The 138,060-nt window shown below is 55.6% G+C and overlaps 2 protein-coding genes and 1 long non-coding RNA gene across 5 annotated transcripts; 1 reads left to right on the top strand and 2 right to left on the bottom strand.

Annotated features, from left to right (window-relative positions):
* Window positions 1-33,692: 33,692 nt before the first annotated feature.
* On the top strand, window positions 33,693-91,719 carry HPCAL1 (hippocalcin like 1). 2 transcript variants are annotated; one of them, XM_064146331.1, is made up of 5 exons: window positions 33,693-33,937; window positions 48,234-48,279; window positions 86,004-86,406; window positions 88,729-88,834; window positions 90,454-91,719. In XM_064146331.1, exons 3-5 carry the CDS (start codon window positions 86,029-86,031, stop codon window positions 90,549-90,551), a joined length of 582 nt encoding a protein of 193 aa, XP_064002401.1. In that variant the 5' UTR covers window positions 33,693-33,937; window positions 48,234-48,279; window positions 86,004-86,028; the 3' UTR covers window positions 90,552-91,719. The 2 variants fall into 2 exon arrangements, with proteins under 2 accessions (XP_064002401.1, XP_064002402.1); XM_064146332.1 differs by lacking the exon at window positions 48,234-48,279.
* A 12,721-nt stretch (window positions 91,720-104,440) lies between these two features.
* Window positions 104,441-114,148, bottom strand: ODC1 (ornithine decarboxylase 1). Its single transcript, XM_064146330.1, has 11 exons — window positions 113,932-114,148; window positions 111,268-111,411; window positions 110,945-111,118; window positions 110,612-110,784; window positions 109,951-110,085; window positions 109,321-109,402; window positions 108,912-108,995; window positions 107,470-107,632; window positions 107,269-107,381; window positions 106,778-106,992; window positions 104,441-104,923 (listed from the first exon to the last, which is right to left on the bottom strand). Exons 2-11 carry the CDS (start codon window positions 111,367-111,369, stop codon window positions 104,782-104,784), a joined length of 1,383 nt encoding a protein of 460 aa, XP_064002400.1. The 5' UTR covers window positions 111,370-111,411; window positions 113,932-114,148; the 3' UTR covers window positions 104,441-104,781.
* A 9,405-nt stretch (window positions 114,149-123,553) lies between these two features.
* On the bottom strand, window positions 123,554-136,651 carry LOC135176893 (uncharacterized). 2 transcript variants are annotated; one of them, XR_010302863.1, is made up of 3 exons: window positions 136,502-136,651; window positions 128,000-128,145; window positions 123,554-123,738 (listed from the first exon to the last, which is right to left on the bottom strand). It is a non-coding gene; the product is annotated as an uncharacterized LOC135176893 (long non-coding RNA). The 2 variants fall into 2 exon arrangements; XR_010302864.1 differs by lacking the exon at window positions 136,502-136,651 and adding an exon at window positions 131,206-131,374.
* Between the last annotated feature and the right edge of the window lie 1,409 nt (window positions 136,652-138,060).

Here is a 138,060-nt window from a genome sequence, read left to right as displayed (position 1 = left end):
GGGCTCACCTTATCCATGCTCACCGGTTCCCTGCTCATCCTTTCCGGGCTCACCTTATCCATGCTCACCTGCTCCCTGCTCATCCATTCCGGGCTCACCTTATCCATGCTCACCTGCTCCCTGCTCATCCATTCTGGGCTCACCTTATCCATGCTCACCTGCTCCCTGCTCATCCTTTCCGGGCTCACCTGCTCCCTGCTCACCCGCTCCGGGCTCACCTGCTCCCTGCTCATCCATTCCGGGCTCACCTTATCCATGCTCACCTGCTCCCTGCTCATCCATTCCGGGCTCACCTGCTCCCTGCTCACCTGCTCTATGCTCACCTGCTCCCTGCTCATCCATTCCGGGCTCACCTTATCCATGCTCACCTGCTCCCTGCTCATCCATTCCGGGCTCACCTGCTCCCTGCTCACCTGCTCCCTGCTCACCTGCTCTATGCTCACCTGCTCCCTGCTCATCCATTCCGGGCTCACCTTATCCATGCTCACCTGCTCCCTGCTCATCCTTTCCGGGCTCACCTTATCCATGCTCACCGGTTCCCTGCTCATCCTTTCCGGGCTCACCTTATCCATGCTCACCTGCTCCCTGCTCATCCATTCCGGGCTCACCTTATCCATGCTCACCTGCTCCCTGCTCATCCATTCTGGGCTCACCTTATCCATGCTCACCTGCTCCCTGCTCATCCTTTCCGGGCTCACCTGCTCCCTGCTCACCCGCTCCGGGCTCACCTGCTCCCTGCTCATCCATTCCAGGCTCACCTTATCCATGCTCACCTGCTCCCTGCTCATCCATTCTGGGCTCACCTTATCCATGCTCACCTGCTCCTTGCTCACCCGCTCTGGGCTCACCTGCTCCATGATCACCTGCTCCCTGCTCATCCATTCCAGGCTCACCTGCTCCCTGCTCACCCGCTCTAGGCTCACCTGCTCCCTGCTCATCCATTCTGGGCTCACCTTATCCATGCTCACCTGCTCCCTGCTCACCCGCTCTGGGCTCACCTGCTCCCTGCTCATCCATTCCAGGCTCACCTGCTCCCTGCTCACCCGCTCTAGGCTCACCTGCTCCCTGCTCATCCATTCCGGGCTCACCTGCTCCCTGCTCACCCGCTCCGGGCTCACCTGCTCCCTGCTCACCCGCTCCGGGCTTATCCACTCCGGGCTCACCTGCTTCATGGTCACTCTCCCTAGGTTCACCCAGTCTGGGCTCACTCCCTCTGGCCTCCCTGTCGGGGCTATCAGCCACTTCCCCCTTGCTTTTCAGCAGGGCAGTAGAGATCAGCTAAGAGAGGAAGGGAACCAAATGATGGAGAGGCACTGGCAACGGTTAGGGGTGGAGAAGAAAGTGTGGGTGCGAGGGGCAGGGCGAGGAAAGAGGAAGGGTGCCCATGACAAACAGGAAAGAGCTGTGGGCACAGCGTGGGGACAGGATGGGGGTTCAGGGAGGGACAGCACAGCTCGAATGTAGGAGGTAATGGATACAAGCAGATTAATAAGAAGGGTGAGGAAAGAAAACCTGAGCCTGGATGAGTTCAGCTTATTGATAGTTCCTTGGGTGAAAGCTTTCTTCACACTTATAAAATCTACTTCACACTTTTAAACCACAAATAAATGATAAGGGGAACCCCCCAACACCACCCCCCCAAGGTGCTGTCAGGCAGACAGGAGTGGCAGCTCCTGCTGCTGCCTGCAGGCCTCAGGACAAGCACTACAGTGTGGGTAAGCAACCTTCTAGGGTGCCAGGTATGGAGCCCACTTCCTCCTCTGCCTCTTGCCTGCTTTCCCAGGGAGACAGAAAAAAGAGTGGGAGGAAGATAAGGGAGGCTGAGGGGAGACCTCACTGCTCTCTGGTTTAGAGGCCATGCTGGTGCTGGGTTGATGGCTGGACTGGGTGATCTCAGAGGGCTTTTCCAACCCAAACCATTCCATGATTCCCTTACATTAGCTGGATTGAGATGCCGATGGTATTCCCTTTTCTCTTTCCCTTTCTCTTTCCCGGAGGCACGATGCAAACTCCCCCAGGCTATGCCCCTGCCCGCTGGGTTCCAGCTCACATCCTCGTGGGAATTTGCACCCCTTCTTGCTGCACTCTGCGGTGGCTCAGGGACTTCACTCCCAAGCAGAGGCCACCAGAGCCTGGAAGCAGATGTGAAGACATCTTCGTGCTTGAGTGAGCTTAATTGCTGCTCAAACACCAAACACCAAACGCCCTGCCCCCCTGGGTTCCCGACACTGCTTTTAGCCTGGCCCCATTAGCTGCTCATTTGCTGCCTGTGCTCTCAGCTGCCTCAGCAATCACAGAATCACTCAGGGTTGGAAGGGACCACAAAGATCAGCCAGTTCCAAACCCCCTGCCATGCCCAGGGACACCCTACCCTAGAGCAGGCTGCCCACAGCCTCAGCCAGCCTGGCCTTAAACACCTCCAGCCATGGGGCCTCAACCACCTCCCTGAGCAACCCATTCCAGCCTCTCACCACTCTCATGCTCAACAACTTCCTCCTCACCTCCACTCTCAATCTCCCCACCTACAGCTCTGCTCCATTCCCCCCAGTCCTGTCACTCCCTGACAGCCTCAAAAGTCCCTCCCCAGCTTTTTTTTAGCCTCCTTCAGATCCTGGAAGGCCACAAGAAGGTCACCTGGGAGTCTTCTCTTCTGCAGACTGCACAGCCCCAACTCTTTCAGTCTGTGCTCACAGCAGAGCTCTCAGCATCCTCGTGGCCCTGCTCTGGACACACTCCAGCATCTCCACATCCCTCCTGTAAGGGGGCTCCAGAACTGGATGCAGTACTCCAGGTGGGGTCTCAGCAGAGTGGAGTAGAGTGGGAGAATCACCTCCCTGGCCCTGCTGGCCACACTTCTCCTGATGCTGCCCAGGCTCTGGTTGCTCTCTGTGCTGCAAGTGCACACTGCTGGCTCATGCTGAGCTTCTGGTCCAGCAGCACCCCCAAGTCCCACTCCTCAGGGCTGCTCTCCAGCCACTCACTGCCCAGCCTGGATTTGTGCTTGGCATTGCACAATATTGCAAGCAGAAGGCAAGGGCCATGAACTCTGGGAAGGTGCATGGAACAGGGAAGGAAAACTGAGAATGGTACTCCAGGTGAGGTCAGGAATTAAGAGGGGTTTCCCTCAATCAGTTATTCTCTGATAATGTGCTTTGGGGAACCTGGCAGGAGTTAAAGGCAGCTTTTGTAACTAGACAGAACTTAACCTCTCCCCTGCCAGAGAGAGGGAACAGAGGGATGGGGAAAGGCAGCAAAGAGGCTTGATGGAGAAACCTGAAAGGATGAGAAGATGGAGGGGTGGTACCTGAGGCTTCCCTTGGGCACCCAGTGGCATTCCTGGTGGCAAAGGGCAGGGAGGAGCTGCTGCCCTGGTGTCTTTGCTTTACTGCAGACAGCCCAGGGAGAGCTGTGTACCTGTCTGGGAAGTGCAGCTTCCCATGGAGCTTTCTGTGGATCTGCCCTGTGCAGCTGCTGGGTACTGGAAGGTCTGAAAAGCTGCTCCCTTCTGCCCCATCAGATGCTCTCCAGCCACCCTGCAGCACAAGGGGCTAGAGCTTTGGTTTGTCTTTTGCTGTTTTCTTCTCCTCCAGCAAATACTGCAGAGTCAGAGTCCCAGTTCTGGCTCCAGCAGGGCTGAGCTGTGCTGTGGGCACTGCTGAAGCCTTCCTTAGCCTGGCTGCTGTAAGCACCTGGACTCCTCCAGGTCCTTCAGCTGAGTTGTCTCTACCATCTTGCAGCTTTGCTGTGCTCTTGCATGCCTGGGGAGATGTTCTCACACCAGGGATGCCTGGGAAGAGGGTGCCAGGAATAAATTAGCTCTGGGTTCCTGATGATGCACAGGGAAAGGGACTTGTGGAGGACCTGCCTTGCTCCAACCAAGCATAGCCTGGAGCACAGTGCTGGGAGGAGACAGCAGATATTGGCAGTTCATTCCGAGCCAGCCCAGCCTGTTATGGACTTTGTGGGGTAGAGAAGGGAGGTCACAGGGATTGTGCAGCCTGGCAAGAAGCGTGGCCACAGCACAGGCCTGTGCCAGAGCTGTGCATGCTCCCTGTGAAGGGTGTTGCTTGCCTCTGAAGCTTTGCTGAACATGGCAGACTTAGAGCTGAGTCTGGACTGCAGAATCTGTGCTCCTTGCTTTGCAGACACACATTCCAGTCACGGATGCCCCCTCCCTGGAGATGTCCAGGTTGGATGAGGCCTTGAGCAGCCTGGGCTGGTGGGAGGTGTCCCTGCCCATAGCAGAGGGGTTGGAACTGGATGGCCTTTGAGGTCCCTTCCAGCTCAGACTGTCCTATGAACCGTCCCAAAATGCAGGGAGGTAAGCTGCAAGCTGGAGGTGCACAATCTGCATGCCCCAGAGCCCACCCCCAGTCCGGCTGAGGCAGTGCTGTCCCTCTGGGTCACCAAGCCTCCTGTGACCTCAGCAGAGCTCTCTTGTCTCTGCCTGGCTCTGCATTGCTGTGGGGACTGCTGCACTGCATCACCTCACACAGGGCTTTCTGACTCTCATGCTTGAGGACTTCTGTCCTGGGCTCTGCTCCACAAATATTAGTGTGGGATTAGCTGGAAAAGAGCCCAGCAGACAGAGATCATCTCCAGAGCTCACCTCAGTGGTTCCAGGCACCTCCCTGCTCTGCAGCATGGAAGGGATTTTCCCAGCCCACTCCTGAGCACGCCCAGCCCTTGGCCTTGCCTCTCTGCAGCAGTGGCTGTAAATTGTACCAGGCAGATCAATAGGAGGGGATTTGAGGAAGGCTGAGGATAAACTCTTGCTTCAGCATCTCTCTCAAGCCCTCACCAGCTCCCACACCTCGCTGATGGAGAGCAGAGGGGGGAAGCCAGACTCAGCCTCCAGAAATGTCCTTTCCAGGTACTCCCAAAGGGACAGCTGAGGCTGAGGTCTTGCTGCAGACTCAAATTAACCTCCAGAATTGTCCTTTCCAGGTACTCTCAAAAGGAAGAGCTGAGGCTGAGGTCCTGCTGCATCCCCCTGCCGGGTTGCAGGCTTTCAGGATCCAGAGGAGGGGAATCTCTGGGCTTCCAGCCCCAGCAGTCCATGATGTTGCCACTCCTTTGAAAGCCTTCCTGAGCCTTTCATGCACTCAGGTCCCTCAGAGGAGGAAGCAGTGGCCTGACCCTTCATCTAGGAGGTAAAGTTGTGGCTCTCCCTGGGTGCAGGGCAAGGGGCTACAGCCACCCCCCCTGCCAGGGCTGTGCTCACCACCCCTGGTTGCTGAGCTGGCAATGGCACTGATCCCTCACACCCCAACCCAGAGGCCACGTTTGCGTTTTCACACCTGCAGGCTCGGCTCAGGTGGTTGGGAGCTTGACACAGAGGACTTCAAGCCCAGCCTCCAGGTAACACAAAGCAGCTGGGTGAGGCTCCTGCCGGAGAAGCTTTGCTGCATAAGGAGCACGGAGGCAGCAAAGGCAGGCTGGTGGCTCTGAAGCAAACCTGTGCCACACACTGCCAAGAGGTTTGCTGGGAGGAGAGGCTGGAGTTCAGCCTGCACCTCACAAACACCAAGGCAGGCAGAGGAAGACATCCGGGCAGAGCTCCAGCAGGGCTGCTGCCAGAAGAGGAGGAACACCATGAGAGCCAGGTAAAGCCCAGGGAGTGGCTGCTGTGTTCCTGGGAGGGGAAAGGCTCACTCCTGCTGTCGTGCTTGTGCTGCCTGTGGCTGCTTGGCTTCTTCCAGCAGCAGCAGCAGGTGTTTGTGCAGGGCATTTAAAATCAGCTTCTGCAGAAACTCTTTTAACAGCTGCCAACAGGCAGAAAGGGCACCTGAAATGTTGGTGCAGGCTGAGCCATCTGCCTGTAAGGCACCGTGACCGTGCCAACATCACCGCTGGGTACCTGAAGGTATTGCTGATTCACAGCCTTGTGTCACATCCTAGGTGTGGGCTGTACAGGGCACAGCCTCCAGGACCTCCTGGCTTGGCAGGAAGGAGGAGCAGAACAGAGAGCAGTCATGGTCGAGTCTGGTGTCTCAAGGTTCAGCCTGAAGAGGAGCAGGCTCCAGGGAGACCTCAGAGCTGCATTTTAGTATCTGCAGGGGGCTACAGGCAGGCTGGGGAGGGGCTGTGGGGACAGGATGAGGGCAATGGTCTGGAACTGGAGCAGGGCAGAGTTGGGTTGGACATCAGGAGAAGTTCTGCACAGTGAGAGTGGTGAGACCCTGGCACAGGCTGCCCAGGGAGGTGGTTGAGACCCCATTCGAGGTCAAATTCAATGTGTCCCTGTGCAGCCTGCTCCAGCTTGGAAGTGTCCCTGCTGCCTGCAGGGGAGGGTGCATGAGATGCCCTTGGAGGGTCCCTTCCAGCCTGATGCAGTCTGTGAATTCTGAGCCATATAAGTTACATGACCATGGCAGCTGCTGAGGATCCAGCTCCTGAGAGGAGAGGATTCACCCTCACTCTCAGTGAGCTGAGGACCCTTGCACAGACTGGGATGAAGTCTGCTGAGCCTGGAGAGCAGCTGTGTGTGAGCAGGGCCACAGGCAGTGCCTGCTTGCTCAGGAGGGAGGGCAGGGGCAGCACCTGACTGACTGCCCACCCAGGCTAGCTGGTCAGAGCCATGCTTCTTGAGTGATGCTGAGAAGCACCTGGCAGCTTGACCCCCTCAGTGGGAGAAAAGCAGCTCCAGCCTCCAGGGCTGCTGCCTCACCACTTTTTGCAGCATTTAAATCATTTTAAAAGGTCCTTCAGAATTTACAGTAGGTCCTTGAGTTCTTCCACGGGCCACAAATTAATTAGCTTGCTCCTTGAATTCCAACAAGCTAAGTGGAAGTGCTTCAGAGGTTCCCTCCCTGGCAGATGTAAAACATGCTTTGATTAACTCCCCACTGTGGGGTAGGGCTGGGCTGGGCTGCTCTCAGGAGCTGGATGTGATTTCTGCACTTGGTTCAGTGTCAGAGTTTCCAGTCAGGGGTAGGGGTCAAAGTGGCACTTAGAGCAGGAGGGAAAGAATTTTGTTTGCCAGCAGCAAGGAGAAGAGAGTGCCCAGCCCTGCCAGCTGCTGAGGTAGGCTGCAGAAACCCCAGAGGCAAGCAAGGAGCTTCAGGCTGCAGGTGGGTCTGAGCCACAGGCTGAGGTGCTGGCTCTGGGGATGTCCAGTGTCAGCTTCGTGTGCCAGCCACCGGCTCCCACGCTCCTCTGTCCTCGTCCTGAGTGCCAAGAGGGAACCACACCTCCTGGGAGCTGTGAGGGTGGTTGGCAGACCTGTGACCTCTCCCTGGGCCAGGCCACATGCAGGTCCCACCAGTGTGGCTTGCACAGTCCTGCTGCCTGGCAGCTGTCTCTGGGGACCTAGGGACCCTGCTGCTGCTCCTCCCTCCTGTGCATGAGCACTTGTCCCTCTTCCCATCTGCTCTCCAGGGCAGCCCTGCCTCTGCTCTTTGGTGCCCGTTTCTAGGCTGTGTCCTGGATGCTCTGGCTGGTAGGTGTGGAATGAGATCTCCCTGCAGCTGACAGCAAAGGAGCAGTGAAAGCCTCTTGCTTGGGCAGCTGCTCCAGGCACAGGTCAGATGTGGCTGCAGGGGCCCTGAGGGGAGAGGGTAGCTCCTTGGAGCTGCTGCAGAGCATGAGCTGGCCAGGGCCAGAACACACGGGGCATGCTGCCATGCACCTGCAGATGAAATGGGCAAGGGCAGGTGGGATGTCTTGCAGAAGGTCTAGTTCCAACCCACCAGCTGAAGGGAATTCAATGCCAGCTTGCAGGAGTGCCATTGGGACCACAGAGCCACAGAATATCTGGATATTGCCCCTGCCTCATGCTGAAGGCTCCTCAGACAGGGTCCTGGAAGAGCTCTGGGGGCACATCCCAGCAGGTGCAGGTGTGACAGATCTGTGCCACAGCTTCTGTGAGCCAGGCAGCTGGGAGCCAGCTCTGCTCCTGGAGCCAGGGATGGGCTTTAGGTGAGGTCTGGAGGCATTGGCATGGCTGGCACAGTGTAAACAATCAGCTTTTCACCATCACAGCCCAGTAGTGGGGTGGTGGGTCATGCCAGCCTGGGCAGGCCAGCAGGACACTTGAAGGGCACTGGTTTCTCTGTTACAGCTATTCAATTGCTTCCCACAGAGCCACAGAATGGAGGTGCTGGAAGGGACCCCCGAGATCATCCAGGCCAACTGCCTGCCAGAGCAGAGGCACCCAGCGCAGGGCATGCAGGAACACATCCAGGTGGGTCCTGAATGTCTCCAGACGAGGAGATTCCACAATCTCTCTGGGCAGCTTGCTCCAGGGCTCCAGCACCCTCACACCAGAGAAGTTTCTCCTTGTGTTGAGGTGGAACCTCCTGGGTGCCAATTAGTGCCTCCTGCCCCTTGTCCCATCACCACTGAACAGAGCCTGGCACCTTCTTCTTGCCTCCCACCCCTCAGATATTTATAGACATTGATCAGACATCTCAGCCTTCTCCTCTCCAGGCTAACCAGCCCCAGGGCTCTCAGCCTGTCCTCCTCACACAGATCTTCCAGGCCCTTCAGCATCCTTAGAGCCTCCACTGGGCTCTTCCTGGTGTCCCCCTGCCCTTCCAGGACGGCTGCTTTGCTCTCCTGCAGTGGAGCCGTCGCAGAGGGTGCAGCCACGTCGCATTGCCATGTTGCCGCAGGAGAGCAGAGCTCCCCCTCCTCTGGGGGTGCAGGGCGCAGGCTGTGTGCTGCAGCAGAGCAGCAGCGTGTCAGGAGGTGCCAGCAGCCACCGCAGCTGACAGCCAACTGCTCAGCCTGGCTCCGCAGGGCAGGCGGCTCAGGGCCAGGCAGTTGTCTGGCCTCAGGAAGTAGGTTAGGGTACCCCAGAGGCCAATGAAACCGGCTAGCAGAGTAAAAGAGCTCTGGGAGTGCTGTGGGACTTCCCTCTCCGATAATTCTGGCGAGCTGAGTACATCCAGGGGACAGAAAAGGCATTCTGGATCCACTGCTGCATGCTGGGCTGAGCCCCCCACACCTGGCTGAATCAGCGGGCTCGGTTCTGCAGCAGCAGAGGTGCCAGGCTGGGGCTTGGGATCCAGGGGCATCCTCTCCTGGCAGCGCTTCTGAGGGAACGCTGCCTTGTCCCCAGGGGCGCAGCTGGGGGCTCTGCTTGTGCCGTGCGGGGTGTGTGACCCAGCGAAGCTCTTACGGCTGCTGCCGACCGGCAAGGACAAGGGTCCCTCCCAGCCCGGTGCGCTCTGTCGCTCCGGAAGCCAGCACTGGGCTCCTGCTAGCCAAGGGCAGGTCTCTGGAGGGGCTGCTGCCAGCCTCTGCTGCAGTTTCTGTAGCTCTGGGAGCCGCAGGGGTCTGCTGCTCTGCATGCTCCCAATTGGCCATCCCACGAGGAGTGCACGACAGCGTCAGGCATCAATTTCTTGTTGCTTAGGGGGGCTGGCAAAGTGCCTTTGCTACTGCAGAACGGATTCACTTTCAGCACACCGAGCTGCTGGAAGCAGAACAATCTCTGCTCTGGCAGCTGCCTTGATGCCTTCGTTCAGTTACGCTCCAGTTGCTGCATCAGCTGAGAGCTTGCCATGGGGGAAAACACCACTTACCTACAGCCCTTACGCCCTGGCCTGTACTCCACAGCATCCCCAGGTGAACAATGCAGCTGTAAGGCCCTCAGCATTGCCTTCTGTCCCTATGGCTTGGGTCACTCACTGCAAAAGAGGATCTGCTCTGTTGGCAAAACTAGAGACCCATGGGTGAAGCTGAGCTGCCTTCTCTGGCAGTTACCCTGACTCAATTTGGGATTGACTTCTGCAGTTCCCAACACAGGAGCCACGAATGCTGCTGGTCCTCGTGCAGCAGAACTGCAGTCCTGACCCCGTTACAGAACTCCCAGCTCAGCTGGAGCCAGGACTGCAGCACAGGAGCAGCAACAACAGACAGATTCTCATCCAGATGTTCCCAGCTGTAGCTGGTCCTGGTCACACCCCTTGGGTAGAAGGCAGGGGGTATGCATGTGAGCTTGCTGCTGAAAGTTTATGTTGATGTTGAAAACAGAATTCCAGAGCTCCCATAGAAATCCTGACATCTGAGCTCGGGCTCCTTTTGAGGCCAGTGGTGGCTGCTGAAGAACAGAGCAGCTCAGGCAGATACAGACAAGGGCTGCAGAGGAATAATTCCCACGGTAGCAGGACATCAGAGCAGCCCAGCTCGTGGCTGGGGGTGACTCCTGTCCTGGCTCTAACACTCTGATTCTGTTGCAGTCCTTTGCTCCTCACTGGGACAGTGCTGCAGCCTGGCAGGCCAGCTGTTCCCTCTCTCCTTAACTGCAGCAACTCCCAATGTGTGTGGAGGAGTGAGGAGCATTCTGGTAAAGGCCTGGTGGTGCTGAGTTAAAGGACATTTAGGTTCTGATGATGAATCATAGAATCAAGCAGGTTGGAAGAGACCTCCAAGCTCATGCAGCCCAACCTAGCACCCAGCCCTGTCCAATCAACCAGACCATGGCACTAAGTGCCTCATCCAGCCTTTTATTCATAGAATCAAGAAGGTTGGAAGAGAGCTCCAAGCTCACCCAGCCCTATCCAATCAACCAGACCATGGCACTAAGTGCCTCATCCAGGCTTTTATTCATAGAATCAAGAAGGTTGGAAGAGAGCTCCAAGCTCACCCAGCCCTATCCAATCAACCAGACCATGGCACTAAGTGCCCCATCCAGGCTTTTCTTGAACACCTCCAGGGACGGCAACTCCACCACCTCCCTGGGCAGCCCATTCCAATGATTCAGCAGCTTCAGGCTGAGAGCAGCTTTCTGTTCATTTCCTCCCCACATGAAGCTGATGAAGAATCATTTTGGATTTCAGCACTGACCCCCCTACCCCCCTTCCCCTGGTGTCCCTCACCCTGATGGCTGCGTGTTCACCCAGGTGAGACGAGCTCGCTTCTCCTCACACAGCATCTTGTAGCCTCTGGGTCTAGAGATTCTTGGTAGTCCTGAAGGAAGTTCCCAGACTTGAGGAGCTGATGAAGAGAACCAATTTAAATCTGCTTAGAGCAGAACTGAGCTGAGAATTTTGGCCTGAAAAGTGCTGCTGCTTTTTTAAGCTCGTTTTGCCTTTGTTAAATCCTCTTAGCCACTGGGATGGGAGCCTTCAGGCTCTCAGAGTGGCATTTTCCAAGCAGAAGGCTTTTTTTAATGCCAACAGTTGTTTGTGGGTGTAGCTCCCAGGCTGGGGGGGGGGAGGGGGAAGGGAGCCAGCTCCCCTCTCCCATCAGCAGCATTGCATATGGTGCCTTCAGCACATGCCACCTCCTGCCGCCACGTAGGCTTGTGTGAGAGCCTCCCCAGACGAGGCCCAGCTGCTTCTCCACACCAGCTTTGTTTGTTTCTCATTTGTCAAATGTCCCTTTCTGCCATGCTCCTGTCTAGACCAGTAGTCATCTTACAGAGCTCACACTTGGCTTCTTTCTCTCTCCTTCCTTCAGAGCGGCATTGCACCTCCACCCTAGAGCTCTTCACCTAACCTGTGCTCTTAGCTGCCTGCACAAGATGAGCACTCCCTTGGGGAGATGAACATCCCTTTGGGCAGCTGAACACACCCTTTGGGCAATTGAACATACCCTTTGGGCAACTGAACCCCCCTCGGGCAGGTACCATCCCTTTGGACAGCTGAACAGTTTTTGGTCAGCTGAAAAAGCCCTTTGGGCAGCTGAAGACCCCCTTTGGGTAGCTGATCACCCCCTTTGGGCAGCTGAAAACCCCTTTTGAACAGCTGAACACCCTCTTTGGGTAGCTGATCACCCCTTGGTCAGCTTAAAACCCCTTTGAGCCACTGAACATACCCCTTTGGGCAGCTGAAGACCCTCTTTGGGCATCTGAAGAGCCCTTTGGGCAGCTAAGCACCCCTTGGTTAGCTGAATACCCCCTTGGGCCACACTTCACAGCCTGTGGCTGTAGTTCACAGGGCACTCTCCATCCTCTTGCATCTCTAGCAGTGGGCAGCTTTGAGGTCCCCGTCCAGAAGCTCTCTGAACCCCAGACCTTTGCTTCAGAGGGAGGGAGAACAGGAGGTAAGAGCCATCGCTCTGGGGTGCTGTGCTGGGTGTGGGGGGTACTTTTCCTGGCCCTGGCCTTTGCTGCTTTCTCTTCTCCTTTCACAAGTGCTGGAGCAGTGCTGGAGGAGCAGAGCTGGCTGAGGAGCCGAGGCTGGTTCAGCTCCCCCTGGCTTTGCCGGAGCGTGGGTGCCTGAGCAGCGCGTTTTGGGGTGCACTGCACTGCAGTCACTTGGTTCCTCATTGCTTGTGTCAGGTGGAAAGAGGAGGAAAGCATTTCCTGCCACGGCAGCAGAGTGAATGAGCTCTGAGGGGCAGAGCAAGAAAAAGCTTCAAACAAGTAGCTGGCAGGAACCTGCCAGCTGTGCCAAGGCAGGCAGTGCTGTGTGCTAGGACTGCTGCAGCACTGCCCTTGCGGGAGCCCAGCACTGCTCCTCCCTGGCTCCTAGAAGTGAGGCTCTGGAAGTGCCATCAGTCATCCGGTGGGAATGAGGGAAGGAAAGCATCTCAGAGGTGGTTAGGGAGAAAATAAGAGAGCTGTGGCCTGAGGGAGAAGACAGGCTCCAATCTGCCATCAATTCTTGGCTCTGGCACTGGGGTTGGGAAGCCTGGGCAGATGAATTGGTTTCTGCCCCTCAATTTCCAGCCCCCAAAATGCCCCTGAAACTTCTGTCAGGAATTCAAGTAGCACTGTTAGAGCTTTCTGTAAAAGCTGAGACAGTAGGGACTAGGTTGAGTTTGACAAGGCAGTGGTCCTCACTCAGGGGCTCTGGCACTGCTTGGTGCTTGTGGCGAAGCCAGAGAACAACCTCTTCTCCTCTGTCCACTGCCAGAATCCAGCTGGGTGCCTCCTTGCCAGCAAGAGCAGGTGAAGCTTGGCTTCAGAGTTGTAATTTTAGTCCCTCCCTGTTCTAAAGCCAGGGAGTTCTGTGTTGTCTTCCTTGCTGCTCTCTTTGGTTTCTTCTTTGTTTTGTTTTCGCTGGAAGTTCTTCCCAGAGCCTGTCGGTGATGAAGGGAGTCAGAGGTGAAGAGCAGCAGGAAGAGTGTGAGAGCAGCAAGGCTCAGGAGCTGGTTCCTGCAGAGGGATTCAGAGAGCACCTTTTGCTGGGGTGCTGCAGAGAGGGACAGAGGGTGGCTGCACGCCTACGGCAAACGCATTTGACAAGGACGAGCAGCCAAGCACCCAAGCGAAGGCAGCAGCTTGCTTGTCTTCCTCCAAGCACAGTCCCACAGGACTTCGTGCTGGGGTGTCTGACTTCCCTCTCTCATTAACTAGGATTGAAAGACACTTTGCTAAACTTCTCATTTTCACAGCCTGCAGCAAGCTGGGGTGCAAAGAGAGGAGGGGGAAAGGGCAGGGACTGCAGCTGCTGCCTGCTGCAGCGTGTGCTGGGGTAGCTCTGCCCGAGGAGTGGAAGGTGTCTGTGTCAGGAGATCCATTTTGTATCTGCAAGGTGATCTCTTGCCACTGAGCTTTCTCTAAGCAAGAAAGCTCCCAGCATCCCAGATCACCAAGGACCTCATCTCTCCCATCCTTAGCATGAGTCATCTGTTAGGAGCAAGTATCTGAGTCCCAGATAATTAATCTCCTGTGATTATGGAGGTGTCATTGCATCCTCACCTGCCTTCTCTTCCTCCTCTCAAACGAATCTTTGGCCAGGCTGTAGGCAAGAGGAGAGGCTGGGGAATGGTAACGAGCAGCAGAGGTGCGAAGTGAAGGGGTTTTATCTCCATGAGCACACACTGCTAGTCATCGGCAAGGGCTGTGCCCTGGGGCGCAGCAAAGGCCTGGGCTACGCGTTGGGTGATGGCAATGATCAGCAGTAGTGGATGCAGGAGCTGGGAGTGGTTCAGATTTCGGGCATCAACAAGGATTTCCAGTTGCTAGAACCAGGAGGAAAGCTGCTAGGCAAAGTGTCACCTGCCAGCTCGGTGCTCTCCTGCCCAGCCTGCGGGCACACGGGGCAGCCAGGCACACCACCGGGCTTGCATCCTTCCCCCCACACTGTCTCTGTGTTCTCTGTGCCTCTCTGCCTTTTCTCTACCTGTGGTTCCCTCTTTTAATGACAGGTAAACCTTCCTTGGCCTGTGGTGGTGAGTGATGGGAGAAGGGGGAGCAGAAGTCCCAGCAGCAGGTCAAGGCCAGGCACAGACTGGATTGCTGGAGCTGAGGCTGACAAGGGCAGTGACCCCTTCTGCCTCCTGCCAGTGACCTGCAGAGCAGAGGAAGTTTTGCCCTTCTCCTCCTCCCTGTAACACCACCAGCTGCAGAGTAGGCTGAGCGCAGAGGTTCTGTGGAGAAACAGGAGGGGCAAAAATCCCCAGAGATTCATAGGATGGGTTGGGTTGGGCTGTAAAAGGGCCTCACAGCTCATCCAGTGCCCACTCCCTGCCATGGGCAGGGACAGCTCTGCCAGCACAGGTTGCTGAAGGTCACACCCAACCTGGTCTTGAACACCTCCAGGCAGGGGGCATCCACAGCCTCCCTAGGCAAGTTGTTCCAGTGCCTCTCCACCCTCACTCTAAATCACTTGCTTTGTTCCTGCTCTCAAAGGGTGGGCAGCTGGCCTGAGCTCAGCAGCAGTGTGCTTGGTGCTGTTTGGAGGGTTTGTCACCCAGTGTCACCTGGGAAGCACTGCTGGTGGGGCTCAGCTGTCACCACGGCCAAGCACTTTGCTCCTGCTACTCAGAAGATAATCTGCTGGCTTCAGTTTCCTCCTGTAAGGAAATGCAAGGCAAATGCTGGAGAGGAAACTCTTGCACAAGGAGGTGAAGTGAGTCACTTGTGGTTGTGCTATCGGGCAGCTGCAGAGCTGGGGCCAGCACTTGGTCCCACCAAGGCAGCTCAGCTTGAACTGTCTGAGGGCAAATGGAACTTGGAGCTGCAGAAAAGGGGTTGGCTGTGTCCTCTTGTGCTTCTTGGGATGGTGGCAACTTGGCAGGGCAGAGGGCAATGCCCTTCTAGTGTCAAATCTGAGGGTGTCATCCTCTCAGGGGTGTGCAGTGTGAGCCCTAAGTCCTGCCTGGACACAGACAGGGCCCCTCTTGCAGCATTTCTGCCCTCAAACACCTTCAGTCTTGCCATGGTCTGAGTTCATCTTCCCAGCATTTCTCCCCTCAACCCTCTTCAATCTGTCCTGGGGAGCAGGAGCTGTTTTCCAAGCAGGCTGTGGCTGCAGCCAGGGATGCTGTGACTACTGCACCAGGCAGGATGGCTCATCTGAGGAAAGGGGAAAGCAGCTACAAAGGAAGCAGCTCATAAAAGAGCATTAATAAGTGGAGAGGCAAGATCTGATGGCAGCCTTTTGAGTGCAGCCCCAGTGCTGCACCAGCTATCCCCAGACTGGCAGGAAGGCTGAGCTGGTTGTGGCTTCTACGTCAGCTTAGCTTGGACCCAGCACTTGTGAAGCAAAGCATGCAGCAAGCTGCGGGGAGCTGCCAGGAGTTCTGTTTTGCATTTGGATGGAGCAAGTCGGCTCACAGTGGATGGTTTGATGCTATGAGCACTTGTGCAGGGGCTGGACAAGAGCTGTGGGTCACTGACAGATGCTGAGAGCCTCCCTCAGCTCTTCCCAATGCCATTCAGTGCTGGGCACATTGCTCACGTGCAGAGCTCCCACCAAAGCCCTGCTCATGGCAGCAGCTTCAGTGGCTTCTCCCACATCCTTCAGTGGTGGTCTCCTGATACTCCCTGTTAAACCTTCTGTGGCCTTCCCAAAGCTGCCCTACCTGAGTGCCTCCCATGAGCTGCCTCTGCTCTCTGCTCAGCCTGTCCACGCTTGCCCACCTGCCCTGCTTGTTTGCTCCCTGCTTTCCAGCCCTGCAAGGTGGCAGGGGCTCCTCTGCAGTCTGGATCTGGGGTGTGAGAATCATTTCAGTGGGAGCAAGGCCTCGTCCAGCCTGGCCTTGGACACCTCTGGGCAGAGGGGGACATCCACAACCTCCCCAGGCAACCTGTGCCAGTGTCTCTGCAGCCTCACTGTACAGACTCCCTTTCTGGGTTTCTGTTTTCTTATGTGGCTCCTAAATTGCTGTCAAATTGGAAACGAAAATGTGTGGACAGAGGTCCCATTTGCACATCCAGGGTCAGGTTCCTGGTCCTTAGAGTCATGGAAATGTGTTTTGAGGGGTGGAGGCAGGCAGTGGTGAAGGATCCTTGAATCTTTTATGACTTACTTGCTAAATGAATCTTGTCTTGCCCTTGCAGCAATCGTGCTAACAGGCTGAGCTCTTTGGTGGCTCTCCCATGCCCTCCAGCATTCCCAGTGTGGTTGAGTCACTATCCCTGGAGATGTGTAGAGGCTGTTCAGATGTGGCACTCAGCTTAGTGGAGAGCTTGGTGAGGAGGGCTAATGGCTGCCCGTGGGGGTCTCCAGGGTCTCCAGCCTGTGTGGCTCTGATTCGAGCGCTTGAGCGCCCTGGCAGGTTTTGGTACCTGCCACACCAGAGCCAGCCCTGTTCAAGAGGAAGGACAGGCAGCCCTGCTGGCTCCCCCAGGAGCTCTTCCCCTTCAGCTCCCGAGGTGCTGCCAGCCTCTGCGTGCTGCGGGGGTCACGCTTGGGAAGGGTTTGACCTGGTATCACATGGCCACTGGCAGCACCTTTTGGGTTACAGCTTTAGGCACAGGGATCGCTCGAGTGCTGGCCCTGCCTGGGCGATGCTCCAGCCCCTCCCAGACACAGAGATTTTCAGAACTCGAGTGAAGGAACAGTGAGCATGTGGCAACGTGTTCACACCTTCTCCTTCCATCTGCAGCTCCCACCTGCTGGGCCCACAGGTGCCATTTCTGCAGGTTGCCTCTCTGCAGCGGGCTGCAGCCTCCCCCAGGCTTGTGTAACTCCTTTTTGCCTCGCACCCACAAGCTCTCCCTAACCTGTGGCAAGTGGCTCCAGAGATGTTTCGTAAGCAGCTCTTTCCTGCCTGCTCCCCACCGTGTTCCCTTGGAGAGCCTTACCCACGTCTGGTAGGAGCCTGTTTCAGACCTGACCATCATCCTCCTTCCCCTCCCTGGCCCACTTGGGTTTTGTGTCTCCCTGTGGTAACTCAAATCCTTGTTTCTGCTGTCTCCTTGTCTCTTTGCTCACATGTGGTGATTCTGTGCTCCACAACCTCCCTGGAGGTGTTCAAGGCCAGGCTGGATAAGGCCTTGAGCAGCCTGGGCTGGTGGAGGAGGTGCCCCTGCCTGTGGCAGGGGGTTGGCACTGGAGGATCTTGGAGGTCCCTTCCAACCCAACCCATTCTCTGACTCTCTCAGTCTGTGAGTGTGACATTGCAGCACTGTTCTTACCTCCCCTTTGCCAGCTCCACAAATAAGGGCAGTTTATGCTGGCATCTGTGTTATTTGTAAGACCTTCTCCCTATTCATCACAACAATTGGGTTTCTCCTCTCCTTCCATATGCACATGCAACATCTCAGCCAGCTTTCACCCTTTTCTTTCCTTTTATTGCTCAAATTGAATTTCTCAGAATTGCATTTTGCCTTCCAAGCAGGCCTGGCCGTGCAGGCTGCTATTGCTGCTTTTGGCAGGCATTAGATTTCCCCACGGATGAAATATGGACACCCTTAGCTGGCTCTGAGTACTCCAAGGCTGTCAGCAGAGGCTGCAAGGATCAGTAGCACATTTGGAGTGGCTTTTCCTCTGCAGAGCTCTGACATGGAAATCAGTTCTATAAAGTGGGGGAAGATAGATCCATGGAGCCTCAAATGAGCACATCTGCTGCTGCCTTCTGGACACCCACAGCTCTGCTTTGCCCCTGTGACCTTCTCTGAGGCAGGGGACTGAGGCTGCTCTCTGACTCTGTCAGAACTCCCTGCACTGGAGGCTCTGGTCGATGTGTGTGGCTGGAGCTGATGCTGCTTGCCTCTTTGAAAGGGTATTTCATAGGTGCACAGAACAGGTTGGGTTGGAAGGGAGCTTCAAGATGCAGGGGCACCTCCACCAGCCCAGGTTGCTCAAGGCCTCATCCAATCTGGCCTTGAACACCTTTCCATTGGAATGGGCTGCCCAAGGAGGTGGTGGAGTCACTGTCCCTGGAGGGGTTCAAGACAAGACTGGATGAGGCACTTAGTGCCATGGCCTAGTTGGCTGGATAGGGCTGGGGGATAGGTTGGACTGGATGATCTTGGAGGTCTCTTCCAACCTGGTTGATTCTATGATTCTATGACCTTCAGGGAGGGGGCATCCACAGCCTCCCTGGGCAGCCTGTGTCAGTGTCTCCCCACCCTCACTCTCAAGGAAGATCCTCATCTCTAGTCTCAGTCTCCCCTCTGCCAGCTCAAAACTGTTGCCTCTTGCCCTGTTGCCACAGGCTTCCAGGGCTTGCTCTGAGGGGCAGCAGCACCCAGGCTGACAACAGTGGCATCTGTGAAGTTGTGAAGGTGGAGCCCTCTGCTAAGGCTCCAACACAGGTGCAGCTAAAGATGAGGTTGGTGAGATGAAGCCAACTCGCCCAGAGGCTGTGTTGTGCAGGTAGGCTCAGAACCAGGGCGGGTGCATGTGTTTGAGCACGGCCAGCAGCTTGTGGAGGAAGGTTTGTCTGAAGAGCTGAGGCAAAGCCCAGCAGATGCCCAAGCTGAAGGCACTGGGTCCTCTCCTTCAGCATAGGTGGGTGGGTAGGACAGACCCTCAGAGCCAGAAGAGGCAGTGTGCCAGGCTGCTCCACAGGGAGCTGCACTCTCTGCGTGGGGAGCAGAGCTCCCAGCCCTGGCTCTGCAGGTGTGAGAGAGGCTGGCATGGGAGGGAGGGGCAGCCTGCAGCCCTGGCGTGGGGACGGCACAGGAGCCAGGGGCTGCTGCTGGAGCGAGAGCAATGGCACTTGCCTCTGTGGAGGGGCAGGGGTGGGGCTGGTGACAGACATTGCTGCCAGGGCTGTGCCTCCAAAAGGGCAAACCCTGGGGCTCTGCTGTGCACACTGCCAGGGAACCTCCTCACTGCCATCAGCAGATGAGAGCAAAGGTCAGGCTCGCTCGCTGCCAGGTGAGGAGCCCTTTCGGCCCAGGGGCAAAGCCCATGGCAGGCCCTGGTGACCTGGCAGTGTCTGTAGTGGGGCACAGGGTAACAGAGCTGGCTGCTCAGGGTCCTGAGCCACCAGACACGGCTACGGGATGCCTCCCACAGCCTGCAGCTCCAGCTTGCTGTTTCTGCCCTTCGAAAGCCTCTGCTGGCTCTGGAGCAGGGGCTCGAGGTGGCTGCTGGCCACAAAGCTTGCCACTTTCCTGGCACTTGATGAGATCAAGCCTTTTAGCCTCTGGGTTTTGTGTTCCTCAACACAAAGGGTGTCACAGTGACTCGTGTGCTATCAGGGCTCACCTCTCCTCTGTGCCTCCAGACTCCTGCAGCAGCAGAACGTTTCAAGTGGCACAGCTGTGCAGACTCAATTATTGAAGCCTTTCCATTCTCCAGCCTTGTTTTCAGCTGCCTCTGCCTTGTCAAATCAGATTGAATCCAAGAGGATTACACGTTGCACTGCTTATCCCAGAGCCTGGTGGCTTTGCAGGCTTCAGCAGCTCTAATCCAGCAAATTTGGGCAAAACCTGACACAAACCACTGTAATTCCTTAAGTCAGAATTCTTGGAGCTCTTTAGCTCAAGCAGTTCCTGCTGAGCAGGGATCGAAGCTTGATAGGGAGGTCTGGTGTGTGACTGGGTCAGTTTTCAGATTGCCCTCTCACCCAAACCCAGCCAAGACACAGGCCTCTGAGAGACCCCAGGATGATGTCCTGGGCACCTTGGGGTGATGCAGGATGTGCCCAGATGATTTCCCCTCCAGCCCCAAGGCTCCAGCCTGGGTGGGTCTGTAACTAGTGGCACATAGGAACTTCTACAGAGCTCATAGAGCTTCTAAGACCAAGCTCAGGATGTGTGGAATTCTTGACCACCTTATCCAACACACAACCAGAAATGATGCCAGGTTGAGGTCTGAGTCTTCCTACACAGGAGGCGAGGGTTTGATCTGCTGCTCCACGGGGTTCACAGATCAAAGCAGCCCAGTGTGGGTAGGGATTGCTCTGAGGTAGAGCCTAGAGCTACTTGCAGTGCCCTCTACACACAGTATGCATCAGGCCAGTGCAGAAGAGGGAAGCAGAAGAGCAGAAACCTTTCAGGAGGAAGCCTCCCAGACCCTGCTGTGGGCCAGGGCCACCCCTGAGGAGCACAGCCACAGCACTAAGCATCCTGGTCTGTGGTGGCAGCGTTTGTGTGATGCCCTCAGAGTGCTGGCAGACATCTCAAAAGGCTTTAATATCTCATACAACATCAGCCAAGGGCTGGCTGCTTTGCCAGGTTTTATCAAGACAGCTGAGACAGACTGGCAGTGCTGAGCACAGTGCAGGGTGCTGCAGGGCAGACAAGTGCAGCAGAGAGATCTTGTGCTTAATATCTTTTGTATTAACACCAGCTGTAGGCAGGGCAGAGCTCTGTCTCTGTGTGTCAAGCCTGAAGCCAACCACCCACCTCTGTGTGCTGAACCTCAGCTGTTCTTTGCCACCTGGTTTAGGGGTCTGCTTGTCTTGGACAGGAGATGCAGCGTAGGTGGCAACTGTGAAGGGTTGGCAGTATTTGAGCAGGGAGGATGTGGAGGTGCAGTGAATGGACCAGGCAGGTGACAGTCCTGCAGCTTCTGAGCAGAGGCTGAGTGTGGCACCTCGGCAGGGAGCAGGAGGAGTTAAAAGCTGGGGAAGAAGTGAGGGAGCAGCTGAGTCACGGAGGCAGGAGGCTGGGGGGTGTGTGGGGTGCTTCGTGCTGCAGTTCAGAGGCAGAGGAGCAGCATCTCAGCTGTGGCTGCAGCATCTCAGCTGTGGCTGCAGCTGGTTTAAAGCAGTCCCTGAGGAAGATTAACTGCAGGTACAGCAAGAGCAATGCATTTCCAGGATGGATGAGCAGCTGAGCAGGTTCCTGTGGAGGATCATTTGTCTCACAGAGAGCTCAGGGGTGCAGCCCTGTTAGGGCATGGGCACCAGGAGCCCATTCAGCAGCCCAGGCAGGGCGAGGGGCTGCCAGCTCAGAGGTGTCTGAGCACAGTTGTGGCATCAGCCCAGGGAAGAGACTTCCCACTGTGCTCCCAGCTACACCCCAAGCCTCAGCACCTCGATGGGTTGCAACAGAGCTGCTCCCATGGCTGCTGGATGCCTTTGCAGAACACAGCCATGACCTGCAGGAGCTAAGCCAGAGAACTGGACTCACTTGGAAATTCCTCCTGGTGCTTTGTTTGACTTATGCTGCCTTTAGCATTTGCATTCCTGTGAGTGCCAGGGGACACTGTATGAGGTCATGAGACAGACCTGGGCGTGGCCTTGAGGCAAATGGAGGATGCTGAAGTGTCCTCCACCTAGGGCAGTGCTGCTCTGCCAGACATGTCCTACCTTGCCCCTTGGTCATCAGATCAGCACGGAGATGCTGCCAGGAACGGGCTGCCCAGGGAGGTGGTGGAATTGCCATCTGTGGAGCTGTTCAAGAAAAGCCTGGATGGGGTACTTAGTGCCATGGTCTCTTTGACTGGATGGGGCTGGGTGCTAGGTTGGACTGGATGAGCTTGGAGGTTGATTCTATGATTCAGGCCTCACAAACACTGGATTGAGCAGAAATGTGTCATTTAGGCATTGAATGCTAATGATGTGTGAGGTTACTGCTTCCTCTGCCCTTAGGCTCAGGATAAAATCAGGCCATGGGTCTTTGTCCTCTCAGCCTGGGTCCCCAGGCTGGGGCCAAGCTCAGGGTTCCCTCCCTGCAGTGAGGGAAGATGCTGGCATGCACCTGGGTGCTGCTGTGGAGGTGGGTAGGGCTGGGGTCCCTAACCAACGTTGTGTGTATCTCAACAAGCTGCTTCTTGCCGTGTCAAGGTCCACCAAAGGAATCCAGCCTGGAGACACACTTTGAGTGGGGCAGTGCTGTGCTCGCTGCCCACTGAGGACTTTGGCTCCACGCATGAAGAACTCTCCTGGAAACACTTTTTCTGGGCAGCCTTTTCTGTCAGTATTGATGACTGACCTTGGCCACAGGATTCTGTGACTCTGCTCAGCTTACTTCACACGAGTAAGAGAGAAATTAGGAGCTTCAGAGTCTGAGCAAGGGCGCAAAGGTAACATCTGAGAGGGTCTGCAAGTTGGTGCTGGTGCTGGTTGCACCACATTTCTGTAGATGCACAGAACAGGTTGGGTTAAAAGGGAGTTTGAAGATCCTCCAGTTCCAACCCCCTGCCATGGGCAGAGACACCTCCACCAATCCAGGTTGCTCAAGGCCTCATCCAGCTTGGTCTTGAATACCTCCAGGGAGGGGACATCCACAGCCTCCCTGGGCAGCCTGTGACAGTGTCTCCCCACCCTCACTGTCAAGAATTTCTTCCTCATCTCCAATGTCAGTCTCCCCTCTCCCAGCTCAAAGCCATTCCCTGCTGGCTTCAGATGCAACAGCACTGACTCTCCAGCAGAAGAGGGAAGAGCTTCAGTTTGGGGCTGAAAGTGCCTTTTCCTCCTCTTAGGCTTCTGCATTTGTATTTCTCCTTTAATCTTGTGGTCACTTTTCAGCAACTCCCGCAGGGACTTTTACTTCCTCCTCCTCTTCCCTGGGAAGAAGAGCTCCCAAGGAGTCTGCAGCTATGCTTCAAGCACTCTGTAAATATGAACTTTGAAAAAACAGATCTGCCTTTTCCCAGGTGAGAGTCAGGCACCTCTGGAGGGAGCTGCAGGTGGTGATGGATGAAGTCTGGAAGCCCATTACAAGCATGAGTCGTTCCGCTCCCTGCTCTGCTTGGTTTGTGCCTAATTGTGGCTAAGCTTTAAATGAAGCTGGGTGCCAGAGCTGTCAATCCAGCCCAGGAATGGCACAGAATCTGGCTGCAGAACTTGTGCTGCTCAAGGCAACCTGCACTGGTAGTCAGAGCAGGAGGTGGCCCAGATGCTTCTCCTGCAGCCTGGGCAGCTCCTGGGGTGGTGCCTGTGCTGCTGTGATCTGAGCCTGTTGTCTATGGCCCTACAGCTCTGAAGTTGACTATTGTGATGCTAAAGAAGTCTTTCTGCGTGGATCTTCTTCCTGTTGCCTGCAAAAGGCACATGTGGGGGCCCCAACACAGTATTCTCCTTTCCTGCAGGCATTGCTTTCAAAGGCTCTTTCAGCTTCAGGGGTATTCCCTGCAAAGGTTGGGGGTTTCCACCTCCTTTTCAGGCAGAAAGCAGTGGTCCACACCTGGCCAGCAAGCTGTGGATGTGGGGCTGGGAGTGAGAATGATGTTCTGACCATGTGGGGCCATCTGGGAGTGCCCAAGTTTCAACGCTGGCAAAAACGCTCCCAACGCCACTCACCTGCGCTCTTCCCACGCCGAGCTGAACCCAGCAGCTCAGGCTGCTCGCAGAGCCTGTGGAGTCCTCATCTCTGGAGGCATTCAGCACCTGCCTGGACGTGTTCCTGCCCGACCTCCTCTAGGTGAGTCTGCTCCGGCAGGGAGGTCGGACTGGCCGATCGCCAGAGGCGCCTTCCCACCCACCGCGGTGATGCTTTCCCCGCAGCGATGCTATCAGCGTGGCAGAGGCTCACTGCCTGCACCCTGCCAGGGCAGCTGCAGCTGCTGCGGTCCCGGGGGAAGCTGCTCAGCTAAGCTAAGGGAGGCAGAGCAGATGGAATGGGTCTTTCGAGGCCAGGTAACTGCCCCAGAACACGCACAGCTGTGAACCCCTGAAGGCAGACCCGGCCCTGCCAAGCTAGCAGGCAGTGACTGCTCTCAGCTCTGCCTTTTTAAGCAGATCCTTTGCCCTCTCTGTCTGCTCCCTGCGCTAGCACCCAGGGCTCCTTGAGGCACCACCTACGGCACCACGGAGCCAGCCCTTTGTGATGGTGGATGCCAAGGTATGGTCAGATCCCTGCGGGGGTAGCTGAGGAGTCTCTCTGCTGCTCGTAGGCATTGCCTTGGCTGCAGCTGCCTGACCTTGCATGGCAGCAGCCCTCCCCTGAAGGTGCATGGTGCGGCAGCATGGGGGCAGGGCAGTGCCCTGCAGCAGCCAGAGCCTCCAGAGCTCTGCAGGGCTGGCCTGGTTGCCATCTCCTAGCAGCCCTGTTCTGCCAAGTCACCCTGGCTCTGCGAGTCAGAACGGCTCCAGCCCTGCCTGCTGGTGGGCAGCCGCGGAGAGCCAGGCAGCAGATGCAGTGTGGGCAAAGGCTGCACGGTGCAGCCGAGAGCAGAGCCAGTGGGAAAGCCTCTGTGAACCTCGGGGCTCCAAGGTGCACACTGTGACTTGAGCAGCACACCAGGCTTGGTGGTGCTCACTTCTTCGTCTTCTGCACAGGGAGGCTGCTTTGCAGTTGGGGCTGCTCAGCCTGCAGAGAGAAGGGTGCAGGGAAACCTCAGAGCTGCACTTCAGTATCTGCAGGGGACCTCCAGGCAGGCTGTTCAGAAGGGGCTGCGGGGGTAGCACAGGGGCAATGACTTGGAAGTGGAGCAGGGCAGACTCAGATTGGACATGAGGAGAAGTTCTGCACAGTGAGGGTGGGGAGACCCTGGCACAGGCTGCCCAGGGAGGTGGTTGAGATCCCATTCAAGGTCAAGTTCAATGTGTTCCTGTGCAGCCTGCTCTAGCTGGAGGTGTCCCTGCTGCCTGCAGGAGGAGGTTGGATGAGATGCCTGTGGAAGGTCCCTTCCAACCTGATGCAGCCTGTGAATCTGTGAGGTGGTTTTTGAGGCACCACTGCCATGGTGTGTCTTTGCTTGACAGCTGGTGGGATAGTCCAAGACTAAAAACACACAAACCCCACGGGAAGGGGAGAGGAGTTGGCATAAAGTGTTCTTTGCCAGGCTGTGGGGGCACAGCAACGAGAGAGAGGCTGTCCATGGAGCTTTTGCTGATGGCTTTTGTACCGAACATTTTGGTGTGTGGGCCTTGGTTGTGCTCTGCTGTGATGAACCAAAGCAGGTGAACAATGCTTGTCCCTGCCAGCCGACCTCCAGAGCCCAGCAGGTCAGCCAGGAAGGGCTGAGAGTGGCTGGGATGTGCTGTGGAACAGGCCCAGTTCTGCTGCAAGAGCAGAAGAACTTCAGAGAAGTCACCTGCCTGACAGGACAGGAGTTGGAGGCTTGTTTCTTTCGTCTGGACTTTGAAGAGACCTAGATGTTGACAAGGGCTGATGGGAGAGAAAGGTGAAACCTGGTAGCTGAACTGGGGCTCTTCTGTGGCTCCTGCTGCCACTTGCTTCTGGTATTTCAGCTCCACGAGACCTGGAGAGAAAAGCTTTGCAGGTTACCTTCTCAGGTCCTGAGGAGAGCAGAGCACAGCTTGTTGGGGTGTGCCTAGCCTTAGACAAGAGAGCTTCCACATCCCCCCAGCACCTCCCCTGCAGTGCTGGCCGCTAGAGCTGCATTTTAAACCCTGGACATGTGGAGAGCTGCAGCTGTGAGCCCTCTCAACAAGGCTAGAGAGACTGGCCAGAACCCCTTTAATCTTCTCTCCAGCTCCAAGGCAGGTGGCATCACTCTTATCACCCCCAGCCTCCTCTCTGGCCTGGCTGCAGCATGATAGCAAGGTCAGGTCCCACCAGAGGCCCCCTGGTGTGCTGCCCTTCGCTGCAGGATGGTTTCTCCACGCCTGTTCTGCCTCTCCCTTGCTTTGGGCTCGCTGCTGCAACTCAGCACAGACGCCACCCTCCTGTTTCAGGCCCCATTGTCCGCGGCTGGAGGATGGGGTCTCCTTCCAGGCTCTGCAGGTTTGGGTTAACCCCCAGCTCAGCCTCTGCTCCAGGTGTGCTGCAGGTGCCTCAAGCCCCAGAGCATGGCTCCAACCACTGTGGAAGGGCCATTTCCCACTGCATGGGCTCTGCTCTCTTTAACCCACCCTGGCACCTCTCCACAACAACGTGGCACTGTTGGTTTGTGGTCACCCTGCAACCTTCAGCCACCCTTCCAGGCATTGTTTTGCTGCAGAAGACCCCAGGGCACTTGCACAGCTGATGGTTGCTGCCCACCTCATGTGCCCCTGCTGGAGCCCAGTCTGTTCCTCAGGCCTTTTGCCCAGCTTGTCAGCACTGCTTTGAGCTGTCAGCCTGCCCACCCCTGTGCCCTTGTGCCCACTTGCCTTGCCTGCAGCTGATAGGCATTCTCCAGTTCTTCATCACCTCACCTGTACCTTTACCAGGTACATTTCTTTCCAGCTGATCCTGATGGCTTTGGGCACAAGGGACCTGTGTGGTGCTTCACCTGCCACCCTCTCCTGAGCTGGAGAGCTCCAAGGGACTGAGCCTTACAGGGGTGGCCTTGTTGCCCCCTTGCAGCAGCAGCCCCACCACAGAGCTGGATGCACTTCTGGCTGGTGCAGTAAGCCCTGCTTTGTGTCATGCCAAACAGCCCCTGCACTGCCAGGGAACTACACCTGAGGGCCAGGGGCTGTGCTGGGGAGCTCTGTGCAGAGCCTCGGCGAGCCTGCTGGTGTACTGAGGACACTCAGGTGGTGCCAGCCAAAAACCAGTCATCCCCAGTTGGCTCCCCCAGTATTCAGTTAAAAGGAGACTGGTACAGAGCCTGCCCATGTGTGTTGGTGTGGAAATCCTGAGAGCAGCGTGCAGGGTTCAACACCTTGGAGTGGGCACTGTAATGACTGCCCTAAAGTCTGGCACTAGACATCCATGTTTGCCTGCTGCTGACTCAGGGCTCCTCTTTCAAACTTGCTATGAGGAACAGGGGCCGAGGAACCTGAAGGTCTGTGCTGGAGAGCACCACGTGAATTCCAGCACCTGGAGCTGGCAAAAAGCCCCAGTGCAGATAAGGTCTGCAAACAAACTGGGATTGTAAGAGCCAGTTGTGGCCCAGCAGAGGTGGTAGTGGAGGAAGGGGCACAGGTTAGGCTGGCAGGAGAAGAGAATCTTGCAGAAAGTAGCCCTCCATGGTTGTAGCCATCTCCTCTCTTCTCTGCTCTCTATATCCAGAGCAGATTTCCCCTCCCTTGGTCAGTCTCGCTGCAGGCTCTGCTCTCTCTGGGCTGAACCCATCTTGGGGGCACCTCTGCAGAAGACTGTGGAGTAGGAGGCTGACCCACTACGCTCAGCTGTCCTATTAATGCTCTCCTGGCTTGTGCTATAATTACCCTAAAACTAGATTTTTCTAACTTTCATTCCCTCCCAGCTTTTTATAGCTCTGGGAATTAATTATTCAGAGCTCTGGCAGGTCTCAGCAGCTCTTCCCCTCCAGGTCTGCTGGACACGGCTGCCTTTGGCTCTGGCACAGCAGGGGAACAAGGGAAGGACTTCAGCCAGATGTTGGGCATGCTGCATTCAGTGCCTCCTCCTCTGCCACCAGCCCCTCCAGACACTGCCAGCCTCTGAGCCACACAATATCTGAGTTCCCCTCCCTGGCACTCACAGGCTTTGGAGTCTCCCTTTGCCCATTGCAGGCTGATGGCATCTGCAGGTGGTGGGGCAGCAGGGACTGCACAGCTGAATGCCTCCAAGAACACCCTCAGGTTTTGGCTGGGACAGAAGTGAAGTGGAGCAGGGGTGCAGTGGGGAGGCTGAAGGAGAGCCCAGACCTCCATCCTGGGAGCAGCCAGCAATCTTCTTGTGCTGTCCGACAGCGGGCAGAGGTGGGCAGGCTCTGGGGGGCAGGTCAGAGGGGTGCATCTCTGGGGTGCAGGCTGGGGGAGGTGGCTTTACAGCCATGGGGCCTTGTCTGAATTTGACTGGAGCTGGAATTTAGGAGGCATGTTTGGAAGGCATGAAGCCACCGCAGCACAGACCCTTGGCCAGCACAGCTCCTTTGGATTTCTCAGCTGGGGCCAAGGCAGTCTCCAGTCCAGGCATGTGGGAGCAGTGCCAGCTGGGATGCCAACCCCCATCACCCCAGGAACCACAGCCTTGCTGAGCCCTGCTCTGAGCAGCACCCTGGGTCCTTGCAGGTGGCCTTGCAGAGGCTGAACAGCAGTGCAAAGGGAGGCCCAGCCTCCTCTGCCTCCTGCCCCTGTTTGGGTAGGAGCAGAGCAGTGACACTTAAGGCAGGCAGGAGCTGGGGCAGCTGCTGAGAAGGCAAATAGGAGCCTCCAGACATGGGGCACTCTTCCAGCCCCTTCCTGCACAGCAAGCATGGGAGTGTTCATTTGAAAAGCAAAGAAATCATCGTTGCAGTGGCTTTCCCCCCAGTTCACCACCTTTGAGGGCTCTCTGCCCAGGCCTCTGAGCTTCATGGCACTGTACATCCCAGGGAGGGGGAGCTGGACTCCCCTCCTGCAGCAGGGGCCAGGTGCCCTGCAGGCACAGCTCTGGGCAGGCAAAGGGCTACTACGACTCACCCATGGGGAGGGCAATGGATGGCAGCACACCCCAGCAGCAAGCCACCCTCCAGCAGAAGCAAAGCACAGTGGGATCGGGGCTTTCCTCAGGGCCAGGGGCTCCAGCCACCTGTGCCCACCAGCCTGGCTCCTCCACAGCTGTGAGCCCTGTGAGGCTGCCCATCCCTGGGGCACACAAAGCCACCCTGAGCATCTCCTTCCCTGCTGGCATGGGCAGGGACTTTGGACTGAGTGTGTGGGAGGTTGCATGCAAACATTACACCTGTCAGGAGGAGAAATGAAGGCTTACTGGAGGAGAAACCAACCTTGACCTTCCTAAGTGGTGTCTCTGAAGGGCCTGGCTCCCCCTGTGTCCCAGGGGACAGCTGCTTCAGTTGCTGCTGTAAACAGCTGTGTCGAGGTGTTGGACAGAGCCTGCTCCAGAGCCAAACACAGCACCTGATGCAGTTGAAGCTGATAAATGCCAACCACTCACACCCCCTTGGCTATGGCTCCACTCGAGTATCTTGGGTTTGGTATTCCAGCATGAGTCAGGCAACAGCACAGCGACTGCTGAGGACATTTCACTGCAAACCAGTGATGAGTCAGAGGAGAGATGCAGCCCAGCTTTGCTGGTGCAGGCTGGGGCTGCAATTTCAGAACCCAAATTCCACATCTGGAGTTGTCCACAACTGAGGTGTTCAGAGGATGGCTGCACTTGGATTGCAACACCACCACAACCAAGAGATGGAACCTGCTGTGGGGAAGGTGGCACCGCTGTCTGGTGGACAAGACCCCTCCAGAGCAGCAGATTTCCTGCAGAGGTGGCTCAGAACCTTTTTTCCAGTAGGAAAAAATCATTGCCAATGTGAAAGGAAAGCACAAAGAGGAGCAGCCAGGAGAGGAAGACACTGAAAGACCCTAAAGGCTGCAGGGTCTTGACTTTCTTCTTCCTGCCCCTGCTGCTGGAAGTTGTTTACCTCCCTTTTTGTTACAAAAACTGGGATTTTGTCTGCCATTGAAGCCTGGCTGCACCCAACAGGAGTCAGGGCAAGGCAGCAGTGGTGTCCGTCTCTGGAGCTCGAGTGTGCAGAGCAGAATCCTGCTCTTTGCATGTCTGGAGACAAACTGCAGTGCTGAAGCTCTTCTGCAAGAGGTGGCCCAGTCCAGCACGCTCTAGGAATTTGTCTGGTCTAGGAACTCACTGGCAGCACTTCAGCACCTCTGCCAGCAGGAAGGAACGTCTCCAGAATCTGTCAGACACAACTGATGTTGTTGGATCCCCCCAGCAGCCAGTAACTGAACTTCCCTTTCTCGTCGCTAGCACCGTGGGATGGTTGGGTTGAAAGGGACCTTAAGGATCAACCAGCTCCTGGTGTGAGTTAGAGCCCCAGGTGGGAACACCAAGGCCAGAAGTGCTGGGGGTCTCAGTGTGCCCCAGGATCACAGGTGCCACCCAAAGCCCTGCTGCCCACTGCTGGCAGTGGCTGTCCCAGTGCACAGAGCCCAGGGTGGAGCTGAGCTCTTGTAGGTGCAGCTCAGACCCAGGGCGTGCAGGCTGTGGAGCAAAGGACGTGTCAGGATTTTAGCAGCCTCAGTTAAAGCCCTCCCCTGCCCCACACCTTTAAGTGCTCAGGCCCAGCAAACTCTGTGGCAGGCCCTGGGCTGCTGTGCAGAGAAAAGAGGCTGCTCACCCTTCCCTGCTCTGCAAGGGTTTCCCCTTCTTGCCCAGAAAGCTCCCACATCAAAATCTAAGCCATGGGAGCCCAGTGCCTGGCGCAGCACCCGCAGCCTGGCAGGCCAAACCCAGTCTCTTGCAGATCACCAGGTAGCAGTATGTGCCATGAAAATGTGCTGCTTCAATTCATAAGCTGCTCACCTCTCTCAGACTCTTGTTTTTTTAACATCTCCACCCTCAGCCATTCTATTCTTGGAGACAGTAAGCAGGCAGCCAGATCTCCTTTGTGCTGCTTCCCTTTGGCTTTGGAAGGGACACCAATGTGTTCTTACAGATGGAAATGTGCCCGAGGGTCTGGCTGCTCGGGTGCTAAGTCTCCCTAAAGGCACTGGGGTATCCCTGGGGCAACCTCCATACAAAGGCAGGTACCAGAGTGTGGCTTTGCCCTTTGTCCAGCTATGCAGAGCCCTGCAGAGAGACCCTGCCAGGCTGGATGGGTGGGCAGAGGCCAATGGGGTGAGATCGAACAAGGCCAAGTGCAGGGTTCTACACCTTGGCCACAACAACCCCAAGCAGCACTACAGGCAGGGGACAGAGTGGCTGAGAGCAGCCAGGCAGAGAGGGACCTGGGGGTGCTGGTCAACAGTGACTGAACAGGAGGCAGCAGTGTGCCCAGGTGGGCAGAAGAGCCAGTGGCATCCTGGACTGGCTCAGGAGCAGTGTGGCCAGCAGGACAAGGGAGGTTCTTGTGCCCCTGTGCTCAGCACTGCTCAGGGCACACCTTGAGTGCTGTGTCCAGTTGTGGGCTCCTCAATTCAAGAGAGCTGTTGAGGTGCTGGAAATTGCCCAGAGAAGGGCAGCAAGGCTGGGGAGGGGCCTGGAGCACAGCCCTGTAAGGAGAGGCTGAGGGAGCTGGGGGTGTTTGGCCTGCAGAAGAGAAGGCTCAGGGCAGACCTCATTGCTGTCTACAGCTCCCTGAAGGGAGGTTGTAGCCAGGTGGGATTGGGCTCTGCTCCTAGGCATCCAGCACTAGAACAAGGGGACACAGCCTCAAGCTGTGCCAGGGCAGGTCTGGGCTGGATGTGAGGAGGAAGTTGTTGGCAGAGAGAGTGATTGGCATTGGAATGGGCTGCCCAGGGAGGTGGTGGAGTCCCCATGCCTGGACGTGTTGAAGCAAAGCCTGGATGAGGCACTTAGTGCCATGGCCTGGTTGGCTGGCTAGGGCTGGGTGCTAGGTTGCACTGGATGAGCTTGGAGGTCTCTTCCAGCCTGGTTGATTCCATGATTCTATGATCTGCTCTTCTCAGGCTCAGTGCCAACCATCACAGCTCTTCCTATTCCTCTTCCTTGGCAGGGAAGCACCTGAGACCATTCCCTGCTAAGAGGAATAAGAGCAGTCAGACAAAGGTATCCTAGTGCCGCTCTTTCTGTCACTTCTGCCTGATTTGCTGGCACGGCAGGCAGGCTGCAGATGAAGAAACAAGCAGAGATCACAGTAAATGTGGTGGACTCGAGTCCTCTGAATGCTCACCTGCCTCTGCCCCCAGGATTTCCCAGGACACAGAGCTCTTGCAGCAGAATGTTCAGGCATGCACTGAGAGAAAGCAGCTGCCTAGGTGTGGATCTGAGCAGACCAAGGCTTGGCTATCTCCATGTAGCACTCTCCAAAGGGGAGAGCAGAGCTGGGAGGATGCAGGCTGGGAACAGCAGCCCTCACAAGCTCATTGCAGGAATGGGACAGCAGCTTCTTTTTATCTCAGGTTGTTGGTGAGCAGCTGATGGCTTTCTCCTTGCTTCCCAAGGGTTTCTGTAGCTCAGGCATTACTCAATATCAAGCATCAGGACTCAAAAGCTACCTGCTTTTGAGCAGTCTTGGCTGCACTTCTCTGTCTGGCCTGCAGCATCTTGCACCTGGTGCCAGCCAGAAGGGTGCAGAACGGGTAGAAATGATGGCAATGTCCTGCTCAGTCCTTCTTGTGTGGTCCCCAAGAGCTGCTGACCCCAGAATCGTTTCCATCACTCATGTGATGTATTGTGGGCTGCTCTGCAGGGCGCCAGAGTGCTCGAGGAGAGAGTGCCCATGGCTGCTTCTCCAGCACGCTCCCACTGACCAGAAGATGCCCCCAGGTTTCCCAGCATGAGCAGCTGGGTGGCAACCACATTAAAACTGAAAGCAGGACCAAGTGCCACAGCTGTGTCACACACACAACAGTGGCACTGAATGCCACAGAGTGACTCTCCCAGGTGGCCTCAAGCAGGTACATGCTGTGTCACCACCTATTTGTAGTGATGAAACCTGGCCCATCTGCAGCCCCACGGACACCCATGTGTGGACAATGCTGTGCAGGAGGGGTTCGAGGGGACATCGAGTGAGTTACCCACCTGCCACCACCTCCTGCAAGAGCCCAGCTGCCACCATGGGAGGTTGGCAGTGGTGGTGGCCTCGGACAGGTTTCCCTCACGTGTTCCTGGTGGAGTTTGTTAGCGGTCTAACTGCTCAGGTTCCTCAGTCTCTGGGCTTGTTCCTTGCCTTGGGCTGACATTGTTGTTACTCTCTTTCCTGGTTGAACCATTTCCGAGCAGCCTTGGAGTGGCTGGTGCTGAGGAACACTTTAATCTCGCGTCCCCGTGCGCAGTTGCAGTGCGCTCAGGCTCTGGAGCACACGTGAAAGGTTCGGGGTTTGGTTGGTTGCTTTTGTGTTGGGATTTTTCTTCCTTTTGCTCTCCTTATACAGATCTGTCGGCTCGGTGCAGAGATAAAAGCTGCTGCGGTGGTGATGGGAGGGGAGGGGGGGGCGTTGTTTGTTCCCACCTCCCCTTGCCTCCCAAGGTTGGTTGCTAAAATCTTTTAAGCATCTTTTTATGTTGGTGTGGTATTGATTTCATCTCCATTCGGCTCTTATCTGGAGACTGCACTGAGTGTCCTTAGTTTCCCGCCTGAGGAGGGAAGGTGACTGCACAGAGACAAGGCACGGTGGCAGCTGCAGGGAATTCCATGGGTTTGGCCTGAAAATGTGGTAGGCAAGAGCTGGGAGAAAGACGAGTCCTAAGGGGAATGTGCCCCTCTCTCTGTGCTGCTGCTGCAGGACGCGTTTCTGAGCTACTCTCCCAGCTGCCTCCCTCGGGAAGCGGATTAGTATCAATCCCTAAATCCCTCCATTTTGTGATGGGGCCGCGGCAGGCAGTGCAAGTCTCTGCTTGGCACAGCACCGCCAGGACTGTCCCTAGCCGGGGGGAGCTGCACCCACCCACGGGCCCGGCCGATGGCATCGCATCAACCTGCACCGCGGCCAACCTCACTGCGGGACGCTGCTGGGATGGGGGCATTGCTGGGATGGAGCGGAGCAGTCCGGGTGGCAGAGGGACGGGTCCGCACCCCCGTACTCGCTACGGGCAGCGGGCGGTGCGCTGAGAAGCTGCGGTGCCACCGCCCCCACCGCGCTGCCGATTCGCGCCGGGCCCGGCGGGGTCGGTGCGGCAGGAGTCCCGCTCCATCCTTCCTCGGTTACTCTGGCATCAAAAAGACGGGGGGAAAAGCCCCGAACCCCTCAAACTTTCTGCCCGCCCGGCGCGGCCAGCAGCGTGCGCGGCACGACAGGCGCAGGGTGCGCGACCGCGCAGCCGCCTCCCCGCGCTGCCCCCCGGCCTCGCACTTCCTGCCCGCCGGCGGCCCGGGGGGCGGGCAGGGCCGTACCAAGTGCCCCGGCGGGGCGGGAGCGGCGGCGGCAGCGGCGGGGCGGCTCCGGCGCGGGGCCCGGGGCTGCGCGCGTCCGCCGAGCAGCTGCGCGCTGCGCTCCGCCCCCGGCCCGCCCGCGCCTCGCCGGGGAAGTGGAGCCGCGGCCCCCGCTGCCCGCGGTCCCCGGTGGCAGCTCCTTCCTCCCCTCCTCCCTCCGAGCGCCTCCCGCCCATTTCCTCTCCTCCGCCCCGCTCGCCGCCGCTCTGCAGGCGTGCGGCTCGCCCCGCCGCCACCGCGGGCTCCGAGCTGCCGGGAAGCCCCCGCGCAGCCGCCGCCGTTCCCAGGCCGCCACCGGACTCCGCTTCGCCAGCCGGGTAAGGACCGGGGCTGCCCCGCTACCGCCCGCGGGAACTTCGTCGGCCGCGCTGCGCCCTCCGCTGCAGGGGCTGTGGGAGAGCGGGGCCGGCTGGGGAAGGGCTGTTCGGGAGCCAGGGGCAGGAAGGTCCCGGCGGGTGACGGTTGCGGAGCGCACTGTACGGTCCGCACACCGCCGCGGGGCGCGGAGCCGGGCGGGGCGGGAGCTCCCTTGGCCTGTGGGAGCCGCGGAGCCGGGAGCTCCGAACAGCAGGGACGGCAGCTGTGGCCCTCCCCCGGAGCGGAGCGGCGAGTACCGCCGGCACCGCTCGTATGGGTGTGTGTCCGTACCTGTGTCTGGGCACATGCAGTCCCCTGGGAGGAGCCCCGGGTGGGGCTGGCCGCGGTCCCGCTCGACGGCGGCTGACGGTACCCCCGAGCCAGCTCCCGCCGTATGGGCACTGCCTGGAGCTGGTTCCCTTGGACCCGCACTCCCTGCGTGCCACCTCTAGGAAACGCCGGCGTTTGTCCCTAGCCAGCGGGGGGGTGGGGGTTAAGATGCTGAGGTGTCCCCGGTCCCCGCAGAAACACTCAGCTCCCGGAGGTGGTGAAGGCGTTTGCCCTCCGTGGTCTGCATCGAGCTGCCCGGGCACCGAGGGGAGCAGGGTACACCGTGGGCAGCAGCTGCCGGAACACCCAGGGTGGCAAGAATTAGGGAACACAGCGAGGCGAGTGCTTTTCCGAGGCAGTTTCCATGAGAATAAGTTTGTGCTGCGTTTGGGTAAAGGTCAGGATGCATCCTCTGGAGCGGGAGAGCGTCCGAGCAGAGCAGCTGGTGCTCAGCAGGGCTCCGTCTCCTGCTCGCAGCTGGGTGATGGATACCTTTGGGACAAACCTCTGAGTTTCTTCACGGGAGCACCTGCAGGAGCCGAGTGGTGCCCGGTAATGCCAGCCACAGCCGAGGGGCTGGTGGGGAGGTTCGTTTTTTCTGTGGGGAAAAGAAGGCAGGAATCAGTCACTGACTCCCCAAACCCTTCTGCGGCTCTCCTAGCAGGAGCCATCTGTCATGGCCTGGGGTTCTTCAGCTCCCCTGAGGATTAACTGGAGCTAAGCAGGGGCTATGCGAAGAGCCCCTTGGCACGGTACCCTGCCTGGGATCCTGCTAGCATTTCCCGCTGGCATCGCTGGGTTGGGGATCGGAGCCCCCGCAAGGGCCCGGTGTCCACTTTGCTGCAGCCGCCGCAGCAGCTCTGCCCAGGTGTTTGGACTCGGGCAGAAGGATCCTTAAGCTGCTGCGTGTGTTTGCACCCAACGTGGCAAGGCTGGGCGAAGGCAGATGGCAAAGCTGTGTCTCCCGTTGGGCTGGGCAGGGAGGTGCTGCCCAGCCAGCAGAGCGTGTGCTGCTTCGTTCTGACACCGATTTTCTGCTGCGCCGTGGCTTTTGCCTTCAGTTTTGGATTTCTCAGTGTAGAGGTGGAAGTGCAGGAAACTGGGAGAGGAAGAAAGCGTGTGGCCGTCGCAAGGCTGGCAGCAGCCCTGCCGAGCAGCCGGCGCACTGGCAGGGACGGGGCTTTTGTTGGCACGGAGCAGCCCGCCCAGGACTGCTGCGGCGAGCGGAGCGCTGCCAGCCCCAGCAGCGGGGCGTTCCGGCAGCTGGATGCTGAACTCGTGTAGGCGCAGGCAGACCCTGGCACGCAGCGGGCATGGGTCGACGCGGGCACTGCTCGGCTCGCCGCGTTGCAGCCGGCACCCTGGTGCCTCCTCTGCCACCCGAGCCGCGGGCATGGCGGTAGGCTGGGCTGGTCTTTGGGAGCCGATGGCAGAGGTTCCCGTGTAGCCTAAGCAACGTTGAACTTGGCTTATGGCTATGGGAGGGAAAAAAGGCAGAGGCAGGCGGCAGGTCCGTGCGGGGGGGCTGGCTGGAGATGGCTGCGGGTAGCAACGCGAGCTGCAGGATTTTACCGAGCAGACAAGGCTCCGTGCGGCGCTGAGTGCTTGGTGAGCAGCCAGGAGCGCTGCTGGACCGAGGGGACAATCTGCATCCAGAGTCTCCATTACTGGGTGGTTTTCCCCTGCTCTTGGTGCCGTGAGAGGAGCGAGGCCGCACTGCCTGCGTGTGCAGGGTGCCCCAGCCCCGTGGCAGGAGGAGGCTGCTGGGCTTCCCTGTGGGCACGGCTTGTGGGGTGCCGTCGGGAGCAAAGGCAGCGTTCTGTAAGGTATGGAGAAAAAAACCGGGCTTTAATTCTTTTAAACAGTGTTCTCCTCACGTCCCTGGGATACCTCCCATCATGTGGGATCAGCTTCCTTGTCTGTGGCAGGGAATAGTTTGTGCCCAACTTGAGCACCTGCGTGGAGCTCAGCTTGGACTGGAGTTCCATGTCTTCTGGCAAGAGGTGACTTGCCTTAGCTCATGCTGGCTGTTGGACTGTGGGATCCTACCCATTGCCTGTGAAGGGATTTTTCTCACGCAATATGGTCTCATTTCAGCTTTAATAAGCAGAAAATGTTTAAAACCAGTGCCCGAGGTTTCCGTGGTTCCAGCAATTCTCTGTAATCCTGGGAGGATAATAAATGCCAACAATTATCTGCACTTCAGCAGCCCTTTGCTGCGTGAAAGCCTTGGTGGGTCGCTGGTGTTCTGCTAACCTGCTAATTAACCCATCGATTGCTGCATTGTGTGCCGCCTCCTGCCTCTGGTCACGCCCTGCTGGCAAAGTAGTTGTGAGCCCTTAAACAATGGGGGCAAAAGCTCCATGAAGGAGCTCCCCTTCTTACCTCCCTGAGCCTGTCCGTGCACAGGGGGAGAGCGTTCTTCAGCTGCACCTCCCGGGAACGTGACCTTTCTGGAAGCTCAGTGTTGTGTTGATTAATGAGTGGAAGACCCCTGGGACGAGTCCTGCTTTGATTGCACTAGAATTGGAAGAGAGGAGCTGGGGGGGAGCAGACCCATCATCGTCATCTAAGGAATATTGCAGCTGTGGGTTGCAGTGCATGCAGCGTGCCTTTGTTATCGTTAATGCTGCCTGTAATGCACACTGCAGCTTAGGAGGTACCCCTGGAAACCAGGGTGGATGAAATGGCAGCAGCACTTAGCTTCAGCATCCCATGTCTCTTTGAAGTCAAAGCGAGGGGTAAGGGGTTCTCCCTGGTGGTCTGTGTTGGTTGAGATACTGTGGAAAGCCATGCTGGCAGCCTTGCATACCAGAGATGCTAGCCACAGCTTGGTCTGCTTCCCTCTTCTCTGGCACAGTGTGGAGGAGCTGGCTGGATCAGGCAGCACCACCGGCATGGAGCCTGACTGGGAAGAAAAAGCCCAGCAGTGACACTGAACCATGGCTGTAGTTAGACACAGGTCATACACCAGCCTTCGAGGCCTCCTGCCAGCTCTTTTGGTGACTTGTACAAAGGTTTTTACCTCGTGGCGTGCTGCCCTCTTTATAGGAGGGCTCTGGCTGTCTGAACGGGAAGGGAAGGGCTGCAGCGGCATGAATTGCCTGTTTAACATCGAAGGGAAAGGATGCTTGCTAGTAGTGCACCTGCTGCAGGCTTCCTGTGCTCAGAGGGGAGCCGGTGATGTCCCTTTAAACAGGCACTTGGGTTGGAGGACACTGGATTTGGGTGACAGGGACACCTGGAGACTTGCAGGGTGGAAGGGGCTGGTGGGCGCCTGCGGAGCGGCTGGAGAGGCAGCGTGCCGAGATCCTGCGGCGCCTGCCAGCAGCCCTGGCGTGGCTCGGGCAGCTGCTTTAGCCATCAAGCTCTGCTTTCGTCTGGGACAATGGCCTTATTGTAGCCAGCTAGCTGCTGGACTGGCCCGGGTGACAGAGGGGTTTGTTTGTGATTCCCCAGCCGTGCAGTGCACCAGCGTGGGGAGAATGCTTCCCACCAGTGGAGGTGCCAGGAGAATTTCACACCGTGTGCCCCTGGGTCTCCTCCCATGGGCAAAGCCCAGATCCTCCCAAGTGCTTGCAAAGGCAGGCATGTTATGGGTGGCACAGCTTTGAGATGGGAGAGGGAAACACATCTTGCTCACGCTTGAAGGTTGGCATGTGGCTCCTGCAGAGTCAGTTTGGAAGAGGTGGGGGTGGGAAGAGGGAGGCAAAGCAATGCCTCGGAGGGGCTGGGAGCCAGCAAGGCCTGCTGCAAGCCTTCCTCACCAGCTTCCAGCCACCCCTGCTGCGTCCAAGCTGGGGGTGTGCAGAGAGGGATGCTGCAGGAGCTGGTCAGGATCTTTTTCTCCTCCCTGAAGGACACCATGCCCAGGATGCTCTGCCCTTGGCAGCTCACCCAAGGGGTGAGGGCACACAGCTCATTGCAGAGATCATGACAAAGCCAGCTTGTGTCAGGAGCACCCTTCCCTACGGGGGAGGGCATTGCAAGTGCACAACCACAGCACAGCTGGAGTGGGGAAGGTGTGCTCAGAGGACAGCACAGCTGGAGTGGGGAAGGTGTGCTCTGAGGACAGTACAGCTGCATTGCAGCGCTCAGGGAAGGGCCTAAGAACCACATCTGTTAAACAATTTAGAAAGCCCTGGATGCCCTTCACCCGAGCTGAAGGGAAGGCAACAGCTTGAAATGGTCTTGGGATTGTGTGCCCAGCAGGTGCTAAAGCACCACCTGGAACAGGCCCAGGGCTTCTGCTGATCCTGTGTTGCCTCTCCTCTCCCTGGTGTTGGCCTCCTCAAGCCCCTGTGCAGAGAGCTGGAGATGCTGAGTGGGGAGAGGGCAGCAGGCTCAGCTCAGAGGGCTCGTCATGGTCAGCTGCTGCCTTGGCTCTCGCTGGTCTGCATTTGTGCCTCTTGAGCTCCTGTCGGCTCCTGTCCAGGACCTTTCCAGACAGTGAGCTCTGCTTTGCTGAGGGCTTACTGAAGGAGGCACTTGAGGAAAGGGGATTGGAGGTGCAGATATTTGTCAGCTTTTCGTGACCAGTCTCTGAAAGCCAGAACCATGTAAGTGGGAAGGAGCCTGTGCCCGTGCCCTGCCTCTCTGCTGACTTCCTGCAGTGCAGCCTGGATGGTCCAGTGGAGGGTGGCCAGCCTGGCCTGTCCCTGTTGTAAGGATCCCCAAATGCCATGGCAAACGATGGCTTAAATGGAGCAAACTTACTGAAGCCAGCTGTGGGAGACCTTTCCTGCTGACTCTTGGCTGCTGGGAGCTCATCAGCTGGGGGATTCACTGGTTGCTGTACCCCCAGTGATGGCTGTGGCCCCAACTCCGGTTGTGGGGACAGAAGTGCTGCCCCGCACCAGGCTTGAGGGAGCAGCAGCTCTGCCTGGCTTGGGCAGTGGCTCTTCTGGGCTTGTCAGAAGGTGTATCAGAAGTTCTTGTGTTTTGTTTTTTTTTTTTTTAAGGGAAATTTGATTTGCTTCCAGCTGAGGGTAATTGGAGCTGTGGCGATGGACTGAAAGCCAACAAGAATGAACTCCCCCTGGGCTGCAGCCACAACCTTCTGCTCTGCTCATGCACTCTTCCTGAGGCTGCCCTGAAGCTCTGCTCCCAAGAGCTGTGTTTCTCTGGGAGATGCACAGGGTGAGGGAGGACAACTCTTCATCTCTAATTCATCCTCTAGCCCTTCTCTCCCATCTCCCTGAGGATGCCCTGAATCTTGGAGACTGGCTTGTCCAGCCATGAAAGAGAAACCTCCTGACCCTGATGGCACCTTGTGAAGGAGCAGTCTGTCTTGCCCTGTTCAGGTCGTGAGCAGCCCTGGGGACAGAGTGACTGGGGAGCAGCCAGGCAGAGAGGGACCTGGGGGTATTGGTTGACAGGTGACTGAACATGAGCCAGCAGTGTGCCCAGGTGGGCAGGAGAGCCAATGGCATCCTGGGCTGGCTCAGGAGCAGTGTGGCCAGCAGGACAAGGGAAGTTACTGTGCCCCTGTACTCAGCACTGCTCAGGCCACACCTTGAGTGCTGTGTCAAATTATGGGCTCCTCAATTCAAGAGAGATGTTGAGGTTCTGGAAGTTGCCCAGAGAAGGTCAGCAAGGCTGGGGAGGGGCCTGGAGCACAGCCCTGTGAGGAGAGGCTGAGGGAGCTGGGGATGTGCAGCCTGGAGAAGAGGAGGCTCAGGGCAGACCTCATTGCTGTCTACAGCTCCCTGAAAGGAGGTTGTAGCCAGGTGGGGTTGGGCACTGGAATGGGCTGCCCAGAGAGGTGGTGGGGTCCCCATCCCTGGAGGTGTTTTAGAGGAGGAGGCTGCATGAGGCACTTAGTGCCATGGGTTAGTTAATTAGAAGGTGTTAGGTTGGACTCAATGATCCCAGAGGTCTTTTCCAGCCCAGTTAATTCTGTGAAAGGGCTGGTGGCTGCAGGAGAAGGAAACTGTGATTCCAGTACCCTCTCCTTGCCAGCTGGAAGGAGGAGAGGAGTCTGTGCAGGAGGAAAGTCCCATTGCTGGCGCTTGCCAAGGTGCTGCTGGATCTTCCAGAGTGGAGAGCTGAAGCCACATCTGTGCCTGTGGCAGGAGAGGCTCTCCCCTGACGATGGCTTCCTGCACCAGGGTTTATCCAAACCTGATCTTTTCAGCCACTCTGACCACGATATCTGCTGTGGGATTTCCTGGTGCTTGCTGTGGCACCACTGGGGCCATCAGCAGGCCATGCACAAGGTGTCTGCTGCAGCCTGCCAGACCTGTCCCTTAGGGGGGGACAGGCTGTGACAGAGCAGCAGCACCAGAACAAGTAAGTTCTCTGAGCACCCCTGTTCATGGGTGTAGCTCAGAAGGTATAGCCTGGAAGTGCTCTCCAGAGCACTGGCTTGTTGCAGGACACATCTGGGGATCTTCTTCCCTGGCACCTGGCTCTGTTGTTGTTCTCTAGGGACTAGGAGCTTCCCAGCTAGGCCCTGGCTGGTCCCATTTGCATTGGGGTGTTCTGAGTTAGCTGCATCTTGGTGCTAAGCTTTGTTTTGGGATGCTTGATGCCCGTGGTAGGTGCTGGGGTCTCGTGTGCCTTGCTTGCTGGCTGTTGTGATAGGTAGGGGGCACATTCTGTCTCCATCTAGAATGCTGCACCTTGCTTAGCTTCATGGAAGCATTGCAGGGACATTTCAGGGGGCATTTTAATATTCTGGAGCCATCGAGATGCAAGAGGCCAGGCTGGCTGTGGAATATTGATGGCTGCTGAGGGGCCTGCAGGCAGCCTGCCTCCTGGTGCAGTCACCAGGCAGAAAGATGAACCCTTGGTGGCTTTGCAGTATCTGTGCCTCCTGCTTTCCATGCCGGCACGCTCGCTGGTCCTGCCCACTGCTTGGGCAGGCCCTGATTCAGGGAAGATATCTGGGTGCTGGGGCATAGCAGAGCCTCTGGCTGAGCTTCTCAGGGCTGGCCATCGCTGCCAGCTCTGTGACAGTGCCTGTGGCAGCCCAGTGCCAGGTTCTGCAGCTCTGGCCGGAGGCTGTGGCTGGCCTGACATGGGCTTTGCAGGGTACCTGTTTGTCATGGCTTGTGTCCTGCACCCCCAGCTCACCCTGCTGTCCACATGAAGCCATGAAGGTGCCAGGCTCTTGCCTTCTGTTGTCAGCCTCCGTTTGAACCCATTTCCTTAATGTCAGTCAGCAGTGGAAGGAGCTCACTGGAATAGCAGTGGTGACTTCAAGGCGGTCACCCCTCAGTCTTCTCCCAGTGCCAGCTTTGACACGGGTCGTGGCTCCCAAGTGCAGAGGGGAGGGGACTTCCAGCCTGTCACTTCCCGAGCAGAGGCTCACTCTGCTATGTTTCACAGCCCCCATCTCCACATCCCTGATGATATAGGGACAGCCTGTGCCAAGGTGAGCTGCGGCGGGATTGCCTGTGGGGAAGCCACCACCTGGCAGAGCAGGGAGGAGCCATCAGCCTGGAGAAGTCTCTGTCACTCGAGGTTGGTGTTTTGCAGCCTCTGAAGCTGCAGTTGATTCCCACAGGAAATTTTGCTCTTCACATTTGCTTTTCCAGCTGTCTGGAGGTTAACAAGACACCCATGCCTCTGGTTTGTGCTTTGCTTTCAGGCCGATTTTCCCCCTCTCATTGTAAAGATGAGACAGTGAACTTTGGGACAGGAGAAGTGCCCAGGAGCAGCAGTTTGTGATCAGCTCCCTGCGGGCACAGCTGCAGTGTGGTGTGAAAGAGCCTCAGTGTGCAGAGGGTTAAGGCTGAAGCACCTTGGCTGTGCATCGCAGCTCTTACCACTGCAGTGTGGGGGTTGAGAGAGCTCAGAACTTCTCTAGGGGCTGAATTCAGCCAGCTCTGCTCCGAGTGTCCCTGCACGGTAGCTGGTAGAAGCTTGCAGTGTCCCCTGACAGGAGGCAGCTGACCCTGTCCTGCCTGGCTGCTCGGCAGACCTTATTTTAGCAGTCCCCCTTCCCGTGACCTTCCATGCTCGCTCCATCCCTCCCAGACCTTCATTGTGTTGCTTGAGCGAGATGTTTAGCTTGGAGCATCCTGTGGAGCAGGGAAGTGCAGCTGAAAAGGAGGCTGAAAGGGGGAAGAGAGAAACTTCCTGGGCAGTGAGCGTGCAGTGACAGTTTAGAGAGTTGTGCTGGAGAGAAGCTTGCCAAGAAACAATAAAGAAAACAGCTGGCAGGGTTATGTCCCCATTTGCCTGTGTCCCTTGCAGCTGGAGGCTGCTGTGTGCCAGGCAGACTGGGCAGCATGTGGCATTTAGCAGTCATGGGAGAAAGAAACCCACACCAAAGCCACCAAGCAGAACAAGGCTGCCAGTCGGCGAGGGGGGAGAGTGAAGTCCAAGTGTCACCTTCCCTGGAGGTGTTCAGACAAGTAGGTGTGGCACTTTGGGACGTGGCCTGGTGGTCAGGGAAGTGCTGGGCTTGGTCTTGCAGGTCTTTCCCAGCCTCTGGGCTCTGTGAAGATAAGGAATCTTTTTCTGATGCTTTGAGTTAGATAAAATGCGGCGCAAGGCAGAGGCTTTGGCAGGTCCACGCCTTCCTTTCCTTCCTCCCTGGACACCGGGTGCAGCCTGCGAGCTCGCCCAGCTTCCTCTGGCACTCAGTTCTCTGGTGACACAGCTCACCCAGCCTGGCTTCTGGGCCTTCAGTTACCCTTGAACTGGTGAAGCTTTCATCACCCTGCGGTGGGTTCCCTTCCGCTGGTTTTGTGGAGCCCAGTTTTGGGCTGTGCTTAGCGAGCAGACGGCTCCATGATGAGAGGAGCCCTCCGAGGACTGCCGGGGTTAGTCAGAGGTGTTTGCAGAGCTTCCTCAGCCCCTTGAGCAGAGCATCGTGGCCGTGCTCAGTGGCCAGGCGCTCTCAGCCCGCTGCGGAGGTCGGCGAGCAGGAGGGGCTGGAGCGCAGGCTGAGCCGTGGAGCGCCGCTGCGGGCGGCAGCTCTGGCTGGAAGCAAGCGGAGGGCCCCGAAGGCAGGCGGCTGCGGCTGCCTGCAGCAGGGCCAGGCGTGGGCTGGAGCAGCCCCTTCAGCCCTTTGGTGTCCGATCTGCTGCCGTGCAGCCTGCTCCTCTGCAGGGGCTTCTCTCGGTCTCCGTTAGCTGCCCTGTGCCCCCCTGGCTCCAGCAGGGCTGGCTGGCTGTGTCACGGTGGCAGCAGCCACAGGCAGGGGTCTCGTCCCTGGGCACCAGCCTGTGCCTTGGCCTTGAGCACTGACTGTGGCTGTGCCAACACAGCCCCGGGGATGCTCAGTCAGGTCTGGAGATGGGGAGCAGCTCTGCAAGCCTGGGATGCAAGCTGCTCTGGTTGTCTTCCAGGTGCCTCTGTCCCACACTGCAGCCTGGCAGCTTGCAGGGCAGAGGTGTGACCAGCGCTGAGTGTCTCCTGAGGCCCCGTGATTAGAGCGAAGGGGCAGCTGTGCCCGTTTGGTAGGGTGTGTGGCTCCTGTCAGCCCAGCCCTGGCGTGTGGCAGCTGCGACGTGGTGGTGATGCTGCTGCTGGGGTGGCAGCACTGCTCAGCATCCCCCGGACGCACCTGAGCCTCTCGTTCCCAACAGGAGGTTACATTTCAGGTAGACATCTTCTCAGGTCGTCTCACCTGACAGACCCCAAGGGCAGAGACCCCATCAGAAGCCCTGCATGCCCCAGTCCCTGGGAGCTGTTGGTTTTTAATGATCCAGCACCCACCATTCTCTGTGCTGCTTGTGAGGAGTGGTCCTGGCCTTGCGTTTCCCCATGCTGAGGCAGGGTGAGCTCGCCAGGCAGTGTCAAGATGGCTTGGTGAGCAGGTGTAGGTGCTGGCAGTGCTGCAGCAGGCTTCAGCTTGCAAGAATTTGTGTTGGAAGGTTGTCCAAATAAAGAGCAGAGGAAGCAAGCCTAAAGGCAGATGGCTGGCAGGAGCTGGACATGAAAATGCAGCCTGCCTGAGTCAGAGCAGCCTGGGAGCCTATTTGGTCTCAGTCAGTAGGTGCAGGAGGTTCCCCAGGTAAGCAAACATCCTCTGAGGCGTGTTGGGAGCTCTTCCCTGCTGTGTTTCCTGGTGCTGTTGGTACTTGGTGCTTCCCTTGTGCTGTGCAGCTGCCTGGCCCCAGTCCCCCCGCCAGAAGAGCTGCTTTGCTTTGCTGTGCTCGCTGCTGGGACCCTGCACTGCTCTTGTGGTGCGGTGCCTTCCACTCACTGCCAGAGCTGATGCCCTTTGGCTCGGCTTGCTGGAGTCCCATTCAGTCTGTGACTTAACCCTGTGCTTCCCGAGGTGTCCCTGGGGAGCCGCAAGGTCTCCCTACAGCAGCTTCCTGCTGAGATGGGTGGGTTGCAACACACACCTGGAGGTGGTGTGAGCATGCTGCCCAGGTGCAGTGCTGAGGGAGAGGTGCCACTGGCAGCATGCAGGGCAGAGAAGATAGAAGTGTTTAACCTGTTGACACGACAGAAACCTCTCTCAAAAGTGCCTGTTCCTCAGGGACACAGCCTGAGGTGTATCTGCACTGCAGCCACAGCAGGGTGCTGAGAATACCAGAATCAGCTTTGGCATCACCCAACCTCTGCGTCTCCACTTGTAGCACCCTGGAACTCAGGGTGGGCTGGAGCCAGGGCAGTCAGCCTCTGCTGGGCTCTCTGCAGCATGCCAAGCAGTGCAAGTGAGCCCCAAGAGCTGGGCAAGTTGGACATGGGCAGTGACCATCCTTGGGCAGGCAGAGTGAAGTGACAGATTCCTCTTCTGGGGTGTAGGAGCCTTACAGAAAGCAAACCTGGAGGACAGAGCCCTCTGGGATCCTTGTATTGAGAAGAGACCTCTGAGAGCCACTGCCTGGGCTCTGAGATGGTGGCTTCTGACCCTGGTGTGAAAGGCAAGGAGGAGAAAAGGGGGTGAGAGGTGAGTGTGAGAGGCTGTGTCATGAAGCAGAGGTGGACATGCTCCAGAGCTGCTTGTCAGGCAGCACCTGCATGGGCACAGCTGCATGGGCACAGCTGCACAGGCAGTCTGGCTGCACCCACAACAAGCATGCGTAGAGGGGCAGCAGCCAGAGGTGAGTGCCAGCGGTCGGGGGTGAGCTGGCTGCAGGAAACCAGAGCAGCTCTCCTGAACGTCCCACCTGTGACTCCAAGGACCACTTGTGAAAGGAAGAGCGAGGTGAAGAGGTGTCTGCAGTGCCTTGGAGCAAGCTGAAGCAGGTCTGAGGATGCTGCAGGACGTGGCAGAGCTGCGGTCCCTGCGTGGGGGGTGTGCCTGCTGGAGTTTCACCCCTGCCAGGCAGGCCAGAACATGGTCTGACAGAACCCACCTGTCAGCTGGGTTTCTGCAGTCCTTCAGTAGAGCTCTCTCTGTAAGGAGGACCTTGAGCAGATGAGTCTGGAGCAGTCTCCTCCTGAGGCTGTTTGCTGGCAGCGCCAGCGGCAGCAGCTGGCTGCTCTTCCTGCGGGGCCTGCAGCAGTCCCTGAAACCTCTTCCTTTGATTCTGCTCAGGAATTCCACTCCTGCCCTGAGCTGCTGCTGCTAACTCAATTACCCCTCCCTGCTGGCTGGCCCTGGGCTGAGCCGCGGACACATCTGTGTGCAGCTGCTCGCCCTCCGCTCCCCGGGGCTGAGGCTTTCTGGCATTACCAGCATGCAGCCTTTTTGTCCCCAAAAAGTCTTCTGGGGTGCCATGGCCTGGACCAGGACTGGGCAGTGCTGCTCCTGCAGGATGTGCAGGCGTGGCCAGATGGTCTTGCACTGCTCCATAGGGGTTGTTGAATGCAGAAGATGACAGTTTTGTGTCAGCCATGGGGAAGAGAGGTCAGAGCCTTCGAGGTGTGCCCTGCTCTGCCACTGCCCTGGCTCATCCCTTGGCCCCTGGGGTTGCTGCTGGGTGTGGTCGACTGAGCTGTCAGCCTGGGTGTGACTGGGCTGACAGCCTGCAGAGCTGGAAGTGAGGGGTTTAGGTTGTCTGCCTAAAAAGATGTTTGAGCTAAAAGGATTTGTTTCAGTGCTGGTACTGCTGCCAGGGATGTACCTTCCTGAGTGCCTGCCCCAGCGCCTCAAGAGCAGCAGGAGCTCCGTGGAGCCTTGGCTCTTCCTCACCGTGAGCAGAGGACTGGTGCAGGCTGCAGCTGCAGGCAGGGGAGGAAGTGCCACGAAGGACAGAGCCACTCAGGCAGCACTCACTAGAGAGTTTTCCTGTGCTGCTTTGCTTTCTGTCCCAGCTTCTCTGGGCCTTGGGAAAGGCTTTGTTTCAAGCACCCCTCTGGACGTGGGAGGACACCTTTGGTGGCCTAAGTCTCCAGGGAAAGCCCATCGGGCAGCACCAGCAGTGCTCAGGGCAGAGGACATCTGCAGGGGTTGGCTGGTGACCCCATGGCAGAGCGAGATGCCCTCACCTCCATGGCGTGTGTCTGGCTCTCGTAATTGTAGGGGAGCTGGGTCATGGCTGGAGCTTGGCTTTGGTTCTGTTCAGTTTCTTCTGGGTGACCATTTCTGAGCACCTGGGCAGAGGTTGCCAGGCTGCACTGACAGCAGAACAGCAGAGATGGCATCTCTTGGGTGCTTGGCAGGGAGGGCATGGGGCTGCAGTGCAGCCAGTCTGGCGTCGCAGGCTCCTCTGGGAAGGTGATGTCTTACTTCACACAAAGATGCCCAGGTGGGCTTGTGATTAACAGCCAGCGTGGATGAACCTGGCACAAACTGTGCCAGCTGTCTCACTGTCCTCTAGGAGAGCAGTTGACAGCTGTGCTTCAGTCCTGCTTTGGGCTTTGCCTCCGGTTTGGTGTCCTCAGAGGGAAGTGAGGGAAAAGAAGTTTGGGTGAAACTTCTGCCTTCTGGCCAGTGCAGGGTGGCTGTGCTAACCTGCTCCAGTTGGGCAGCAAACTCAGAGTGTTGGGTGTGGACTTCCAGAGGTGGACCCTGTGAGTTTGGTCCTTGCAGTTGATGCATTTGGTGAAACACTGGTTCATGTTCAGCAGGCAGCACCCAGCTCGGGGTGGGGGTTGGAAGCACTTGTGAGGAGTGCCTGGATCTTCAAATAGCTTTGGACAAACCCAGGAAAGCACCTCGGGGGGGTCCATCAGTTGCACCAGGAGGTGCCCATGTGCATGTGCACTTACTGCTGGTGAGTGAGCTGCTGTGCAGACTGCTCTTGGTGGTGGCACATCTTGTGCTCATGGGGGATCGCACCTCGCTTTGCCAGCACCACCCTGCCCCAGCAGCAGCTTCCATGAACGGCAGGGTGGACTTGCTGTGCCACGGGTTGCATCTTGTGGTGCTCTGGCATCACTGGAGGCAGCGTGGAGCACTGCATCTGGGGAGACACGTGGAGAAAAGGAGGGGCCACTGAGCATCCGAAGGCCAGGACCCAAGAGGCACTGTGAGGAGAGAGGTGTCTGGGCTGTAGGGAGGCGAAGGGACTGAGCAGGAGGTCTGCAGGGTCTGGAAGCACTTCTGAAACCTCTGCCCCGTGTCTGCGAGGCTCAGGGTGGGCAGTGATGAGTTGGGATGGTGTTGGAAAGGGAAGGAGCTCCCCTGTAGGGGTGGACAAGTGCTGGAGGAGGCTGTTGGGAGTCTGCCTCCAGGAAGCCTGAGGCTGTGCTTCTGGCTTGGTGCTGTTCCTCCTGGCTTTAGCTCGTGGCCCAAAGTGACAGACTGCAGTGCAAGCTGAGCAGCCCTTTGGAGCCCAGATGTGGTGCTGAGCTTTAGAAGAGTGAAAGCAGGAGGGATGCTTTCAGCAGGATTGCAAACACTGGAGTAGTTTCCTGTAGCAGTTTGAGAGGGAGCTGTGAGTGTTCCCACCTGGGAGCAGCTTTCCTCTGTCTCAGGATGAAGGCTAAGGCACAGTTGCAGTTTAGACCAGTTCTGAGATCGTTTGTGGCTGGGAAAATTGCTTATTATGGGGGAGGCCAAGATGTGGGGAGGGTGCCAGAAGAAAGCTGTGCTGCAACTGATGTTTGCTTTGTGTCTCCTCCCCCCAGGCAGTCGAGCCCCTGGACTTTGCCTGAAGAGGTTGCAAGATAGGTGGTGAGTACTGCCCAGCCCGTCCCTTCGGGGCATCCTTTGATTGACTAATAGGGGAATTCAGTCCCAGCAGGCGCAGTTCTTGTCTTTTGTTCCAGGCTGGGTGCAGAGCTTTGCGTTTGCTGAGGTCGTGGCACCATTTTACAGCAGGCAGGGCTGTGGGAGGTTTGACATCAGAAGGCTGAACTTCACCTTTGCACCAACATTAATTTCCTGAGCATTCATTGGTGACATTAATGTCACAGCTTAAAAGCTGCTTGGCTAGGGGAAAATGTACAAACTGCACTGTGCTTTTACTAGCAGCTTACACTGTCCAGTGGGACACACTGCCAGGGACTTTGTTCCCTTCTGCCTCTGTGTTGCTCTGAAGGCATCACAGAATGTGCCTATGTGGGACTCATTCTGTCCTGCCTGCACCCAAGCCTTCCCTGTGTCTCCTTTGTGTGCACTTCATTGGGTCCTTCCTGTGACTATTTTTTGTGACATGAGGTCAGTGCAGGGTTTCAGAAGCCTGAGCTTGCTCTGCAGTGCTGATGCTGGGATGCTGCAGCTGAAGAAGCACCTCTTAGGCTGAGGCAGCCCAGTGCAGTTTCTGAGCATCACCGAGGTTGGAGAGGACCTTAGAGGTCATGCCCACTAAACCAGATCTTGATGTCTTCCAGCAAATCCCAGGCAGGTCTCTGTCCAACAGCAGCCTGTGCTGGTGCTCCTGTTGGTTCTAGAGCAGTGTGGGCTCTCCTTTCCCCTTGCAGTTGTAGCTTCCCTCCCAGTGCACTTAACCCAATGGTAGCATTGCCCCTTAGTTGCTCAGGAAGTTCACTCTTCAGCTGCACTTCACTGCTGCACAGGACAGAAGCTGTGAGAGCTCTTGAGTGCTCAGACACACTAATGGCTGACAGCTGCATGTCCCAAACCTCTAATGGACCTCTCCAGCTTCCAGATCAGCTTTCCATGGCCAATGGCCCCAGGCTGATCTGAAGTCCCCATGCATATGAAATGCAGCCCTCCACACTTCCTTGTTGGGGCAGGGGAGGAAGCTGGGGTTTGGTGGTGTGCTGTGTTTGTGTCCCACTCAGTTACATGCTCATTTTGGGCAGGAGATGCTTGGTCAGCATTTACAGGGGGCTTATCTAATGCCTCTCACGTGTGTGGGTTGTCAGTCACATCCTTCATCAGCCAAAGCAGTGCCGCCTGTGTGTCTGTGAGGGGCAGCTGGTTTAAACCCAGCTGGTTCTGACTGAGGTTCATCTCCCTGAAACATGAGCCCAAAACCCAGCAGATGGACGCCAGGTGCCTTCTGCCAGAGCACCTCTGTGAGTCACAGCTCTTGAGCCCCCTCAACCCAGCGCCACGTCGGGCTCGGTGTCGCAGCCCAGCGATGGTTGCTGTGCTGGGTCCTGGACCAGCAGCTGCTCTTTCCGAGGCGCTGCAGGGTGCAGCAAGCTGCTGTCCTGAGGGCAGGGGGCACGAGGCTGGCTCTAACACCCTGAGTGCAAAGCCAGGTGGTTTTCAGCTGCTGGTTTAAGCTATGCTTGCCCCTGGGTTTTCTGCTGTTGCTGACCCCTGTGCGCTCCAGACCCTGCGTGCCACGCTGGTGTTCTTTCTCCTGGGCAGCTCCCTTGGGCAGCACTTTCAGAACCCTGAAGGTCCTGTGGTCTTTTGGGGCTCCTGATGCACTTCTGCAGAGCGTGGAGGTGCTGGGTGCTTATGCCTCGCATCTCTGCAGCTCCGACGGTCAGTGTTGCCCCTTGCCTGCTCAGACTCAGGAGTGTCCCCTGCCATGCTGCTGTGCAGTGTGAAGGAGGCTGCTGGTGCAAGCTGCTGGTGGTGTGGGTTCCCTGGTGCAGCACTGCTCATCCTGTCAGTGTGGGATTACCAAGCATTACTTGCTGGGATGAACTCAGGTGGGGCTATTCCTGGCTAAGCTGCATTAAGGTATGGCTGCGAGTCCCAGGGCTGGCAGCGAGGGCTAAGGCGCTTTGCTATTTCTGTGACACCCCAGCATGGCCACACAGCCCCTGGGCACAGCCAGACCTGCTCAGATTAGTCAGCAGCTCGACACTTGCCCTGCAGTCAGCTCCTACATTCTGCATTTTCTTGTGACCTCTGCATCATGGTGGCCAGGCTTGGAAGGACAGGAGAGGGAGTCTTGGCTTGAGGCCAGAGACTTGGGACTCACTGGAAGAGGCTTTGGTGTAAGTGGGGCTTTGGCATGAGGGTGGTGGGTTTGGGGATGTCCATGGGCTTCCTGGGCAGCCATCAAGGGAGTGCTGTGGAGGTATCCATCTGAGCCCTGCCAGGGTTGTCTTGATTCAAGTCTAGACCTCTTGTGGACATGGCCCCAGCACTCATGTCCCTCCACCTCGCTAGCTTGCAGCAAGAGCTTCACCCATCCTAATTAGAACCTAGGGTAATAGAATGTGGAGCCTTGGCTTGCTCCTCTCCTACCCTGATGAAGCCCCAGCAGAGGGGCTGTGGTGAGCAGGCAGAGGCAGCCGTGGGCAGTGTCTGTCTGGTGGGATCCCTCGGGTCAGACAGGCTGCCAGCCCCGTTGCAGAGGGGAGGGCAAGCCATGGCTTTGCTTAGAAAGAGAGAATTGGGGCCTGGCTCTCTCCTCAGTGAGGACCGAGAGAAGCTGATCCAAATGGGTGTCCTTGCCGCTGGGACTCGGAGCAGTCGGTGCCACGGGGCAGTGTGGCTTGCGCTCAGCTGTGGGTACCGCAGCCACACCTGGGGGCTTGGGGAATCGCCTGGGGGAGCATCACCTGGCCAGCGATGGCTTCCTGCGAGTGCTTCCTTGCCGGGGAGTGCAGGAAGGACATTGCCCACCCCTAAGCTTCCCACCTGTGGGATTTGCTGGGTTGGGGCCTGCACCACTGTGCCCTTGGGCTGTTTCTGGGCATCCTTCTGGCTTCCTTGGCATTTGGAAGGAGAAGCGGGAGGAGGGATAAGGGAGTGGCTCAGTGTGGGCGTGCATCCTCCCGGGCTCTGCATCCTGGGACTGCCTGGCTGGTCAGCATCTTAATTGCTGTAATTGGGTTGTGGCACCCAAGGGCTGCGAGATGCCGGTGGGAAAGCTGCAGTGAGCAGCACTGGTTGTCTGAGCTGTGCTTTGCGGCAGTGTGGATACAGGCACACCCAGGGCAGGGAGGTCTCAGTGAGTACTTGCACCCCTTCAAGTCTGCCTTTGGAACGAAGCAGGGAAGCTTTATAGCTTTGTCCTCAGTGCCCAGGAGTGCAGAACTTTCAGTAGCTCCTCAGAACAAGAGCCAGTGGGGGTGACTGGGTGCACAGGTCAGGGTGGGCAGCATGGCATGTCCACTGAAGGGGAGAGGAGATGCTGTAGGGCTGCCAGCAGCAGCACAGCTGAGTTCTTGAAGAGGCTTTTAGTCTTGTTCTCTGCTGACCACAAGCTATCCATCTGGGCATGGGAGTTGGCTGGTGAGGGCTGATGTCTTATGCCAGTTAGGGTGGAGGAACAGAAATTGGCAGTGTTGCTGTGCACACTATGTGAACAATTTTGCCATGGGGTGCATGCTGGCTCTGAGAACAGCCAGGCTGGGAGGCAGGCAGAGATTCCTGAATGGTAATTAAAAGGGTTTTTTCAGAAGTGAAGGCTGAAAGCCCCATCCTGTTTTCACAGAATGCCAGTGTGGGGAGTGGAAGGGACTTCTGGAGATCACCTAGTCCAGCCTCTGCTAACACAGGGTCGCCCAGAGCAGCTTGTCCAGGGTCACAGGGTCCAGGTGGGGTTGGAATCTCTCCAGAACAGATGTACTTAGACGTTTGACCCATCTGAGGTGTCTGGTACACAATGCCCCAGCCCTTGTTTTCTGTACCCCTTGTGATGCTTAAGGTGCTGTAGCTGCCCTGGAATGCCTGGTAGCCCAGTGAAGCATTTCACTAGCCACTCTCTGAGGATAGCTGAGCATCTGCTGCAGCTTTGTCACTGCATTCTTGCTGCAGCCAGGGCCTTGGGCTTGCCTTTGCTTTGTTCACTGTCATATCTGAGGGGCTTGGGTTGGGGTTTTTACCCCCACACCAGCAGGTGTTGCATCTCTATCTGCTCTTGTGTCCAGACATCGCCCTCCCCTGCCGTGTGCTGGGGAAGTCTCAGCAGGCAGCAGTGGGGTTGGTGGGGTGCAAGCTGGCTCTTGATGTGAGCTCAGCCAGGCAGGTTTGTTTCCATTCCCTAGGCAGTTGGTGCTTTACTGGCCTTGGGTTGCCAGAAAACCTTCTCTTAACAGTCAAGATCCCAGGGGCTGCCCTGTGTTGCTGGGCACAGCTGGTGTGGCTGTCAGACCCTTCTCTATGTGTTGTTGTTGACCCAGGTGAAGCATCAGGATTTGCAGCTGGACCAGCTCACCAGGGCAGGTCCCTTGCAGCTCACAGGATCACAGGATGTCAGGGGTTGGAAGGGACCCAAGGAGATCATCAAGTCCAACCCCCCTGCCAGAGCAGGACAATACTAGCTAACACAGGTCACAGATAGGCCTTGAAAGTCTCCAGAGAAGGAGACTCCACAACCTCTCTGGACAGCCTGTTCTAGTGCTCTGTGAGCCTTACAGTAAAGAGGTTCCCCCTTGTGTTGAGGTGGAACCTCCTGTGCTGCAGCTTCCATCCATTGCTCCTTGTCCTATCCCAGGCAGCAGTGAGCAGAGCCTGTCCCCCCCCTCCTGGCCAACCCTCAGATACTTATAAACATTTATCAAATCCCCTCTAAGTCTCCTCTTCTCCAGACTAAGCAGCCCCAGGTCCCTCAGCCTCTCCCCATCAGCCATGCCCTCCTGTCCCCTCATCATCCTTGTAGCCATCCACTGGACCCTCTCCAGCAGATCCCTGTCCCTCTGGGGAGCCCAAAACCGAAGGCAGTATTCAAGATGAGGTCTCAGCAGGGCAGAGTAGAGAGGGAGGAGAACCTCCCTTGGTTTGCTGGACACACTCTTCCTCGGACATCCCGGGTCCCATTGGCCTTCTTGGCCACAAGCTGAACCATTCTAATCAGGTGCAGACAGTGTTGGAGAGCTGGGAAAGGACTGAGCTGTAAATCTTGGTCTCTCTGTCCGTGCTTTGGTGCAGGAGGACTGGCAGAGGTTTCCTTTGCTATCTTGCTGGCTGCTGGCTTATACCATCAAGGATGAAAATTAATTGTCTCCATGCTGATTTAATCATCCAGTGGAGCGTGGCCACACGATGCAGTGAGCCCACTGCATTGGAAATGAATGGATTCAAGGACAGAATTCTTCATGCCACAGCACAAAACACTTGGCCTGTGTTGAGTTTTCAGGGGTAACAGCTTGGCATTGTCTTCAGTGAGCTGGCAGGAAAAAGCAAGCATGCAGTAAGAGAGTTAATTCTGTAATGTGAGCAGCAAATGCAGCAGACAGGCTGGAGGGAAAGGAGGTGGGCACAAGCTGCAGAGGTGTGCACAAGCCAACCTCAGGAGGTTCAACAAGACCAAGGGCAAGGTCCTGCATCTGGATCGAGGCAATGCCAAGCACCAGTCCAGGCTGGGCAGTGAGTGGCTGGAGAGCAGCCCTGAGGAGAGGGACCTGGGGGTGCTGCTGGACAAGAAGCTCAGCATGAGCCAGCAGTGTGCACTTGCAGCCCAGAGAGGAACCAGAGCCTGGGCTGCAACAGGAGAAGTGTGGCCAGCAGGGCCAGGGAGGTGATTCTCCCCCTCTACTCTGCTCTGCTGAGACCCCACCTGGAATACTGCATCCAGTTCTGGAGCCCCCATTACAAGAGGGATGTGCAGATGCTGGAGTGTGTCCAGAGAAGGGCCATGAGGATGCTGAGAGGGCTGCAGCAGCTCTGCTGTGAGCACAGACTGAAAGAGTTGGGGCTGTGCAGTCTGCAGAAGAGGAGGCTCCCAGGTGACCTCCTTGTGGCCTTCCAGGATCTGAAGGGGGCTACAAAAAATCTGGGGAGGGACTTTTTTGGCTGTCAGGGAGTGACAGGAGTGGGGGGAATGGAGCAAAGCTGGAGGTGGGGAGATTGAGAGTGGATGTGAGGAGGAAGTTGTTCAGCATGAGAGTGGTGAGAGGCTGGAATGGGTTGCCCAGGGAGGTGGTTGAGTCCCCATGGCTGGAGGTGTTTAAGGCCAGGCTGGCTGAGGCTGTGGGCAGCCTGCTCTAGGGTAGGGTGTCCCTGCCCATGGCAGGGAGGTTGGAACTGTCTGATCCTTGTGGTCCCTTCCAACCCTGACTGATTCTATGAAATGTCCTTGCAGGGCTCTGTCATGGTGTTGGTGTGAGGCCATGTGCCACCTCCCACGGTGTGCTAGGTGCTGTCACAGTGCACAGTTTGGAGCAGTTCAGTCGTCTGGTTCTGATCCCTTCCATTGCAGCCTCTAGGGAGCTGCTTCCTACGTCATTGTCCAGGTGACAATCCCTGAACCTCTGGACTCTGCTGGAATGTGAGGCTGTAACGAGGAGCACCAGAGCTTTGTTTGCACAAGAGCATGAAAAAGGGTCTTGAGCAGGCTAGTTTCAGAAGATGCTGGAAGTGTCTCCTTTGTGTTGGCCCCATGCTTTGAGTCAGGAGAATAGCTTTGTCCTCTTGGAGTGGGGCTTTTGTTTGGAGTGTGACCAAATCTGTTTGAGAGACTGCACCTCCAAAAGAGTCAGCAAAGAGGTTCACATCCACCACTGCAGTGGGAGATGATTTTACCTGCAAAATGGCAACTGAGTTAAGGGCTGGGAGGTGGTAGCAGAAGCAGAGGACTTTGCAAAGCAAGGAGGTGCTTTGTTGGAGTACCTGGGAAGTGGCTTCAGGCTGTCCTCTTGGATCAGTGTGCTTCCAAAGGCTGGGTCTCTAAGGAAAGGGTTTGCTTTGGCAGTCTCTGTCTCTTCAGTTGTCCCCAGGTGGGCAGCAGCTCTGTGCTGGTGCCCCTCCTGCCAGGTGTTTTCTCTGCAGCCTGGGCAGGGTGACTTAGCAGGTGCTTTACAGGGCTCATCCCTCCTGAGCCCTCCCCTCCAGGGCAAGGCAGCTGCTCTGCTTCTAGCTAAGCAGATGTCTTAGTCTGCTGTATTTCTCACTGCACCTCAAGCAGCCTTCTCACTTCAGCCCCCTGTGCTCTGAGGTGCCTTGTCAGGAGTGGTGTTGGCTCTGCCTGTCTCGGGCACCCTGTGAAGTGGAACTGCATCCACCCCTGTAGCACAGCTCAGGGTTTGTTTTGCTTTAATCCTGGGGATGTCAGAAGCCCCCTGAGTGCAACACTGCTGCTGGATCAGTCTGAGGTTCAGGGATGTCAGTTCTGTTGCTTGGCACTGCGACCATGTGGAAGCTGCAGCTGTTGGGCAGAAACCAGCAGCAGCTGCCTGTGCAGTGAAGCAGATCCCCCCCTCTCCAGGTAGCACAGGGCCTGTTGACTCCACAGAAGCAGGGCAGTATCTTGCTGTGGGCCTGTGGCACTGCTCCTGCCTCCATCCCAGAGGCCAGGCTGCTGGGTGCTGCTGGGCTTTAGGCTGGAGGTGTTGGGGAGTGCTGGATGATGGCTTTCCAGGTAACCCACTCACTGCTGCTCCCTGAATGAAGCCTCCAGTAGCAAGGATTCACAGCTGCTCCTGGATGTACTGGGGTGGGGTGGGGGGCTCTTCTCCCTGCAGGCTGAGCTGTGCTTAACCCAGCAGGTAGCTCTGTACAGTGTCTCTGTTACACAGGATTTGACCCAGACACCTCTGTCAGAACCTGCTGCAAGCTCCTGCTGCTTTGCAGTGCTGCAGGATAAAGCAGCATGGTGCCCTGGCTGCTTTGAACCAGGGCTCCCAGCCTCAGCTGGAGCTGCACAGATGCTGGCTTTGTCTCTTTCTCCCTGCAGTGGGTTGGGAACTTTCCCCTCCCCACGATTGAAATTTACCAGACTAGCTCAGGCTGTTTGGCAGTGAGATGAAGCTAATTTACAGCAAAGCAACGTTTGCTAGTAAGTATACACAATATATTGGCAAGTATTTACAATGGTATGGTTCACCCTGCTATGGGTCAAGAACTGGCTGCAGGGCTGGGCCCAGAGAGTGGTGGGATTGAGTCCAACATCAGTGAGTTTGCAGATGACGCCAAGCTAGGAGCAGGTGTGAAGCTGTTGGAGGGTAGGAGAACCCTGCAGAGGGACCTGGCCAGGCTGCATGGGTGGGCAGAGGCCAATGGGATGAGATTGAACAAGGCCAAGTGCAGGGTTCTGCACTTTGGCCACAACAACCCCAAGCAGCACTCCAGGCTGGGGACAGAGTGGCTGAGAGCAGGCAGGCAGAGTGAGCTGGGGGTGCTGGGAGAGAGGAGCTGAAGCTGAGGCAGCAATGTGCCCAGGTGGGCAGCAGAGCCAATGGCTTTTACTTTTGCCCTACCAAGTCTTTGATTCTGTGCAGGACTTGTTTCAACTCGCACTTCAGCTTGATCACAACTCATCATCTTCTTCCCCTTTTTCTCCTCCTTTTATTGTGAGGAGCAAAGAAGAGGACAAAAGAGCCTGGGCTGTGGAAGGATGCTGGAGAGCAGAGTTCAGCTGGCCTGTGTCAGCTCTCATGCCCCACACAGTTCAGAGCCACTTCTCTCTCTATCAGCTGTTTCAGTCTGGGTCTGCCCTTGCTTGCTGAGTGACTCCAGACTGGTTCTTAATCATATTTTTTACGTGACTATTTTCTCAAAGCAAACGTTTCCTTCAGAAGGGGAGGTGAAATCCTGTGCCAGCAGTTGTATTTCCCTTTGAAGCCCTCTATGAGGTGCCAGATAAAGTTGGATGTTCTCATGCTCTTGTTCTTCTGGGAGCCCTGCAGGACTGAGTGGAGTTTGGGCAGGATGGGCTGGAGCCCTGGAGGTCTGTTGCTGTGTCAAGGGTGCTGAGTGCAGCTTGCAGAACCTGGTGAGTTCTCTTCTGACCCAGCTCTCTGCAGGACTGGGCTCTCTTGTGAGACCTGGGTGCCAGCTGCTGCTTCCCACGTCTTGTCTGCTCTGTCCTGAGCACAGCTGTGCTCTGTGGCTGTGTGCAGCTGCAGAGGTTTGTCTGGGCAGTGCTTGTGAGCCAGGAGAGCAGAGTGGGAGAAGAGAGGTTAATCCTGACATGGAGAGCTGAGCAGAGGGCTGACCTCTCCACACCAGGGACTCTCTGACTTGAGTTTGCTGTGCTCTTCACAACCATCTGAGCGTGGATTCACAGCACCATTTGCTGGGTTATGCAGAGCTTTGTTGGTTCCTTCCCCTGCTCTTTGAAACCCTGAGCTGTAGGTGGGTGAGCAGGATTCACTGGCTGATGGAATGGGTTGAGCTGCAAGGGACCCTAAACACCATCCAGCTCCAACCCCCTGCCATGGGCAGGGACACCCCCCACTAGCCCAGGTTGACTCAAGTTCTCATCCAACCTGGCCTTGAGCACTGCCAGGCAGGGAGCATCCACAGCCTCCCTGGGCAGCCTGTGCTAGTGTCTCACCACCTTCACTGTCAAGAATTTCTTCCTCATTTCCAGTCTCAGTCTCTCCTCTCCCAGCTTTAATCCATTACCCCTTGTTCTGGCACTACAAGCCCTTGTCAAAAGTCCCTTCCTGGCTTTCCTGGTGGCCCCCTTCAGGTACTGGAAGGCTGCTCTGAGGTCTCCCTGGAGCCTTCCTTTCCTCGATGGCTCCATTTGTGCCAAGTTTCTCTAAATGCCTGGAAGCTGGAGGAAGAGGAGGGCTGCTCCTGGCCATGCTGGGAGGAACTCAGCTCCTGCTGCTGGCTGCCCAACCACACTTAGCATGGGCCATGGAAGAGTTAATCATGAGCAGGGTGGAGACAGAGCTGATCCTGCCCCAAATCACTTAACCCTCTTAAGGCTCTCCCCTGGCCTGCCTGAGCCAGCCTCTTAATCTGGCAGAGAGACGCACAAGTGAGAGCTGAGCTATAACTGGCAGCAGGAGGGACAGGGCACAAAGTGATCAGCTCCACCAGCCCACCTCTGCCTACAACCCTCTGCACCCCGTGCCAGTGCAGCAGGGCAAGAGCATCAGCCTGTGCTGGGTTGTCCATCCTCAGGAGGCTGAGGACAGGATTATAAGGAGGAAGTTCTGCACAGTGAGAGTGGGGAGACCTTGGCACAGGCTGCCTAGGGATGTGATTGAGGCCCCATCCCTGGAGGCTTCTGAGATCAGCCTGCTCCAGCTGGAGGTGTCCCTGCTGCCTGCAAGGGGTTGGGCAAGATGCCCTTGGAGGGTCCCTTTCAACCCAGTGCAGTCTGAATCTGTGTGAGTCTTCTGAGAACAGAGCTGGTGTAGGCTAAGTGGGTGGTGGCTGGATGTTCTTGGAGTCAGGAGATCCTGGACCAGGTCAGTTGTTCTCAGGTGGACACTTTTGGTGAGATCACAGCACATTTCCAGGGGCTGTGCTTCAGACACTTGTGTTGGTGATCTGGAAGAGCAGTATCTGCATGGTGCCCACGCACAGAGTCCTTGGCACTGTGCTGGAGGGCTGCTTGTACATCTCTGCTATGAGGAAAAGCTGAGAGACCTGAGCTTGTTTAGTCTTGAGAAGGCTGAGAAGGGATCTGATCAGTGTCACTGAAGGATGGGGGGCAAGAAGAAGTGGTCAGGCTCTTGTTGGTGCTGCCTAGTAATAGGACAAAGGGCAGTGGACACACACTGGAAGCCAGGAGGTTCCATCTCAACATGAGGAAAAACTTCTTTGGTATGAGGGTGCTGGAGCCCTGCAGCAGGCTGCACAGAGAGGCTGTGGAGTCTCCTTCTGGACAGCTTTCAAGCCCACCTGGATGTGTTCCTATGTGCCCTGCCCTGGGTGCCCCTGCTCTGGCAGGGACTTGGACTGGATGATCTCCAGAGGTGCCTCCCAGTCCCCACCGTTCAGTGATGTGTGCTGGGATGAGTGAGGCCAAGGATGGAGGAACAACTGCCAGGTGCTTGGGAATTGTTTTTGTAGGGAATGTGCATTGTTGGTCCCCCAAAAAGTGGAGAAGACTAAATCTGCAATGGGGCAGCCATGGCCTGTCACTGGGGTTGGCTTTTCCTGGTGGCTGCTGCTGCTGTGCAGCTGGAGCAGGAATTCAGCTGCCGGGGTCAGGCGCGGAGGCTGCTCAGCCCCAGGCCAGCTGCAGGGTGGGTTCGTGGCCTCACTCTGTGAAAACCTGACCCTCTGAGAACGTCTGCTCCATCCCATGGCTGCACCCCACCAGCCTGGCCGTCTGCTGGCCAACAGCTGTACCACACTGCCTTTGGCCCAGGGCAGCTCTCTGTGTTCCTGCCCTGGCACTGCAGCCCCTTCCTGAAGCCCAGGTCTGCCTGAAAGCTCAGCTCGGAGGGCTCCAAACCTCAGCTGCCTGCTGCTCCTCTGCTCTTTTGAGCTCCTTTTTTCTCGGGGTGGGGGAGCTGCACTTCAGACCTGACAAAGGCAGACCCAGTACCTGCAGAGCTGGGGGCTGCAGCAACAGCTGCATGGTTGGATTTTCTTACCCCAAGTGCGGGAGGTTCCAGTACTGCTGGCACCCTGCAGCTCTGAGCCAGGGCAGAAGGAGCACTGGAGCTGCAGTGCTGCTTCTGTCTGCAGAAAAAGGAGTGAAGCTTCACAGAGAAGCAGCCACCTCTGGTTCTGCTGGCTCAGGTCCTCAGCCAGCAAGGGAGGCTGCTCTATGGTTGCCTTCCACAGGACTGGCTTGCCAGGAGCACTGAGGAGCAGCAGCTTCTTTGTGTTTAATTGCTTTTAAGAAGCATGAATCCCTGGGGCTCACTGCCTGCTCTGAAGTGAACTTACCTGCCTGGGACACTGAGAGACCAGGTGCCCACCAAAGTGGCTCTAGCATCTACCTCCTCAGCTGGACAGGGGAGAGGAAATACAAGGAGAGGCTCGGGGGTGGAGGTAAGGACAGGGAGACCTCTCACCAGTCGCTGCCTTGGGGAACCCAGACTGGACTTGGGGAAGTCAGTTTATTGCCAGTCAGGTGAGAGAGGGGTAATGAGAAATGAACCCAGATCTGACAGACACCTTCTCCTCACCCTCCTCTTCACTGCCCCGGGGCAGCACAGGCAGGAGGGGAATGGGGGTTATGGTCAGTGCCTCACCTTGGCTCTGCTGCTCCTTGTTCAGGAGGAGGACTCCTCGCACTCTCCTCCTGCTCCAGCGTGGAGTTTCCCCCGTGGGAGACAGCCATCCATGAACTCCTGCAGTGTGAGTGCTTCCCACAGACTGCAGTTCTTCTTCAGCGCTTCCAGTGTGGGTTCTTTCCAGTCTGTAGTCCTTCAGGAACAGGCTGCTCCAGCATGGGTTTCCCACAGGGCCACAAGTCCTGCCAGCAAGCCTGCTCCAGTACAGGCTCCCTTCTCCATGGCTCTGCAGCTCCTGCCAGGAGCCTGCTGCAGCACAGGCTTCCCATGGGGTCACAGCTTCCTTCAGCGACAGGCTCCTGCGTGGGCTGCAGGTGGACATGAGCTCCATGGTTAAGCTCCATGAGCTGCAGGAAGTCAACCTGCCTCAGCACGGTCTCCAGCGTGGGCTGCAGGGGAATCTGTGCTATCAGGCTTTGGGAAAGCTTCTAGCAGCCTCTGGCAGAAGCCACTCCTGCAGCCCCTGTGCTGCAAAAGCCTGGCCACGGTGCCAGCCCGAGGGGCACAGGGCTGTGGTTACAGAGGAGAGGCAGTGATGAGAGCAGGGGAGCCAGCAGCAATTCATACCCTTGCACCAAATGATGCTCCCTTGCCCCCGAGGTGGCTTTCCCTGCCTGAGGGTGTGCTGGTTAGCAGCAGTTCCTGTAAATGCCATCTCCTGCCTTCCCCTGAGGCAGAGCTGGAGTTGCTGTCTGGGTAATCAATACACTTTGAGCTAGTGATGGGGCTTCCGTGCAGCTGGCTCTTCTAGTGCTGGAGACAACGTGCCTCAAGCAGATGTGGAGAAAGGCTGGATCTGACCTGACTCACTCCTACTCTATGCTCTTACAGCTCTGCTTGGTGAGTGCCTGCCAGAACAATTCTAGTTGTTGCTAGGTGGACACACAGTGATGGATGTGCCAGCAGATGGCTGCGGTGGTGGAGCCTCTTCCCTGCAGTGCTGATGTGCAGATGACAGTCAGATGAGCTCTGATTCCTGACCCCTTCTCTGCCAGCCCTGCCTGTGCTTCGGCAGTGCACTTCTGCCACGCTGTGAAAGAGGCTTAGGGTCTGCCCTGGGCCAGAAGGACTTTGCAGCTTCTGTTCCAGTGGCTGTGGGGCTGGCTGGATGTGTCCTGCACCTGGGTCAGTAACGGTGCCTGAGAGCTGCTGCTGGGTGGGTAGAGCTGCTTGTCTCGGTCAGCTGGTGGCATCTCATGCACAGCGTGTCAAAACCATTCACCAATCCTACTCTCTGGAGCAGGCCTTGTTCTAGGGTCATCCACTGCTTCTCAGAAGGTGTCCCTAGGGCTGGGTGGTGCAGAAGGAGAGCTGGCAGCACAGGTGGGCAGCCTGGAGGCAGTGAGCTGTGAGAGCAATGGCAGGGCTGCAGGGCAGCCCCTCGGGCACGCCCTGAGCCTGCCACGCACCTCCGCAGCTCACCAGGCTGTGTCAGCACCGCCAGCTCCGGAGGTCCTCTGCTGCCTGTTGGCACAGTGGAATCACCCGTGGTGGTTTGAGATGTCCTGCTGGTGGCTGCTCAGCCTGAACCTTGAGCTGTCTTGGTACTGTCGATGACAATGGAACCTTTGGTGGTACACCCAGCTGGGCTGGCTCACAGCAGTGGAGCCAGACCCAAGTTGGGGAGTTGCTTACAGAGCTTCTTACTCTTGTGAAGCTGCTCTGGTTAGCAGTGCAGTGGAGCAGCCCTGGGCAGGAACAGGGCTGCTTGCCTGGTTGTGTGATGGCAGGGCTTGGACGCAGTGAACTGCAGGCACAAAGCTACTGCAGAAATGGCTGGGACTGTCTTGGGGGAGCTCCAGACCAGATTGGGTGGCTTGTTGGAGCTATAAACCAGGTCACATCTCTGCTGCCTGAAGTGGCAGGGATCATTCCACTGGTGCTGGTGTAGGAAGGAGCTACATTTCCTCCTAGGGACTGTTTTCTCTGGACTTGGAAATATTTCCTTGTCCCCCAAAGGCAACGCTGTGTGACACATAGTTGGAGAATGAGCAGGTTAAGAACTGGGCTTGTACTGCACAGGTTCCATCCCAGATTTCCTGGGTAGATGAATCCCTTTTAACTCCCTGCAGTGTGAGAAGCAACCTCGCCAGTGCCTCCAGCTGATGCAGTTGGCTCAGGACACCAGAGCATGAAGTGTCTGTGACAGACAGCTGTGCTACCTTAAGGGTGTTCTGTCCTGAACACTGCTGCTGCCAGAGCCTCCTAAGCAGAGGTTGAACAGATGTGGTTGTTCAGAGGTAGCTTTGGTGCCTCAGGGGGATCCGATGGCCACTGCTTAAAAGTCACTTCCCATCCTCCAGACCCCTGCTGTGGGAGCCTGCGCTGCAGCTGCTGCCCTAGGAGGGCAGGCAGGATCGATGGGGTGCTGAGGTCAGGAGACCAAGGGAGGTCTGTGACAGTCCCCTCTAGGCTTCATTTAAAGTAGTTTTCTACATGCATTGTGGGACTCACTGTCCTGTTGCTCAGGTGTCTGAGGGGGTGCTGGTCAAGCTCTTTCCGAGCAGCCAGTTCCACAAAGGTCTGCTGAATGCCAGTTCCAGGCTGGTGCTGCTGCAGAGGATGGGAAGCAGACGTTAACCCAAGCCAAAAAACAGGTCTCCTCTTAAGTGCTTGCCCTTCTGAGTGTCTCTCTCTTCCTCCCTCCCTCCCAGATTAGAACCTGCCCCACTTTCAGTTTTAGCTCCTCAGGGCTCTTGGGTGGGTTGGGTTTTGGTGAGCACTCCGGGTCTGTTTTTAACATCTGCTGCTCACCATCCTCATGTGGTTGCAGCAGAAGCTCCTCTCCCCTCTTAGTCTTTCCTTTAAGATGTCAGCCGAGGGCTGCTGGGCTGCCACTTCCCTTGGCCCTCCTCTTTTTATAGTTTGTATCATTCAAGAACATTTTGCTCTTTGCTCTTGATGTTTATTTGCATGATCTAATTCTGCCTGACTTTGGCCATTTCTCTTTACCCTTTTGCTTCCTGACCTCTGTGACACGACTTCTCTGCTGAGCAGTCCCTTCCTTGCAGCCACTCTGCTTAGTCCTGAAAGTCCCTTTTCTTGTGGCTGTTGGGTCTATGATCTTTTTACTGAATGAGGGAGACTCATTCTCTTGATGTCTCCCTCACTGTGCTTAGAGTTCTAAGTACCACAGCTCTTCCTTTCTGTTTTCTCCCATCTTTGCCATGAGGATACTCCAGGCTTCTAACCAGTGTGTTTTTAGGCACTTCAGCCCAGGGAACCTCCACACCAGGCTCTTGTAATTCCTCAAAGCTTATAGGAAATTGAAAATGTGACTTTCTGTGTTTCCCTTCAGAGTGTTCTTCCAGCTGAGCTGCCTCTCCATGCCTGCAGTTGCCTCCAGAGTCACTTTCTGTGAGCGCTTAAATCCGCTTAGAGCGGCTAAATGAGTATTGCCCTTCCCCGGGTCAGCAGCTGGAGGATTCTGCCTGCTGCCTCCAGGAATGCCTGTGCTTAGCTATTCACGTTAAGAGGAGGTTCTTCAGTGGAAGTTGCATCCCCACAGGCAGGTAAACCCTGTTAGCACCCGTGTCTCCTGCAGGCTCTGGAGGGTGTAGGGCAGCCCACACCCTTGTCCCTCCTGCTCACAGATGGCCTGGAGCCCGCGGCAGCGGTAGCTCAGCCACGGCTGCTGTCCTCCTGGCTTGCTTCTGCTTGCTGACCTTTCCATTGCATTGCCCTGCTCCCCAGTGTCACTGGTGTTGCTCTGTCTTGGTTTGCTCTATCTTATACGTTTGTGGCTGTTACCTGCCCCCCCCCACCCGCTGCTCTCTGTGTGCTCTTTCTTCTGTGCTGGGTGATGCTCTCTGGCCGCCTTCTCCAGCATCCCTCTGTCTGCTTATTAAAGCCAGCTGTGGGAACTCACTGATGGCTCTGATTATCCCATCTCCAGAGTTTAAAACTCCTTTAGTTTAGAGCCCTCAGCTGTGCCTGCTGTGGTCACCGAAGACCGTTTCCCAGCCACAGAGGTGTGTCCCTTTTTCACGAATGCCTGTGGGCAGTGGGATACCCTCAAACCTCTCTGGCAGTGTCAGTTCCTGAACCACGTGGATGCTATTACCTCGTGATGGCTTTTCCTTCCTTTGTAGCACTGAAAGCAAGCCTGTGGGGGTGGTGCTCAGAGGCTAAGCCCGGTCTCCCCAGGCTCTCTCTGTAGCCTAGAGGAAGATGGACACCACCAGGGAGCATTTAAAAGCAGGCTCAGCTCTGAATTGCCTTCTAATGTACTCCCTGTGAGAGACTGTCCTCTTCAGGGTGAATTTAGCCCTGAGCCTTGTTGATGCCTGTGATTGAGTTCTCCATCTGCATGCTGAGAACAGGACCCCTTTGTCTCTTACTGGAAGACCAAAGACAAACCAGGAGCCAGGAACAAGGATCCAGAATGCTCTTAACAAGGAGGACCAAAACAGTGATGCAAGGAAAGAGCTGAGGGCAGCACCGTGGGGCAGCTGTGGGCACAGGGTAGAAGAGGAGATGGAGGTGCAGAGTAGCACGGCGTAGTCAGCAGCTGAGCACATGGCCTTGCCTTCACACCTGGAAGGCTTTCATCCTGCAAAGGCGTCTCAGAGCACCTCTCCAACAGGACAGAGCAATGCGGGTTGCAGGGATGGTTTCGTTCCCGTTAGGAGAGCTGACACCACCAGATGTCCCCCCAGGGGGCTGTGTCTCAGCCGCTGCTGGGGTGGCACAGGCTGTCTGCGTTTTCCTGGAGACAGCTCTGCTGCTGCCTGCTTCACCTGGACCCGAGGTCATTTGCTGGGTTTGCCGATGGGAGCTGCTTGCTTCCCTGTTGTGAATTTGCAGGAATGCCAATCCTGACCTTGATGTTCAGCCCAGCAGTTGCCTTTGTCCAACAATCAGGCGTTTTCCTTACTGCCCCTTCTGCCTTTTCCTCCTTTTCAGCCCCCTGAGCTGAGTTACTACTCGTGCAGGGCCATGAAAATGAGTTCTGCATTTCTGCAGCTGCCATCATCATCCCTGCTGAGAGGAAGCTCTGGGTGAGCAGATTGTCCCTCCAGCTCCTACAGAAGGATTCCTAGGAGGGTTCTAGATGCAAGGCATAGCTGGTGGAGCCTCTTAGCCCTGTTTCACCTTGCTTGTTGAGGCTTTCTCACTTTTGCTGGCCTCTGTTGTTCCCCCCTCTGCGAGCTGTGCTGCATGAAGGTGCTGTTAGCCCTCTGGCTCTTCCTCTGCCGTGGGCAGGTGAGGACCTTTGCAAGGGGGCTGATGGTTTCCCTTAGCAACATCCATCCTGCTGTGTGCTGTGTGAGCTGTGTTTGCATCACAGCCATATCTGGGGTGGTGTTTCAGTATCTCCTTGCAGTTTCTGGATGACCACAGATCACCATGGGCAAGTCCTTGCCAGGGTTGCAGCACCTGCCAGCAGAGCTTTTGAGCCACCTTTTCTCCTTGTTGCTGCTCTTGCCAGAGCACCTGAGGTGTGTCGTGGTCTAAGGTGCTGACAGATGGCTCTGCTGCTCCAGAAGGGGCAAAAGAAAATGCTCACAGGCACTGGGTTGCAGAGCTGGAAATTTTAAATGGAAAAGCAACTCACAAGCTACAGTGTTACAGTTTTACACAGCGGTGAGAAGGGCAAAGCATTTCAAGTATACAAATTCCTGCCCAACCTTGGCCCAGTCCTGCCACCTGGGCTTACAGAGATCTCATTAGGCTAGGACCCTCCAAAGCCTTCCCCCACCAGGCCTCAGTTCCACAGGCTTCCATGCCCCCTCTCTACCCCATACCAGAAGCATCTGTGACACAGCACAAAACTCAGCTCGACAGCCCCAGCTGCTTCAGCCTGCCTGCAGGGCCAACAGGAGGAGGTAAGAACCTGAGCATCCTTCCTGGGAGGAGGAAAAGGGCAGATTCTGACTTTGCAGCCAGGTTTTGTAGGGATGCAGGATTTTGGGAAGAAATACAAAGGTTACACTTGCTGGTACACATCCTGGACACTCTCTAGCTCCTGGGGGTCTGTAACTCTCTGGTGTCAAAGGCACCACCCAGCCCCAGACTGGCACAGGATCATGTTCTAGCTACTGCAGTTTCAAAATGAATGCATTGAGACAGCCTGTGGTCAGCTTTGTCATCTCATTTTAGCCATTCCCAGTGTTCCCAGTAGCCACACCTCATCCCAGAAGTACAGCACAGAGAGTCAGAATCAGCCAGTCTGGAAGAGACCTCCAAGATCATCCAGTCCAACCTAGCACCCAGCCCTAGCCAATCAACCAGACCATGGCACCAAGTGCCTCATCCAGTCTTTTCTTGAACACCTCTAGGGACAGTGCCTCCACCACCTCCCTGGGCAGCCCATTCCAATGCCAATCACTCTCTCTCTCTCTCTCTCTCCTAATATACAGCCTGAACCTCCCCTGGCACAGCTTGAGGCTGTGTCCCCTTGTTCTGTTGCTGGGTGTCTGGCGGAAGAGCCCAACCCCACCTGGCTACAGCCTCCCTTCAGGTAGTTGTAGACAGCAATGAGGTCACCCCTGAGCCTTCTCTTGTGCAGGCTGCACACCCCCAGCTCCCTCAGCATCTCCTATCACAGGATTTGTGTTCTAGGCCTCTTGCCAGCTTTGTCACCCTTCTCTGGACACCTTCCAGTATCTCTGCATCTCTCTTGAATTGAGCAGCCCACAACTGGACACAGCACTCAAGGGGTGGCCTGACCAGTGTTGAGCACAGGGGCAGAGGAACCTCCCTGGTCCTGCTGGCCACACTGTTCCTGATCCAGCCCAGGATGCCACTGGCTCTGCTGCCCACCTGGGCACACTGCTGCCTCTTGTTCAGCCTACTATCCACCAGAACCAACTTTGCAGCACTGGGCCCCAGAGCTCCTGCTGAGCAGCTCAAGGCAGTGACCTGCAGGCCTGACCACCTGCACTTGTCCTACCTGGTTCCTGTGCTCGCGCAGCAGCCGAGGGGAGCCAGGGTCGGCAGCACATGCAGCCCCTGGAGCTCTCCTGCTCAAGCCCCAGGACTGCTGCCTGTGACATCACAAGGTACCAGGAGACCTCTGTTTGTCCTGTGTCTGTAGGTGAGATCTGTCTGCCTGCTGGGCTGTGCCATGGTGACACTTTCAGCTCCTGCAGCACTGGGGCAGAGCAGGGTGCGTGGCTGCACAGGCAGCAGGCTCTGGCTGCTCGTGTCTGCTCTTTGGTGTTCTGCATGTGAGACTGGCAGTGTTGGTGCTGGCCTCCCCCAGCAGAGCAGAGGAGGGGTGCCAGAGGTTTTTCAGGTGGCAGAAGTGCAATGGGGGCTTTTATGGAGGGCAGTGATGGAGAGTGGGCAGGAGCAGCCATGCTGCAGTTGTGCCTAGGAAGGGAGTCATGGGCTTTGCAGTGAGCCCAGCCTCGGACTGAGGGCAGGGGGGACACCTTGTATGAGTTCCAAGGATGTGACCACAACCTGGGCCTGATCCCCAGCACCCCTGACAGGCTGTGAGCCACCACGGAGGCAGAGGATGTGTTGGGAACGGCGCAGTCAGGGATTGTTTGGGTAGCTCAGGTTAGCATCGTGTGGTGCCAGGCAGCAATCCAGACAGAGCAGGACTTCTGTAGGGGCAGTGAAGTAACAGAAGAGATGTTTGAGTTCCTGACCCTGCACAGTGTTTGAGTGCAGTGCTCCTTTGTGGGCAAGCAGGTTTAGTTCACTTCCAGGTGGTGAGGAGTCATGATAAACTGGAGCAGGAGAGAGGTCTAATGTTCCCCTTCGGTAAGTGATGGTTCAGTACTGCTTGTGCTGGAGCCTTGAGTTGTGTCTTGCCCTGCACTGCAAAGGTGGTGAATGTAGAAGAGAAACAAACACTGGTGGCAGCAGGAGGAGCTTCTGAAATATGGCTCTGAGACAAACTTGTCAGATGGAAAGGCCTCAGCATGGAGATGTTCTCCCTCTATGCAGACTGGTGGCAACCCTGCAGGGATTCCTGATGGTTCCCACTAGCCTTGGTGTGACCAGGACTCTGGAAAGGTGTGACCATGGCAGTGCCCCCAACCTGGGTGGCAGCACATAGGTTGGGCAGGTTGTTCAGCAGGACAGCCCAGAAGCAGCCAGGACTGCTTGGAGCAACTTGGCAAATCCCAGTAAGCGGAGAGTGCCCTCCCTGCGTGGACAGCTCTGCCCCAGGGGACTGGCAGCTGCAGCAGGAGCGTGGTGTGCAGGGCTGTGCCCTCGCGCTGAGCGGGGACCTGGGCAGCTTGTGCCAGCCTTAGGGTCTGGGGGCAGCTGTTCCCATCCTGGGGCAGCCCAGCAGTTCCTTGGTGAGCAGCTGTCCACAGCCTGGCCTCAGGCTTTGGCACTGAGCGAGCACTGGTGGTTGCTAAGGAGCTGCCATGAGCCTAGCTTGTGGGCCATCAATCATTACATTTTGGGAACACTCCTAAGATCAAGTCCAACCTTCTCCCCAACACCTCCATGACCACTAGGACATGTGCCAGAGTGCTGTGGGGGCGTAATGCCTGGTCTGTGGGGTTTGGTTGCAGCCCTTTACCAGTCTGCAGAGGCCTGCCTGGGTGAGCACTGCCAGCTCTCTGGGGTGTGCTGCCCTGGGAAGGGCAAGCACCAGCCACTAGCTGCTGGGGAAGGCTGGAGGCCTCTTTGGAGGCTGGAAAGGAGAGGTCTTGACACTGAAATGCCTTTTCTTTGGGAAGTCCTCCACCTTTGGCACAGAGGGTGTGTGCCAGCATCCCCTGTGGGGGCTCTTAGACCCTTTCAGCTCCCTGGTGCTGCTCTCCAGGGCTGGCTCTGAGTGTGGCTAGGTCTCTGTGCCTGCCCCAGGAGGAAGCTGAGAAGCAGCTGCCCTGTTACAGGTGGTCTCATGCAGGGAGGGAGCAGGATGCTGGTGTCATGGCAGCCACTAATTCACCCTGTTGGCAGAGCCACACAGCAGAGCCTCAGGCAGTGGGAAAGGGGGAAGGTGCTGCTGCTGAAACAGAGGAGTGGGGAATCGACTGGGATGCTTCTGGGATGCTTGCTCGGATTCAACAGGATACTCCTTGCAAACTGCATTCTCTAGGGCTACCTTCAGGGCACAGCATGAGGCTTCCCCTTCACCCTGCACCTCTCCACACAAAGTCTTCCAGTTCATAGGCAAGGGGGCACTCGGAGGTGACACTGGGCTGGTGGCACCTCCACCCCTGCAGCCATGGTTCTGTCACCAGCATAGCCAAAGCTCCCCTCAACAGTCTCTCTCCTTTTTAATTGGCTACAAAGTAAGGTTTGATTTTCAGTGACAACATAGGGAACACCATGCTGGCATTCCCAGGAGAGGCCAGGCTTCCACCCCAGACAGAGCGAAGGGACATTTTCAATGCTGTTGGGACAGGAAGAGACCATCTGCTTGGCCAGGGTGGTGCTGGGCTGCAACGTGTCCCTAGTCTGACCCTAGTGTGGGACAGGCTGGAGGGCTGAGAGTGGTCAGCCGATGTCATCTGTTGGCCTACAGCCAGCCTGTGCCTCACCACCTGGCTGTGGTTTGTGCTGGGAGAAGATGTTCCACATAGCTCTGCTGCTTAAGACACACCAGGAACGTCTGCCAGCCCTCCACAGAAGATTGCTTTAGCTGATTGAGGGCACTGAACCTTGAACCTGCTTTTTTGTCCTAGCCTAGAGGACACTGAGTGGTTGGAGTGCCCCAGCTGCCTTAGCCTGCACCTCGGTGCATTCATGGACGTGTTACTGCTGTTGAGGCTGTGGAGCAAGCCCTTGTGTCTTCAAACCTGGCAGTGCTTGAAGCTGTCTGGTCGGTGGCTGAGCTGCTCTGCAGGGAGATCCCCTCCAAAGCCTTAACTGGGGGGGTAGAAGTCAGTAGTGAGATGATGGCACCAAGGCAGAAGCCTTCTCACCATGTCAAGTGGCTTGCTTTGATCTTTCAGTTGTCTTTCATCCAGCCTTGCTGCCCGAGCAGCCGTGGGTGCAGCAGGCAGGGCAGGCCTTTTGCCAGGGTGGTGTGGAGCTGGCATGGCACTTGCAGAGGAGCTGCTGTGGTGAGCAAGGGTGTCCAGGGCTCTGCAGCAGTCGTTCCTGTGATCATAACACTGGCAGCGAAGTGGCCCTGGGCTGGCACAGGTCATTTTGCTGCTGGAGCCTGGAGGCTGAGCCACAATCAGGCTGTGGGCTGTGAGCCTCGTGTAGATTCCTCTGTGTCTGGAAGGTTTTCTGCTCTGTGCTGCAGAAGCCTTGCTGCTGGTATGGGTGCTGGCCTGCTGCCCTCTGGGCATTTCCAGTTTGGAAAACGAGGCCATCGTTCAGGGTTTTAAGCTTTGAGGGAATCCAGGAGCTCTGCCAGACATTCCCACAGGGCATGTCCCTGGAGGTGTTCAAGCAAAGTCTGGATGGGGCACTTAGTGCCATGGTCTACTTGATGGGACAGGGCTGAATGCTAGGTTGGACTGGATGATCTTGGAGGTCTCTTCCCACCTGGCTGATTCTATCTTTGACCAGCCAGCAGCATTCCCAGCTCAAAAAACTCACCCTGGGCACTCTGGATGAGGCACTTCAACTCTTCTACCCACCCACGTCCCTGTAGCTCAAGTTTGGGGCACCTCTTGAGCTCCTGTAGCTTATTCAACCAGAACACTGAAAGCTGCTGTGAGCAGGGATGTCTGCAGAGCTGCAGGACAGCAGCAGCAGGCAGCTCCTGGCTGCACAGATTCAGAACTGTGGTTGGAACTGCTGGGAAGCAACAAATCATCCTGTGCTGGCTCCTCTGTCTCTGAAATGTCTGCAGCAAAGCCTGGGAGGGGTGAGCTGCATCTTGTGCCACTGCTCCTGGATGTCTTGAGCCTGGATGGTTTCTGGAAGGGGAAGAGAAGCTGGGGGTGGAGCCACCTGCTCACTTCGGTGCTATAGCAAGGTCGTGTTCCCCCTCGGAGCTCTTCAGGCATTGCTTGCCTGCAGGAGAGACTTCATTTGGCGTTTGAGAGGCTCTTGTTTTGCCTGTGCATGAGTGGGGCTGCTGGGGAAGGTTATGGGACTGTGTGGGGTGACCTGAGGCTGCTGGGGAAGGTAATGGGTCTGTGTGGGGTGACCTGGGGCTGCTGGGGAAGGTAATGGGGCTGTGTGGGGTGATCTGGGGCTGCTGGGGAAGGTAATGGGGCTGTGTGGGGTGACCTGGGGCAGTCTGCTCTCCACCACTGCCCAGGACACTGTGTTGGAAGGTGTCAGATGTGGAGCCCATGGCTGGGTACAGTGAGGGTATTTGCCTGGTTCCTGTCCGTGTTTGTGCTCTGTGTTCAGGGAAAAAGCCCCTCTGAAAATAACCCCCCTGGGCCTCCATTGCTGCTCCACACAGGGCTGCAGGCAGCCAGGGCCCAGGAAATGTCCTCCTGCCTGAACCTGGGACAGCCAAGGAGTGAGTGAGGGCAGCTGGCATCCCTCTGGGCAGCCAGGCAGTCATGCTGCCATCAGTCAGCACCCTGTGCAGCATGGAGGCCTGGCTGCTGCTCAAAGAAGGACACTTGGGAACATGGTTTAGTGGCCATGGTGGTGCTGAGTTGCTGGTTGGACTCAAGGTCCCTTCCAACCCAAACCATCCCATGACTCCATGATCCCAGGTTTCTGGCCTGCAGTCGCACCTTGCCCCAGCCCAGAGGAGGTGGCACTTGCAGGGTCAGCAGTGGGCTGGCAGAGTGGCACCCGGAAGGTGTCTGGTTGCCAGTCTGTGGCAGCTGAGGAGAGCATTTGGAAAGCATCCATGGGCAGTGGATTTTACACCTGTGTGGAAAGGTACTGTTAATGAAGTGCCTGCAGGGGCTGCATGGTGCCCATCTCCCTGGCAGGGCACCTGAAGCAAAGAGCTGCAGCAGGGAGCACTTGGCTGTGCCTGGGGCTGTCTGAGCAGAGATGAAGCTGCTGAGGTGCAGCTCTGCATGAGCAAGCAGGCAGGGAGTAGCCAGAGGGGTGAGAGAAAGGTGGCTTGTGTGGGGGCGTGAGGCACAACCTGCTGCTCTTGCCACCTGTTCTTGCCCCACGGAAAGTCCAAGCCCTGGTGGCTCTGCTGCGTGGCCCTTTGGGGACGGTACCCAGGGAGGAGGTCCTCCTACACGGACTGGGGTGGTGGTACAAAGGCTGGGTAGTTACCAGGGGCTGCCATCACTTAGTCCTTGCTAGCACTGCAGCCCCCGAGGCTGGCTGCCCCTCAGTAGCTGGGTGCTCCTCTGCAGGGTGCTCCTCGGTGTGCCCCGTGTTTGCCCTTGCCCTGGGCTTCGTGGGCAGGTGCTGCTGCAGCAGCTGGACTGGGTGTCTGCAGGCAGCACACCTGAGCTGTGTCGGGAGGGATGGCAGCAGGTGTGCTGTGCGGCTCCTCTGGAGGCTCCCCCTGCCCTGGCCGGGCCAGGTGTGTGCGGCTGGTTGGGCTTTGGTGCTCTCAGGTGGGCTCCTGGTTCCTGAGGGCCAAGTCCTATCTCCTTGTCTCTCAGGTGTGCTGAGAGCAGCGACCTGCAGTGGCTCTGACTAAACCGAAAAGCAATCCCTGGAGCTGCTGTGCTGTGAGGAAGCTCCCTGGGATGGCCCTTTGGGCTCCCAGACTGCACTGCCTTGGAAGGAGCCCTGAAAGGGCATCTTGCCCAAGGCGCTGCAGGCAGAGACAGCTCCAAGGGAGCAGGCTGCGGCTGCGAGCGTGGCAGGGGCTGGCTCGGCACAAGCTGGAATCCAGGCTGCCGCCCTGCTGTGCTAACTGCTCGCCAGCCTTGCTGGCACAGGGCACGGCAGCAGCAACCCAGAAGCAGCCCAGCCCAGTGTGACTGCCCGGCCTGGGTGGCAGAGGAAGCCTCAGCCCTTCCCCCCAGCACCCACAGCTCCGGGCTCCTGCCCGGCAGGCACACAGCTGGCAGCAGCCCACCAGGAGCCGCTGCCTGGGGTGCCGGGGGGGGTCCTGCACCGCTGGCGCCAGCGGCTGAGGCAAAGCTCTTGATGAGCTTTCTGCGGCTGGCAGCTCTGCGTCCCACGGCGTCCTCCTGTCCTCTCGCCCTGCCTCCTGCCTTGCGTAACTGCCCCCGCGGCGCCCTGCTCTCTCCGTGCCGCCTGCTGGCACCCCTGGCCTCGCGGGCCTGCCCAGGGGCTGCGGCCAGGCTGCTCCTTGGGGGAGGCTGGCAGCGCTGGCAGGCAGAGGTCCCCTGGTTCCGTTCCTCTCTGTTTACGTGCTGCAGATGCGCACCGTGCCCAAGCTCCCAGGGATGACTTCCTCAAAGAGGAACATTCCTCAGCTAAGAATTCCCGGGAGGCTGTGGACTCCTGAGGCTTTCTCTGGTCAGAAGCCGACAGTGGAGTGGATTTTTGATTGCTCGATCAGAGTGAGAGAAGAGCAGAGATTAGCAGAGGGGCAGCAGGAGGGGGTGGAGCAGCTGCCCAGGGTCTCCATGATTTGCGTGGTTCGGGTTGCCGCTGAGCCGTCCGTTTGTCGCTTGGGCTTTCGTTTGCTGCACGCACACATACAGGTGGAAGCTGTGACCCAGCTTAGCTGGGGGTGCGTTCTGCGGCCCTTCCTGTGGGCTTGCTGGGTCCCTGCTGCTGCTCCCCCGCTGGGCATTCTGCTGCGAGGTGCTGCCACGTGTTTGGACCCCCTGATGCCACAAGCGATGGGGTTGGGCGCTCCTTTAGCCAGGCTGCAGAGGTCACTGAGCCGTGCAGCTGGTAGAACCCAGGGAGGGGATGTCAGCCAGAGGGACTGTGACAGGCTGGAACGCTGGACCAGTGCCTCATGAGGCTAAACAGTGCCAAGGGCAAGGTTCTGCACCTGGCAGTCCTCAGTGTCAGCACAGGCTGGGGGATGAATGGAAGAGGCTCGGGACCCTGGTCTCTCTCGATCCATTCATCTCCCAGTCCTCCTCTCACCACCCCCCCCACAGGGCTCATTCCTCTACCAGCTCGAAGCCATCTTCTGTCTTCCACTCAGTGCTGGGGACCGTGCTTGGTCTGGTCCTGACACAGCCCTCCCCAGGAGCTGCCCTGTGCTGCACACCCTGGCAGAGCCATTGCTCACACACCAGTCCTGGCCCTTCTGGCTGCCTCTCGGACACAGCTTTCCCTTTCCCCACATCACAGAGCCCCTGCAGCTGCCTGGCCCCTGGGGCCACACACACCACCTTGGGCAAGGTCTCACCTCAACGGCAAGCCTCCTTATCTGCGCTGGGAACTGCTCCAAGACAGGGATTTGTCTCCTCACCTCGCTGCCTTAGGTCAATCTGCGCTCAGCTCTGCCCAGGCTCTGGACTCCTCCTGCCTTCCATGCCTTTCCTGGGACTCCACCCCCAGGGTAACCCTGCTCTCTCAGAACCACCTCCTGATCTTCTTTAATGACAAATGGCAGTGTCACAGCATCAAGCCTCTGATCCGTGTCCTCCCAAATGCTTCAAAGCTCACCTGCTGAGAAGGTCTAATAGGAGAGGTGTGAAGCTCACACGAAAGACAGCACAAAGAAATGAAGCACTTTGGTTCTGGAATGTCTCCACATGTACAACCTGGTGGTGCAGGTCACACAAGGGTTTTCCAGTTCCTTCTCCAAGAGATGGGTGACCAAGGAGCACCACTTCCACTGCCCGTGCCCTGCTAGAGCAGGGCCTGGCACAGCTTTGTTCTGCAAACCAAGCAGCAGGTCTGTACGAAGCAACCAAAGCTCACCAAAGCCTCAGCCAGGGCAGGCACAGCCACGCTGATGTTCTGCTCAATACAATCTGCCCACCAGAGAAGCTCTTCAGCCAGTGCAGCTTCCACACACAGATGCTTGTGTTTTGCCCAGTGCAGCTGGGGTTTGTAACTCCTGAAGGGACGGATTCAGGGCTGGCATGTCAGAGGAAGAGCTGTAACAAACAGGAAGGCCACAAGTCACTTGGCTCTGAAAACAAACAAGTCCCCTCTTCACTATCCTGGTGACCAAGGTGTCTGAAGATACCGCTGTGTGCTTCGAGCAGGTCGCAGCCTCCTTAGAGCGCAGGGGCCTCAGGATCTGCACAGCTGAGCGAAGAAGGGCTCATGCAGGCTTGCAGCCACCTAGAGACATTGCATGAGGAGGGCTGCTGCTGTTTCTGACATGGAGAGAAGCTGTCCTCGCTTCACCCACCGTGATGCACAACAGTGGCAGCCAAGGTTGTGGCTTCTGCCATGCCAGGCACCAGGCATGGGGCTCAGAAGGGTCTGTGGCCATGCCAAAGAGCAGAGCATTCCAGGAGGAAGGCAGCTGGAGGGACTCTGCCTTGCCAAGCACCAGCTGCAGAAGCAATCTTGCAGCAGCAAACACCACCCTGTGCTGACCAAACGGAGGCTTCCCCAAAACCAGTCTGATCCCCCGGCAGGTCCAAGGGCAGGGGCTGGGGGTAAAGAGGAGCTGCTTGATAAATGGCAACTCTTGGCAAGCTTGGAATGACACTGCCCTTACCTCCTTCAAAACCTTGGATCTGTTTCCTACCACTGCCTCCCAGCCTGTAAAACCCTGTCTGCAAGCATTGGATGTCTCTTGTCTTAAACTTGGAGAGCATTTTTTCCACTCAGACTCAGGAATTTTGCTTACCTTCATCCAGCAGCAGTGCCAGCATTTTTTCCAGTACAGCACAAATAACCAGCCCTTGCCAGGAAACAAATGCAGAACTGGGCAGCAGGTGTCCCAGCTGTACTCATGGAACCACAGAATGGCTTGGGATGGATCTTAAAATTCATCCAGGTCAGTCCTCCTGCCGTGGGCAGGGATGTTTCCTACTGAAGCAGGTTGCTTAGAGCCCCATCCAATGTAACCTTGAACGTTTCCAGGCGTGGGGCATTTACCACCTCTGGTGCCAGTGCCTCACCACCTGCTCTGTAAAAATGTCCTCATGTCATAGAATCAACCAGGTTGGAAGAGACCTCCAAGATCATCCAGGCCAGCCTAGCACCCAGCCCTGTCCAGTCAACCAGACCATGGCATCAAGTGCCTCATCCAGGCTTTTCTTGAACACCTCCAGGGACAGCGATTCCACCACCTCCCTGGGCAGCCCATTCCAATGCCAGTCACTCTCTCTGTCAAGAACTTCCTCCTAACATCCAGCCTATACTTCCCCTGGCACAGCTTGAGACTGTGTCCCCTTGTTCTGTTGCTGGTTGCCTGGCAAAAGAGACCAGTCTAATCTCAGACTCTTGCAGTCTAAAGCCATTGCCCCTTGCCAGCTAAAGAGCCTTTCTCCATCATTTTAAAGCACTCTCATATAGTGGAAGGCTGCTCTAAGGTTTCCCTGGAGCATTCTCTTCTGCAAGCTGAACAAGACTAACACTCAACAGAGAGCTTCCAGCCCTCCCATCATTGCTGTGGTCTCCTCTGGACCTGCTCCAACAAATCCATGTCTCTTCTGTGCTGAGGACACAATCCTCCAGGTGAGATCTTGCCAGAACACACAGCACAGCAGCAAAATTGTCTCTCTTGGGCTGCTGGACATGCTGCTTCATGAGCAGCCCAGGACACAACTGGGTTTCTGGGATGGGGACATATTGCCAGCTAATGTCCAACATTTCTCCCACCAGTGTCTGCAAGGCTCTCTCAATCCATTAATTCTCCCAGTGAATGGGCCCTGAGAGGGGTGTGGTGGGAGCAAAGCCTGGCTGGCTTTTGGGACAAAGCCAGCCAGTGAGACTGCATCAACCACATCGGGGCATTTCCAAGAGGAGCCTTCAGAAATCCTGAAGAGGATGCATTAAAGTGCAGGTGTCCTGAGATGCTGCCACTCTGGCAGCACTTGGCACAGAAGCCATTAGGACAAAGCTGAGTAGCAGAAGCTCACAGGATGCTGAGGCAGCTTGGAAGCAACAAGGCAAAAAGAGCAAAACACTCTGGTAGCCAAATGGGACTTGCAGGAATGGTGGCACTGAGTGCCTTGGCTGCAGTCAGTGCATGCCAGGCTAGCAACAGGGCAGCTCTGCCCTCATCCCCCTGGCTGTGCAGGCTGCCTCCCCACAGGCATTCAGCCCAGCAGTGCTGCCTGGTCCCGATGGCACAGCAGGAACCAAAGGGAACACAGGAGCCTTGCAGCAGCACCTCCAGGGAGCTCAGCCTGCTGTCTGGTGAGCCCGGGAGCTGGCAGATAACTGCAGTGGGAAACAGCTTTGCCTTTGCTCCCTTGTGAAGAGCAGGGGGTGCTGGTGACTTCACTGCTCCTGGCTCTCCGAGCACAGCCTGATGGCTCTCTCAGCAGGTCACAACCACAGCCGCCCGCTCCAAACCGGTGAGTAACTGCCTTGTGCACAGCCATTCACAAGCCAGTTTCCCTCCCCAGGAAGGTGAGGTTTGTTCATCCAGTCCCATTTCTTGCCAGAGCCCACAGCAGGAGTGCCTGCACAGCTGGGTTCTTCCCGACCTGCCAAGGTCCTTGGCCGTGTTTGAGGAGGCTGGAGTGTCTTGTTTGCACACTGCTGCTTCATCTGCCTAGCCAGGGATTTTCCAGACCACTGTTTTCCTTCCTTCTTTCTCTCTCTTATTTTCCATTATTAAATGTTCCAGTCCATGGAAAACATCTGAGGTGTAGATTGGTTCAGCAGAAGTCTTGCCCTCACGGCAGGTCAGCGGGCAGTGGGTGCTTCAGCACCAAAAATGGACTGAAAACCAACAAGCTGGGCCAGTGCTCAGGGCAGGGCAGAGGTGACAGCCAAAGGTGCCCGTTGAAAGGCGCGTGTGGGATAACTGCCCTGTGCAGAGGAGCTATGAGCAGGCTGCAGAGACCTCCTGCTGTGCTCAGGGTCCGGTTCTGCAGCATTGTGGGAAGCAAATAGTCTTTTGATGTTCATGTGGAGTGGGAGACTTTTGGTCAGTGCCATTTACTTGCTTATCAGGACTGCTGCACAACCTGCAGCTTGTCCTAGCTCCGGGGTTCATGGTCTACGCGTGGGACCGTGCAAGAGGCGGGAAGGAGGCTGGGAGGCAGAAGGTCCGGTGTGGCTGCAGAGGTGGGAGGGAGGAAAGGAGCTGGGAGGGATGGATGAAACAGATAGAGTGTCTGTCCATCAATGAAGGGTCTGCTGCATCCCTCTAGGCCGTATGAGGAAGCGCTGAAGGCTGTGGAATGGTGGAAGGCATCATAGAGAGCAAATGGAGCTTCTGGGTTTTGCTGATTAGCAGGGCTGGCTCTTCACTTTGGCTGGGGAAGCTGAGAGCCCTGTCCTTGGCTTTCCACAAGTTTGTTGATGCTGGTGGCAGTGGGACTGTGGGCAGCCCAACCTTCCCCTTCCTACCAAGGCAGTGGGAACCACAGCAGGGCAGCTGCATCCCATGGGAGACCCCCAGCAGCCTTCAGCCAGGTCCCAGCTGGGTCCCAGGACTTTCTTCCAGCAGCAGCTCTCTTGGTCTTCAGCAGGGCTTGGGAGGGCTATTTAAAGGCCTGGTCCTCTGCATGGAGCATAGGAAGTAGGAAGTGCTTCCTCCCCGCAGACCTCTGCCCGGAGCTTTGTCTGCTTCCGCACAGTCCCACCCTGCCTGGAGCCACTCCAGGGCCACGCAGGCTGGGGCATGCAGGGTCCTCCTTGACTGCCTGGCTTCTCTTTCTCCAGGACAAAAGGTTTCAGCACCTCAGTACCCAAGAGCCTTGCCCTGGGCAGCACCACGAGGCAGAGGTGCCCCTCTGCCGTCGCTGCCACACCACCCCTCCTGCAGCTGGAAAGGTTGGAGTTGCTGAGAGGAACCCCAGGAGCTGACCTTCCCTCTGGCAGCCTGATTGATGCTTGCTGGCGTGGTTTGGTTGTGGAAGCTAAGGGAAGTCAGCACAGCAGTCTGACAAGCAGTGATCTCTGCCACAACGGGTGAGGAAGCTAAGAGCAGTGGTGTTAACCACAGAGCCTGCTGTGCTTTGAAAGTGCTGCTCGCTGTGCTCCGAGGGTGGAGGGGAACTGTGGGACTGTTTCTGCCGTGCCTGGGATCTCTCAGCAGGTCCTGCCTGTGTCTGCAGAGAAAAGACAGAAAAGACAACAGGGGCTTAACTAGGAGCTGTCTGGTGCTTCCGTGGTGTTAGATAGTACTGTTCTGCTCTGGCAGGGGGGTTGGACTCGATGATCTTGGGTCCCTTCCAACCCCTAATATCCTGTGATCCTGTGGTCCAGACTGCCTTCAGCTGAGCAGACAAAGCTTCTCCTTTCTCTGGCAGGAATCTCTTCCCCAGTGCCACTGCAGCTCCAAACACCTAGACCGGTTCTGGAGCTGACTCCCCTAACCACGAAGGTGCAGCATTCCCTTCCCTTTTCAAGCATAGGTACAGGCACCCAAACGCTGCTGGCAGGCTCCAAGGTGAAGGGAAGCAGCCTCGCCATGGTGTGCTGACAAGGATGTCCACACAGCCCAGGAGAGGGCATCCCCTCAGAAACCTCCAGTGCTGCACCATCCCCCACCAGCGTGGCCCTCCTTTGAACCAGGGCCACAGCCTTTGAACAACCTTTCCTGTTCCTCCAGAGAGGAAGAAATAAATGATAAATGACTGTGTTGATGTTGGGCAGAGGTTGCATGGAGGGCGAGGCCCTGCTGCTATGGTCCTCACACAGGAGACCTGCAGCTCACACAGAGGAATGGGTGAGAGTTTCCAGGAAAATAGCTACAGCATCCCTGGAGATTGGAGCCCAGGGCAGCCTGGTGCCCAGCCTGGATCTTTGTTCGTGGGAGATACAGCAACTTGGGAAAGCGTTTGGTTTGGTAGCACTTTCTGTAGCTCTGTGTCCAGGATCCACCTGCCAGGAAGAGCAGTAACCATCCCTGCCACCAACAGCTCTGGATGTCATCCCACTGAGGCAGTGCCTTGGGCAAACCCTCACATGGTGCCCTGGGTTCCTCAGTGCCAGCACAGCCCCTGCAGCTGGAGAAGGCAGGGCTGGCAGAACTCTCTCTGGTGTGTCATTTGGGCAGCACTAGCAGTGAGGATGCTCTTGCGGACCAGCTTCTGAGGGCCGATTGCCACCTGCCACTGTCTCCAGCAAGTATCACTGTCCCCAAGCTCTCCCTCTCAGCATCGGTGGCTCGAGTGCCCCGGGGCTAGCCCAGGTGCTGTTGGCCATCTCTGGATGCTGCCGTATTTTGGGTCATTCTACTGCAGTTTAACCCCAGTGCCTTTCTGCAGAGGGCGGGTCTGTGCCTTTGCCCGTGGAGTGAAGGCGCGGAGCGGAGCTGCTGCTGCCCGCGGTCGCTCGGTGCTGCGCTGTGTCCCTTCCCCGATCCGGGGGTTCCACTTCCCTCTGCCGGCCCCGCGCTGAGCTCCCGCGGCTCGGGGGAGCCTTCCCTGGAGCAGCGCAGCTGCCGGGAAGGAGCTGGGTGCTGAGGCTTGTGCAGGCGTTTCCCTTGCTCTCTGGTGTTGTGTAAACAAACGCCGAGTCCGGGAGTGTTTTTTTAAGCCCTGCCAACTTTGCAGAGCATCTGAAGATGAAATGGGGCTGGCTGCTTCTCCCTTGGGTTCGGTAAGGAAAGCAAGCCAAAAAGGAAAGGGCAGAGGGAGAAGGTGTGGAAAATCCACTCGTGCTTTTCTGTCCCTGTCTGCAGTCACAGGCTGCCCGATCTGCTCCCTACCAAATTAACCCAATTTCCTAATTTACTTGGAGTATTTCTGTGCCTTTCTCCTCGCGTGGGGAATAGTTGCCCTTTGCAGTAACGAGCTTTGCTCCCTGAGCTGGAGACCCTTATGGAGAGAGCTCCCTGAGCAACTGCTGCGTTTCTGGTCCCAGCTCAGAGCTCATTTTTAACTCATTCGTAGCACTTCAGGACTTTTTTTGAGCGTTTTGTGGTTCTTTTGTGTCTTTGTAGTGAACTTGGAACCACACGGGAGAAACTTTTTTGGTAGAAGAGTCCTGGGGCAGGCTGCCTAGAGAGGTTGTGGAGTCTCCTCCTGTGGGGAGATTCCAGACCCACCTTCTGCTCTGGCAGGGGGGCTTGCCTCGATGATCTCCAGAGGCCCCTTCATTCTGTCATTCCCTGGCAAGCTCTCCTCCCAGCCATGGGTCAGCACTGGGCAGGCACAGCAGGTGCCAGTGTGCCCCAACTCATACAGTGACTGCAGTAGCCATGCTTGAGTGGGCAGACACTGCCACTGTCATCTGCAGGTGCCTGTTCAAGAGGCAACCATCAGATAGTCCTCAGTTTCAGGCACTGATGCCTGGTGTCAGGGACTCGGTTACTTTTCCCTGTAAATCAGGAATACAATCCTCAGTAAAGTGCCTTGAAAGGACAGGAGCAATCCAGAGACCCACAAATGACTCTCTTAGGTGGCTCCATGAATTGATGTGCCAGCCTGGGAAGGTTCCTGCTGCAGAGCCCTTTGGCAAGCTAGGGAGGAGCTGCTGCTCTACAGTAGGTTTATCCTAGACATGAGATCAGTTTTTTTTGGGACCACACAGCTCCAGGGTTTGTGTTTATGGATAAAGTGATAAACTCATGCAGGAAGCTGGGTGAGGTCTGTCACCAGAAGGATATTGTGACACACCTGGATTGCTCCTGAGTCTGCTGGAGCTGAAAGTGTGGCTGGTACAGGGGGTGGTCCTTCCCCTGCAGCCCCTGCTTTCAATAAGCTTCTGGAGAGGATGCAGCTCCAAAGTGAGCTGCAAGTGAGCAGTGCTGATTCTTTAAGTAGCAATGTGGTTGGTCACCAAGAGGGAAAGGCTTGAGAAGCTCGTGGATGTGTTTAGTGTGGCTGCTGCTTCATGTGACAGCTTTGGTTCCTGTTCCATGAAGGCAGCCAAGACTGGAGCTTCAGCCTCTCTTGACAGCAGCCTTGTGCACCTCCAGCTCCGCACTAGGGCTTCGTTGGCATTAGTGGTGGAGGTTTCCCTCTTGTCTTGCTGCTTCTGCTGTTCCCTTCTCAAGATAAGTTTATTCCTTGCTGCACTTCAGCCCTTGCCAAAAGGGGTCCCTGGCCCCAGGCATGCAGCCTGGGCTCTGAGGCAGGTGCTGGTTGTGTGCAAGTGTGGGCACTGCTTTCCCCAGGCAGGACCAGATGTCTGCAGGACCCTGTGGATCCTGGGCCCTCTCTGCTCCAATGCTCAGCGCTTTGGGTGCTGGCATTAGAGCATTCACCAGACCCTGCTCTGCTCTCCAGGGGCCTTTGTGCCAGGCCCATTGAGTTGCACCTTTCCCTCCCAGTTCGGAGCAGAGCTGCTGACTGACCCCGGCTAAGGTGTGGCTAGAGGATGTTGTTACCATGTTGTGTTCTGTATGCTCTTTTACCAGCAGCCGCTTGTTAGTAACTGGGTGCCCGAGGAGCCATCTGCCTCCTGCAGCTGGCATCCTCAGGGCCTGTGTGTGGTGGCTGTCGGTGAGCACTGGCATTTTTAAAGTGATGGGCTGCTGAAGTCTGCTGCTCTGCAGTCCTAATTCCAGGCTCTTCCTTGTCTCAGCTCCTCAAGAGCATTCCTTAGATGGCTTTTGTTACTTCCGTAATACTTGCCTGAGAAGATCCTCCTAGAAACTCCAGTAAGGCCCATGGGAGGTGATTTGGGACAGGCAGCATGGCTTCACCAAGGGCAGGTCCTGCCTGACCAACCTGGTGGTTTTCTTCAGTGGAGTGGCTACACCAGTGGATAAGGAGAGGGCAGTGGAGGTCATCTGGCTGGACTTCAGCAAGGCCCTTGATGTGGTCACCTGCAACAACCTTCTCTCTAAACTGGAGGGAGATGGATTTAGTGGGTGGATGTTCAGTGGATAAGGAATTGGCTGGATGGTCACATCCAGAGGGTGGCAGGCAATGACTCAATGTCCAGATGGAGACAGGTGGCAAGCAGTGTCCCTCAGGAGTCCATACTGAGATGTCAACGATACCATCAAGGATCTAGGCAGTGGGATCGAGTGCACCCTCAGCGAGCTTGCAGATCACACCAAGCTGAGTCTGGGCTTCCCTGTCTCAGCCTGGTGTGGTGGGAAGCGAGGCTGGCAGCGGAGCTGGAGCTGGGTCTCTGCAGTGCCGGGTGCAGGGCTGTCTCTCCTCTCTTGCCTTCTACACCCACTGCAGTGAGTGGCTTGGCTCATTAAGAAGCCACCTCCAGCCCTAATCACAGGACTGACCCCAGCTTCCCATGGTCTCCATTAGCAGTCCTCCTCCAAGTGATCTCGGGGCTAAATCATCCATGCTGCTCCTGGGAAGTGGCTTGATGGAAGCATTTGATAGCAACAAAGCAGGGTGCCAGCAGCAGGGCTGCTGCCAGCGCTAATGAGATCTTCAGGCAGCTCTCTTTGGAGGAGCTACCTGCAACACAGTTCACATGGCAGCAGGTTGGAGATGGGCTTCGATAAATGAACGTTGGTCATTTAATTACTGGTAACAAATTGGTTACAACAGCTACAGGGATGTGTTTGGGTTCAGCATGTCCCAAAGCCTTTTAAGGCTTGCAAGCACCAAAGGGTTGTGTTCAGTGCGCTCCCTGGTGCTGCTCTGGTGTAAGAGAGGAGGAAGGGCTGAAACCAACTGCAGTTTGTTCAATGTAGAGCTTTTGAAGCTGGTATTAAATGAGCATCCATTGGGGCTGTTCAGGCTGGAGAAGAGAAGGCTACAGGGAGACCTTATGACAGCCTTCCAGTACCTGAAGGGGCTGCAGGAGAGCTGGAGAGGGACTTTTCACAAGGGCTGGCAGTGCCAGGATGAGGGACAATGGCTTTGAGCTGGTAGAGGGGTGTCCCTGCCCATGGCAGGGGGTTTGGCACTGGATGATCTTTGAGATCCTTTCCAACCCATTCAATGAATCTTACAGCTAGCAGAGGAGTCACATCTCGTCAGTGGCTCTCTGCTGTCTGAGGGCATGTGTTTTGGAGGGCACAGGGATACTAAAGGCATTCTAGAACAGGCAGAAAGGGCTTTAAGCCTCTTCACTGCCAGCTGGCAGCTTTACCACGCGTTCCTCAGCCCTGTGGGCGATTAAAGCCGAGTTTATTTCTGCTTCACATGCAGCTCCTGTGCTGAGCTGGCACTGCCATCCCTGCCCCTCTCCCAAGGAGCCTGAGCTGGTGCCAGTGAGGCAGGAGTTGCTGTGGCACTGGGCATCACCAAGCCAAGAGATCTCACTGAAGGAGGGCATGCAAAAGCACCTGCTTGCCTAAGGACAGGAATATGGTGGTAGAGTTGCTGCTCTTCCAAAGCTGGTTGAACTGGAGGGCAGCCCAGAACTTTCCTAGGAGTGATGCTGGCAGGGACTGGGAGATATGACATCCCTGCCTGTTGGGAGCCAGCAGAGGGATGTTGGGGCAAACTTGGCAAAAGAGCAAAGAAAAAGGCAATTTTGGAGCAGCTCTGTGGGCATCTCTGCTAGCAAAAGGAAGGGCTGGTGATGGTCTGCTTGCTGCTGGGCTGGAGCAGCTGCTGCTGTCCCTGAGCACAAAGCAGGATGTGAACGGTTCTCATTGCTGAAAGGACACAGACCAAGTGGAGTACAAAGAATAGCAGCCTCAGTTCAGCTGTGGAAAGTCTCTCTGCTGGAGAGCAGCTTAGTTTTTGTTGACCTTTAGCTGTTGTTTTTTTTTTAGGTTCTTAAGCATGCCTGGGATTTTTACTCTCTGGGAAGTGCTCAGCCCCTGATGTATTTTTCCTGATCTCTGCCTTGTTGCTTAGCTCTTGCAGTATCTGAGTAGCTGGCTGGTCTGCAGCTGTTGCTTACCTGTATTTGCACCAGCAGGGCAGGACAGGCCATGCAGAGTAGTGTCTGTGATGGACCCATCACGGGGGCTTGGATGTGGCTTTGTGCAAAGCTTGTGAATAAACCTCTTGAGCCTGGGGGAGGAACTGCAGCCCAGGCTCTGGCTTGGCAGCTCTGTTTGGTGTTGGTGGGAAGCTGTGAAAGGCTGGAAGGGATAAAAGCCAGAAATGCCTCATGGTTCCCTTCTTTCCTGTTGTTTCCCAAGTGCGGATTGACCATCTTTCATCTTGCTGAGGGAAGTGTCCTGTGGCTGGGCAGTGTCTGCTGCTTTGTCACCCAGGCACCATGGGCACTGCCAGAGGAGGGAGCAAACTCAGACCTCTTCCAAAATACCAATAAAACCCTGCAGTTGAAATGCCCTCTGCTCACATGAGAGATTCTGAACTTACTGAAGATGCTTCTTTGAAAGTATAACCCCACACACCTGAAGGGGGCTGCTGTGCCAAACCTTCTGCTTTCAAAAGCCTTTGCTGTGCCTGTCTGGGGGCAGAGGGTCTCGCTTGAAAGTATAAAGCCCCTTGTGCTGCTGTCACAGCAGGAGGGAGAAGATGCTTCATAAGCCAGGGAGTTTGGAGAGCATCAGGCTGATGTATGCAGCTGGCACAGAGCCACCTGCCCTCCCTGCCCCTTGCTTCATCCCTCCCTGCTTTCACTTGTGAGCAGACAGGTTTGACATTCCATGGCCGCCGCTGTCCCCTCCTGCTCTGTCATCGCAGCAGAGCCACTGTTTGGGGTGGGATCCAGACTGGGCATGGCGGGGGAGTGAGGCTGTAGCAGAGAAATCAAATGATGAGTGTGATAATTTCCCAGTAACAGTGATTAATAACAAGACGCCAAACAGGCCCTCCCAAACCACCTGCCCAGGACTTTGCTGGTAACCGAGAGCGCCTTGAGGAGAGGCAGCCGTGGTGGTTTGTGGCATCCTTTTCTCTCCTCCTCTCCAGCTTGCCCTAGGCAGGGTCTGCATTCTAACAAGGCCTGCCCAGCTCCCTGCCCCTCTCCGCTGCGAGGGGCCGGGGCTCAGGCAGCCGCTGTCTGCCCTTGCAGCCGCTGAGCCCCTGCCCGCCAGAGGATGGGGAAGCAGAACAGCAAACTGCGCCCCGAGGTGCTGCAGGACCTGCGCGAGAACACCGAGTTCACAGACCACGAGCTGCAGGAGTGGTACAAGGGCTTCCTGAAGGACTGCCCCACGGGACACCTCACCGTGGAGGAGTTCAAGAAGATCTACGCCAACTTCTTCCCCTACGGCGACGCCTCCAAGTTCGCCGAGCACGTCTTCCGCACCTTCGACACCAATGGCGACGGCACCATCGACTTCCGGGAGTTCATCATCGCCCTCAGCGTCACCTCGCGCGGCAAGCTGGAGCAGAAGCTCAAGTGGGCCTTCAGCATGTACGACCTGGACGGCAACGGCTACATCAGCCGCGGCGAGATGCTGGAGATCGTGCAGGTGAGGCACCCGCCGCGGCTGCGGCCTCTGCGGCTCAGCACTGCGCGGGGCTGGCTCACAGGATGGCCCTGCCAGGCTCTGCTGTGGCCTCTGCGGCTCAGCACTGTGCTGGCTCACAGGATGGCCCTGCCAGGCTCTGCTGTGGCCGCTGCGGCTCAGCACTGTGCTGGCTCACAGGATGGCCCTGCCAGGCTCTGCTGTGGCTGCTGCGGCTCAGCACTGTGCTGGCTCACAGGATGGCCCTGCCAGGCTCTGCTGTGGCCGCTGCAGCTCAGCACTGTGCTGGCTCACAGGATGGCCCTGCCAGGCTCTGCTGTGGCCGCTGCGGCTCAGCACTGTGCTGGCTCACAGGATGGCCCTGCCAGGCTCTGCTGTGGCCGCTGCGGCTCAGCACTGTGCTGGCTCCCAGGATGACCCTGCCAGGCTCTGCTGTGGCCGCTGCGGCTCAGCACTGTGCAGAGCTGGCTCACAGGATGGCCCTGCCAGGCTCTGCTGTGGCCGCTGCGGCTCAGCACTGTGCTGGCTCCCAGGATGGCCCTGCCAGGCTCTGCTGTGGCCGCTGCGGCTCAGCACTGTGCTGGCTCACAGGATGGCCCTGCCAGGCTCTGCTGTGGCCGCTGCGGCTCAGCACTGTGCTGGCTCACAGGGTGGCCCTGCCAGGCTCTGCTGTGGCTGCTGCAGCTCAGCACTGTGCTGGCTCACAGGATGGCCCTGCCAGGCTCTGCTGTGGCCTCTGCGGCTCAGCACTGTGCTGGCTCACAGGATGGCCCTGCCAGGCTCTGCTATGGCCTCTGCGGCTCAGCACTGTGCTGGCTCACAGGATGGCCCTGCCAGGCTCTGCTGTGGCCGCTGCGGCTCAGCACTGTGCTGGCTCCCAGGATGGCCCTGCCAGGCTCTGCTGTGGCCGCTGCGGCTCAGCACTGTGCTGGCTCACAGGATGGCACTGTGCAGCTGGCCTGCAGCTGGATCTGCGCAGCTCTCTGGGGGTTTCTCAGCAGGGTGCTGATGGGACCAACGAGCCCTAAATGCAAATATCTCTGTCCCAGTATTCTCCATCTGAACGCTCTGAAGCTTAACTTCTGGGGCAGCCTGAGTGCTGAATGAAAGGCTGTAGCAGGCTTTGGGCTCCAGTAGCCCACAGGGTGTACTGGGGTACATGTAGGTCAGAGTCCTTTCTGCCCCTGCCCCACATGCCAACCTAGGGCATGGGCTGCTCACCATCTGCCCTGCAGCCACAGTGTGTCTGCAGTATGCCCTAAGTGGCACAGGGCAGCATGGAATGTATCCTGCCCATGTCATGGACCTTGTGGTGGAGATAATTTGGGAGGAAGGTTGGAACTGCAGGCACCCCGAAAAGGTTCAGTTTTGAACTCCTCAGTTTCAGAGGGGCAGGGGTCTGCTGGAGAAGGTCCAGCATAGAGCTACAAGGATGATGAGGGGACTGGAGCACTGCCTGATGAGGAGAGGCTGAGGGACCTGGGGCTGCTTAGTCTGGAGAAGAGAAGACTGAGAGGGGATCTAATAAATGTTTGTAACTATCTGAGGGGTGGGGGTCAGGAGAGGGACACAGGCTCTGCACACTTGCTCCCTGGGATGGGACAAGGAGCAATGGATGGAAGCTGCAGCACAGGAGGTTCCATCTCAACACAAGGGGAAACTTCTTTACCTTAAAAGTCCCAGAGCACTGGCACAGGCTCCCCAGAGAGATTGTGGAGACTCCTTCTCTGGAGACTTTCAATGCCTGTTTGGATGTGTTCCTGTGTGACCTGAGCTAGATCGTATGGTCCTGCTCTGGCAGAGGGGATGGACTTGATGATCTCTTTGGGTGCCTTCCAACCCCTAACATCCTGTGAGCCTGTGATCTTTATTCACCTTCTGTAAGCCTGACAAAGCATTTCCCACCCACAAAGAAAAGCAGTTCCCTTCTCTGTCTGCTCCTATGCACTACTCTCCCCACACACCTGGTCGAGAGCAGCCAGGGAGCCAAGGGCTGAGCCTAGCTGCAGCCAGGACAACAACAGAACATTGCCTCCTGTACATCAGCTGTAATCTGGACCCTGACTCTCAGTTCAGCTGCCCCAGCAGTGTGGGAGCTCCCTTTGGAGCAGAGTGAACCTGGGAATGGAAAGCACAAACGCTGCAGTCAGAAATTGCTGCTCACTTGGGTTTGCAAAGCCCTGCTGCTGCCTGCCAGGGTCAGCTGCCTCTCTCACTGCTGCAGGCTTGCATCCCTTAATTCTCTGTCTCAGCCCTGGTGCTTTATTGCTTGGGTTGTGTTCTTTCTGTATCTTTTGGGTCTGCCTCTTCTTTTTTCCTATCCAGGCAATCTACAAAATGGTTTCCTCAGTAATGAAAATGCCAGAAGACGAATCCACTCCTGAGAAGCGAACAGACAAGATCTTCAGACAGATGGACACGAACAATGATGGTAGGGTCTCCACCAGCACTGCTTCCCAGGCTCTAGAAATAGAGGTCCTCTAGCCCAGCATTAATAGAAGCAGATGAGAGTATCTTGGGCAGGGTGGTGGAGGGCAGAAGTGTCCTTGCCAGCACCTTTGATCTACACCTGGCCTCAGTGAGCACCTCCAGTCCATACCAGACTGGGTGAGGAAGTGGGCAAGAGGTGAAGGGGTGGGGGAAAGGCAGTCCCCCAGCATTTCACAGGTTAATGCCCTTCTGCAAAGGCTCCTCTGAAACTCAGGATCTTTGGGTCATTTTCTCTGGTCACAGCATAACCCCGGCAGGAGGTTTCACTCCTGAGCCCTTCACAGGGCTGTGTTTCGGGGCTGGCTGTCACTAATGCAGGCTGGGGATGTGCTTAGGTGCCAGAAAGCCAAAAATCCTCTGGCTCTGTGATACTGCCTGTGCATGTTTGTGGCATGTGTGCCTGTCCCCATGGCCACACACTCCCGCAGTGTTCGCTCCACTGTGCTGTGCGCACATCAGAGGAACACAGCAGCTCCCAAGCCAGATATGGAGCCACCTGACAGCCTGCCCACCACAGCCCCTCCACCTGATCTGGCTCCTTGCCTCAGCCTCAGAAACACAAGGGAGATTGGAGCCATTTCCTCTGCCCTGCCGATGTGTTTCCTCACATCCCAGCCAAAGTGGAGCTTTCCCTGGGAGGTGTCCTGGCAGCGGCAGAGGTGGCAGCTGCCCACGTCCAAATCAGGAGCTGTGTCCCACTGCTGTGCTCAGCAGGAGCAAAGATTTGGTCCTCGCACGGAGCTGTGGAGGGCTGGAAAGATGTGACCTTAGGGCAGAGGAAGGGTTTTATTGAAGGGTATTTGACGGCTGCATTTTGCATCTCCTTCTGCAGTCCCTGGGGCACATTCTTGGCCTTGCTGAAGTCCTCAAGTAGTTTATCTTTGGCTTCATCCAACGGAGCATTTCACCCCCTGGTGGGGGTGGAGGGCCCTAAAACAAGACCATTGAAGTATTCCTGCTCTGCAGAAAGCTGTGGCGCCTGCAGAGGTACAGCAAAGTGGTGGCCACACCACCTGCTGTAGGCACCCTCCATCTGCTCCACTGTGCTGCTGAGATAAATCCCTCCTGCTGCTTAGAAGGTGCCAGCCCCGCAGTGCCAAGCGTGAGGAAGTGCTCCTGCTGGCTGGAAGTGTTTCTGCTGCCCTATCTGGCTGTGGCACACTACAGATAGATTCTGATTGATTTGCTTTGAAGTATTGCAGGGAGAGGGCAAAGCTGATAAATGTCCTGATGGCTCTGAGAATTCTTTTCCAAGCTGATAAAAACTTTGGGGAGTAGTCTGGGAGCTCAAAAGCCAGACGTGAGGACAGAAGCATGCCACAGGGTTTTGGATTTTTGTAACTCTGCAAGGAGTTTGGCTCATCCCTCTCTGTGTGACCTGATTCGGGCGCTGCCTGCCAAGCTCAGTCCTCTCCCCATGCCCACGGCAGACCCAACCCAGCTGCAGGACCCTGCACTTGGTCTTGTTGAACCTCAGGTTCGTGCGGCAGATTAAATATCACTTGGTGTCACCAAGTGACCTTAGAAAAGTGACTGCATTTTGTCCTTCCTGCCTTTCAGGTAAGCTGTCACTGGAAGAGTTCATCAAAGGTGCCAAGAGCGACCCATCCATCGTGCGGTTGCTACAGTGCGACCCCAGCAGCGCCAGCCAGTTCTGACTGCAGCGGACATTGCGCCGAGCTCCCCGGCTGGCCTGCCCCCGGTTGGCCTGCCCCTGGCTGGCCTCCCCCCGGCTGGCCTGCCCCAGGCTTTGCTCGCAAATGGATGCCTTCTCCCCCACCTCCCCACTGCCAGCCCCTCTACGTGTGTCCCCGCTGGACCCAGTGCAGCTCCCCATCAAGAGCTCCCCTCGGCTCCAGGCAGCGCCGCGGCTGCTGGCGTGCCCAGTGCTCGTCAGGTGTTTACATGCAGCCACAGAGGAGTGCGAGGCGCTGGTGGGACACCACTGCAGCTAGGCCCTCAGACAAGGCATGTCCCAGTAGCTCTGCAGAAGGTTTGTAGAATGGTTTGGGTTGGAAGGGGACCTTGGAGATCGTCTGGATGATAGGTAGGACCTTGACCAACGTAGATAATTTATTTTGCTTGAGGAATTCCTGTGTTTAAAAAACAAAAAAACAACAAAACAAAAGTGGACTGAATGAAGTAGGGAGGTCAAAAAAAAAAAAAGGCAAAAAAACAACAAAAAAACCTTCAAAACAAAAAAAAAAAGCAGCTTTCTGGGCATGGTTCCAGATTTCTTTTTGAGGAAAATTGCTTGCACTTATCTAATGGTCTTTTACTTTCTTTTAATATATATATATATATATATATAAAAAAATTATATATATATGGTGAAGTTAAAATTTTAACTATTTAGGTCATCTATTTAAGGCACACAGTAGAATTTTGAGCTTTGTTTCTTCTAGTTGTCTGTGATTTGACCCAAATCTGGGAGATTGGGTTCCCGTGGTATTTTTATGCATTAGCAAGTGGCTGTTGCAGCAGTGCATGATTAGCAGTCTGTGGCTGTTCCACTCCGTTTCACTCCTGAATGCAAACGTTTGTTCCTCTGCTGCCAGTGCTCCAGCACCGCTGCGTTAACCAAGGCCTGGCAGGAGCACCCCCCCCTCCTCCTCGTGTCGTGTTTCTCAGTGGAGTCCAACTTTTCTGGTGGTTCAGTGGCTTCTGAGTGCCCCGAGGTGACGTGGCTGGCACTGCTGTTCTCCACCTGGCTGCACCTCCTCCCCTGCCGTCGGTCTGTTGATAGTCTCGTGCGTTCCAGTGTTATTTAATATCTGCCTAATGCCAAGAGATATTAATTGAAATAAAAGACTACTTTTCTTGTCACTGCCTGTCTTGCCTAACCCACAAGCTCCTGGCACCGTGTACCTGGGAGAAGGACAAGGCAGGCCCCACCTTGGCCGTGAAATGCGCCTGCGTGAGTATGAAGGGTCTGGGGAGTCCCTGCTGTGGCTGGGTAAAGGGCAGCAGTGTTGGTGCTGTGGGATCCTGCTCCATAGAATTGTTTGGGTTGGAAAATGCCTCAAAATCATCCAGTCCAACCATCAACCCAACACCACCCTGGCCACTAAACTAAAGTCCTGTGGACACACAGGTCTGGAAACCTCCAGGCATGGGGACTTCACCACCTCCCTGGGCAGCCTGTGCCAATCTCTGCCACTCTGCACCAAAGACTTTTTTCCTTCTCTCCAGCTTAACCCTCCTCAGCACCATTCCAGGCCATTTCCTCTCCTCCTGTCACCTGAGATATAGGGAGCAGAGCCCAACACCCCCATTATTGCAGCCTCCTCTTAGGGAGCTGCAGAGAACATTGAGCTCTGTCCTCAGCCTCCTCTCCATCACACCAAACCACCCCAGCTCCCTCAGCTGCTCCTCCCCAGCCCTGCTCTCCAGACCCTGCCCCACCTTTGCCTTTCTCTGGACCTGTTCCAGCTACTCTCTCTGTTCTGGAGTAAGGGACCCAAACCAAACCCAGGGTTCAAAGTGTGGCCTCGCCAGTGCTTGGCACTGGCGTGGCCACTGCTCTGCTTCTCTGGGCCACAGCATTCCTGCTCCATGCCAGGCCCTGGCTGAAGGCGGTTCTTTGGTGAGGATAGCAGCAAGGTGGCAGCTCAGGGTGTGCTGGAAGGAGAGCAGCTCAAGGCCATGCAGGGAAAACTGCCAGCCTATGTCTGGGCTGCTGTGACCACAGGTTCCTGGAGGAATGGCATCTCGGCCCTGTCAAGTACCAGGTGTGTGCTGCTGGAACAGCCATTGGCATTGGCAGCCTGGAGAGCAGCTTCCTTGGTGTTGGCAGCCCAGAGAGCAGCTTCCCCAGGTTCATCCATCCTGTGCCTTGTGCAAGGCTCAGTGCCAGCAGAGACGTTCAGCACACAACAGAGTGCTTTTGCCATGCAGTGTCCTGGCAGTGGGGAGATGTCACTGCGTTCAGCAGAGAGATGGGTGCCATGTCCAGAGGAGGGCACTGCTGGGCCAGGTTAGATCTAGAACCCAGGCTCGTTCTGGCACTGAGGAAGAGAACTGTGATCATCTTTCCCTGGAAATCCATATTTGAGCTGCGGAGCCAAGAGGCCTTGAACTGCTGCAAGGGCTGGTGGCTGCAGCCCTGAGAGGTAGGGAGGGCAGTCGGGAGCCTTCCTCCCTTCCTGGGCAGTCAGGAGCCTCTCTTCCCAGGAGGACCCATCCAGAAAAGCTAATTAGAAAACTCCGTGAGTGGTGCTCAGAGTCTGCAGCTCTCTGTGGTGCTGCCCAGCTGGCTGCCAGCAGGTGTGCCAGTGCTGAAGGTGATGCAGATGTTCTTACACTGCTGGCTCCCAGATGGGCAGCACTTGCTGGGATGCATGAGGTTTAGATGTTGATGGCCACCCTGAGCTTTGTCATCTCCTTGAAGAGAGATTGTGGGAAAACATTTCTGCCCTTGTAGCAGGATGGTGCCCTCGAGAGGGCCACAGCACTTGAGTCTGGTTTGTGCCATCTTGGGATGAGGCAGGTGTGTTCTCAGTCAAGCATTGCACAAAGTCCTGCTCTTAGGTACCAAGGCCATGAAAGCTGCTTGGCTCTGGCCCTCACAAGTGCAGCAGCTCTTCTGGCATCCTTTAGCTGCTCTTGGAAGTGAGGCTTTTGGCAGTTTTGCCACCTTCTCCTGGCACCACCCCTCTTCTGGTTCCCAATTAGCCTGTAGTGAGTAACAGGCTGAAGGGACCGCATGACAAAGCCCAAACTCTTCTCCTTTGAACAGGATAAAAAAAGGTCTCCTTGCAAAAGCTCATTTTAGCCTTGTCTTTGTGGAAACAAACTGCAAGAGTCTGAATTCAGTGCTACAAAATCTCTGTTTCTTTGCCTTTCTGGTTTTTGCTGAGCTGTGCCAATGCAGTTTGCTGCCTGCCATGGAACATGGAGACCCTGCAGGCATGGGGCTTGTGTCCTGCTTCATCCCACCCAATTTCTTCTGCCTTTTTCTGCCTCTTCAAACCTCCCAGTCTCAGCTTTGATGGTTTTCAGTTGTCCTTCACTGCTTTCCCAGCTTTAAGGAGTTTCTTCTTTTCAGGACGAGGCAGGTGGGCTGAACCAGGGCTGGCACAGGGCAAAGCACTGCCATCTGGCCTTCAGGAAGCAGTGGGGAGGATTCCCAGGAAAGGTGGGCACACACAAAATGCTGGCTGAGCCAGGGAGGTGCTCTGAAGCCCCACTAGGATGAGCTTCTCAAAGGTGGCTTCTGATATAGGGGAGCCTTTTGATTACAGGCCAGCTCAATACTGGAAAGGCTTCTGCTGCCGCCAGGCAGCTCTCCTGAGAAAATCAGGTCTCCTTCAGAGGCTGAAGTTGTGACTTTGAACATCCTAGCTGTGCTTGAAGAGCTCCTCTGAGGAGCTTCCCTGGCTGGTAATGAGGACAAGGAGGGGAGAACAGTTTCCAGGCTGCTCCTCCAGGATGTGTCATTCAAGAGCTCGTCCAAGTAGAGGTCAAACTGATGGAGAAATCATGGAGAATTCTGTTCCTGGGGCTCCAGGGCTGTCCAGGGACCAGTGTGGTGAGAGGTTCATCACTTGTGAAAGGATGTCCACTTGGAAAGCTTTGACTTGTTAAAGGACTTGCATTGTATGGTTAATGGAAAAGTGGAGTTGAACTTGGTGACAGTAGAGTTTGGCACAAAACCCCTATCAGTGGGTCTGGGTTGTCTTTCCTTAATGAGCTGTGTCATCATTTTCTCACCACAGACATCTCTGGCTAATTGCTACCTAAATTTGGGCTTTGCTGTGTGAGCTGCAGGTCCTGAGAAGCTCATTCAGAATCCTGCTGTTGCCTTTCAGACTGAATCAGGACCTGTGGCTGCAGCGGGGGTGCAGAGGGGCTTGGATTTGGCCGTCAGGTTTCCATTGCCTTTGGTTTAGTTAAGGCCCCTTGCAACATATTTTTAGCATTAGCCTCTGAGTAATAAACTCCTGCAAAGAACAAGCTGAGCCTTTCTGCAGCCACCAGGCAGATGGTCTCCGTGGATAGGCCCCGATGCAGGGCACCCTCTATTAATACTTAAAGGGTAGGAACAGTCAGTGGCTTTCGTGGCCCCGTGGGCAGGCTGGCATTTGGAGCTGCCCGAGCTGTGAAGGCAGATCTGTAGCTGATGAGCCAAGTAATGGCTGTTATGATCTCTTCTGGGAGGAGAAACTTTCACTGAAATGAAGGAAGAGGAGGTGAGAAGGAGAGCTGAGCCATCCCTGTGTGGAAGCCTTGGACATGTGCCTGTGCTGCTGGGAGCAGTGTGCCTGCAGCAGACCCTACCTGTTGGTCCTCCCTCATGGTCACTGTGGCTAAAGGGCAGCCAGTGCAGCCCCCAATGGTCACCTGAATCCCAGGCTGGTGGCCAGGCCATGTAAGTCCTAAAGCACTGGGAGGCAAGAAGCTGCATGGTGTCTTCAGAGACACAAGATGAAGGCCGCAACCAGAAGCTGAGCAGGTCGTTTGCCAGGACCACTGCAGGCTGGCCCTTCCCAGATGAAATCCTAACTGCCTGGGCTGGCACTAGCAGGAATCATGTCTCACCTGAAGCTGACAAGCAAGGAACCCTCCTTGCTTCTCTCTGCATGCTTTCCCACACCTGGGTTTGGTGCTGCCAAAAACAGGGTCTGGTAAACATGAAGAGGAACTTCTTTAATGTGAGGGTGTTGGAGCCCTGCAGCAGGCTGCCCAGAGAGGTGGTAGAGTCTCCAACTCTGGAGGCATTCCAGACCCACCTGGGTGTAATCCTGTGTGACCTTCTGTAAATGACCTTCTCCTGACAGGGGGCTGGAACTGGGCCATCTACAGAGGTGTCTTCCAACCCCCAGTGCTCTCTGAGCACCAAGTCTGCATGCAGTTCTGGAGCCCCCATTACAAGAGGGATGTGGAGATGCTGGAGTGTGTCCAGAGAAGGGCCACGAGGATGCTCAGAGGGCTGCAGCAGCTCTGCTGTGAGCACAGACTGAAGGAGTTGGGGCTGTGCAGTCTGCAGAAGAGGAGGCTCCCAGGTGACCTTCTTGTGGCCTTCCAGGATCTGAAGTGGGCTCCAAAAAAGCTGGGGAGGGACTTTTTAGGCTGTCAGGGAGTGACAGGACTGGGGGAAATGGAGCAGAGCTGGAGGTGGGGAGACTGAGAGTGGATGTGAGGAGGAAGTTGTTGAGCATGAGAGTGGTGAGAGGCTGGAATGGGTTGCCATGGGAGGTGGCTGAGTCCCCACTGCTGGAGGTGTTTAAGGCCAGGCTGGATGAGGCTGTGTGCAGCCTGCTCTAGGGTGAGGTGTCCCTGGGCATGGCAGTGGAGTTTGAACTGGCTGCTCCTTGTGGTGCCTTCCAACCTGACTGATTGATTCTATGATTTAGATTCTAAATCTGAGCAGTCCTTTTGGTAGCTTCTGGTGCAGCTGATGCTGGAAAATGTTTTTGAAAGCCAGGGAAGAAGGCAAAAGAGACTTTGGCTTTTGCCCTCCAGCCTGAGGCTGTCCCATGGTGGTGCTTGTGAACAGACAAGCTGGTCACCTTGCCCACACCTCCACGCATCTCTTGTGCCTGCTGCATGGAGCCTGGGGATGCTCTCCAGTCAGCAGAGGCCAGGGTCACCTCAGTTGCCATGGCAACACCCAAAAGCAGCCAGGAGTTTGGCGATTCTTTTTCACTCAAAGCAAAGCAGCTGCCTGCAGAAAAGCCTCTCCTGCTGCCTTGGCTGACTTGCAGCCCACTGTGCCCACCTGCTCTGCACAGGTCACAATATCCAGCCTGGGCCAAAAAGCCTCTGCCAAGCAGCAGGTGTGTGACCATGCGTGGGATGGTTTGGTGAGGTGGCAGGAGAGGGCACCAGGGCCCTCTGCTTCTCTGCTGCACTGCAGCAACCTTCTGGCAGAGCTGTTGCTGGGGCAGCTGAGCCTTGCATTGCCCTGCAGCTAGGTAGGGTTGGCATCATCTAGAGCACAGGGCAGGGCATGAGGGGCGCTCTGGAAGACAATGCTAATGAATTTCCACCTGCTGGTACTGGTTCTCAAAGCTGATTTTAGACCACTCCTCCAGTATCTGGTGAGGTTTCTGCTGCCTTTGCAGTGCCACAAACATTCCTGTAGTTAGTTCTGTGTCAGCTGCCTCTGTGAGCTGCTTCTGCCCAGCCACAAGCTTCAGTGCTTTCATCTGGGTGGTTTGTCACCTTCCTCTTCAGGCCTCGGCCAGCATCGATTGAGGGTGATTCCCCCTCAGCCCACACATGCATGATCTGCCTGTGCCACAAACCTCTGCAAGCCTCCTTGCAGCAGAGGACAGACTGAAGTCTGGAGAAGAGGAGGCTCCCAGGTGACCTTCTTGTGGCCTTCCAGGATCTGAAGAGGCCTACAAAAAAGCTGGGGAGGGACTTTTTAGGCTATCAGGGAGTGACAGGACTGGGGGGAATGGAGCAGAGCTGGAGGTAGGGAGATTGAGAGTGGAGGTGAGGAGGAAGTTGTTGAGCATGAGAGTGGTGAGAGGCTGGAATGGGTTGCCCAGGGAGGTGGTTGAGGCCCCATGGCTGGAGGTGTTTAAGGCCAGGCTGGATGAGGCTGTGATCATCCTGCTCTAGGGTAGGGTGTCCCTGCCCATGGCAGGGGGTTGGAACTGTCTGATCCTTGTGGTGCCTTCCAACCCTGACTGATTCTATGAGTCTATGAGCTGCCAGGGCTGTGGGTGGCACAGGAGGCTGCAGCTCCTGCACCTGACTGCTGCTGAGTCCTGTCAGCCAGGCTCATGCCCATGACAGCTGCTCTGCAGATGGGGCACAGGGTCCTGTACTGGCCGCTAAGGAACCCTTGCTCCACAGCCTGCCCTCACCACTCAGCACCTGAAGACACTGCAGGGACTTTGTGGGGGACAGCAAACCTCTGGGCTTGGTGGCACTGGGCAGAAGGGTGCCTGCAGCTGCTGGGAACCTATGGCGGGGGATGCAGCCGGGGCAGGGCACACCGGGGCTGGCTGCTCAGACCTCTCTTCCCCCCCGGTCTCCCTCCAACTCAGACACCAAAGGAGTTGTCCTGGCAAGCTCTGGTCCCGTCTTGCTTTCCTGGATGCAGGTCAGTTTATTTGCTGATAGTGAAGACATCTCCTCCCTGCCCCCAGGATGAAGTGCACAGGCAGTAACCAGAATCCCGGGGAGGTCCCAGAGTGGAAGGGCTCAAACTGCTGAGAAGCAACTGGCAGCAGCCGCCAGCTGCCAGCTTTGGGATGCAGCAGGGAGCAGTGAGGCTGCAGCATGGGCTGCTGCTGCCATCTAGCCATGCCGGGCCCTGGGCACAGCCCTCGCCCCCGTGCCCTGCTCGGTGTGCTGTCCGTGCAGTCACTGGGGTACTGCCTCCTTCCTCTTGCCACCCAGCGAGGAGCAGGTACCTCCTAAGGCCTCCTTGTGGAGCTCTCCTTGCTGCAGCTGCTGACAAAGCTGCTGCATTAGGTGGGGCCAGGCCAGGCAGCGGCTCGGAGGCTGCAGCAGGGTGGGACATGGTGGCTGCTCTCTGTGGCCATGGGCCCATGCTTGCTGGGTTGCATCCTTCCACTCAGACTCTCCTGTCCTGGAGGCAGACACTCTGCATGCTCTGGTGCTGCTGTGCACATTGATCCTGGCACAGCTGCCAGTGCTCTGTCTGGTGCCCTAACCCTGGGGCTGGCAGCAGCTCTCTGCTCAGGGAGCCCTTTGGAGCTGTTGCCTGAGCCAGGAGGAGTAGCCTCAGCCTGCTGGGCAGCACACACAGCTGGGGGCACAGGCAAACTGCTTCAGCAAGAGAAGATGTTGCCTTACGAGGGGCAGAGCTCTCCAGTGAGGAACCTTCTTCAGCTCGTGGACCAGGCTGTGGTTCTTTCCTTTTCTCCAGCAGCCACCCTGGGGCTTTAGTGCAGCAGCCACTGCCAGGTCTTCCCTCCCCCACCTAATGTTCTTTGGAGGCAACAGCTTTTCAAAGGCAGTTGTCCAGTTCAGCTGCATTTCAGCACTGGAGCACAGGCACCTGACCCAGCAGACCCCCACCAATGGGAAGGCAGCCAAGGAGGTGGCATTGCCAAAGCCACTGGGGAGCAGGGTGGGGACAGTTACAATAGCAGTGGAATGGACTTCAGGAGGTCTCTAGGCCAAGTTCCTGCTCCAAGCAGCATCAGCTGCAAGATCATGGTTGCCAAAACTTTGGCCCATAAGGTCTTGAAAACCTCCAGAGATGGAGCCTGGCCAGCAGCCTGCTCCTCTGCACCCAGCCTAAGCACCTGGTGCCCGCTTGTGTCCACTGGCACTTAATATCAGCCCCCACCCTGGCCAGGCTGCTCTATGGAAGGCAGCACAGCTCAGCTCCCTGGGCTACCCCAGGGCCCTGGCAACCTTCAATTACCCACAGCAGTCACACAACAGAATGAAAAGTGCTGCTGGAAGAGTGCAGCCTGAGGCTGGGCTCCAAGCAGCAGGGTGGCAGCTGCTGGGACACGTGAGGTACTGCCCCAAGCAAGAGATTTTGAAAGTCACCAAGTCTGATGCTTTCTGTGTCCAAACTCCCTCAGACCCTCTGTGTCAGTGGACAGCTGGGGCAGGAGCTGAGCCTGCCTGGGGGGTTTTGAGGTCTGCAATCCTCTATCACTTTGTTCCCACTTTTTCATTGTCCTTCCTTCTCTGCACTTGTGCTGACCACAGCTGGCTCAGGCTGCAGGCTGGTACCAGATCAGCCTGGATGTGTCCCTGGGCAGCCTGCTCTGCCTGGAGCTGTCCCTGCTGACTGGGGAGGGTGTGTGTGCATGTGTGTGTGTGAACAGATTGTGCCAGGGGAGTTCTAGGCTGGCTGTTAGGAGGAAGTTGTTGGCAGAGAGAGTGATTGGCATTGGAATGGGCTGCCCAGGGAGGTGGTGGAGTCCCCATGCCTGGAGGTGTTGAAGCAAAGCCTGGCTGGGGCACTTAGTGCCATGGTCTGGTTGCTTGGCTAGGGCTGGGTGCTAGGTTGGGCTGGATGAGCTTGGAGGTCTCTTCCAGCCTGGCTGATTCTATGATTCTATGATTCTAAGATGCTCTTGGAGGGTCCCTTCCTGCCCAGTGCACGCTGCATGGTATTCACCTGGAAGCTTCCCCTGCCTCCCCGCCTGTCAGACAGGGGATGTTGATGCTTTCCTTGGAGCTGAGCTCCACCTTGTGGTTCCTGCTCGGCTCATTTGGGGCCCTGGCTTCGGTCAGAGGAGCAACCTGGTTTCACCTGGAGTTCTCAGGCAAAAGCACCCACTGCTGGAGGGCACCTACAGAGCACAAGCAGAGCAGACCGGCAGCACCCACCTAAGGATCTGGGGCACCCAGCCTGGCAGGTGAAGGAGGACTTCCCTGCCCCATCCCAACCCAGCAGCCACAGCCACTTGAACTTCTGCTTTGCTTTTCACTTTGGTTAGATGTTTCACTGGCTTGGTGTGAGTCTGGATGCAAAAAAGCAGCCCAGTTGGTGAAATGCTGCTGCTGGGCGTAGCTGGCAGCAAGTAGCTGGAGCTTTTAAGCAGGTGGAGCATCTGCTGGCAGTACTTCTCTGAAATGTTTCTGCCCTGGCTTCTTTCCTTGCTCAGCTTTGCTGCTTCTTGACCACTTCCTGGCCTGGAACATGGCAGCAGGAGCTGTAGCACAAGGGCAGGGTGAGACCATTGGCCCCTTGCAGAGCACTCTGACAACACGAAGGCAGTTCTGTTTTGTGGGGTGAGCTGGGGCCAGCTCCCTGGAATAAGGGAGGGCTGGTTTCAATGTGGCAATGTTTTTAGCTGAAGATCAATAGGCTCAGGGGAACTGCTGCTGCAGTGGATGTGCCAAGGAACACAGGCAAGTGAGTGTCTAGCATGAGTTAGCCTGCAGCAGTGTTCACAGGCCTGCAGCACACTCCTGAGGGACCTCCCTTCCTTTGCCAGTGCTCAAACACTTGCCTGTAACAAAATGGAGATTCAAAGGGCCACTGTTGGTCATGCCCAAAATTCCACCTTCTTACCCTGCAAAGGGCACTGTCTTGGTGGCTGCAGCCCTCTGACTGTTCAACATCAGCTCCCCAAAAGCAGTACTACTGTGGTTTAGCTGCTCTGAACACCTCCCATACACAGAGGACTATGAGCCCAGCTGGACAGCAAGCACTTGCTGAAACACAAGTGGCAGGCCCACACCTGTCCAGGCATTCTCAGGACAGCCCAGAGCAGTGTTCTAAATAGCTGGAAGTGAGCTGGAGCCCTTAATAACGTGGCCATTGAAAGCAAACCCCAGGCAGAGGTAGCAACTGTCCTCAGAGCTGCAGGTGCTGCATGCCCAACCCAGCAACACTGCCCTACAGCAACTCACTTCTGGTACTGCCCAGGGCTTGTTGCAAGAGAAACCAGACAATAATAATTACTATTGCTATGACTGTTGATGATGCTGCACTTTTTGAGAGTCAAAACCCCTGCTCATCTAAGCTCTTCCTGCAGTACCTGTGGACAACAACCAAAGGGTTGGCCTGAAGCTGGAAAGCAAGCTCCCAGGTCAGTGTTGCTGTGGCCTGGTGTTGTGTTCAGCCATGAGAGAGCAGGTACAGCACATGTCAGAGAACTGTCTGGGTTGGAAAGGATCTTTGAAGCTCATCCAGTCCAACCTCCCCGTAGTCAGCAGGGACATTCCCAACTAGAGCAGGCTGCTCAGTGCCCCGAGCAACCTGACCTGGGCTGTTTCCAGGGACAGGGCAACTCCCAGCTCTGGGCACCCTGGGCCAGTGTTTCAGCCACCATCACTGTGAAAACATTCCTTCTCCTCTCTCATCTTAACTCCACCCTAGTCCAAACCATCCTCCCTTGTTTTTGAAGAAGCCTCGTTGCAACCAGTGGAGCTGCAGGGTCTCTGCTCCTGCTGCTCCTTGGTCTGGTTTGGGGGTGCAAGGGGGCTGCACACATGGCTCTTGCAGGGGCTTCGGGCACTGACTGGCTGCCTGCCAGTCCTATGCTGCAGCCTGCAAGCTAAATGCTCCTGCAGCAAGCCAGGAGCAGGCTGCCCCCCACATACTGCCACAGCAGCTCCCCACCCTCTGCCTGTCCCTGCCTGCTCACAGTTCAATGTTCTCCTTCACACAGTCCTACCTTTGCCTTTCCCATCTGATGCAGTCCCAGAAGACCTCTGCTTCACCACCTTTGACCAGCGTGTGAAACTCTCTCTGCAGCAAAGCACAGCAGCTGGCCTCCAGTGCAGGCCAGGTACAGCCACAGGGGCCCTCCTGGAAGCCTCAGAGTGGGGTGAAGAGAAACTGTGCCCTTAGCTTAGTATTGGCCTTAGACATCCCTCTCTTTTCCCAAAACTGATCCCAAGATAAGTGGTGTTAGAGGAAGAGGAGTGACCAAGAGGCAAGTGAGGAGCAGGAATGTCAGTCTCTGCACAGATGTGGGCACAGCAAGGCAGAGCCTAACCATGCTGCATGGTGCTGTAAGAAGTGACCTGGGCTGCTCTTGGCTCCCACTTCAGCACATGCTGAGCTCAGCAGGAGCCATGCAGCTCCTCCCTCTACCACACAAGCTCGGTCCAGGAAGGAACAACCAAGAGCTGCAATTAGAACCACTGGATTTGACCAACAAACGTGGCAAAGCAGAGCAAAAGCTTCTGTGGCCCAAGCCTCAGGGAAGAGGCCAGACTAAAGCACGGGTTCACTGCAGACCTTGCTCCATCTGTGCTGTCCTACACAGTGCTCCAGCTTGCACCAGGAAACTATTTTCCCTAGCTTGGATGGGAGTGAATCCCTGCAAACACCTGACCAGCTCCTGCCACCTTGGATGTTTTAAGAGGGGCAATGGATCACTATGGAAGCCAAGAACAGGGTAGCTGTTAGCTGTCCCAAAGCCCAGAACAACTGCTCAGCTGGATCCAGTTTAAAATGAGAAACTTGTCTTGCTTAAACACCACCCCTCCTGCAAAGGTTTTGCTCCTGCAAGCACTAAAGCACTAAGTCAGCTAGCAAAGCCCACTGGTTTTGGTGTTTGGGGGTTCTCTTTATTGGCTTTCATACAGATGATGTCCAAGAGGAGTAACAGCTCCTGCAGCCCTGGGTCCTCTCCACGGACACAGCTTACAGAGCACAACTTGAGGTTATGACACCTGCCATGGAAGGTGAAAAAACTCAGGTCAGCTACAACTCTTTGAGGGAGAAGTTAAATTGCTTATTAGCACACTGCCAGCCCTAGTCTCCAGCAGACAGAACACCCTGTCAGCCCTCCTCCCACCCCAAGGCAAAACCCCAACTCCCTCATGCAGGAGAACAAAGGCAGGTGCTAGCTCAAGCACAAGCCTGAAGCTGGGAGTGAAGCAAAGGAAGAATAAATTAGAACAAATCCTTTGGGACGCTTCAGCAGAATCAGGGATGAGGCAGCAGCACTTCTGTTTGCCCTGCACTAGTCCCTAGGTGAGGAGTGGCCTCAGCTGAAAGCACAGAAGGGAGGCAGGTTCCTTCAGCTCCACTTCTCACCCTGCTGGAGTTGCTGCTCCCACCAGCACCACTGTCTTTTGCATCACAGAATCCACAGTGGTAGGGATGGAAGAGACCTCTGCCACCCCTAAAAAAGTTTCTCACTCACGGATGGAATTTCTGATGTTCAAGTTTATGCCCGCTACCCCTTGTCCTGCCACTGGGCAGCACTGACAAGAGTCTGGCCCCATCTCCTGACATCCAGCCCTTAGATACTTGTAGGCACTGCTGAGATCTCCTCAGCCTGCTGCTGAGGGATGAGCTTGCAAGTGCTAACACTTGCTCTGGCTTTACACACCTCTCTGGCAGGTGAAGGTTTTCCTCTCTACACACCAGGCATTTGCCGTGGGATGCCTACAGCCCAGGACCTTCTAACAATTGGAAAAGATCCAGACCCGGGCCCAGTTAGTCTGGCAGAGATGTTGCAGTTTTAGTGCAACAAGTGGCAGTAACCCAGCACGGGGCAAAGAAGCCACTGGCTGCTCCCATCAGAGCTCAGTCTTCACCAGCAACATCCCCTACTGAGAGTCCCCTACTAGAGTTAGCAGCCAGCAAGCACTGTCACGGCCTTCAGCAAGAGCTTCTAGTCCCACTGCATGTACAAAGGATGCTGAGTGCCAGCTCTTACCCAGCAACAAGGCTGAGAGCAGTCATCACCTACAGCTTCAGCTTCTTAGCTCTCCCCCATGACATATCTGAATCCTCAGACAGAGCAAGCAGCTTGCCAGTGGCAGCCATGGGGATGTCTGAACAGCCACCACTAGGCCTGGCCACAGCAGGGGCAGACTGCCAGGAGCCAGGCCAGCACCACACTCGACTTGGGGCACACAGCAATGCTGACAAAGCTGAGTAAACACACATACCCCCCCAGCACCCAGCTGCTACAGACTCCAGCTTTTCCTAACCCCATCGAGACAACTGAGCTGCCCTACCCACCAAGATGCTCCTTCCCTCCAGCACAGGGAGGAGAGGAGATGGCAACTGTGTAATTCATTGGTTAGTAAGCTGTGGGCTCACAGCACCTGGGCTGCCTTTTACAAGTGCTGCAAGAGCTGCCCACAACAGGTCCCTTCTCTACAGATGAAGCAAACACAGGACCAGTTACTTCAATATACTTTATTTTAAAACAGGGGAGGTCACAATACACTAAGCTCAGCCCAGTCTGTCATACACAAGCTACAAATACTTGTTTGACAGTTGAGGATCAGTCTTTAGTGGCGTAGATGAAAAGTGAATAAAAATCCATATAAAACAATATTCAAATAGTTTCCATAGGAACACAGATAATTGTGACCCATCTCCTAGTCGTTTTTTGTTGCATTTATGCCAAACCTAAGCTTTAAAACCAAACCACTTTTAAAATTTTAGCACGAGTTAAGTTAATGGTCCCCCAAATGCCCTAAATCCAACGACTGACCTTGCAGTTAATTACTCATTATTACCTATACATTAATACTAGCTGAAGCACAAGTTGCTGGATATTCAATTCCGCTTTCCCAGGCACAAGAGAGTGGCAGACTAGCAACATCCTGCTCCTCCACTTCAGCTAGGAACCCTTGCTCCTTGATCTGCTGCATTAGTTGCCTAGAAAAGAAAAGGAAAGAGCAGCTGTTAAAGGAGTTCTTTCACTTCGGTGCCAGGACACAGCTGGGCAAGGCAGCTTTTCTTGCCAGATAGCTTGAAATCAGCTCTTCACTCACCACCTGCAATTCAGAGAATACCAACAGAGAAAAGAAACACAACTAGCAAACAAACTCAAAACCAAACCAAACCCAAGAAGCCTGTGCAGGTTATTTTATGGCTGCTAAGGCTCCAGGGCCAGTACCAACACCAAGCTTGTTGCTAGGTAGGATCTAGAGCTGCAAAGCTGCACCCACACACCTGTAGCTACATCTGTACGCCACATGCCACAAAATTCATGGCTCAGGCATTAGTTCAGAACTTCAGACTCCTGCCACTGACTGTCCCTTACCCCACCCCACCGCCATCAAGTTCCTGGGGACCCTGACTCAAGTCAAAGCACAGATGACAGACTGGAAATCATAGAATCAACCAGGTTGGAAGAGACCTCCAAGATCTGACCAACCCACCCAACTCCCTCCATACTGAGGCAGGAGCTGTACTGTACTGAAAGACAAACTCAGCACAACTTCAGCTGAGTATTTTGGGCTCTGTTACCTTATACTATACACAAAACAAGAAGTTTTGCTACTACACAGCTCCCCAAGCACCACTGATGCCTACAGTCACCCTGCCCCTTCACAGCCATCTACCCACAGGTTTATTTGTGCACCTCTCTATGTGACTGCACTTCAAAAACCCTTTGCCTGCTTTACAAAGACCGGCACACCACCACTTGGCTGCTTCCCCAGATGCAAGACAGGCAGGCAGCCCTGCAGCTGGCAGAGGGCTGCAGCTGGCTGATAGCTTTGCATAAAGCTCACCACACCTCAGACCCAAGTATCACAGTGCTACAGTGAAAAGCTACTTTCAGTTCAATTAGACAGTTCAAAAGTTAACGTTCAGTTCAAAAGCTAACTTTCAGATCAATTAAGACACCAGTTTGGAGTCTTGTGGGAAATCCAAAAGCTTCATTTGGTGTGAGGAATGCTTTAGTTGATGGAGGTCTCACTAAAGATAAACCAAGCCTTACTTATAGATGCAGGGCGAGGAAGCTTTCTCTCTTATAGCAGGAGTTGCCCCTTCAGTACACCTGAGAACAACCCCCAGGCAAAGTGAAGGCTGCTTTAGGAGATCCCTGCTGCCCAAAGGTGCTCTGCTACTTCAGCAGGCAGACTGCCTCTTGCACTCCCCAGTTTTGGAGCAGATGCAATCTGTTAGCCTTGCAAAGAAGAGCACCCAGGGTACTCTGCACCAGGGTTTAAGGTGCAGTTTCACAGCACCCTCCAACTTTAGAGGCAGTTCTGTTTCTTTTCTTGCCTGTTTAGAAACTTCCTTGGAGCTCTGGCACTCTGCAGTGAGCCAGAGCTTGACCTAAACCAAGGAAGAGCTCTCCTAATAAACAGATTGTATTGCAAAGCAGTCCTGCTGAGTGTTCCTGGCTCCTGTGGTCAGGATACAGCAAGCCCTCCGTTCAGAAGGCAGTATGATGGTAGAACTGGGACCGACTGGTCTAGTCACTGGTTGCAGAAGCTAAATGTGAAGCACCTGCAATGATTCTGTATACTGTGCAAGACTGAGGAAGCCCAAGCTAAGTGGCAAGACTCCTAACATTAGCCCCTCTGAAAGCACCTCTCCTGCAAGAGCCCATGAGAGAAGAGAGTAGTAACTGGTAGGCTTAGGATTGTCCTAGCAAAAGCCTTCTCCACACGGAGGTTTTCCAAGGGCAACAGTGCCTGCCATGGCTGAGGTCCTGCTGGAGGGGCAGCCAGCAGACACCTGCACCAAAAGCACTGCTGGACCAAAGCAGCCACTCACCAGGCTGGCCTGGACATCACGTAGTGTATTGCTGGCCTCTGGAAGCCGTTGAAGGTGGAAGCTGCTGCCACGGTGTAGGCGCCCATGTTCTCGAAGAGCATCCAGTCGCCAACCTGCAGCTCGGGCATGGCGCAGCGCTCCACGATGCGGTCCAGGCCGTCGCACGTCGGGCCCCAGATGCTGCACGAGTAGCAGCTCTCATCTGGCTTGGGCCGCTAAGGGAGAGAGTTGAGGGCAATGAGACCATCGGGGCAGAGGTTTCAGAAGCAGCATCCTGATCAGTGCGACATTCCACCTCCCTGCAAGGAGCAAGAGCTGCGTGCGCATCCTTCTGCGCCCTGGCTTTGAACTCATCCTACTGCAGGCTTCACAGGGCAAATGCCAAGTTCTGGCAACAGGAAGGCAGCAGCGAACCGAGGGGACTGCTGTGGCAGGGAATCTTCCACATCCATGACATGTGACAAGCCCATGACCCTTCTGAAGGGGCATACCTTCTGCAGAACTGGCTTCACGTGCGCATGGTCGTACAAGATGCAGTTGAACGAGCCATAGACTCCATCGTTCACGTAGTACATGAGGGTTCTGTCATTTGCCTCATCTTCATCTGCAAGAATTTGAGACAGCAGTAAGAGAATGCTTGGAGAGAAACACCAGAGCTGGCTAGAAACAAGGCTAGCTCTGGATTTACCCACCATCAGAACCTGTTTGCTCCTTCAGCACCAGTTTCTTGGCAATGATGTTGACTGCCAGCGTGAAGGCTGAGGCAACGTAGTACCGGCCTGGCTCTGCAATAATCCTCACTCCAGAATCCACAGGGAAGTATTTATCCAGGGCTGGGTTGATGACACTTGTGATCTAGAGAGGAAGGAGAGGGCAATATCATTGCTTTAGTGTTTTATGTCATACTGCAGCAGTACTGACATTCTGTAACAGCACCTGAGGGAGTTCAACCCATACCGTGACACAAACCAGCCAGGCGACAGGGACTGTGCACATGTTCAGCCTGAAGAAGACTCCAGGGGGACCTTAGAGCTGCCTTCCAATAGCTGAAGGGATGCTGCAGGAAGGCTGAAGAGGGACTTTTCATGAGGGTATCAAGGGGGAACGGTTTGAAACTGAGGCAGAGCAGGATTAGGCTGAAGCTGAGGAATAAGTTCTTCAGTACCAGGGTGGTGAGACTCTGGAGTAGACTGCTCAGGGAGGCTGTGGATGCCTCCTCCCTGGGTTGTTCAAGGCCAGGATAGATGAGACCTTGAGCAGCAGTGTCTAAGAGGTGCCCCTGCCCATGGCAAGAGGTTGGAGCAGCTGAGATCCGAAGTCCCTTCCAACCTGAGCCACTCTGTGCTACTGTGAACCCTGCACATTGTCTTTGCTTTACTGTCCTAGTCCAAGCTCTGCCTGGGAGCAAGCCTGCACGCAGCACCAAAGCAGATATCATCTTGAGCTTAAAAATAATTGACCAGTCAGCTCATGCTGGAGTATACAAGGAAGCCTGTCCCAGACTCATTAAGAAAGCACTGATGCCTTCCAAGTTCCCACACTTCAACTTCCAAGTCCAGTGCACCTGTCCTACCGACCATGGCCATACCCCAAACTTGCTGCTCCCTCAGGAAGGCATCCCACAAGCCTCAAGAACACAGAACGCTCTGCCACCAGCTCTCAAATCCAGCTGCCTTCACCAACACTGATGTCTCAGGCTCTGAAGCGGCCTCCAACTGCAGCAAGACTCCAGCACATCAGAGCCCAACAACATCATTTGCTGGTGGTGCTCCATGGTATGAAGACTGTCCCAAGCCAGTCTGCATTCAGAGGCTTTCCAAGTCAGGGAACACTGGCCCCCACTATCAGCAGAAAACTCCCTTTGTGTAACTGATCTGCTGTCTTCCCTGTGTAAATGTGACATCATTTAATGCAGCTTTAGCCTGGCAGGAGCTCTGACAATGCTGCAGGAATATCCAGCAGCTAATAATCAGTTCTCAGACTGAATTCAGAGAAAAGAGGGGAATCAGTTTCTGACAAAGCAGACAGGTTCTTCCAAGCCTATCTGCGTGTCAGCACAAAAGGAAGACTCTGTTTACCCCAGATAATACTCAGAACGTCTGCACAAATGGAGAAGCTTTTAGCAAAGCTGTACCTCTTCAAATTTAAGCTTCACATCTTCAGAACCAGGGAAGCCACCACCAATATCAAGCAGATGCATATTGAAGCCCAGTTCAGCCTAAAATGGAATGAAGAGCAACGCTATTAAAAAAGTAATTCTCAGTTGATCCATTTAGCTTTAAAGGCCATGTGAAGTCATTTCACTAATGCTCAGAACAGAGCTAACTTGTGTTCAAGCAGAGTCACTGGAGTTTGAGCTGCCAATTCCAGCACATCCACAGGGGAATTTTGCAGAACTGGCCAAGCCAACCCACATGACCTCAGATGCTGTAGCAACATGGCATCAGCCCTTCAGCTAGCTTGTAACCCTCTCATGGCTCTACATCTGACACAAGTTTGCCACAACACTTGAGCAGCAGTTCCAGAAGCCAAATCAGACTTACTCCCATATCAAACACACAGCGGGCATCAGAGATAGCTTGAACAAAAGTCTCCGGGTCTGTGCATCCACTGCCAACATGGAAACTGCAAAGAGACACAGAATCACTGGTCAGGCCACACCCTGAGTACTGTGTCCAGTTCTGGGCCCCTCAATTCAAGAGAGATGTTGAGATATTGAAACATGTCCAGAGAAGAGCAACAAGGTTGGTGAGAGGCCTGGAAAACAAACCCTGTGAGGAGAGGCTGAGGAAGCTGGGGGTGTTTAGGCTGGAGAAGAGGAGGCTCAGGGGTGACCTTTTCTCCCAAGCAACCTGCAAATGAACAAGGGGACAAGGGGACACAGCCTCAAGCTGTGCCAGAGAGAGTGATTGGCATTGGAATGGGCTGCCCAGGGAGGTGGTGGAGTCTCCATCCCTGGAGGTGTTCAAGCAAAGCCTGGATGAGGCACTTAGTGCCAAGGCCTAGTTGACTGGATAGGGCTGGGTGCTAGGTTGGACTGGATGCGCTTGGAGGTCTCTTCCAACCTGGTTGACTCTATGACCAGTGCCCTGTGCTTGTAGAGAACTGAAGCCGCCACGAAAGGCATCTTCAGGTGGACTACTGAAAGAAACCGTGCTTGGCTACCAACTCACCTAACCCCAACGATGGCAAGATCGAGCTCCTTGGCACGCTCCAGAAGCAGCCTGCTGGCCTTCAGCGTGGCTCCGAATTTCACACTCAGGCGGCAAACCGCTTTGGAGTCATCCGTGGTGATGCGCAGGACCAGCCTGGAGATGGGAAACAGAAGTGCCTCAGTTCCAGCACAGCAGACATCACTAGCAGGCAGCTACAAGCCTAAAATGAGACTCAGCGTAAGCAAACAAGCTTCCTGCCTGTCCCTAAGGTGCTAGCAGAACAGACAATTCATGTTCGCAGAATGCTTTGGGTTGGAAGGGACCTCAAAGTTCACCCAGTTCAAATCCCCTGCCATGGGTAGGGACACCTCCCACTAGACCAGGCAGCTCAAGGCCCCATCCAACCTGCCTCACCACCCTCACTGTAAGGAATTTCTCCCCAATATTAGAACCACAGAATCAGTCAGGGTTGGAAGGGACCACAAGGATCATTTAGTTCCCACCCCAATGGGCAGGGACACCTCACGCTAGAGCAGGCTGTTTATAGCCTCATCCAGCCTGGATTTCACTAACAGCGGGCTAATGTTCTTGTAGTTCTGCAGCCCATCTCAGGTAACAGAAGATGTTCCCATCAGTGGCAAGCCCAAGGGGGAATGACAGAACAACTGGCATAACTTACTTGGCTTTTGGGTGGGCCCTTGCAACTTTCATTAGCTCTACTTCGCTATCAAAGGTCATCATCTGCACACCACTGCTGGCAGCGTGTTTGATTTGAGAGACTTGTTTGCAGGGATTTGCATAGATGATTCGCTCTGGAGGCACCCCAGTGCTCTGCACCAGCTGGATTTCTGTCTGTAGGGACAGCAGATTGCACTGGTGAGGGACTGATGGATGGGTGGGCAAACTCACCAGCCCAGCAGAACTGACAGCTCTTGGTTCGCTGCATGCAAACACCTGATGCAGAGCTCAGCCTCTGCACTAAGGCCCCAGGCCAGAGCACAGAAGACCTTACCTTGCTGGCACAGTCAAAGCCTGCTCCAAGAACAGCCAGGGTCTTCACCACAGCTCTGCTGTCGTTGCACTTCACAGCATAAAAGGGTGTCACCCGAGGAAGGGCCTTGTGCCACCGCACGTGCTTCTTCACGATGTCCCCGAGGTCAGCAACGTAGAAGGCATCTTTGTCATCCTAGAGCAAATGCACAGCTCACAGCTACCTGCAGTGGCCAGCAGGATGAGCTCAGAAGCCAGCATTGAGGAGAAGACTGCCTGGCAGAAGGTCTGCAGAGACAACGTGTTCCACCCTTTCCTAAACCAGCAGCATGGCAGCATACTTACAGAGGACGACACTTCATTTATTTTTTGGTCAAGGATGTCCTTGGCAGTAAAGCCTTCATCAAGGAAGGTGAACTCAAATTCTTCATTGCTGAAACTGCTCATGGTTCCCAAGGCTTCAGTTTCACGTAAGGGTTCAAGTACAAACTGTGGATACAAAAAGCATGCCCCGTTCATTGTGTCACTGCCACCCGGACAGCTCACACTCACTGCTCCACGGTGGTTATCAACTCTACAATTACACAGCCCCCACAGTGACCACCAGCAGCAGCACAGATCAGGAATTCACAGAATGGGAGATCAGAGCTCATTGGGACCAAGGAGCCACACAGCCTGCTAGCCTGCAAGTAGGCTCTCCTCTGCTCACCAACTGCACAGCGCAGCACACCAAAGCAAGTCGGTGGTGCCAGATCTTACTGGTCTAAAGTCCCTGGCAGGTCCTGCTGGTGCTGCCTGCACCTCCACACCAGAGCCACTACAGCTATGCCAATGTCAGCATGCTCACCACTGAACTCCTAAGCACTACTACAGCTCACTGCTTCCTGGGAAAAAGGCTTATGGATAACCACAGACTCCGAGGCTGTTACAGACTTCTCAGCACTAACACCTCTCCCCAGCTCACAGCCAGCTAAATACCTGGGTTCCCACCACAGTTCAGACAATGCCTAGGCCAGCCACGGGGTAAGGGCTTTCCTTGCAGTTGCTCTGTTGGCAGCCAGAGCTTCCGTGTTCTAAGACCTCCAGGCTACATGAAAGGAAAAGCTCAGCCGCAGGAGTGTCAGACACACTGCAAGAGTAGCTCTTACCTCCTGTCTGCAGTCTCTTAACAGTGATCCAAGCTAACACTTTGTAAAGCCTTCATAAAACCCCCTGAGAACCAGAAGCAAAAGGGTAAAAGCACATTTCTTTGCCATCCAAGCCTTGGGAACTCCATGTCAAAGCACATGGGTCATTCATTCACCCAGCAGTCCAGATGCCAGTCTCCATGAAGCTGAGAACTCCAGCAGAAGGCTGTCCTACCTTTTAAAGACCTCAGCACTGTGAGTGACTCATCGGGAAGATCTGGTTTCACCCAACCAGGTCCAGTCCCCTGCTCCTCTCAGCATTTTTTAATACCCAATCCAGTCAACAGACGTGGCCTGAAGATCATGTAAACTCTAAATTATTACTAGCTACATGGCTGCTCTGTTTTCATAGTTTACAAAAGCATATGAAAAGAGCTGTTTTAGGTTGACGATGTCCTAAGAGCAGCAGACTCATTCCTGCGGGAAGTAAAATTCATCAAACTTTGCTACTGAAGGACTGAGAAGTCAGGGACAGCTCAGCTTCACTGCAGCCTTCAGAACCATATGGCACCTGACCTGTCAGTATCTGAACTCCTTCACGTCTTTTGATCTGATCACTTATCAAGCCAGATTTGAGATTCAAGCTAGATTAAGCTTTGGCTCTAATGAAGTAAACCCCCCAGCAATCCACCCAGGCTCATCCTCCCCCTGCTCTCACTCACATGCAACCCTAATTCCCCCACAAGCTAGATTAAAGTCTTCTCTTAAAAGCCTCTTTGAAAGGACCTTAAGAAACAGCAAATTAAATACTTCTCAGGAAGCTGTTTATTATTAAGGAGAAGCTGCACCTTACGGCGGGATGAGTTCAACAGGGCGCTGCAGCTCTGCAGACAGCCCAGGGGCGTCTGGCTGCGGCTGAGTGAGCACCATCGGGAGGGGGACTTGGTTTGTCCTCCGCCCTGCACAGCGATAGTTGCATGAAACACTCCTCTCATATTAATCTGGGTAAGGGGAATCGCTTGTGCCGGTCACAGCAGACCCCACGAAGAAGTTTCTGCGAGCCTTCCACCTCCGCCCCACGGCACAGGATATTAATTACACAGACCAGAGGGAGACACACTCATGGCGAGGCGACCGGCAGCCTCCGGTGTCTATTTCTGCCTGGGCCGTGGGCAAAGGGCCTGCAGCTTCCCAGAAGGAGGCAATTTGGGCTCCTCTGGAAGCCGCTCTCCAGAACATTCCCTCGCTCCACAGCGGTGTCCGGAGCCGCTGAGTCACGCCCGCGGGAGCTTGCTCGAACGCCGCCGCCGCGGCAGAGGGGGAACCCCGGACGCTGCGGGCCCTGGGGCTGCCAGCCGCCGCCGAGCGCCGCGGGGAAAGCGGCGGCTGCTCACGTTGCTCTCGCTGGCGGCCCTTCTCCCTCCAAACCCGCGCAGCCCCGACCTGACCGGGCCCGGTCAGGGGGCACGGCGGCTCCCCAGGAGCTCCTGGCACCGGCATTCCAGCGTTACCGCCCTGCCGCTCAGCCCCGGCGCCGAGACGGGCCCGCTGGGGAAGCGGCTGCGGGTCACGCCCGGGCCCCAAGCCACGCACCTGTCGCTCCTCGCCTGGGAAATGGCCCCGGCGGCCACGGCGAGGCCGTTGCCGCTCCCGGCCCGTGCCGGCAACAGCTGTCGCCGACAAACCGGCCTGACCCATCCGCAGCCACCCAGGGCCCGGCAAGGTTGTAGATTCCCCGGGCACGGACGGAGACCCCTTGCCCGGTGGCAGCAGCCGCCGGTCGGGCCGGGCCGCGCCGCGCCGCTTGGCAGCGGCCCCGCAGACACGTGGCTCTGCGCCGCCGGCCCCGCTCCCGGCCCAGCGCTCCCGCCGCCCGCCTCACCTCGCCTCGGGCCGCGGAGAAAGCTGCTGCCAGGCCGCGGCAGCCGGTCCCCTCGCTCCGAGCCGCCGTCTCCTCCTCCTGCGAGCCGGGCACGGTGCGCGGAGCCTGGCGGGAGGCGCCCTGGCCGCCTGGGGAGGAGTGGGGCTAGCACGGCAACCGGAGCGCGACGGCTGACAAAGCTCCACCACGGCAGCGGCGCTCCCATATATAGGGCAGCCGGGTCGCTATGGCAACGCACCAGCTCAAACCAGCCCCGATCGGCTGGGACCGGGTGGGGACTCGGCCCGGCCGCTATTGTGACGTCGGCGGCGACACGCGTAGGGCCCGCCCCGGCCCCGCGCGCTCCCGGCCCCGCCCGCAGCCGGCAGGTGCCCAGGCCGGGGACTCGCCCGCGCCGCTGCCCCCCTCCTGTGCACCCGGGCAGCTGCGGCTGCCGGCGGCGCCTCCGGCGGGTGCGGGCGGACGAAGGGCAGAGCCAGAGACCGAGAGCCGCGGTGTCATGCCCGCAGGGGCGATGGCATGACGCTCTGGACACGCTGGTACCCCCACAGCCATCCCTGCAGCCCCTCCGTGTGCCTTGGTGGCGCTGGCTGCAGTTCCTGCACCATCCCTGCCCCCCGGGCTGGGCTCCTGCTATGCAGACACTTCTCATGGCACCAACCGTTTTTTGTGCCTTGGTTTTGCTCTGATACTGGCGCCCGTTCCCATTGGCAGGCCACTCGTCTCCCTGCTCTGGCGGAGGTGATGAGCAGGCACCAGTGTGGGCACAAGCAGGGACAAGAGCCTCACTTCCTTTGGCTGCCTGTGGTCCAGCCCTGCAAGGCCTGCACTTTTCAACTATGCTGGGACAGACACTTTCTGCTGGTCTCTTTAAAACGTCTCTCCCACCGCAGATGCATTGCCCTGGGGACCAGGTCTCAGTCCTGACACTGTACATAGAGCTCCAAAGGTTGGGGCAGACCTTCACACCCTGCCTCTGGGGCATCAGTAAGAAGGACAGGAGCTCAGAGCAATCCTGTTCCCCACCTCTCAGTTACTGGTGGCTGTTTCAACCAAAAGCTGGTGGCTTCCTGAACGCAGAGATGGGTGGGTGGCACTGACCAGGCTGTGCCCACTGTCCTCTCTGGTGTCCAGCTGGAGAAGCCACCTTGTCTCAGGCAGAACCCATCAAGGGGAAGTTTATGTCCCATTCCCAAGCCCTGGCCGCCTCAGCTATGTTACAGGGAGGGAGCAAGGCTGAGGCTGCAGGAGAATTCCTTGAAGGAATCAAATGAAGGAAAACACCAAGATCAAGCAGATAGGAAACAAAAGGCAGGTTGGGCTATGGCCAGAAGAAATGGCCGGGGACAGAGCTGGGTTTGGTTAGAGTCGTTACAGAGGAACAAAAGCTCCTAAAAGATAAAGAAATACACATTTGGCACATGGGCAGGTGGCCACAGATGGGCACAGACCAGGGAAGATTTTCTAAACAACAGCAAGCAGGCAGTGGGACCCATGCCAGCCTGTGGCACCCACAGCAGCAGGCTCACAGGGCACTCCCCTCCACAGCTGTCCCTGGCACTGTGCTGAGCTAACTCACCAAAATCACACAGGATTTCCAGACTGCCTCTCCTGCCTGTTACTCGGGCAAATAATGGGGCTTGGTAACCTCTAGATTTGGGTCCATGGACAGCAGAGGCAAGTTAGGTGTTGGAACAGTGGGCAGAGAGGAGAAGAGCTATGCCACCATGGCAGGAGCCAGCTTCCTGCCAGCTGGCAGAAAAGTGAGGGCTGAGTTTAGGACAGGGATGATGGCATGACCCAGCCCCAGTGCTCACCATGTCACCTCTACCAGCTGTTGTTCCCCCTTCCTGTTTTACCCTCTGGCTGAGGCTGCAGGGGAACCCACAGTTCTAGCCCCACCAGGGTCTGGGCTGACTAACCTCATCTGGGGCACTTCTCAGATACAGATTAGAGACAGCACAGACTGGTACCTGAGCCCGGTGAGCAAAGGCTGGGCTGCTCCAAGGGAAGGAGGCAGCAGAAACCACCATGGAGTGCAATTATCCAAGCAATTGCTGCATGTGTTACCTGCTTGTGGTGCTTAACAGCAGTGTGCCATCAACTGCTCCAAAGGATAGCATGACCAAAATGCCTTACCCCAATACCATTTTTTGTCTCTGGATACCATTTTTTGTCTCTGGATACCATTTTTTGTCTCTGGAGGCTCTTTGAGAGCTTTGGTGGCAAGGGTTGGGTGTGAGAAGCATGAAGCTTCAAGAGGTGTCCCAGTACAGGAGGGATGCTATTTGGATTTGGGTCTCCATGCCAGGCATCAAGCACGGACAGCCTTCTGGCAGATCAGGAGGGCAAGGAAGCTCATCCCTTCCTGCCTTCTTTCTGGCCAGTGCCCTGAGGTTCTGCCCCATCTCTTTTCAAGGGCATGAGGAGCTGTACAGGTCCACAGATGACAGGAGAAGAGTAGATCCTGAGTCTGAAGAGCGAGGAGATGCTTCTGCATTTCCTTGCAAGTCGACACCAGTCTCAAACTACCTCACAAGTAGAGCTGCATGGGACGAAAATGCTTTCCAGAAGAGGGCACTGGAAAAGCATTTGTTGGCAGGAGACTGTGGCCACATCTTCCTGATGTTTCCCATCCTCGGTCTGTCTCTAAGCAAGGTCCTTGCTTTCCCAGGGAGGACTCTCTGGCTGCCCCATGGCACAGCGCTGCAGTGCTCAGCCCGCAGGCTGCACCTCTGGCTCACGCAGAGGGCTGTCTCCTGCCGCGGACAAGTCTTTGCTGGTGCCAAGGGCCACTGCCGTCACACAATTCACAGTCACTTCCTGAGCCTGCTGTGGGAAGGTCCTGGGTTTATTCCAGAAGCAGCCTGGAAGTTGGAGCAGGTTTCAGGTTTTGAGGCAAGACTTGGTGTTTGTGAGTGTGGCAATTCTCACAGCAAATGATGGCCACTGTTGATGTCAGAGCTGGCTCTGCCCCCTGGATGCACCTTGCCCAGCACATGCTGCAGTGGCCTCCAGAACACTGACAAGATAAGTGGCAGCAGGACCCAAAATGCCCCAGTTTGCAGAAATTAACCCCTAAGAGGTTGACATCCTAAGATCTCTCCCATGGATCAGACCTTCAGGTGCTGTGCAAACGCTGTGAGGTCACCAATTGCTCCAGCAAACTCGCAGTTCAGAGTAGCCCATGGCATGTGTTGGTGGGCAGAGCTCAGCCCTGTAGGACTTTGGTGTGTGCATGTGGCACATCCCAGCACTGGCTCACAAAGGTTTGTTGTCCGCTTTACGCATGTCCCACACAGAGCTCAGGGCACTCACACCACGGGAGAGGAAGCCAGCTGGAAAGATGAGGGTCTTGTTTTTCACCACAGCCTTCCTCTGACTTCTGCTGTCTTCAGATAGATTACAAGAACCTCCAGGACATGTGTTTCTCTTACAGTAATTTAAGAAATCAACAGAGTTTCCTGGGGTTTATGGCAACAGTGGACTTTGGTTATCGTCCTCACTAGGAGGTGGTGATGCTGTGGAGGGCAGAAATGCAGATATTGGGCAGAACATCAAATCTGTGCCATGGCCCAGGACATCTGCAGGGAAAGAAAGCAACAAGTACCACATGTAGAGGATGGTGAACTCTGGTTGTGTTGACCGTGTCACCTATTCATCCTCTCCTGTGATAATTCTGCATGTAGGTCATGTAGCAGATGACTTCCCAGACAAACTGAGAACTTCTGAAGGTTTTCATGTCAGAGGAAGGCAACAATATATTACCTGGATCCTTCTGGAGGGGCTTTCATGGAGCAGAAATCTTCTGAGAGTACACAACAAGTGGTAAAAGACTCTGAAGAGGCAGAGTGTTGATTCTCTAGTTTCAAATCTCCTTCAGGGGTATGTTAGAGCTGCAGCCTCATCTGCACCATACCCACTGCAAACAGCCATGGAGCAGCACCTCACAGCTGAAAGCCTCACACTGTGGGTTATGGTTGCAGTTCACTTCAGGATTAGGTTAATTTGGTGAAGAGAAGTTTTAACAGGTGAGTAGCTGAAGGGTAGCTACCAAGATGGGGCAAAAGTCTTCTTGGTATTGCCAGATGCTATAGCAAGAGGAGTGGCCATAAACTGTGGCATTGGAGATTCAGGTTGGATAGCAGGAGAAACTTCTCCTTCAGGAAAGTAGTGCAGCCCCAAGATAGAGGTGAGGTGGCCACTGCTGGAGATTTTCAAGCTTCAGGCAGAAAAAAGCATAGTTAACCTGCTCTGGTGTCTGGTGGTAGTCCTGCTTTGAGTGTGGGTTGGACAGGAGACCTCCTTCCTAGATGGTGTTACTGACTCTGTGCTTTGCATTCAGGTAAGCCCACAGGTGAGGACATCTTTCTGACCCCAGCCAGTAAAGATGTGCACACTGGGGGCATGGAGAGGAAAGCTGCACGCTGGGGACGCGATGGAAGACAGGTGACAGCTTGTGACAGCCTGCGCTGTGAGTGCCTGAAGAGCTGCATCCCTTGCTTGCTTGCCAAAGCAGAGAAGGGAAGGGCCAAGTCAGCACCTCCTGCATGCCAGGAGTGACATTTGGAGACACAGCGGCAAGGCACAGCTGAGCTGGGCTTTTACCTCCCTTCTTCTCTAGCAGGTTAAATAAACCTCTGAACATCTCACAAAATTCAGATCCAGCAGTTGCCATCTACTCAGTCCTTCCACAACCAAGAGGGACTGGCAGCACCACTGGGGTTACGGAGTGGGATGGGGACTTCCGTGTCTCAGTGTGAGGGTGTAAAATGATCTTTTCATTGCCTAAACACAGCAAAGCCCTCATCTGTCCCACGGACAGAAGCTGCCCGAGGTCAAGGGGAGCTCTGTGCGTGAAGCATTAGAGCAGAAGGATCAGGCCCTCAGAGGTACCTTTTCATCACAAGGCTTGAAGATTTACGTGTGTAACGACGCAATGCAGGGTGAGACTGTGCCTCTGAGGCAAAACACATGAGCTCATGTAAAGAATTTATCATTGTAATAACAATTTGCATTTCTATAGAACCTTTGATCTTAGGATCCCAAAGTGCTTAACAAACACAAATTAATTAATCCTCACAACTCTCCTGCGAGGTAGACTTGTGTTACGGAGGGATGCTAGCAGCTAGCTTTCCATTATAAGTCTCATCTTAACTACCTCCTAACTTTGCCAAAAGAACTAAACCAATACACACAAAAATTTCACAGGCACGATCTTGTCCTTGGGTAGGATCTCTTTTAGAAATGGTGGGGCAAAGAGGATAAGATGGTCTGAGATAAGGAGGTTAAATGGGGAGACCAGGAATATATCCCTGAATGAACTAATGCACACACTCCATTAGTCCAGAGGGCAGGGAAGTGCAGGGTTTGGGACAGACACTTGCTTCTCCATAACTTGCCAGCAAGGAGATTCCAAGGTGGTAAATGGTTATTCATTACTCACTCTGTTAGTTATGAATTCAGGGAGGGAGACAAGTGCCTAGGCAGAAGGGTCCTTCTGGTGGGAGGCCTGGAACACAAACTGTGCTGTGTCCAGTTCTGGGCCCCTCAATTCAAGAGAGCTGTTGAGGTGCTGGAACATGTCCAGAGAAGGGCAGCAAGGCTGGTGAGGGGCCTGGAGCACAGCCCTGTGAAGAAAGGCTGAGGGAGCTGGGGGTGTGCAGCCTGCAGAAGAGGAGGCTCAGGGCAGACCTCATTGCTCTCTACAACTACCTGAAAGGAGGCTGTAGCCAGGTGGGGTCAGTCTCTTCTGCTGGGCACCCAGCAACAGAACAAGGGGACACAGTCTCAGTCTCAAGTTGTGCCAGGGGAGATCTAGGCTGGATGTTAGGAGGAAGTTGTTGGCAGAGAGAGTGATTGGCATTGGAGTGGGCTGCACAGGGAGGTGGTGGAGTCCCCATCCCTGGAGGTGTTGAAGCAAAGACTGGAAGAGGCACTTAGTGCCATGGTCCAGTTGACTGAATAGGGCTGGATGCTAGGTTGGACTGGATGATCTTGGAGATCTCTTCCAACCTGCTTGATTCTATGATTCCAGGAGCTGTACTTGGCCCTGATTATGAAGAGGCAATGGCTGAAAGTCACATACTCCCTCCTCTGGAGAATGAGTCTTTAAAACCTGTGATGGTTGCAGCTCAGAGCTCCCAAGCAGAACAACTCCCTTATCTATGGATGGATTTTTGTTCTTATATCTCTCAGCAAGCCAATGTGTGAAGTAGACATCACCATTGTTTTCCTTTCACAGCCTGTAATCTAGTTCTTCTCACCAAAACATTCTAGCTAGCTTCAAACTAGCACAAAACCTTTGGGATAGGTGAGTAGCCCAGTGATGGTCTGCTATTGTGGGGTGGAGATGACCTCTAAGGAGAAGCTGCCAAAGACAGCTGAAGAGCCAGTGCCTGGCAGCGCCCACACAGGGGATGGAGAGCAAGAACAGATCCTTCCTCTGCACGCCAGGAGAGAAACAGTAAGAGGAAAAACAGTCTGGGGAAAACCACCTCTGACTCCTCGGAGCTGCTCAGACCTGGGGCCTGGGCGTGGAGGAGAAAGCAGGAGTCTTCCCTGTTCCTTTCCTCTCCAAACAGGAGGGCAAGGTGTAGGTGGACAGCGGGGCGGAGGCTTGTCCCTTGGCCGTGGATTGGGGTTAGCAGTTTGCTCCAGCAGGCTTGCACGGATAGCAAATTGCTGCCACTCCCAGGAGGAAGGAAGGAGGAGGATAGAGGATTATGACTCAGGTGTTTTTAGGGTGGTGCAGGCTGTACCAGGGATGCTGTCTCAGCCAGGACAGCCCATGCTGCATGCCGCCCCAGGGTCCCATTCAGTGCCTAGCGCCCATGGAAGCAACTGATGCAGCGCGGTGCCTGGCTCAGCCTTTTGGTGCCTCTTAAGCTGTGCTTCAAAAACATAAAACAAAGGCCAAAGCTGTCTAGGAAAGGTTTTTGTCAGCTGTGTTCTGAGCTGGTTGCTGCAGCATGTTTCAAGCACACATGCAGCAGAATGTGGCTGCAGTGTGCAAAACATTGAGTACAGAGCCAAAGGGGAGATCCAGTGGGAAGGGGTTGTTAAAAAAGGGGGATTTTACCCAAAACAGAGGCCCAGGGGGACTCTGCTTCCAGCAGACTCCTTCATATATAGACCAAAGGAAAAAATGCCACCTTCAGAAAAGCCACCCTGGCCCAAACACTCCAGAAGCAGGGTGAGAGGTGGAAATGAAGGCATAGCCTGCCTTGTGCGGCCAGCTGCTTCCCAGCGGCCCAGGCCAAACCTCTGGCCACACAGGCAGCCTACAGCCAGGCAGCAGCAGTGCCCACTGCCAGAGCAGAGCCTGGGCACCAAGACAGGGTCAGCCCAGGGGACCCCAAATCATCACAGCCCCGCTTTTGCCACTGGAAGGTTGGACACATCAAGTGACGTTGAAATGAGCTCTGCAGGTGCTTGAACAAGAATTACTTGTGACCAAGCACAGTGGATGGATGGTGCTGGGTTTGCAGCAGCTCTGAGCCCAATGCCAGGGTCTGGCTGTAATCATGCCGTGCAGTTAGCTCTGTTCTCCTCTGCTCATTGTGATCGGTGCCCTCATCCTTCCCTTGGGTAAGCAATGTTTGGCCTTTGTTTTCACCACACTTGTAGCTGGGCACAGGTACAGGATGTGGTCCCTTTTGCCAGCCTCTTCACAGTGCTGTTATCATGAGGGAGCAGAAGTGTGCTGCTGCAAGATCTAAGTATTTCACAGGCTTCTGAGGAATGGAGACCTTAATTCCTCTTACCCAGGGCATATTGTACCTTACTCTCAGGATAATGTTCTAGGTTTCAGCAAGGAGACAGCCTGAATAAGAGCACTACTGCTGGCTCTTAATGACCTTCAGACACGTCCTTCAACAGCTGCTGCACTCTTCCCATGCATGCTCAGTTTGGTACAAAAGGAATGAAGTAGATAAGACCACAATGAAGATGAGAGGGGGTTGCTCCCTGGTAGTCCTTCTGGTCATCACTGCAAGGCTCTGCAAAGCTGAATGTGCCTGGAAGGGACCCGTGGATACCACCCTGAGCAATGCCTCCACTGCTGGCAGGGGTTAATGAGTGCACCAAACACAGCAGGGTGCAGGGTGGCACAGGGAGAGATGAAGAGTTTTGGTCTGTGGGTGCTAACAATGGAAGCAAGCAGGATTAACCACAACAGGAGGACACTGCACCATGGCTACCCATCTGACGTCTGAGGAGGCTCCAAAAAGAACTCAGCTTGAGTTCAGGCACTCTGCACCCATCAGGGTGTTTACAGCAGTGGATAAGGGACAGCCTCCCAGACTGAGCATGAGCATCCAGAGGGCCATCAGGCCAAGCACAGCCTGAAAGGGCCATGAACACAGCTGTACATAGACTTAGCCTGCCCAGAACCCTTCTGGCTGCAAGGCAAGGGGCAATCATTACACCAGTCCCAGGTTTGAGGGCTTCTCCTGGAACTGAGTGGAGCTCAGTGTGCAGATAGGAGCTGCTCACAGCTGTCCCTGAGAGGTTTGCAGGTGCCTACATCAGCACTCTGAAGTGTAGAGTGAGAGGAACCCTTCCATTTGACTTCTCACACATTTCTTGTGTGGAAGTCACCATGCTTAAAAGATACTTGTGAGAGCTTTTTCCCAGGAGAACTCAAGTGTAATGAAGGTGCAGGAAGTGCCTGGGGAAAGTCACTGCACCAGGACGGCTGTGCCAGAGCCTGCGGCAAAGCTGCCACCCTCCACCCTGGCAGAGAAAAGCAGCCAGGGAAACACTGCTGATGTCAGGATTAGTCCCACAAGGGAGGAGATGGCTTCAAGGCCATTTCCATGGTCAAAGATGATGGTGCTTTGCATGATTCACACTCAGCAGCTGGTTTGCAGTGTCCTTGGTGGAGCAGAGTAGGAGGCTTGGTGGCTGAACTCCATGTCACAGCTGAGGGGCCACGCCAGCCACACGTTAGCAGCAATCTGCCCCCACCTTACCTTCCCCTGGCACATGCCAGAGCAAAGCTGTGACCAGACAGAGCAAGGCAGAAGGAAGATGGGGCTCCTCAGCCAGAGTGCTTGGATGTTTAGGAAAGCAGGACTGCAGAGCACGTTCAGTGCACATTTCTGTCACTGATTTACCCACTTCATGAGCAGGCACAACAGCTCTGCCACAAACCAGGCATTAAATCTGGTCTGCACACGGAGCCTTGCTAGCCAGGCAGTGTGGGCAGCACACCAGCACCACCACCTCAGAGAGAAGAGAGGGCACAGCATGAAGGTGAGAATCAGGAGCTGGGCTCTGCTTTGTGTCTATCATTGAAAAGGAGAAACCTGACATGAGTGACCAGGCTCTGGTTCACCTCCAGACTCCCTGTGTCTGACTGAGGCCCTGGCAAGGCAGCAGGCATCTCCAGGGCAGAAGGCCTGTGTCAGTCCCAGCGAGGACATGTCCCCTCCAGACAGTGATGCAGATCCCTTCATACGCACCTTTCTCACTTTGCCGTTGCTGATAGAAGGGATCCTAACGCCTAAAGCTAGAAGGAACAGCTTGGCCTTTGTCTTGTTTCCTGCTGTAAAGGCAGGATAATGATGCTGACCTTATAAAAGAGCTTCTGACAGCCACAGAAGAAGAAAACATCAACTTGTAAGAGACTATTATTATTGTTATATATCTTTGGACAGAGGCAGCGATGACGTTTCTATGACATTGTCTTATTCACATGAAATGCTGCCATAATGAAGATAATGATATGGATGATCAGCAGAGTGTGCTTAGTTGTGGGATTTGGCAGTGGTAATTTGGCTGACTTCTTCCCCTCTCTATTTCCTGCAGAAAAAAAAAGAAAATACAAGAGAAAAGGGGAAAAAAGATCAGCAGGAACCTCTTGCATACCCTGCTGAAATCAAATCTCTGCTGGATCAAGTGGATTGCAGCAGAACTTTGTCAGGCTGTAGAAAATATCCCTAGATTAGGCTGGTTTAAGTGTCTGCAAACGGAGCTGCTGCTCTCCACGGAGGGCACCATCACTGTGCTGGTCAGGGAGCTGAGGCTGCAGCAGGAGCTGGGCAGCAGGAGCACACTCGGCAGGACAGGATGCTCTTGATGATTCCTGCTCTGTCTTCTACCACCTGCCTTTTAGTGGCCTGGGGCTGGGCTCAGCTTTGTGTTGTGTCACCTTTCCATGCACACAGGGATCCTGCACCAGGCACACAGTGATAGGAGTTGCATAAGGAGGTTATGCAGGGCTTGGTCTCTTCTGCCAAGCAACCAGCAATAGAACAAGGAGACACAGTCTCAAGTTGTGCCAGGGGAGGTCTAGGCTGGATGTTAGGAGGAAGTTCTTGCCAGAGAGAGTGATTGGCATTGGAATGGGCTGCCCAGGGAGGTGGTGGAGTTGCTGTCCATGGAGGTGTTGAAGAAAAGACTGGATGAGGCACTTAGTGCCATGGTCTGGTTGACTGGATAGGGCTGGGGGATAGGTTGGACTGGATGACCTTGGAGCTCTCTTCCAACCTGCTTGATTCTATTCTATCCTATTCTATTCTAAATGTGAGGTTTAATGTACCTCTAACAGGCTCAGCAATAGTCAGTGATGTTTAATGTATCATTGCCAGAAGGTATCAGAAAGAGGTTTGAGGATGAGCTCTCATGAAAATAGGTGCCTTCTAATCTAAGATCAAATCTTTGATTTATCCTCTGGCCTAAGCACCGAGTCCTAGCCTAAACCTAGCCTTAGGCAAGGGTTTACATACATGGCCCACTTCCAGCCACAGCAACACTTTGACAGAGGCAGCCTGCTGCACTGTGGAGTGAATCTTCCCAAAGAGCTGCAGACAGGAATTTCATCACCAGGCTTTCTGAAAACGTGGCTAGAAAGGCTGTTATCACCCCCTCTGCCTGAGGAGCTGGAGAGGAGCAAAAACAAGGGTGAGGCAGGGATGAACATTTCCTCTGCAGAAGCAGCAGCAGCATCTGCACTGAACAATACATTGGGCCATGGGTAGTTCTTGGCCCTGAGGCCAGTCGAGGACAGAGACCTCAAGCCTCTGCATCAGGGAACCTGCACTAAGAGATGTGTCTTTAGTGGTCCCCGGCCCATCCTGACTCCTGTGCTGGCCACGAACACTGTCAGGACAAGATCTGGGTCTCCACCAAACCCACTCCAGGGACTGTGCCAACTGCATGGACAATCATGTGCAGAAGCCCAGGCCTGTCACCTGCTCTTATTCACTTTCCCGTGGTGCCTGTGGCACTGCCCCACCTCGTGGTAGCCTTCCTGCCATAAGGGGTGGCTGAGCAGAAACGGGGCAGACGGAGAGGGCAGCTGTAGCTCACAGCTGTGACTCAGGAGAGACGTTCTGCCCACCACAGCTCACCTCGCAGTGTCTGGCTGCTCGTGGGAGTCTGCGTGGGAAAAGGAGAAAGAGAAAGACAGTGGCACTTCTGTTTCTTCTTAACCTCCTCTTCCTGCTGGGCTGGAAGCTCATCTGACAAGCTGCTGGAGGGTGCCTGGGCTTTGTAGGTGCTGCTCCAAAACACAGCGTCCCTGACATCAGAGCTGCCCTGGGAAAGGTTGTCCTTCTCTTCTGGCACCTGGGGCTCCACTGCACCCCAGCATTGTTGCGTGCTGCCTTTTCAGCCAAGCCACCTTAAATGCCTGCAGTTGGTCCATAGGGATTGAAAGAAAGAAACTGACCTTCCTTTGGAGGGAGAGAGGAAGCTGGGCAAAGCCAGCTTTCATTTGCTCTGCCTGTCTGAAGATCACTGTGCAAAAGCCCCTGTAAACAGAGTAATATTCTATTCCTAGCAATGATCTAATAAAGCATTTCATGTCCCCTCAAGAGTGCCTTTGGTATGACACCCAGAGGCTGGTAGCTCACCCTGAGGCAGTTCATGTGAGCACTACTGAGCTCAGTGGCTATGAAAGCAGACAGCCCCCTAATGCCCCCACGATTGTCATGTATGGAGCTGCCTCTCTGAGGGAAGCTGAAGATTTGCTGTAGATTAGCACCTGAGCTGTTAGATGGGCAGGGACCTCACCACACGTGGAAGGTGGTAAGGGGAAGAGACAAGTCTGAGGCTGAAATAGGTCATCAGTGACAATCTTCAAGGACTATTCCTGGAACTCCTTGTGTTTGAGTTTTCTCATTCTTCTCCCTCTTCACTACCAAGGTTGGCTGTCCTTGTCAGCCTTGTTTCCTGGGACAATCATGCTGACCTGTGCCAGACCTTGTCCTGTTAGCTCTTGATGTGCTGGAGACAGGTAAACAGGGAGATGGTGGTGGCTGTTAGAAAGAAAAGTGTGACCCAGGGGGATTCAGGCCAAGCATCCCTGAAGAAGCAGTCAGATAAAGACACAAACCCTTGCAGAATGATGTGGAGCTGAACTAATTCTCCCATTTGCCTTCAAACTCAAGTGTCCTTGGGCAATGTTACCAAAGGCAACGCTTCCTGCTGTGTTCAAGTCATAGCAGGCTGCCATTTTGACCAGCTTGGCTTCATTATCTTCTCTTCCTCTCTCTCCTGTCTTGCCTGACCAGTTGTGTTGTGAAGAGAGAACAGGACTTAGTGCAGTCAAACCAGATCATGACCCACAGCTGCACCTCCAAGGCCCTGTGCTCAGGGTACCAGCAGGGCACAGGAATATCAGTGGCAGGGGAGAAGTGAAGAGCTGCACATCCAGCCTGGGTGGCAGGAGAAGCAGCTCCCTGCTTGAGCTAAGCTCTGTCTGCAGCACGTGGGGTTATATGCCAGGAGGCAGAGGAATGTATTTAATAACCTCTGAGCCCCAGACCTCAGGTCTCACCTACATCTGAAAGTTTCCCTCCAAGAGTCTGAGCAGCCAGTGCTGAGTGCTGGTGGGACTGCAGAGCACCACTGACTCTTGCCATGTCCTGAGCTCAGACAGGCACAGGCTCGTGAGCAGGAGCAGAGCTTGCTCCCTTCCAGAGAGGAATGAACATTAACCACACAGCTCCTCCAATCAGCATCCTTCCCTTCCACGCCTACGTTTGCTCCAGAAATGAAAACATGAAGGGATAGAAAATGTCCCCTGTAGGTGACAGCATGGCCAGAAACCCATCAGTGCCAGTGCCTAAGTGATGGCAGACCTCCTGGGTGGGAGCTGTGGGGTAGCTCCATTCCCTGCTGCTGATCTCTACAGTTACAGCCACACTTCCTGTCCCTTTCACCAGCCCCTCGGGCACAATCCTCAGGACCTTCACTAGGAATATCCAAGTGGAGATTGCGATCCAACAGGAGATTCTCCCCAGCCCTGCATCGAGTTCAAGCACCACGCTGTGCCATGCCCCACATGCTCCCTGCCACAGACCCTCCATCTCCACTCCTCCCTGTGAACAATCACTGCCTGCTGTCTTTCCCTCCTCCGGCTTTCACCAAAGAAAGCCTTTTGACCTGCCCAAGTATTTGGACACCCATCTGTGGAGCTGCAGCCATAGTGCAGAAGAGCTCTCCAGCAGGTGCTTGCTTTGTGTTCCAGTCCTGTGGACACATTGCTCTAGCACGCTGCTGAGTACTGGTCTGAACTGGGGCCTCTGGATCTGAGCCTAAGGGCCAGCAGAGGCAGTCACCTCATGATGACTGCACTGAGCTTTGAAACCTTCCTTCCTGACTAGAGGAAAGAATTAAACTGCTCAGAGCTGATCACTTGGAGGAGCTGGAGTCAGGACATGCCATGGGGCTGCTTGAGGTGGATCTCTGGACAAACACCAGCACTGTCTTCCTTCCACCTCCTCTTCTGGCTGCACAAGAGATCTAAAATTCCCCTGGGTCTTGCAGCCAGCAGTGCAGGGGAGGTCCTGCCTCTGTGAAGTCCCTTCACTCACCCAGGGGATCTCCGGGAGCGTGACCATACACATGCATGCAGTCAGGTGCAGAGCTGGGGCTGCACACAGCAGTGCTCAATGTGCAGGGACCGAGCCGCTGCGGAATTCTGTTTCCTACTCCAACATCTGCAGGATCAGGGCCCTAAAAGTGCAGGGTAGATTAGGATCTGGTTCTGTGTGGTATTGCTTGGGGGCCTGTGCCCAGCTCCAGCTGCACTTACCATTGGGAGCTGTGCACTCACCAAGGGGAAGCTCTGGTCTTGGGATGAGCTCATACTGCCATGCTGCTGTTGTGCAGGTGTCAGCAGTTCCATGGGCTCTCCTGTGTGCAGAGGTAGGAATCATCCTTGGCAGATGGCAGCTTCCACCCTTCTTGCTGTTCCCATGCCTTTGAGGGGAACGCAAAAGCAAATTCACAGTATCACCAAAGTTGGAAGAGACCTCACAGATCATCAAGTCCAACCCTTTACCACAGAGCTCAAGGCCAGACCATGGCACCAAGTGCCACGTCCAATCCTGCCTTGAACAGCCCCAGGGACGGCGACTCCACCACCTCCCCGGGCAGCCCATTCCAGTGGCCAATGACTCTCTCAGTGAAGAACTTTCTCCTCACCTCGAGCCTAAATCTCCCCTGGCACAGCCTTAGGCTGTGTCCTCTCGTTCTGGTGCTGGCCACCTGAGAGAAGAGAGCAATCTCCCCCTGGCCACAACCACCCTTCAGGTAGTTGTAGACAGCAATAAGGTCACCCCTGAGCCTCCTCTTCTCCAGGCTAACCAATCCCAGCTCCCTCAGCCTCTCCTCGTAGGGCTGTGCTCAAGGCCTCTCCCCAGCCTCGTCGCCCTTCTCTGGACACGCTCAAGCATCTCAATGTCCCTCCTAAACTGGGGGGCCCAGAACTGAACACAGTACTCAAGGTGTGGTCTAACCAGTGCAGAGTACAGGGGCAGAATGACCTCCCTGCTCCTGCTGACCAGACCATTTCTGATGCAGGCCAGGATGCCACTGGCTCTCTTGGCCACCTGGGCACACTGCTGGCTCATGTTCCGGCAGGTATCAGTCAGCACCCCCAGATCCCTCCGTCGGTGAGCTGAAATCCTACCACTTCTTCCTTCTGCTGCTGTAGGTGACTGGAGCAAGGACCATGTTTTACTGACCACAGGGTAGAAAGATATTTGGGCTATTTATTTATTACATATGCATACTTTTGGAATCTGGATTTTCCCCCTACTTTGGCTGTAGTTACCTCAAGGGAGGTGATTCTCCCCCTCTACTCCACTCTGCTGAGACCCCACCTGGAGTACTGCATCCAGTTCTGGAGCCCTCATTACAGGAGGGATGTGGAGATGCTGGAGCGTGTCCAGAGAAGGGCCACAAGGATGCTCAGAGGGCTGCAGCAGCTCTGCTGTGAGGATAGAATGAAGGAGTTGGGGCTGTTCAGTCTGGAGGAGAGAAGGCTCCCAGGTGACCTTCTTGTGGCCTTCCAGGATCTGAAGGGGGATACAAAAAAGCTGGGGAGGGACTTTTTAGGCTGTCAGGGAGTGACAGGACTGGGGGGAATGGAGCAAAGCTGGAGGTGGGGAGAGTCAGGCTGGAGGTGAGGAGGAAGTTGTTGAGCATGAGAGTGGTGAGAGGCTGGAATGGGTTGCCCAGGGAGGTGGTTGAGGCCCCATGGCTGGAGGTGTTTAAGGCCAGGCTGGCTGAGGCTGTGGGCAGCCTGCTCTAGGGTAGGGTGTCCCTGCCCATGGCAGTGGAGTTTGAACTAGATGATCCTTGTGGTCCCTTCCAACCCTGACTGATTCTATGATTCTACCTGAGCACAGGTGGGACCCTTGCTCCTCTGTTGTGCCCAGCTCTGCCCAGGGCTGTGAGAGAGCCAAGGCTCGTTCCTCCAGCGCCTTGTCTGGCATCTCTCTCCTGTGGACCAGCAGGGTGCAGTGGGCAGGCCGCCCTGGCAGTGCATGAAGCTGCAGCAGCAAGTGCATGGTTGTAGCTTTAATGCTGGGTCCCTCACTGTGCATGCTGGGCAGCAGAACCCTGTGCCAACAGCCCCCTGTTGCCCCCCAGGCTGCCCCGGGCGTGTGCATGGCGCCTGGCTGCACCCCAGCCACGCACGGGCAGGGTGCAGAGCACACACCCAGCAGCGTCTGGCTGAGCCCTCGAACTCCTGCAGGGGGGATGAAAAGCTTCTAAAGCTCCTGAAAGGTGAACCCACCCAGCAGAGCGTCACAGCAAGCGGCAGGTAGAATCCAGCCCGGCACTCAGAACAATGGAGGGATTAAGGCGTAAGGATGGAAGCACAGGGTTAAATTTGTTCCTGTGTGCAGAGCCAGGGCGTGCAGCCTCGTCCCACGCCGGGACCTGCAAGCCCTGGTCCTTGGGAAGGAGGACTTGGTCCGTCTGCGTGTCCCTGGGGACTGCAGGGGCCAGCCTGCAGTCACTGAGCCAGGAGCCCCCCGGTTGTGCGGCGTGCAACAGCGCAGGGAGGTCTGTGCCCGGGACGAGTGGCTGCAGGGTCTGGGCCATGCTGCCTTTTCACCTGCGGCTGAGAACCTCATCAACTCCTTGGCTCCCCAACCTTTTCTCCTCGGCAGCACCACCTGAGCTGTCTGGAACCCCCAGCACTTCCCTGGGCAGCACTGCACCCGATGGCCCCTGCCCACGGTGAAGATGTGCCCTGCTGAGTGCCCGGGGGACATCAAGCCAAGAAGCTGCACCCAGCACTAGAAAAGCAACTCTTGGGGTCTCCTCCTGTCCTGGTGCTTCCTCTGCACCAGTGCAATTGCCTCACGGGGAAAACACCAGGCAGGTGAGAGACCCTCTCCTTGCGTTTTGTTGGCCATGGAAGGAGGCAAGAGCCCAAGGGCTGCTGCCTCTACCACATGAACCACTTGGGGAAGCTGCACTTCGAGAGGAGGGGGAGGAAGGAGACCCTCGGGAAGAGTCTGGTGCTGCCCTGACGAATGCAAGCAGCTTTGGCTGTCAGCAGGACCTTCTCATATGCCTACAGACCAGGCCTGCCTGGGGGGACAGCAGAGAGCAACAGCTCAGCTCCCTGCAGTCATGTCAGGATGGAGCTCATAGCTCTGGGGAGTGAAGGGGCTCTGAGCAGTCACACAGACCGAGCCTCTGCAGGGGCTCATGGTGCAGGAAAGGTGCTGAGCTGTGACCAAGCAAAGCAGCCTTCTCCCAGCCAGCCTGGGGGTCCTGCACACCAGCAGCAGCAGCTGCAGCCAGCTTCTGTCTTTGCTGCATTTCCCAGGCAGCCTGGCACTGCAGAAAAGCAACACCTGAACACTTTTCCCTTGTTGTGGCCAAGCCCACAGTCTCTCTTGCCTTTCCCTTCCACCTCTTGCTCAATTAAATGGTAAAAAACCCAAAATGCCAGGACCAAGTCAGAGTACTGCATGGCAGAATCTGCCCCTTGGATCTGGTGCCTCTAATAATTACCTGCTTGGAACTGAGATCCCATCTGAGTCTCAGGAAGCTAAGCCAGATGTGCTGGAAAGGTGTTAGCAGATGAAACCACTTGTAAATGGAAACCCAGGCAAGCAGAGTGGTGAAACCACCAAGACCTTCTGAAAGTGAACACTCCTGACCTCTCCAGCACTCTTCTCAGAGCTGTATCCCAGCTAAGAGCTGCTTGGTTCTTGTGATGGATTTACCCTTCCCTGAGACAAATCTATTTCACCTGCTCTTTCTGACAGTCTTCAGGCAAGCAGGCAAAAGATTAGAAAGGCTTTGCAAAATAAAACTCACCTGACTCTCTCTTTTGTTCTCACAAGATGCCTGCCCTGGGCTCTGGGTGCCCTGGAAAACATGAGAATCACAGGGTGGGATTTATCAGAAGGGCTCTGTATTGCCTGGCGAGTTGCAACTGATGAATCATAATCACAGAATCACAGTCAGCCAGGTTGGAAGAGACCTCCAAGCTCATCCAGCCCAACCTAGCACCCAGCCCTGTCCAATCAACCAGACCATGGCACTAAGTGCCCCATCCAGTCTTGTCTTGAACACCTCCAGGGACACCACCAACCTGAGCAGCCCATTCCAATGCAAATCACTCTCTCTGCCAACAACTTCCTCCTAACATCCAGCCTAGACCTCCCCTGGCACAGTTTGTTCTGTTGCTGGGTGCCTGGCAGAAGAGCCCAACCCCACCTGGCTGCAGCCTCCCTTCAGGTAGTTGTAGAGAGCAATGAGGTCTGCCCTGAGCCTCCTCTTCCCCAGGCTGCACACCCCCAGCTCCCTCAGCCTCTCCTCACAGGGCTGTGCTCCAGGCCCCTCCCCAGCCTTGCTGCCCTGCTCTGGACACCTTCCAGCACCTCAACATCTCTCTTGACTTGAGGAGCCCAGAACTGGACACAGCACTCAAGGTGTGGCCTTGAGGGCAGAAGAACTTCCCTTGTCCTGCTGGCTGCACTGCTCCTGAGCCAGGCCAGGATGCCATTGGCTCTGCTGCCCACCTGGGCACACTGCTGCCTCCTCTTCAGCCTAGCAGATGACGTCTGCTTGCATCTCTCTCCACACTGCTTGTGATTCCTTGTCTCCTCTGCTTCCAGAAGGAAATGGATGGTGACCCAGCTCCTTCTTGGCATCGTTCCTGTGCACCTCTCCTTTCTGCAGCACTTCTGAGGAGGAACTCAGTGCCTTTCAGCACACACCAGTGAAGCAAGCCCCTGTCTTGGCTACCTTGCTGGTGCTCTTGAGAGGCTGGTGGTTTCCTATGGCCAGCTGATGGAACTGCAGGTCAAGAAGGAGGCTCTTACTGATGGCCTTGGCAGACTCTGGGGATCTCAGAGTCATCACCAGCCCTCTGCCTACGCACTGCTGGCAGCACCACCTGTGCTCCAGTCTGGGCCTGCTCAGCTGACACTCAGCTGGTCAACAAGCAGCTCCCTAAAAACAAACCCCTGCACACTGGCATGCCTAGTCACCTGGGCGGCCTTTGGGGGTACCCTGGCTTCCCTTCTCCCCTGGAGAGGGGTCTCTGACAGTTGTGGCAGCAAAAATGGGCAGCAAAACCAGCCTTGTAGAGGGACTTTTCAGGGTGGTCCCAATGGCGAGTGTAGGATGTCCCTGACAGAGGGAAGTCTTTTGACCAGACTGTATGGGAGTGCTGCAGTGGCCAGATGTGGTCGTGGCAATGATAGCAGCTTCAGTGACAACTGTTAAGAGCACAGACAAACTCCTCCAAAAATCCCCAGCACTCAGAAGAATGGTGAAGGAAGGGAACAGGGTAAATCTCATTTGATAAAACAAGAGGCATTGAGCAAGGAAACCTCATCCCCTCCTCCTTGGTTTTCATGTCCTCTGTGCTGGCTCCACACCACCTGCTTCCCCCTCAGACAGTGAGCTCTGCAGCAGGATAAGGGGCTCAGCAAGTGCAGATGTGGAAATGGATGGGTGCTCCCATGCCACCCCCCTCTTCTGAGTGGAAATTTGAGTGATGGGCTCTTATTTGATTGATTTTTGAGAGAGGGGAGAAGCAGGGCAGAATGCAGGTTATGAATCAGCTGGCAGAGCTGTGAGTGCAAAGGGTGGGATGTGGTGAGTCACCAAGCACAACCTATTTCCCAGCTCCTCTGTAATCAATCTCTTTGTCTCTTGCAGGCTTGACAATGACTCATTCTTGGACCTGCCTTTATAGATCTGCTTTGTGCTCTGCCTGCCAGCCTCTGGTGCTGTTCACTTTACCTGTGCACGGTGCCAGCAGAGGTTAGGAAATGTTACCTCTGGTTGCTGCAAGGTGGCTCCAAGAGGCAGAAGCAATTGCTGCAGTGCTGACTTAGGTAGGGAGCCCAGGAGCTGCATCCAAGGGATGTCGACTTCCCAAAGTGCCCAGTGCAACTCTCACCGGTTTCATAGAGCAGCCTCTCTTGGAGCACAGCAAGGAGAAAGACAACATCCACCAAGCCCTGTGGCCCAAGAGGCTCTGCCTCTCTCTCTGCAAGCCCTTGCTGTCCACCTCTGGCCTCTGGGCATCTTGTAGCACCTGTAGCTGCTGCTGTCTCCCAGCTGTAGCTTTTGCTATCCTTTCTGGCTGGGCTCTGCCTGGACACTGCCATACAGGCTGGTGCTTGGGGCAGTGCCTTTTATCAGTTCAGTACGTCCTGTGCTGTGCCTCAGCAGCTCCTTGGCCCTGTACTTAAGGAAGTCTGCTTAGCATTGGCCATGGCATCAGGCAGGTCTGAGACTGAAAGCAGCCTTCACTGTAACACTGCTGGATGCAGCAGCACGTTCAGGGCAGACCCTTCTGGACTGGAGCTAACCTGAGGCTTTCCATCAGCCAAAACTGACCTCTGTGTCCCTGTGGATGAAATCTCAGGACCTGCCTGCCACGGCACAGAAGGCACAGTGATGGTCCCACAGGACTCACTTTTCCTTCTCTGCTGGCTCAGTCTCCAAGGACCTTGACACAAGCCGAAGGGGACTATCGGCTGTACGCCTGTTTGCATGCAACTTCCCTGCAGTCTGCTGTAGCCCTTGCTGCCTCCCAAGCTAGTCTTGGGGCAGCCTGTTGTTAAACTCCACTTCCAGCCACCCTGCAGTGGTTGTTCTCACGGTGGAGCAAGTCTCTGTGGTAGTCAGACTGCAGGCTGCTTCTCCATTTCTTCCTGCTTCCCTTTGTTTTCATCATCTCACCGCAGAGAGCGGCAGACCTGCCCAAGAGCTGCTTAGCTCTGCCTTTGCAACCAGGGCGAGATCAGAAAACACAAAGTGACATCATCCTGTTCATCCTATCTGCTCTACAAGTGCCATGCACAGGCCAAAATAAACATGACAAAGCCAGCACAGCAAACCAGAGTAACCTGAATTACCTTCTGATGTACACCCCCTGCAGAATCACTTGTTTCTTGGTCAACAGACACAAGAGACCCTTCAGAAGTGGGAGGATGCTCTGTCCAGTTTGCAGAAACAGCTCAAAGCAAAATACTTTTTTACTGTGCTGGCAAACCTGCAACATTGACTTGGTGCTGGAGTGTCCCTGCCTGCACTGCTGGTGCCCATCACTGCATTCGACTGATACGCTCTGGACTTTGCCATTTCTGCTACAGTCATTCACTGGGATATTAAATGTTACCCAGTGGAGGGACTTCTCCCTCTAGCTGCCCATTTGACACATCTGGCTGCTGTGCTCTTTTTGCCCAGTTCTTTTCCACCCTCCCAAAGCTGATGTTACCCAGTTTCGTACAAGAACAGACCTTACTGAAGTGCAGACTTAGGTCTGCTGCAGTTCCCTAAGGCCCCATGCTTAGAGAGACAGCAAGTTACCTCTGCACTCCTCATTTCTAGATCCATCTCCACAGCAAGTTTGCATTTCCACTGACACACATCACTTGAAGTAGTTTTTCAGTCACACTTTTTTCCCAAGAGCCTGTTTTCTGCTGTGATCTGACCAATGACTTAAGTGTCCCAGATGACTTTTTCATCCAGCTTTCAAAACAAGTGGCTATGCTTGCAGCTCTGCAGCCAGGACACACCAAGCTGGACTCTGCAGGACTCACTGCAACTGCAATTTCATCCAACCAGAAGAATGCTGTCAGCTCCTTTTCATTTGTGCACAGCAAACCCTTTCACAGCATCACAGAACCAACCAGGTTGGAAAAGACATCTAGGATCATCAAGTCCACCCTATCAGCTAACCCTTCTAATTAACTAAACCACAGAGTCACAGAATCAGTCAGGGTTGGAAGGGACCACAAGGATCATCTAGTTCATATCCCCCTGCCATAACCAGGGACCAGGTTGGCCAGAGCCTCATCCAGCCTCAGCCACCTCCCTGGACAACCCATTCCAGCCTCTCACTGCTCTCATGCTGAACAACTTCCTCCTCACATCCAGGCTGAATCTGCCCACCTCCAGTTTTGCTCCTCTAGGATCATTGAGTCCAACCTATCACCCAACCCTTCATTAACTAAACCATGGCACTAAGTGCCTCACCCAGCCTCCTTTTAAACACCTCCAGGACTGGGGACTCCACCACCTCCCCAGGCAGCCCATTCCAATGCCAATCACTCTTTCCATAAAGAATTTCCTCCTAATGTCCAGTCAAAACCTCTCCTGGCACAGCTTGAGGCTGTGTCCTCTTGTTCTGTCCCTGGGTGCCTGGGAGCAGAGCCCAACTCCCACCTGCCTACAACCTGCTTTCAGGTAGCTGCAGACAGCAATGAGGTCTGCCCTGAGCCTCCTCTTCTGCAGGCCAAACACCCCCAGCTCCCTCAGCTGCTCCTCGTGGGGCTTTGGATTTCACGTCCACCATGACTGCTGTGTTTCCCTTTTACACAGAGAATCTCTCATTGTCTAAGTTGTCTTGGCCCACAGGTTTTATGTTGTTGTCCTACTGAGAAACCCAGGCAAGGCACTCATTTCATTTTGGAGCCAAATCTCTGTTATCTTTTATCTCTACCGCTTTTCACTGCAAAGCTGAACCACTTCCTCTTCCTCCTCCTTTTATTAACAGAGCAAGGGAGCCTGGCATTTGTTTCAATCAGTTACCACTTTCCTGGCTGATCCATGCTTTTTGGGCTTACTGCTGACTCCTAACACTGTGGATCTTATCTGGTCTGGCATTATGCTTGACAGGTCTGTGCCTTACTCAGGCCAGCTGTTAAAACTGGCTGCCAAGAACGAGTCCCAGAACAATTTCTGTGCAAGTCAGCACACTGTACTGTTCTCTGAAGATGTGAGGACAGCCAGAATGGCAGCTCCTCCTGGTTAGCAGTGACCACCTGTACACACCTACCTTTTGGCTGTACCTTCTTTCATTTCTTCTACCTGCAGGTCACCCACGCTGGCCATCATCTCTTCCAATCAGTTTTGCTGCTGTTAGGTACTTCAGCATTTTTCCTCTTTCACTCCTTGGTGTCTTTCACTTCCTTATCCTTATTATTTACAGGTGTGTGCCAAGCAGGTGGACCTAGTCAGGAAGGTTAGATTCAGCTCCACCAGCACGTGGAAAGATCTGTCTTGTGTGGAAGATCTGGCTAGAATGAAAGAGGATTGCTGAAGATTTAGAAATGAACCAAGGAAGTAAGATGATGATGATGATGAAATTCACATCCTAAGATTCTTGCCCCAGTGTTGTCTTTGTTTCCAAGGCTCCACTGATCCAAAAGATCCTCAGCTCTTCTCTCCCACTAACTTTATCAGGCAGCATTAGTATCATAGAATCATAGAATCAACCAGGTTGGAAGAGACCTCCAAGGTCATCCAGTCCAACCTAGCACCCAGCCCTATCCAGTCAACTAGACCATGGCACCGAGTGCCTCATCCAGTACAGGGTGGGTTTTTTTGCTGGTTTAAGCCTAAGATGCAGACAGCAGGTTCTGAATCTGGCCAACTTCATTATTTTCTGTCTTTCTAAGCCAATTTCCCCCACATGAGATGGCTCTCTCTCTATTTCTTTGTGGTTACTCATACATATGGTAATGATTCTGACATATTTGACACAAATAAAAGGGTAGTAAATCTCCATTATGCTAGACAAAAAACATTTGTGAGGCACAAATGTGTCTGCTGTACAATGGTGGAAGCATTTTGCTATGGAGAGCTTCCTAGCAGGAAAAAGACAACACCAGAATGCAGCAGCTCTTGTCCAACAGCAGAGCAAAGCAAAGACATGAACAGGAATCCCAGAGCACTACAACAAAGAGTTGCTTTGAGTTACAGACTGCCAGCCCCAGGCCCATGGGGTGCAAGGTCACTGCAGACCCACTTGTGACTAGAGTGAGCAAACACCAGTCCTGCCATCTGAAATGCACAACTGATTGCTCAGACCTCATTAAGGCAATGATCACACCTCCAGATGGTAAGGGAAGACTGCAAAGAAGCAGCTTCTTTGAGGATAAGGGTTTGTAATAAGGGACAGTGAGCACTTAGAATCATCATAGAACCAACCAGGGAGAGAACTCCAAGATCATCTGGTTCAACCTAGCACCCAGCCCTGTCCAATCAACCAGACCATGGCACTAAGTGCCTCATCCAGTCTTGTCTTGAACACCTTCAGGGATGGAGATTCCACCTCCCTGGGCAGCCCATTCCAACGCCAAACGCTCTGTCTGCCAACAACTTCTTCCTAACATCCAGCCTAGACCTCCCTTGGCACAACTTCAGACTGTGTCCCCTTGTTCTGTTGCTGGATGCCTGGGAGAAGAGACCAACCCCACCTGGCTACAACTTCCCTTCAGGTAGCTGTAGACAGCAATGAGGTCACCCCTGAGCCTCCTCCTCTCCAGGCTGCACACCCCCAGCTCCCTCAGCCTCTCCTCACAGGGCTGTGCTCCAGGCCCCTCCCCAGCCTTG

Source organism: Pogoniulus pusillus, chromosome 7 (assembly GCF_015220805.1).
Source record: "Pogoniulus pusillus isolate bPogPus1 chromosome 7, bPogPus1.pri, whole genome shotgun sequence".
NCBI lineage: Eukaryota > Metazoa > Chordata > Aves > Piciformes > Lybiidae > Pogoniulus > Pogoniulus pusillus.
The sequence above is the reverse complement of the archived record's forward strand: the minus strand, read 5'-3'. Positions and strand labels throughout refer to the sequence as shown.

Excerpts from the sequence above, each read along its gene's own strand:
- ODC1 (XM_064146330.1), bottom strand. The coding sequence starts at position 111,369 with ATGAGCAGTTTCAGCAATGAAGAATTTGAGTTCACCTTCCTTGATGAA. Across the intron at positions 111,119-111,267 it reads TAAATGAAGTGTCGTCCTCT|GATGACAAAGATGCCTTCTA; the intron begins GTAAGTATGCTG and ends CATTTGCTCTAG. Across the intron at positions 109,403-109,950 it reads CTTGCCATCGTTGGGGTTAG|TTTCCATGTTGGCAGTGGAT; the intron begins GTGAGTTGGTAG and ends GTCTCTTTGCAG.
- HPCAL1 (XM_064146332.1), top strand. The coding sequence starts at position 86,029 with ATGGGGAAGCAGAACAGCAAACTGCGCCCCGAGGTGCTGCAGGACCTG. Across the intron at positions 86,407-88,728 it reads AGATGCTGGAGATCGTGCAG|GCAATCTACAAAATGGTTTC; the intron begins GTGAGGCACCCG and ends TTTCCTATCCAG. Across the intron at positions 88,835-90,453 it reads GATGGACACGAACAATGATG|GTAAGCTGTCACTGGAAGAG; the intron begins GTAGGGTCTCCA and ends CCTGCCTTTCAG.